This window comes from Drosophila persimilis, unplaced genomic scaffold (genome assembly GCF_003286085.1).
Source record: "Drosophila persimilis strain 14011-0111.01,24,50 unplaced genomic scaffold, DperRS2 tig00000000-arrow-pilon, whole genome shotgun sequence".
Classification (NCBI taxonomy): domain Eukaryota; kingdom Metazoa; phylum Arthropoda; class Insecta; order Diptera; family Drosophilidae; genus Drosophila; species Drosophila persimilis.
This window is the reverse complement of record NW_020825288.1, coordinates 7,483,857-7,628,035: the sequence shown is the minus strand read 5'-3', so window position 1 is coordinate 7,628,035 and position 144,179 is coordinate 7,483,857. Positions and strand designations below refer to the sequence as shown.

Below are 144,179 nucleotides of genomic sequence, written 5' to 3'. Positions count from 1 at the left end.
ATTTGACATTTCTTGGACTTTGTGCATTTTTACGAGCACCAGTTGACATTGTTGACTTGGGGCAGCCAGCCCCCAGGCCCCAGCCCCCTGCTCCCATCCGATCCTCTCGCAGCCATCAGTCTAGAAGTTGGCCTCGTGTTTCGTGAAGTTTCGTCATCCAGATGTGTGATACCCTCTATTAAAGGGGTACCATTTGGATTTGCCTTTTGGTGGGTCAACAGGACTTGCCGAGGTCTTAGATGGTTATAAAAATTCGCTAAGATCCTCCTAAAATCGTTTTTGAAAATTTAAAAATCGCGATTTGGTAGCTTTCATAATTTTTAGTCGGTATCTCCAGCGCGTATATCCACAAAAATGTATGTGTTGAAAAGAGAATTGTATCACCTTTCACAGAATTTTTGATTCGTGTCTATAGAAGGGATATAACAGAAGATATAGCCAGATATAATGAATTTTAAAAGAAGCTCCTTCGGGAGAAGTGTAGTAAAATATACTCCAATAATGTTATTTAGAAGATCAAAAAATCGATTCTTTTCTAGGGATTCTAAGCATCTATCTTCTATCTATCGAATTTTCTTGGAGTCTTCGAAGAGTATCAAAAGATTCGAACTGGCCTGCCCAGCTGCTTCGGCTCTTTGTTTGTTCATTTGACTTATTGTTGGATGCTTGGCGTTTGCTGCGACAGGGATGTGGACCATGGACCATGGAGCATAGAGCATGGAGCATAGAGCAGAGCCTGAGCTCGTGGGCGTGACATTCTCCGGCAGCTCGAGCAGCCCTGGCCCTGGCAGACGTTGACAAGAAAACGCCATTTTCTGATTGAATGTCACACAAAAGGCAGTACAGAAACGGCAACAGCAACACACTGCTGGATGGGCAGCGGGGGAGTCCGAGACTGGGCAATGTCGTCGTCTTTCCGGAGGGGGGGGCGGGGTGGCGCTGGTACCCGGGAGAACTTTTCCCTGGCATTTGGCTTATCAACATGCACACGAAAATGGCCAAAAGGGCAGGCCAAGGCAGCCAATCGCAGGGCGCAGCAGCTGCATCAGGGCCCAGGCACCGAAACGCCAACGCCGCCGACAATGCTGAGGATGAGGATGATGTCGGAGAATGAGGGTGACGGCGTCGTCGTCGTCGTAGCCAACAGCAACAACGAAACAACAACAACAGTAACAGCGACGACGCCACTTTGGACATGCGCGCGCGCCCAATCTTGCATGCAAATGCGAGGTGCCCCCATCTCATGGCTGCTTCGTCTCCCCTGCCTCCCCCTGCGGCGGTGGCGGCGGTGGTGGCGACGGCGGGGAGTGGGGAGGTGGCGCAGAATGTTTGCGTGGCACGCAACATGCAAACATTTTTGAGTTAAGTTTGGCTCCTTCTCCTGTTCCTCCAGGGCCTACGGCCTGCTCTGGTCTGCTCTGTTCGGGTCTGGTTTGGTCTGGTCTGGGGTCCGCATCGGAATGGGGCCGCTCCTAAGTGCAGCACACTACGCACTTTTGACTCTTGATAGTGTTAAATGCCACACACACTGCCACAGCAACAACAACAGCAATAATGCAGCGCATGTCAAGCGGCAATGCCAAAACAAGGGAAATTTCTTTTTAGGCACGTCGCGTCGCGTCTCGTCGCTGGAACTGCGACTGGAACCATCGTGCTCCAAGGAGGGGGCACGATATGAGTGCAGAGTTATTACTGTGAGAGTGTGTGTGTGTGGGTGTGGGTGGGTGTGGGTGGGTGGCAGGGAAGTGCATGTCTCGCTGGTGGATGGATAGTGGCGCCTGGCTGTGGGCGGGAGACCAGGCAAAAGGCAGGGAAATAGTTCAAGATCTGAACAGAAGGAATGACCAAATGAATGCCTCTTCTAGCAGGGATTGATTGATACCCTTCTTTGGCTTTATTCCCCATTAGAGGCCAACAAAGAGCCGCCTTTTACGCCCTTTAATTTGTCATTTTGCTGTCGCTTGGCTGCCTTCAAATTGGGGGCAAGGCAGAGCTTCATTGGCGAACAGAACGGAACACAAAGAATTAATAATTTAACAAATGTCGCATGTTGCACAAAATAATTGACAAATTTTCATATTTAATTGAAGAGCGGAGCGCAGCTGTGGCCGTGCCGTTGCCGCTGCCATTTTGTCTGTCACCAGGGGCCTGGCCTGCCAGGACTGAAATTCATAAACAATGATATGTCAATGTGTGTATGTGTGCCACACATGCCCCACATGCAACTCATATATTCACGCACACAGCTGTATGTGAAATGACAGACAGACAAAGAGAAGGAGCAGCAGCATTGGGGAGGGAGAACGAGGAGGACAAGCAGCATCAAGGAGGAGGATGGACACCACTGGACACAGCGCAGTGGAAAGCGCTTTTTGTGGATAAAAATTGCGAAATTAAGCAGAAAAAAATGTTAAAATGCTGACGTCTGATTTGTGCCCCAGCAAAAGTCCGCAAGAGCAGGAGAGCAGGAGATCAGGGGAGCGGAAACCGAATCCGTATCCGAATCAGAGAGAAATGCAACATTATTATGCATTATTATTATTTGGCATGCCCCGATAATGCAGCTGCAAATGAAATGCACACACACACACACAGAGGAGAGGCATTGCATATAAATAAAAATTGAAAAATTATGTACATTATATTAAAAAGCCAAATAAACGACAAGCGGAAGCGCAGCCATTTAAGTGGAAGTTAACATCCGTCCGACAATGCCAGCGAATGGCAACCATGCAGTCCACACCCCACACTCCACACCCCCCTGCCCTCCAGCACAACAGCCACCCACATATTGCCACAGCCACGTTGCGGCTCATCCTTTGTTTAAAATAAAATAAAATTGCATATTATTTGCGTATCGGACATTTCAGTTGTCATTTCATTGTCGTGTTTGTTGCTGTTAATGCAAAAATAAAAGGCCGCCACCACCACCACCACCACCGCATTCGTGCCACATTCCACCACTCTACTAGATCGTTGTCCTGTGTCAATTTCATGCCACATTGCCGCCTGTGCCCCTAATGCGACCAGCCAGATAATGCCAGCCATCGAACGAGCCTGCTCGTCGGACAACTAACATTTTAATAGTGCTCATGATTTCCGAAAATTGAAAATAAATTAGTTGTATATCATTTCTGGTCAGTACTGAATCTTGTACACCCCCCCCTACCCCTACCCCCACTCCCTGCTCTGCCACTCCGGCCACCACTCTGATTGTTTGCATAATTAAACTTTGGCGTATATCCTGTCCCTAAATTGACATTTCGAGAACTCCAAAACGAGGAACGAGAAACAGATGATGTCACAGCGAAAATACTCTTCCTTTTGGGAACACTCACAAATATCTGAATATATCTTAAAATTAATCTGCTAATGGAAGGTCAGTTCACTTAACGAATGTCGCACTCCAATGATATCTTTTTATAGATACATGGCTACCCCTTCCTGCAAAGGACCAAGGACAAAGCCTAGCTGGACGGCCCCGCACATGTGGCCAAACAGTAAGCGGGCTTGTCGGCTGCCTAATTAGCAGCGAATATTTAAATAATTTCCAATCCAATAAGCAGACATTTTTAACTTGAGCTGTCAGTTAGCGTTAAAACGCCATTTTGTTTGCCTGCCACTCCAGTTGCCCCTGCCCCTGCTGCAGCTCCTGCGTCATGCTCATTCCAACTCTCGTTCTTTCATCACGGCCAGATAAATGCCGAGATGTGCTAAATTATTGCCAATTCAGTTTTTAATTTGTGCAGTTTGTTGGAATTTTACCAAAAATAAATGCAAAAGTCATGGAGTGTGCCCCGCGCCACCGAATTTAATTGACTGTTGCAGCAGCTCCCTCCGCCTCGCCCTCTGTTGCCCTGCTGGGCTCATCAAATTGTCAATTAAGTTTTATTTAATGCCATTTGCCAGCGCCGCTTTTGAGGTTATGTACGGCTCGCGTCCTAGCCGGGCTCCCAAAAGTATGCAACGCTAATTGTAATGCCACTCGCTGGCGGCCATTTTGAAATGTGGCTAAGGCAGAGATGGGCGTCTGAGCTTTGAAAATTGTGTGCAATTTTCGCTAATTAAAAATTAGCGTTGTGGCAGGCAGAGAAATCTGCCATTGCCACTGGCTTGGCCACCTGGCCAAGTGATATGCCGGCTGCAAAGATCCTGAACTTATGCTCAATTTTAATTAAACTTGGAGCTGGCTAATTAGAAATTGTGTGTAGGCCAAACTTTCAGCGCAAACAGATGCCCAGCCACCACTGTGTGGGCCGGGCCCCCACTCGAAGCTCGTGGAAGATCCCCGAAAAGCCCAATAAACAAATTCCCTGACATGTTTAACACTTTCCGCTAGAAAAGCCTTTTCCAGCCAGAATACACAAAAATTAAGGGCCATCTCTGGTCTTTGTCTGGGAAGGAGATGGAGGAGGAGGAGGAGGAGGAGGAGGAGTGCCTGTGGCTGTGGTGGTGTCTGGAGAAAGGGGCGAAAACTTTTGTGTTTAAATTTCATTTCGTTTGGCGATTAGTGTCGCTTCTCGGGGCGGGTTCCATTGTTGGAATTGTTATGCGACCATTAAGACATTTTATAATTCTTTATGGGCTCTCGGGCAAAGTGAAATTTAACTAATGGAAAAACGAAAGGGCTCTCCGCGGGTGGTCCGGGTGGCAAGAGGATGCTCGAAATTAGCATGGAGTGAGCCACCTCCAGGACAGCACAGCAGAGAACAGGACTTCCCCTCCATTGTCCTGCTTATCGGCAATACATAAAGCGATAATTCGCAGCTTCCTGAGCCGCATATCAATATCCGCAGACCTCCTCGTACGAGTCCTGTAAAACACATTCACAACTCAATTATCGCACACACTCGCAGACACACACACACACAGGCAACCCCTTTCTTTCTTTCTTTGCAAAGAGAGAGCCAGGCAGGGGTTGCAGGCGGGTGAGGTTGATTTACGACACCCAGGCGGCGTCACCTGAGATTAAAAAAGTAAAAAGCTTGTCGAAAGTCGAGAAAAAAGGAGCCGGCAAAGAATGAAGGAAGTCGCAATCGAATCCCGTGGCAAAAAGGAAAAGGAATGGGGCGAAACTTGGTGGCAAGAGAAATAAAGGCATTAAAATCACTGACAGCCAAAAGGATTGTGCCGCAATCACACACACACACACGCATACACACACACACACATGCTTCACAAGTGCCTCCTGCCTCCTCAGTGCGACCTTTGTTGCTGCCTCGCCGTCAAAAAGGGCAGCATCATTGGCACCATATGTTGCGTAATTTGTGTTATTGCCACACCAAGTCGCATCTGCATATGTGTGTGTGTGTGTGTGTGTTTCCTTTGTAACCCTTTCAGCCACATCTCTCTATCCCTCTCTCTCGTTCGCTCTTGCGGTTGCCCTTTCTGCAATCGATATTTAGTTTTTAATTTTAATTCCAATTTCTGCATAAAATATGGCACTGCACTTCATTTTAATTGAATTCACACACACTCACACAGACATTCTATATACACGATATACATATATATATTTTTATATCTGTGTTCGCGCCTTGTCACGCCCACTCCCCGTTTGGCAGTGTATGTATAAATTACCTCATCGACGATAATTGCAGGCCATCAATCTTGGCCACATCACGCAGGAAAATTGTCAACGCGCGCAAAAAGTCATCAGACATGAGCGCTTTTCCAGCTTAATGGCCAAAGGAGTAGTAGTCTGCAGAGGAGGAGACTGTGCCCATATAGGTGGGCTTCATTAGGGCGCCACATACCTGCGCCTCATCGTCGCGCTGTACGTTGGGTGGCAATTGGTGGCACACACTCTCGGGTAATATTGTAATAGAGTGGCATAAAAGGCAGGCAGGCAGGCAGGCAGGCAGGCAGGCAGGCAGGCAGGCAGTCACCAGAGCCATCCTTGACTGCACTACTTGGGGCACTCATATAGCCCCTCCCCCGCCCAACATTCGCCGCCCCGACTTCATTAGTTGCTGCTGGTTCCACCTCCCCTTCGCTCCGCCAGCAGACTGGGCTGACAGCCGCTATGTCTTGGCCCGCAGCTGTCTTGCACTAGGCAATTACTCTTGGCTTGAAATCTTATCACGCATCCCACTTCTTGAACTCCCACTCCCCATACTCCCACGCACGCACATCATTAACAAGGCCGCTCAGTTCCATTCGCAGCACAAATTACTCATTAGAAAATGTTGTGTGTGGCAGGAGCCGCAGCAGCATCTGGGTGGGTGGGAAAGTCCTCGATGAAGAGCTGGAGGAGGCCACCAGCCACGACGTCTAGCGTCCAACAGTAAATACAGTCGATGGCGATACAACACCATGCCACCCATACAGCCGTACAGCCATACGGGGGCAAGTTGACGACTCTCTGGGACTTTGTCGGCGGCACAGACTGCGCCAAAAGTCAAATTTTGTAGATTGCTATAAATCAAATAGCAATTACACGAAATTAGGCATGTTTTCTCAATTTTGCACACACACACACACACACACGAAGGGGGGATATGTGGCACAATCCTCAATCCGCAGCCCACATGGAGCATTAATTTCAGCAGCTGGGGCATCCCTGGGCTCAGGCACGGGCACGGGCACGGGCTCGGGCTCGGCAATTGGTAAAAGGGTTCAAAGCGGCAACTTGAACTTGTCTGGCGGTGTCTGCGGCGGTGGTTGCTGCCTCTTCGCTCCCCTTCTCACCTCTCTGGTCACTGGTGTGGGCGGCAGCATATGTGGCAGCTTTCTAATTATGTAAACTTCTTCCTGCCACCAATGTTGCTACAGCTATGGCTGCTCTGGTTGTTGTTGGCTCCAGCCGTAGCCGCAGCCGCAGCAGCTGCAACAAGCCAAACGCCGCCGGGGCCCCTGACCATGGCCATGACGGGGGACCACGACAACGAGGACAACGGCGACGACAGGCAGACAACGTACCCGTACATACGATATAACATGCGCCAGAGGCAGAGGCAGAGCCAGCACCAGAACCAATCCTGGACCCTGGATCATGGAACCTGGAACCTGGACCCAGACCAGATCTGTTTGGAGTGCGTGCTTCAAGCATATTTATCTTATTTCTGCAACGTTTTGGATTTTTATTACAAATCAATTGAAGCATCATTAGCATAATTTATACAAAGCGTTCGCTTAATGAACCTCCTCCATTGGGGTGCGGTTCGGATCTCCTGTTAGAGTTTGAGCCTGGGATCTGGTTCAGGCCATTCGAGAGATCTCAGCCAACTCCCAGGCCTAATCACGATCATCAGTCAAATGGTAAATCCGCCGCTCCAAACGGCGCCCTGACACTTTGACTTGTCTTGTCTCGGGCCTGACTTGAACGGGGCGACAGGGACGGGGACGGGGACAGGGACAGGGACAGGGGAATGCTCTGCCTTCCAAGCCCAAGCCCAAAATAGTCGACTGGGATCGCCTGGGACTGTGCCTGGGACTGCGCCTGCGCGTATCGCGAACGGCGATCGGTCACGTAGCGGCGTCGGTTGCAGCTCCGTGGCCAAATGTAGCGCCAATTGCTACGCATTTGCGAGCACCAAGGCGCCTATAACAAATGCCAATCGTGTCGTGGACGACGCCAGCGATATTTAATTGTTTCTGCGGCGACAACTTATCGGGGAATTCCGATCGGAATTTTTAATTTTTCTGCAAGGTCTCGGCGTCCTCCTCCTCCTCCTCCTCCTCCTCCTCCTCCGGCTCTGCTCTGATGAGTGTCACTGTTGCAGAATGCACAAAAGGCGGCACTTGCTGGAGTTGCTGCTGCCTCCGTTGTTGCCTCTGATGTTTCTGGTTCTGATGTTGCAGCTTTATGCAAATATGAGAGACGAGACACAAAGAGCGAGGCCAGCAGCGGCAGTATTGGGCAGCAGCATCTGAAAAGTTGGCCAACTGTAATTACCGGCCCCGCCTTCAGCCCCAGCTGACAACTTTTTCACACCTGTTCAAACAAGTTAATTAACAGCTCGCACAACTACTTATTAAAACTGAAAAAAAACAACACACACACACACATAAAAGAAAGAAAAGAAAAGGCAGGGAAAAAACTGAAACAACAGACGGGAAGAGCGAGTGCTGGCCCCCGAGCCTATGGGAAAGTTTCTAATTAAATGATTGTCATCTCTCTTGTGCGCCACTCGCTGGACAAATGAATGCTGACCACCGACGAGCAGCTGGAGCTGTAGCTGGCACTGAGGCTGGGACCTAGAGAGCTGGATAGAGGGAGAGCCGGAGAGCTGGATAGCCGGGACACGGACTGGGACGAGATTGGCGCAAACTTTTGTCATTATGCAGGCCGAATGCGCAAAACAAAGCCAACAAAAAGCGCCAACAAAACTGAAATTATTAGCAACGATGGAGGGGCCAGAGACAGAGCCAGAGACAGTCCAGTGTCCAGTGTCCAGTGTCCAGTCCAGGTTTGCATAATCCCCTCAAACCCCATCTGTGCCGATGGCAATGAGGTCATCAGCGCCATCATCCCATACATCATCCGCAACGAAGTGATTCCCCCTAGCAAAAAAAAAAAAAAACACATACTCGTATTAAAAGTTGCCTTACCTGGGGGTTGCGCCACCGATTTGGGTGCCACACAGGCAAAGGCGACAAAAAATTAACGGAGTTTCTGCTTGGCACTGCCGTGTGTTTGCCATTCAATTAATATAACTAATGGAAAAGCAGCCAACTTTGGAGCTGCATCTCAATTAAGCGAGAAATCTGAAAAGCTAAATCTCGAATCTGCCACGTAATGAAGTTGCCCCGGCGGTGGTGCGGCGCGGTGGCACGTCGGTGGGTGCCAGTTGTCGCGGCTGTCTCTGTCGATGTTGCTCTTTAAGGATTGGCAATTTATGATGAGCCAACAAGCAGTCGACACACAGAAAATGTCAATCTTTTAGATGAAGATTAGCCAGCATCGGCAGTGGAGAGCCTTGACCGCTTGATTGGAGCTGGCTGGCTGGCCAAATGTCAGCAGATTGCCAGAAGCCTAAGCCTTGAACTTCCATCGAATCAGACCTCCCCATGACCTTTTCCTTTGCTCTTTTGCTCAGTTGTCAGTCCCTCCTTGCTGGTGTCCTGCTGCTGGGCTTATGCAAATGTCCACTTTCTTTTCATTAGACTAAAAGCGGCTCGAAACCGGAGTGGCCTTCTGAAAATCAATGCATTTCGAATGGACTTGGAGGAGACTTCATTAAGCGCCATCGGAGTGCAGTTTGCGGCACGCAAAAGTGAAACTTTCCAATGTGGCATGGAGTGTGGGTGGTTCGATTTCAATGCTTACGGGGGGGCAGACATAGACACGAAACAAGAGACAAGAAAAAACAAACGGCTGCGGCGGCCAGAAAGGAAAGCGAACCATCGAAAAAAGGGTTAAAAAAGCAATAAATAAAACAAGTGGCAGCCACGGCGACAGCAACGATATTTGGAGAGTTAGGAGCGGGCAGCGGTGAAGGGTACGGGGGAAGGGGGAATGGGTTGGCTGTGACAGGCAAATCGCCAAACGAATACCGTGGGGGATGCTGCCTTCAGCCTGTGGCCCTCCCCCCCCTTCGTGATACCTCGTGTATGTGGCATTTTCATTTTGTAAATTTGTTTTGCTTGTTCCGTTTGGCTTCATTTCCGTTTCCTCCCTGTCGCCCAGTCTCACTCGATCTCTGTCTCCCTCTCAGTAGATTTTAATGCGAAGCCAAAACAAGTTTTTTCGTTTTCCATTTGCCAGAAAGCGAATGTCCACCCATGCCACTCCCACTCCCACTCCCCACTCCCATTGCCACTCCCTGTCCCAATCATTCCCTGTCGATAAGAAAGTGCGTGTGAAAAGGGTTCCTTGGCTGCATAAATTTGAATTATAATATTGCAATCCGCCGTACAGTTAACAGGCGGACTCCATCTACAGACGAATGGCTATGGACTGGTCAGGGCACGGGCTCTGTCTCTGTCTCTGGCTCTGACTTTGGCTGCAATTTGTGTGCGGAATATGTTCCGGCATATATTATGGAGATTTCTTTCTTTCCGGCTGCTGCTGCTGGGGTGCCACTGCCATTGCCATTGCCATCCGATCCGATCCGATGACTTCTGCCAATGCATGATATAGTGTGTGGTGCTGGGGATGGGAATGGGGCTATCCAAGTGGGGATTTGCCTAAATCAAAAGTGCGTGCTCTTGAATTGATCAAGGTGGATGGACCAGCAGCAGCCAAGTTAGTCCCCCCGTCGCCCAATCTTGGCTCCGACCCTTCGGTGTTGTTGCTGTTTGCCCGGCTGTGGTTCTGGTTTCCGGATTCGGGGACCACGGATTTGTTTGCCAGCTTGTTTGTTTGGCAAGCGCCGTGATTTATGGCTCAAAGTTTTTGGCGTTTGTTGTTGGCTCCGTGAACGAGCGCGTGCCAAGTCTTGGATTAGGCAATGGCCACAAAGGAACGGGGTGGCCGGGGTGGCAGGGGGTGGGGGTGTATCGGGTCACTGTGGCGGAATGGCCATTAGAAGGGATTCATTCGCTGGCTGTGGGACAATCTCTTGGCCCCGAAATCCCTGATGCGTGGCCAGCTTAGACGCAGCCCCCGACCAGACCAGACCCGACCGAAAGTGCAGAACATGACACTTGGCGTTTATGTTAATCACCTGCCTGAAAGCCCCCGAGCAGCTGCAGCCACAAGGAGTCGCCTCCACCGCCACTCCACCACTCCTCTCCACTCCTCCTGCACTGCCATCTTCCTCGCCTTCGCCTTGTTCTACACCAATGTTGACAATGACAAATACGCACACGAGTCCACGAGATACAGCACCAGACGAGCCGAGCGGAGCCCCTCCCCGATCCTAATGTATGCGCAACAGTCGGTGGGGCAGGAACATGCAGATGGAGACACATTTGCACTTTTTGGCTAGCAAGGAAAAGTACAGCTAATGAGTCGAATTGAACATCGCTTGAGAACTCATTAAACGCACCCAGCACCCAGCACCCAGCACCCGGCACCCAGCAACGACCAGGCCAAAGGAATGGCCATCGCCATCGCGGCTATCCAAGTCGGAGGAGATAATGATGAATTTCCATAAGTCGCAGCAACAGAACGCGACTCGCCCATTAATCTTGCCCAGACACGGCATGGCGATGGTGTCTGTGGGGCACCTCTCGGTCCTCCGCTCCCCCTCCCTCCCCCGCGCGCTTGTTCTTGGGGAGCTGCTGGCCCGCTGTTGTGTTGACATGCGTATGCGTTGTTAATTGCGAAAAAAAAGGATTACCAGCAGACAACCACTCGAATGGCCCGCTGTCGGGGGATTTCATGTCAGCGTTTAGAAAGTTTAATTTCGCCCATAGCTCTTGAGATTAGCATAAGCGATGGGAAAATGCATCGCAGAAAAACCAATAAAAGATCTTTAGCAGATGGACAGACATTCTTCTTCAGGAAAGTCTCAAGTTTGGGGAAGAAAATCTGTGATAAACCAATGCGGAAACCAAAAGAAATCTCAAACCAAAGAAGATCCAAGGAATCATGGGTACCCCTCCGATGATCGACCTGCACCCTCACATACGACTATTCGAAATTAGTTTTTCCCTTTAATTGGCTGCAATATGAATGGGATTATTCGCAGTTCCCAGACACTTTCCCTGGAGCCACCCCCGTGTCGCGTTAACTGCTGTTGCAACCCACATAATCCGTCTCATATTGGCCACATCGAATGTAATCAAGCTTCTGTGGCTGTAACTCTAGCCAAAATCCATCGATAACACTTCAATGGCTGGCCTCTCCCCTCCCCCCAACGAAACGTTTTAAATTTCCTTCCGAAAAACCTTTTGGCCGCAGACAATCCTGACAGCCTGACAGCCGGACAGCCTGACACTCGAGGGCACAATGCACGCCTCTCGATAATTAGTAGACATGCCCATTTAGAGGTTGCCCTTTCGCCAGAGAGAGAGAGAAAGGACGGAAGGGGAAACGAGGGATCGAGAACGGAGAGCAGACCCGAATGCGATGACCATTTCGGTCACGACATAAATCGTCGTGAGTCGGAGCGTCGTTTGCAATTAGCAGCGTTACGTTGTCGAACTCTTAATCAAAAGTATTGGTACCCCGAAAACTCTGGTCCTTTTATGGCACCAGCCCACGCACATACACACACACACACACACACACACTCTCTCATACACACACACTCGCAGGGAGAACAACAGCAACAGCAAACATGCGGATGTCCTCTGACACTTCCTGTTTTTCTTATTCACTGATTTTTATTCGCTGTTTGAGGATACGCAAATGACCCATTTGGGGGATGTTATTACAACGGGCCAACCAACCCACACACCGAGGACGACGTTGCTCCTTGTACCCCCTCCCCCACACCCTCCCCCTCTGGCTCATACCCTGCTGACTTGGCCCGGCTTTGGGTTTGGCATAACGGCACATGCCAAATGGTCCCATAAAAAGGATAAAGAAATTATTTTCACATTGAATACAGAAAGGCAGAGAGCGAGAGAGAGATAAGAAGGAGACAGCGGGAGGCTGTTAGAAGAAGAGAGACAGAGAGAGAGAGAGAGAGAGATCTGAACCAAATCCATTGATGTAATTTTTACAGCGTTTTGCGTCTTACTTCTTGAGATTCTGTGGCGCCGCTCCACTCGACTCCATTCGGATCCATTCCATCCTCCAAGATTCCGTTTCCTCCCCCGAAACGAGCGCGCGGGGAGCTGTTTTGTGTGATGTTATGACGGCGGGGGGGGCTTTGAGATTCTTTAATAGTTTGTTGTTACTGTTATTTCTGTGCGGCATTGTTGCGGTCAGAGGTTGCGCATACGCCACGTGGCAAGGCGTCTCAGGTTCGCTCCTGCTGCTCCTGCTGGAGCGACAACGAGCCAAAGTCAATGCGAAAAATTGCAACGCGTGCCAATAATTAAGTCGTCGTCGTCGTCGTCATCCGCCTGAGACCTGCTCCCCGCTGCCTGCTGCCAGCTACCAGCTCCCAGTCTTCTTCTCAGTTTCCGACTCCGGCAGGGCCCTCAGGGCGATCAGCAACCCTTTGCTTTTGAGGCACTGCCTTTGTGTGGCAGGGCATCAAATTGCAGGCCCCTTGCTGCAGTTGGTGTTGGTGTTGTTGGTGTCCCTTTTGTTAGACGAGACCGAGACCGAGACCGACCTCACCAGGTTACTCCTCGCCGAGTGTCCTTCTGGCCATTGTGACGATGCGGCCATTGTTGTGGGTGATGTTGCTGTTGTTTGCGTTAACATTTTTGGTATACGCCCTTTGTTGTTGCCTGCGCTTTTGTCTGGAAATTCTAAAAATTAAATGCACAAAAGGCGGATTTTATTTCATCAACAAAACGGGAAACAGCAGCTTCTGTTTTGTTGTTTGTTAAAGCATCGCCCACGCAACAGCCACATCCCCAGCAGCAGCAGAAGGAGACATTTTTTTATGCTCTATCCACAGTGCCCTGTGCCCTCCTTCCTCCTGGCTTCCTACTATGTTAGTCTTCCTGCCAGATCCCGAGCCAGAGCCAGAGCCAGGCATAACAACAGTTCTAGAAACAGACGTTCCACTCAACGCAGCTGAGCTCTCCTGCTGCACTCCATGCCATTCCATTCCATACCATACCATACCATCCCATGCCATTCCATACCATTTCCCTTTTTGAGTTCGAGCGGACCTGGACACAAAGGTAGGGCACACAGAACGCCGTAAACTGAAAACTGCTGCGCTTTGCATTGTTTTCATTTCGGAGTCCAGTTTCGAGGGGATTTTCCAGTAGGTTTATTTATTTTTTCCTCCTCTCCTTTTCCATTTCCATTTCCATTTTGCTGTTCCCGAGTGCAATCTCCTTTGAAAGGCTAGGGTCCTGCAGGAATGACAGGCGGGGGAATTTGAATTTGTTCTGAAAACATACGCTAAATGTGGTGGGGGCCCGGTGCCATGTGATAAATCGTTGCTTATGCAATCGAGTGTTGGCATATTTGCTCTCGTGTGGCATGCTACATGGTCAAAGCATTCCAGATCTGGATTGCACCTGGCACAATCGTTTTCTTGTGGGTCAATTCCTCTTGGTAGTGCACCTGGTACTGTCTCAGCCATATCCCTAAATCCCTCCCTCTCTTGGGGGGGGGGGAGGGTCAGTCGTAACTGTTTCGGTTCCCATCTGAAAGTTTCTGCTGCCGGGAGCACTTAAGTAATTGTAACTACTTGGCCTGACTGATATTGCCTATTTCACAAATTATTATGAGGCCCATTTGGAGGCACATTCCCCCTGCCGCAGTCGCCGCAGCCCACGCTCCTCGCGGCAGTCCCCAGAGCTCTTGTGTTACGCCTGTTGTTTAACGGCTTGATGCCAAAAAACGACGCCAACGATGGCTCTGACGATGGCGATGGCTCTGGGATGGCTATGAGCCTCATCGCATTCAATTATTTGGGCATTGTGTTCTCCTTGTGCCATCTCTCTGTCTTCCCCTCGCCCTATCTATCTGTCTGTCTGTCTGGCTGTCTGTTTCTCTGTCTGCCTTTCAGTCTAACTGTTACCCGGGAAAAAAGCAAACGTTGCCCGCAGCCTGATAGTGGGTGGCAAGTGGCACGGAGTGAAGGTTGAATTGGTGTTGGAACTGTTTCGGTGCGTACGCCCGGAGTTTAATCTTATCGCCGTGCTAAGATCGCCTCGTCGTGCACATTCGGGGGTCCAGAACTACTTCATTTGACTCCAGCTTCCTGTGCCCCAGTGCTACCCCCCCTCTCTGGCGATTGCGGGAGCGTATTGCATAATTTCACAATTTTCCATTTGATGCTCGTTTTGTGCCCTGCCGCTGCCGCTGCCGCCACCGCCGTCGAGATGTTTGTCTAATCAACTGTCATTTGTTTGACGTTTCCCTCAGGGAAGACACCAACGACAACTCTGGCTGGCACTGGGTCCGGGGCTGGTTTGAGCCGCTTAGGTGGAGGAGGGGGAGTACGCACCAGGACGCAGTGCACAGCAACGTGAGCATCGTGCCACTCTTGTTGATTGCTGCGGGGTGTGCCTCGTGCCTCGTGCTGTGAGGGGTACCCAGAGCCACACTGGCTACAAAAAAAAGTTAAAAGCCAAATGTGTGGTGCCCTCCCCTCGGGTCTCTCTCGAGTGACAATGATAGCGAAACGTAAACGCAAAGCCAAATGTTGTTTTCAGTGAATTTGATGACTTTTATGTGCGCTCCGACAAGAGATCAGGCGTTTAAGATGGCCATGGTGGCCCATTGTCATCCAGAGATTGTTGGTTTTACGGTTACTGTTGCTTGTCGGCGGCTTAGCTGCTTGTACGCCTTGTTTGCCGGCCACGGCAATTGGCCTAAGGCGCTTCAAATGGTTTCTAATTAGCCAAAACAAAAACAAAGGCCCACCTGGGAGTGGAATTTTCGGACCCGGCCTAAACGATTATGGGCCTCTCAATCCTTCCTGCTCAATCGATATGGGATTATCTATATATATTTCCTTTTCTATTTCGACTTTTGGCTGTAGATCACATTTACATGTCGCACATTTGTCGCCGTTTGTCTCATTAGCCGAACGTGATGAGATTCGCGCTTGGCCCTCGAATTGTGCCACATAAATTCCAATTATGTCAAATGTAATATTTTAATAAACACTTTCGCAAAGGCCGCCGTCGAGCGAAGAGGAGGAAAGTGGTAGAGAGAGCAATAAATCTTGCGGCTCTTGGCCGCGTCAGAACGGGCAAGCGGGGCAATTAATTAACGCCTCATTAAAACCCGAACCGAACCCGAAACCGACTCCGGGCCCGTACACCGTACACGTAGCGGGCCACACTCTCAACGAAAAAAAAAACAAACAAAACTTTTCTCAACGAATGTGGGAAAATGCCAGGCAGGCCAGGGCCCTGGCCATGAGCTTTGTTTGGCCAGGCCAGGTAATGGACCAGGAGAGATCACTCCAGCCTCAGCTTCAGCCCTTTTCGGCCACATAACGGCGGAACTTATCGATGGCTCAATCGCTGACTGGCCGGCTGACTGGCTCACATAATGGCTTGATAAAGAGTTGCCAGACAAGCCACCCAGAGGGAGGCGGTGGGTGGTGGCAGGGCGTCCAACTCCCAGTTGTAACATTGAAAATCAGCTCAAATTGCCATTAAGATTTCTGGCTTAGCATAGGTAGATAGGCAGGTCTCTGGATGGCAGGATTGCATCGCTTTTGTACCGAAATGAAGTTGCTTTGCCGGCCAGGATTGGTGCGGTGGCTGTTCAAAGGGTTGCTGCCTCCCTCCATCCGGCATTCCCAGGGGCGACATTTTGCGTTTTGGTTTATGCGTCAGATGGGCCAAAGCAAACGAAGCCTTTGGCCGTCATTGTCTTGACTTGGTATCGCCATTTTCCGCATTTTTCCGCTCCTTTGGCTGCGAGAGGGTTTTCTTTTTCTTACCCTTTTATTTCATGCGATTTTTATATATAAAAAATTGCATTTTTAATTATCAGCTACGCGCCCGCAGGTTAGAAAACTAATTCCCCAGCAACCCCCAAGATACTTGGGACGACGACGAGGCTGTCTTTCGGTTTGAATTACGAGCATGCGGCGGACAGGATACCGCAGGGGTATGGAAGGGAGAGGGGAGAGGGGGAAAGGCCCGGTTTTGGGGATCCTTTAATGGCAGACGACTGTCTGTCTGTCCTACCTGACGGCATTGATTTGCCTTGTAGAACATCGGCAATTATTGAACTTTCAACGGGAAAATTTGCATAGAAAGGTGCTCTAATTGAATCCGCCCCATCCGGGGATATCCAAAGGGAAATGCTGGAAAATTAAAAAAGAAACGAGGGAAATAGAAAAGCTGCTTTCCCCACACTTCCTAGTGCTCTCCTGCTCTTCGGCAGGGGTCTGGGTCTGGGTCTGGTTCGGGGACTGGCTCTGGGTCTGGGGCATACTCCGTAATAAGAAATTCAAATAAACCGCGCGCTGTCATCTTAAGCTTTGCCACGCCCTCTACCAACGCACGCCCCAAAGTGGCACAGACCCCTCCCCTCCCCGCTCCCAGTCAGCCCAGTATTGTGGGTTTGGCTAAACTCAAGCTTAGCTGCTTTGGCAGTGCCAGGACGGCACTACAGCCCGCATTGGTCGTGGTCCTTCTGCTCTTGCCGTTCTCCAGCCACTCTCGTCGTGGCCCCTCGACGTGGCCTGCGCTCAGCGTCCTTGCGTACTTTCCAGTCGACAGGATTTCTCAAAGATAAGGGAATTGCTCTGTCAAGTAAAGTGATATATGGTCCGAAAGGACTTCAATTTATACAATTTCTCTTATTTTTTCGCTACTTTTTGCGTTTGCTTTTTTCACCATCACCATCTCCTTCTGCGTTCCCCCCGTTCCCTCCCCCTGCTTCTGTTTGTTGGTGGTGTTGATATTGGGTTCAGCTCCGAGAATGGAATCCGTTCCATTGGATGCTGGGATGCTGGGATGCTGGAGTCCTTCCTTGGGGTTCAGGATCTGGGATCTGGTGGCTGGGGTCTCGGGTCTGGGGTCTGCTGCGTGCTCGACAAAAATGCGAATTTGCGAGTTTAGTTTATTTTTCTGCTTTTAGACAATTTTCATTTATTTGTTGTTGCTTTCGGAGTTCGGGGTTCGGTGTTCGGGGTTCGGGGTTCTGGGGCTGGAGAAAAGGCAATACGTAAAATGGGAAAATAGGAATTCATGACCTTCGGTGTGTGCTATAATTTAATACACTACATCCAGCCAAAGGATATGCCAGCCCGGTCGTAAGGAGTCATGGAAGAGCTTGATCCTGTAGATTAACCGAGTGGCAAGTGGAAACAGAATGATTTAGAGCAGGGGAAAAGTCATTAGGTAGAAAGAACAGAAAGAGTTACTGAACAGAAAGAGCCTGCACTCGTAATTGTTCTACAGAATTTACACACATTCGAAGGTACATAGATATATGTATGTGTAGATGAATGTTTGTATAATTTTATCAAGCTATCTTCTGTTATTGTTCGGAGTTGTATTCTTTGTTGAACTGTGGCTCGAAACTGAGTAGCCTCCTCTGACTCTCATCCCCTACAGGGCCGCGCTAAGTGCTTAAGCACCTCCAACTTTCCTAATGGATATTTACAAAAAATCCACAAGGCTGTTAGGAGGAAGGAAACATTTTAAATGACAAACAAATAAGGCCAACATCTGCTTAAGCCTGAGCTGCACTGAGAAAAAGCATTCCAGGTTTAAGGAATCATTTATTCAAGACTTAATAACCATCCTCCAAGGCGCTTTTCAACTCACTTTTGGTTGATTTATAACCTATGTCGAGTCCACATGAAAAGCGTAAAATAATCGATCATCACAAATCAAAATCTAAACTTTTTAAAGTCAATTTTCTAGACAATTTCCTATAGTATTTTATGAAATTTGTAAGATATAATAGAGACCCGCTTGAATTTAACGATTTGGGTTGATTTGAACACTTGTTTATTTGAAATTAATATTCCAATCGTTCAGTTTTACTCATGGCCAATTCTACAAAAAGTGATCCTTCTCCTTCTCGATAGTTCTTTATTCGAAATCATCTATTGGTATCTCACAAGGACAACATCGATAGTGTGGGACGCTACACATTATTTGAATATTATATCTCTATTTTCGGTGCCCTGAAAATGGCTACCACGTAAGAAAATCCATGATCTCGTATTGGCAGATCACCGATCAAAGATGCGCGAAATAGCTGATAAAGTAGGCATCTCAAAAGACAGCATTGGTCATGAAATTTGGGGCATATGAGCATCAGAGCAGGGTTTAAGCACAATCCGAAGGAGCTTCTTCGTCGTTTCGTGACCGTCGACGAAACATGAATCCACTGGTACACACCAGAAACCAAGAAACAGTCGAAACAGTGGAGCTTACCAGGCGAAAGTGCTCTGAAGCAGGCGAAGACTGTCTTAACCCACCGTTTTCTAGGATTCACAAGATGTGATTTAGATCGACTACCTGTAGAAGGGCAGAACCGTAACAGGGCTCTACTACTACTACTCGTAATATAAAGTTGTGGGTCGTCATATCGGCGCTAGCGAGTGATGCCAGTGAGCCTCCCTGCTGGAAGAAAGAGCGAATCGAGAGGACAGGGAGCTTTTCTATACCCCTGGTATATTCATATGTATATATCTGCACTGAAAAATAATTGAATTATTTCAAAAGTTGGGGCTTTATTGAGGAATAGAAATCACCAATCCAGCCGACTGGTTTTCAAACCAATCAATCGAATACTTCATAAAATTCATTTGAGAGTTTGACTCGGAAATTTGGTTTTGTAGTTTGATTTTCGCTCAGTGCAGTGGCTCAACTCAATAGAAAGAAAAGAGATTGCCAAACGAAACAGAACAGAAATATGTATTTTAATTTTAATAAATAAGCAAAATGGCGACTCGCAGATTTATGCGCCTGAGACCAAGCCCCGGCCCCAGCCCCGGCCCCAGCCCCAGCCCCTAGCCCCAGCCGCCGACGCCGCCAGTAAATGGAGTAGACGACAATAACGACAATATCCAGGGAGGAGAGGAGAGGGCTTTGGTATGGATGGGCATGGGATATGGAACCAATTTACGAAACGAAGGACACAAAAAAAAACAACAAGAAGAAGTCGCGGCTCTGCTGGAAGATGAACTTCAAATCTAGACCAAAAATGAAAATGAATAACTTGAATGGTGAATGGTGAATGGCATCTCTGTCAGGAGCTGAGGACGCTGGACTCTGCCCTGAACTGGTTTGAACTGCTGCGGTTTGGCCTGGCTTGGTCTGGGTCCTGGGTCCCGGGTCCTGGTCCTGCGACTGATGCTGATGCTGACGCCGAGTCTCTCCTAGAGCAGTAGCAGTCGAAAGGAGCTGTCAGCGGCAGGCCGGCGAGATGTGTGTCTGCAATTGACGGACGCATTGTGCGGCGGCTGTTTTAGGACTGAGCCAACAAAGGAGCTTACACTCGCGCAACAGGGGCCGCACCGCCTGCCCTGCCCCCTCCCCACCCCGTAAGGTGGTGGTGGTGGCACGCCAAGGGGGTGGCTTCTGCAAAAATTTCGGCCTTCGATTGCTTTAAAAGCAAAAATAAAGCAGTCAGCCATAAGGACATACAGCCACCCATCCACCCACACATACTTATAAGTATATATAGACGATATATATATTCTGCGCAGGATATTGTCGATGGCACAGACAACGAATTTGCGTTAAATTATAATTAGAATTTCTTTTTTTATAGGCAATCATCTCTCCCGCTCGTGTGGGTGTTGTCTGCCCCCATTTTGTTGTTGGTTGTTGTTGGTGCTATTGTTGTTGTTGTTGTTGTAATGTGTCCTTGGGGCGTCGTTTAATTGCTTTTACCAATTTGATTTTCAAGTGCCATTAAGCCAGGCACGCCCCACATGCCACAGTAACAGCTACCGCCCCCCACCGCTACCCATCACCCTCCCGCCCGCATGTGGTAGAAAAAGCGAAAAGCGAAAGCGAACCCGTAGCCGAAGCCGAAGAGCCCTGCCCTGGAAAATGGAGGGAAGTGAAAGTAAGGCGCGTGCTTCAATTAATTGGAAAATGAATGAAGCCTTTGTCTATTTTCGGGGCAGCTCGAACTCCGCTCAATGGAAATGGGCATACACCGTGCCACTAGTGACTGTTGCAGGGCCAGTGGCAGTTGCATCTCCGAGCGGAAAATTCCTCGAGCCGCCATAATTAATTGCGTGTGTTCGGGGCGCTGGGCGGGAAAAATTATTAATTGCCACAACTGGCAACTGTCGCCATGTTTGTTGCTGTTGCAAGCAGCAAGCAACCTGACGCTGTCGTCGCGTTGTATTTTCAACAGAATTCTGACAGAAGTCTGTGCCTCGTTTCCCCAGTCCCCAGTCCCCGAGGCTCAAACCCAATCGCAGTCCCCCACTGCCATTCCCATGCCCATTGCCATGTCATAAGTCGTATGCAACACAGCGGCTAATTGTTAGCAGCTTCCTTTGGTCACACATGCCCCATGCCCCATGCCCCTCCGCCTGCCTGCCTGCCTGTTGGCTTATTAATAGAAAATTAAAGCAATTATCAGCGCGAGTACAACAAAAAGCAGAGGAAAGGAAAGGAAAGCAGAAAATATGGCAAAGAGATCGACTGGCTCTGCCGTGCATGAGTAATTCAGAGCCACATGGGTATATGCGAATGACAAAAACACACAGGCACACATGCCACAGCAGCAACAACAGCAACAACAGCAGCCTGGGGCAGGCAGGCAGGCAGGCAGGGAAGACTTCTGTGCCGCTTCGTTGCATTCCGCATGAAATTAATTACTTTTGGCACTTTTCATTGAGCAAACACATTCTTTTTTTTTGCTGCTCCTTCGACTACGGATCGGGCTGCTCGGGCTGCTGCTGCTGTTGTTTCATTCAGGGCCCCAAAATGAAAAATTGTTGTAAAAATTAATTACGCGCCAAACGCAGCCCCAGACGCAGCCGCAGCCTCGGAGGCAGGAACAAGCAACAGAAACAGCAACAACTGCAATCGGAAGATATCCCTAGAAGGAAACCAGCAAAACAAATCATCATTGGCTCGCTTCAAACACTCGCCAGCGAACAAACCACTCAGGCATTCATTCATTCATTCTTTCGTTTGTCCATCCATCCATCCATCCATCGATGGCACATCCGTCCAGCACCAGCACCAGCTCCGTCTCCAGCTTCAGCTCCAGCTCCAGCTGCAGTCGAATGACCATCTCTGGCCATTCCATCTATCCATCTCAACGCTCTGGTCGGCACTTTCAATGCAACCTCGAGCGCAGGCTAATTAAAGTGGTGTCCACCCACCGAATGGCGAGGCCATTCCAGCGTCCAACACCACCACGGCCAAGGCCCAACAACTTGGTCAAGAGTCCAACGGACCAGTTGTCCATCTGTCTGTCAGCGCCCTGTCTCTGTCTCTGTCTCTGTCTCTGTTCTGGCCCTAGCCTTGGCAATGGCAATGGCACTGCTCTGATGCTCTGACGGAGCGGCACTTTTGTTGCAACTTTCGTTGCGACTGCTTTCAATTTGCGATTTTTATGCGATTTTTGTTACTCTTCGGACACAAGATTTCCAATAGGTTGCCCTGCCCGACTGCCTGACTGCGCTACAAAAAGCGGCGGCATAAGAGCATCACATGAAAGCCAGAAAGATATCGTTAATTGTACAAAGAATGGAATAAAATCACGCTTAGAAAAATTAGCCAATCTTATAGAATATTGATGCATTTATCGGATAAAACTATGGTTTTTGCACTTTATATTCTCTAATCATTCGAAATGAATCCGAACTGCTTTTGAAACATTTCTTGGAGGAATAAATGTTATTCTGGGCTATATTTTGAAAGAAAACATAGATTGCTATTGAGTCCTTTCAGTCACTTATACTCCATATCTCAAAAGATAAATTTCCAAGGAAGTAGCGCCCTAGCAGTGCCCAGCTGGCCTGATCTTTGGGTATCCCCGTTGCACTATCCTTCATATAGCTATCCCATTTTACGACTGAGCGGCTGACGGTTCACATATGTATATTTATTAAGACTTAAGGCCCGCACTTGCAGACTTTCTTCCCCCTCCCCGAACAGAGATCCCCCTCCCGCAGCGAGAGAGTGCACAACCCTCGTCATAATTATATTTTTGTTTTATGGCCTGCAAAAGTGACCAGCCCACCAAAAACGTCTTGAGCCCCCTGTGCCGTAAAACAGAAACTGTTGCATAAATGACACCTAGACAGGACGAGATGGAATGGGGCAGGGGCTGGGGCAGGGGCTGGGGCAGGGGCTGGGCAGGGGCAGAGGAGGCGGCACAGGGGTGCCAGCCAGCAGGAGTTTATTAAAAGCGTTTTCCGTTTTTGCCGACAGTTTGGTGGGGAGAAATCGTCGGTGGGAGGGTGGCATATTGGGGCTTGGGTTCGGAAATAATTCAAATAAATTGACAGCCGCACATTACGCAATGGCCTCGTTGCAGCAGAATGCAGCAGAAGGAGCAGCCAGAATGCAACGTTGCACTTTCCGAATGACCACAAAAACACGAGCCCCAACAGCAACACCAACACCAGCGCCAATGCAACAGCAACAGCAACAGCAACAACAATGAGAGCAAGAGCTACATTCACGGAGAATGCAGAGACAAATCTAATTGCCGAATGCAGTCGATGCGAAAGTGCAAAATCATGTCAACAGCAATTTTCCATTGTTAACTGTGTTGGCGACACCGAGAACCATAGAGAACCAGGGAACCAGAGATAGAGACAGACAGAGACATGAGAGAATGAGAATGAGAATAGAAGTGAGAGCTGGATGGCATGGTGCTTGGGTCTGGGACTGCGGGAGGCTAAGTGCAATGTACGTATACTTGATTATGGTTTTATTATTATCGAGGAGAACGAGAGACGCAGAGAGCTGCTTCTCCTCCTTAGCCGTTTCTTTGGCTAATTTCGTAGAAAATCCGAGGCACTTAAATTTGAAAACTAAACCCCCAATCCCCCAGGCACTCATCCTTGCCGCTTGCAGGAGCAGCAGAAGCTGAGCACAGATTGCCACGTACAACTTAATGCGGTCTAAGTGCAATAATATTACTTTACTTCATTTATTTTGCGCAAAAATATAACAAAGATGTGACAGCCAGGAAGAAGAAGGAGCAGCAGCAGCAGCAGCAGCAGTGGCATCCCATTCCATCCAAGACAACGACAACGACAACGACAACGACGACGATGGTAAGCAAGGAAGCCAAAGCTGCTGCTGGAACAGAATCTGGATGCTGGATGCTGGAGCACGCAATAATGATGATGTCATTGTCAATGGTAGCGACAGCAACAACGATGTCACTCCACAGAGAGGCAGCAGCAGCAGCAGCAACAACGATGTCAGGGCTGAGAAGAGCCCAAGCAGAGCAGCTGTAACTGAATTAAGCATTAAGTGCGGATATATAAACAACCCCACCGAAAAATCTCTCCATGTGTGTCCCGTATCTGTGTGTATCTCTCTCTCTGTGTGTGTGTGTGTGGGTTGCTGCAAAGTTCGTCTTGAGCAAGCGGAAGGAAGCATGAAATAAAATGCAAGCCAGCCACAAAAGCATCATCGTCATCATCCAGTATGTTCTTCAGCTGCAGCAGAGTCATCCTTAGTCTCATCCTCAGCCTATCTGCTTCCACTTCAGCCTCATCCCAAGTCTCTCTGCTTCTGCTTCTGCTCTTGCCCAGACTGCCAAAAATATGCAAAGATTTTAAGAAATTATTATTGTGACTTTTATAATATGGCCCACACAGGACACACAAGCCGTATAGCACTGGGAAATTTGTTGACATGCGCAGAGTCCCGGCCACAGACATTTGCAATTGTTGTAAAGTGTCTTGTTCTTGTTCTTATTCGACTGCAACATTTTCCATAGTTTTCGATATAAATTCTATTGTATCCTGTAGCTACATCTGCAATACGAAATGCAGATAGATGCAAAACTTTCTCGTGTTGTACTTTTCAATACCTCCGCCTCCGCCTCCACCTCCTCCTCCAACCTTTTCATTTTGCCTCCATTCAAATGTACAAGTATTTGCCATTTTTCCCCTTTGGCAGCCAGAACAGACAGTGGGCGTGGCAGGAGCTGGCCTGGCCTGCATTGACAGCATTTATATAAATTCTGTTGAAAGGTTTTTGTGTCAGGGCTTGTATGGCCACATCAAATGCCATGAAATGAAGACGAAAAACAACCATTTTTGATTGCAGTTAAATGCATTATATCTGATTGGTTGCACATAAAAGTTAGTTATTAGTAGATGGTCTGTCTTATTGACTAATTCAAAAATTAAATTGCTTTTAGTTTTGCGGCATTCGAGTTTATTTGAACTTAAAATAATTGAAATCCCTAAGCAGCTCCTGGCTCCTGGCAGGAAACTGAACGATGCGTATAAATTAATAATGGAAAATAATTGAAAATCATTTCTAATGGTTCTGGTTGCCAGATCAACTCTGACCATAAAGTAGTGTGCCCGCAGGCCCACTTCAGTCACTCAAACGGAGAAGATCTCTTCAAAAACCGAAGTGCACCATAATCTGATCATTTAATCTGCATTGGAAATCATTAAACGCATTAAAGTCAAGCAGGCAGCAGCGCATCCAAAAGTAACAGACAGCCGCAGCGACGCAGCGACGAGGGCCCGCAGAAAGAGGCTGGAGTTGCCACAGAGGCAGCCACAGAAGCAACCACGCCACACCACAATCGCAATACTACAGCGTATATGGACTATAATTTATGCCCGCCGATTGTTTCGAGCACATTCGCACACTTCACAATCTGTTCGAGTTACATTTTTATTGACAAATTGCGTTGATTTTTGCGCTCACTGCGGATGAGGGCTCTGTTTCAGCCTCTCTCTGAATCTGTTTCGGTTTCTGTTTCTGTTTCTGGCTCGGGATCTGTGTCTGTCTCTGGCCCAGCATCAGCATCAGAATCAGCATCGATGGAACTTCAAACTGCAAACGACCGGAACTAGCAATTGTCAATTTTGATGATGCCTCCCGCACGGAGCCGAGCCATCGACAGCTCGACAATCAAGCAAACAAATTCAATTATGTAAATGTAGACATCAGCACAGACACGGAAACAGATACAGCGACAGTGACAGCAACAGCAACAGATACAGATACTGGCAGAGATATGCACACAGATGTGAGATGAGATACAGGGAAATTATGCCAGGCCAGGCCGGGGCAGGCCAGACCAGGCCAGGAATGTGGGACAAGTACGAGTAAGAGCACACGCGACATGCCGCAATGAAAGTGTAAAGCTAATCGAGACAAAAGTCGGCCTCATGACATATTGAAGCTGTCCGACGTCTGCCCACGCGGCCACAGCCGACACTGGCCAGGGGACAGGGGACAACGGAGAGCAGCATTCAGCAGCAGCATCCAGCGGGCAATGTCCAGTGCACTAAATATTTCATTGAATCAATTGTCAAAACAAAGTTTGGGATTGTCGCCACATCGCATCGGTCCGCGTGGAGAGCCGGCCGGCCGGCCACAGCCGACTGTGGCACCGCGTCCGTCCATGGTGTTACTTTCAATTGAGCTTAATTAAATTTGTAAGTGAATCTAGTGCGGGCACATCCCTTTCCCTGTGCCCATGCCCAGATCCAAAAGCATTCGCAGAAGCAGATGCATTTCAAGAGAACATCGCGGTCTGCCTTGCCTTGCTTTGCCTTGCCATTGTCTGGGGCGACAATTTACATAATTTAAGTCATTTAAATTATCCGAAAACATTTCAATTCAGGCTCTCTCTCCACACACCCACATCGCACATAGCAGATCCACACCCACATTGCATCTCCTCCAGCCGCGGCCTTTGTCTGCCGCCTGACGCTGCCATTGTCGTCATCGTCTGAATGATTTTGCGATTATGCAAAGTGCATTAATGAGCCTCGGACTTGGACTAGCACTCGATCTCCTAGCCCAGGGCTATTGTAAAAAGGGAATGAATGAATGGAGCCGCAGCCTACAGAGTGACTGAATGAGTGAGTGGATGAATGGATAGATTGTCGAAACACGCAGCTCGAGTGAATGGCTGCATATCACATTACAGGCCAAAGACAATGGCTAATGCTGCTAAATAGATTTTGCTCGAAGCAGGAGAACTATACCCCAATGAACGCCAGAATTAGCTAAGGAACAAAAGAAATCCATATCCATTGTAGGCTATCCACTGCGAGTCTTAAAGCTGGAAGGAATCCCCAAGAACTGAAATAGATTCTGGTTAACTTTAGGGGAAGACCTTTGACCCTTTAAGCAGTATTTCTCAACCAACCCAACCCCAAGCCAGTCCCATTTCTATTCCCATTCCCCCCCAAAGAGACTCTCCCCCTTTTTGGCGGATATTGCTCATAATATGCTCGCACCTGCTTTGATCTGGCCGAGCATTTAACCCAATGCCTGGCTGATCCCACTTAAGACCCTGGCTGAACCCGCTGAACCCCTCGGAATACCCCAGGATACCCCTGGACACCCGGGACCGAGTCACACTTGCCTAGACGATGATGTTCGGGCCTGATGATGATGCCATAAAGGAGATAAACCCGTCGCATAAAATGGTGTCACATATGCGCAACATTAATCTGTTTTGAAATTATAAAAGTGGAGAGTGCGCAACAAAGTCGGGCAAAAAATTCGAAATTAAAATAGCAACCACCACGAAAGGGCACGGCAGAGCAGAGCAGAGCACCAGGGGATGAGCACGAGTATGTGGCAGGGAGCAGGGGGCAGGAGGCAGGAGGCAGGAGGCACAAGGCAGGAGGCAACAGTGACGGCTGCGGCTTTTGTAAGCGCAGTTTACAATGTTTTCTCTCTCACTCTCAAATCATATTCATATGCAAAGCGAGAGGCAGCACAATGGCAAAAGTAATGATGCCAACACCAACCGTGACATTATATGGCAGGAACAACAGGGAACAACAGGGAATAGGGTACAGGGAACAGGGTAAAGGAGGCAACAATAACGAGGGAATTACGAGCATCAAAATGCGCAATGAAAATAAATTAAAGTTTTAAAAACAACAGCCAGAGAGGCCAACAGAGGCAAGGGGTCGGGTGGATGCCCGGATGCCCATGTCCTCTCCAATTGTGCAGACAATTTAAGGAACTTTTGTGTAGGTGGACACTCGAAATGGGAAAAAATTACAAAAGTTTTTCTGTTTTTGGGGGAAATAAGAAATTTGCATAAATTGACAGCAGAAATTTTTATATGCCACCACATAATGACCACTCGGAGCAGCTGTAAACAGCTCGTAAAAGTAATTACAGTTGCCGACAGACAAAATGGGCAAACGCGGAGGGATGCGGAATGGAAGGGGATGCGCCCCCAGGGCGGGGGTGTCACAAATGAGCGGGTGTCCATGGGTGTTTGCTCCGACTGGCCACTAATTATAGGCAACTTAAACGCAACTAATTTTCACACTTGGAAAATGATTAAAACTCCATTTGTCCGTGTGCGTGTGCGTGTGCGTATGTGTCTGTGGCTGTGGCTGTCTCTGTGAGGAGCAACAGCGTGAGATCCAGCGGGAGAACGAGCCACCAGCTTGGCCGACACCTTGGCTAATTAATATTAATTGAATTTCTTGGTCAAGCATGCGTCTCGTCCGTTCGGGCCAGGCCGAGTGCGTGGAAATCTACGCAGCTGCTGTTGGGTGCCACTCGATTGGCAAAACCCCCATAGAGGCAAAGTGCACCACTCACTTCACACCGGCTAATGCCCGGCGTAAACGATCACGAAACCGAAGCCGAAGCGAAACCCGAGCGGAAGTCCAGCAGATGAAGCGTGCTCAGCACGAACATTTCGAGGCAATTATAGTTCAATTATATTGGTCGAGAGAGCAACGGAGCGGAGGAGATATATGGCCACGCAACGGATTCAACGGTCAGCAGCGGGTCGGGTCGGGCCAGGTCAAGCAGGAGTTGACCGGCTGACAGCTGGCAAATTGCGAGGCCGGACCCACGTCAGTTGTCAGTGGGTGCAGGACGCCAGAAACTGGGTTTCCCACGCTGAAATTTGGCCCAGTGGTCCATCGATGATATTAAAAGAGTGCGTATATGGTTTTCATAATCTTTTATTTCATAATTTATTACAATTGAAAATTATGTTCAATATTTTCTTGTATTTTGTTTCGTTCTTGTTGCTCCTCTACTCTCCGCCCACCACTCCATGGTTCCGCTAGAGACAGAACTCTTCCCTGGCATCCCTCTACCATCCATCGATCTCATACAACAAGTTCAGGAATTCGTTAATTGGTTTTTTATTTCTTTACATAGAAGCTTCAATTAGTTAATTAATTTAATGATACTTTCCTTTCAATATATTTATAATTATATTTATAATTTACTTTAATTCATTCTGGCTTTAAGTCTAGCAATTTAGTTAAAGTTAATTTTTACACGCACAAACATTTATTTAATTCAATTCAATTCTCCATAGAAATATATTTATAATTTTTTACTCCAATGCATTCTCGGATTTCATTTGGTAAGTTTTCTTTTTGGTTTTTTCAAGGATTTACCGCAACTAAAGAGCTAGCTCTCCCTTTCTAACTCTCAAGTGCTTCAGGCGCACGCTCTCGCTCGCTCTCTCGCTCGATCGCTTGCTCTCTCGCTCATGTGTCTATATCTATATCTATCTCGTTCATTCTTGTTGGTTTACTGATGCTGTCGCGTGGGTAAGTTGTATAAATAGTTGTCTCTTTCGTTCTTTTGTTTATTTTCTTTCTGTTTCTTGTGCATTTTTTTTTTTAGTCTATGCTCAGGGTTGCTTCTGCACTCGGCCATTTACGATCTAGCTCTAGACTTAGGTTAAGATTAGCATTACAGTTAGTTTATAATGTACTTAAGGGGGAGGGGGGGAAAGGGTGATCTATGCAAATGTTGCGCAGTATTTACAAAATTGTCAAAAATGTACAATATTTATTACATACATTACACTCGTCGTAAATGTAGGGATTACGTTAGTAATAATAATAATAATGTTGCTGTAGCACTTAATAATCATAATATTCATAATATTTACGGCGTATACATTAAAGTTTCGAGAAAAATCACATTTTAATTTAAATTCTGACACAAAAATTAGTTCAAACATAAAAAGCCTTCCATATTCGTTTCGTATTTCCACCGATCCGCCAAGGATCGGTATGACATTCACACACACACACGTACATATTGCATTCGCCCCAAATGAATCGCTCCATCCAGCCATCTACAAGTGATTCAATTTACAAGCTTCCGTCGGACCAGACCAGCGATGTGCTGACCCCCCAAGATCTGGAGAGAAAGCAGATCAGCCCGAAAATCGAATGTAGAAAAATGCCTTTGAGTCCTATACCAAAAAGCTCATACAAAATACTTGGAAGTGCTCAGGGATACTCTCCAAACCCTAGTGTCCTAGATAGCACCCACCGCTGTCTGGTCGGACCACATTTGGTTCGTTTTCTTATGCGTTAGTGCGTATGATATATGTATAGATATATACTAATCGAGATTTATTAAAATTTAGTTACTGTATAGCTATGTATCTAGGGTTTATGTTCTCTATATAGACTCGTATACATCATTCATTCATTCAATGCTTCCACTTTTGGGTTTATTCTCATTTAAGGCGTTCTGTACAGTTTGCGTTTTGCGTTTAAACGTTCTGAAGTCAATTGTATCGATTATTTAACTACTCTTTATATATAGTCTAATAAATTACTAGCGATGCGTACTCGTACTCGTATATCGTATCGTATCGTATAGATTTCTGTTGTATATTTGGGGAAAAATGTTCGATCTGCTGTCAAATTTAACAGCTCTTGCGGCTTAGCAAATTTTGTAAATAAATTTATCGCTTCACGATAGGGTGCAAAAAATTCGCATAAAGATTCTTCATTCTTGGGTTTGGGGGATTCTTAGAGAAGTTCGTATACATTTGAGTGATTGTTTCGAGTGTGATGATTAGTTAGAGATGTGTGCTAAACAAATGATGGGTTCCCATGCAAAAGAAGCTCGAGCAGGCCAAACAATCTGTCGCTTTTGTACTCGCTTTTCCACACCTTCAATCGGTTCGTTTCGTTTCGTTTCGTTTCCAAATAAATTACTTAAATTTCGATTTGTTGCCCTCTGCATTTACGTATATTCGTTACCATTTAAGATTAATCAGATTCACAAGCAATGTAAATTCAATTCAGTTCCTTAGCATGTGTTTACACTACACCAAAAGAAACAAATCATAGGGTGGGAGGATGACATTCTCTTGGAGAATCTTTCCTCAGTGTGTTGCAAGGAAATCATAAGTGCGTTGCCCCGCTGTAAAATGAAAAACCAATCCAAAATCAAACAAATAAAAATGTTATTTTTTCAAATATTTTCTCATATATGCATTTTTGTTTTTTCATCAATAAATCATCGCTTGTACAATGGTTTGCTGTTCCGCTCATTGTTTGAATTAGTTAAATTTAAATCATTAATTAAGTAAATTTAATAATAATAATAGTTAACTAAGGATTAACGCATACAAATTAGAATACATAAATAAAAGTACAGTGTAAACGTAAGCATAATTTATTATTAATATTTACGTATACATATATTCAGAGCTACATATGTATATGCCTATGCCATTTAGTCGTTAAATCCATACATATATATAGTATATATTTTTCGAATCGGTCCATGTGCTTCAGTTGGAAAATAATACTACAAAATCCACACACAATGAAAAAAGGTCTCAAAACAAATTCCATTCAAATCAAAGGTTTCTTTCATTTTTGTTTCTTGTTTTTTGTTTTTTTGTAAAAATTAAATTCCATTTCGTTTTTTACTTAAGTGTTGCAAGGCGTAAAATTAGAAAACAATTCAATTTATTTAAAATTAATCGTCTAAAGGTAGGATCGCCTATAGATAGGGTTCTAGGTGTATCGTATCTATATGTACTCATATGTATAGTTAGTTATCGGTTTGTTTTTTGTATGTACATATACATATGCATAAAGGGGGGGCTATATAACTGACAACTGACTCGTTACATAACTAAAAAGTAACTAAAAACTAGCAAAGAATTCTCCTCTCCTCTCCACTCTCGATCTCAATCTCTCCTCATATTCCACAAATTATATGCTCATTCAAATGATTTATATTCAAAAATTGATCAAAATTTCTCCTGCTTTTTGTGTGCTGCTGGTTCTGGTTCTGGTGCCTGTTCGGGGCACTAAACAAACTAAAATCTACTCAATTTCAAATGAAACAACAAAATCGCTTTAATTTCTGGTGTGCTGTGTTTCAGTTTGCGCCTAAATTCATGCTTTAATAAAAATGTTTCATCTGCATTTTTCAACCAAAAAAATTTGCATTTCAAATTGTTGTGGCTGTGTTTGTGTTTGTGTGTATTTGTATCTGTATCTGTGTGGGTTCTGGCTTTCATTTTGTTTTATTGAACTTATAGCTAAGCGTTCCATTTTGTTTATGCATAAATATCTTCGTATTTTTCGCTTTTCTGCTGCGTTATTTATGTTTTTTGTTTTTGTATTTGTTTTTTAAGGTATACACACAAATAGTTTCATTTCTTTAAAATTGTGGTTTCCGGTGTTGCTTCTCCGATGTTGCTACTGATGTTGCTTCTGGTGTTGCTTCTGTTTCTGCTTCTGTTTTCTGCTTAGCGAATATCATTTTTTAAGATTTTACTACACTTGTTCTTTGCTTTTTTGTATTTTGTTGCTTTTCCTATAACTTGACTGATATTGCCACTTGGTTTTTGGATGGGATCGGAATGATCCAGTTCCATTCCGGGGTCCTCTCCATGTGTCCTGTTGCTGCTGCTCCTGCTCCTGCTCCTGCTGATGATGATCCGCGCTCCGTTCCGCTGGGTAGTAGTAAATTTAAGCTATGATTTTGGCTTGTTCGCTGTCGGCCAGCTGCTCGAATCCAGCGATTGGCTCAGCCGCCTGTCCGACCGCTGCCTGTCCGACCGCCCCTGTCGGCTGGCCGCTGCATTACAAGTGCTGGCCGTAGTATTCGGCAGGCGGGTAGTGCGGATAGCCCTGATGGAAGCCGGGATCGCCGGGCGGACGATGCATCATATGCGCCTGGCTGTCCATCATGTAGCCCATGGCGTCGTGCCCGTAGCCGGAGGGACCTGGATGCGGTGTATAGACTGTGGATCAGTGATCGTCGTATCGTTGTGGCGAAAGAGAAGAGAGACAAAAAAAATGCGCATAATTAGAAATTGCGGTCGAAAGGATTGCGAAAGAAGGAGAGCTGACTGGATCAGCTCTCTTAATTCTTAATTAAATCAGCGCCATTTCATAGTTATGGATATTTTTCGATCGAAAATCAAGTAATTCAGAGCGATAGTTACCTGCACGATTGGATTGATCGATCATCGGCTGGACAATTCTTCGCCGCGCATTGATGAACCTGTAAGTAGAGCAAGAAGAGAAGTCGAGACCGTTTTAGTGGCTTTATTTGTTAATTAAACACAAACCAAAATCGAAAAACGAGATAGAGTCGGTATTGGAATCGGAGACGGAGACGGGGTTGGAGTTGGAGACCAGACCCAAAGCTGGAGCTGTACCTATGAATTATGCATGAATTGGCTGGGATTTGCCGGGATGGCTGCTTTATGTGCCCAACTTAGCCATAAACCAAACCAAATCTCCGCCAGAGTCACACTTTTTGCTGCCATGCCACGGCCAGGCCGGGCTCTGGCTCTCGGCTCTCGGCTATGGGCTAGCCAGATCAATGGGCCATGCCGACTCTGGTTATGATTGTCGTTTAATAAATGCAATAAGAAATAATAAGCAGTTGATCCAGCTACTGCGTGAAGGATCAACGGCGACACAGAAAAAAAAGAGGAAAATGATTAAAGCAAAAAGCCGCCACCGGAGTGACAGTCACTTGGCTCTGACGATGTACCAGTCACAAAACAAAAAGAAAAAACCATCCAGACAACAGCAACAAAACACGGAAAAAGACGCATCGGTTACAGATACAAGGCGAGTACAAGGCCAGCAGTAGAGGCTACAGATACAGATACAAATACTCGCATTAGCCGAAAAGAACGCGGCTCAAACAGTTGAACAGTTAACGGAGGTTAATGCACTCCATGACTCCTCTTCAACGAAATCCTCTTCTTTCTCCATCTCCATCTCCGACTTGGACTTGGACTTTTCAATTTGCTGTTGATTTCTGCTGTGTTCGAGCTCTGCTCATTTTAGGGCGGAAATTGTTGCAACGCCCTGAAATCGTTTATCAAAACGACAAAATGGAATTGAGTTCCGTTGCCTTCTCTTCTTATTTCTTTTTTTTTTTGAAGATGCAGCAGCAACAGCAGACGATGCGGGGCTTGTAAGCTGCAAATCGATTTGGCCGCTGGCCCTCGCTGGAGTTGATTGGACTGATTGCAACAGAGTTCGAGAAGAAGAGATACAGATACCCGATACAGATACCCGATACAGAAACAGACACAGTTGCAGATAGAGTCTCTAACTTCTAGTTAATATTGGATAATAATGATGATGGTAGGACTCTGCAGGACATTCGGTAAGTGTACATTTGCCGAGTTATTTATGTACTTAGGCCATAATTATAACTTTTTATTTCTGCAGCTGTACGGAGTAACTAAGCGTTAATATTTAAAACTTGGCCACTGAGAAAAAAGCAAAAAAAAAGCGAAACTTTTTCGATTACCAAAGTTCCTTGGGCCGTCTGCCATCTTATTGGGTGTTAATGGACTTTTCCTCCATCTTCATATCTATCTCCAACTCTGTCTTTGCCACTGCCACTGCCTGGTCATTTGAATTGCTTCTTATGCAGTGTTTCTCCCTCCTTGATGTGGCTGGACTTGCCTCAAATTGCGCAAAATAAATACACATTTAGAGGGAGATACGCAGAAGGAAGGCCCTTGGCTATTCCCCCGAGGATTAGAGTCCTGCCAGCCTTCTTCGGCCCCTCGCCGACCCCCCCTGCAAAGGTGTCGTCCGTTAGCCCATAAATAACCAAAAGTGTCAACATTTTATTTTGCTATTTTCTGCTTAGGTTTTTCCTTTTTTCTAGGGCCATCCTCCTCACTCCATCCTCCTGCCTCCATCCGCCGGCCCTTTAGCCATCTCTCTACGCAGTGTTGCGTGCCTAAGCGAAACGGGCAGGACAGGATGGAACAGGACGGGACAGGGTCCTGCCCAGGTCCTTGCTACTATTTGTTAATTTGCAGTGTGCTTCAGTGAGCGCGAAATTCAATTTAATTGAGCTGAGTGCCTGCCCGCCTGCCTGCCCGCCTGCCTGCCTGCCGCTGGTATCCCAGCGTAACCCCAACTCGAATCAGTCCCCGATCCTGCCTCCTCCCTCTCTCTCCTTCTCTGTGGATAAAGCTCTCACACATTTTTCGCTAGATTTTATTATGGCCTGTCCCTGCTTAAAAGCATTCCAGGGCACATCGGAGCCGGCCAAAGCCAGCTGCATAAAAGATTCAGCAAACGCTTTTAACTTGCTCTCCAGCTTTCTGTGGCAGCCCCTCCCCCCCCTGCCGCTCTACCCAACTCTCCATCTCCATCTGGCAGAACTTCTTTCGTATTTGCAACTGCACGAGGCAGCTTAGGCAGCCAGCCCTGTCTTGTCTTCTGCATTGGCTGTGGCACAGAGTGTCAAGTTCTGCAGCATGTCGCATAATGTGTAAAATTTGATGAAGTTGCCTCCTCTCTATATCTTTTTCTTTGTCTCTGCCTCAAGCCTAATGCACTTCTGGATCTCCCTAGGATTTGGCTTTCAGTCTCCTTCTATCCAACTGCCTGTCTGTCTGTCTGTCTGTCTCCTGTTCCGTTGCTTATGGGGCTGCTGTAAAAGGTAACAAGGCCCATAATTTTGTTTGCCACATTCTTTTCACCTCTCCGGCCTGTGGCAGGTTGACTTTGCCACTCTCAACTCTATTTCTGTGGCGTGGGCAGTCGCCTCAACCACTGTGTGCTCTGAGCCCCAGAGCCCCCGGGCCGCACAGGCATAAAGCGGGTAAGTAATGTATTATGATCTTAATAAAGCAGATAACACCATTTCGATCTTGATCTACATCTTTTTCTTTATCTCTTAGCCGTATCTGGTACTTACCAATTATTCACTTGCAGTATCGTTAGGCCTGTATCCTGGGCCAATTGTTTCTTCTGGTCCTCCGAGGGGTAGGGATGCTGCAATTGGAAAACCCAGAGAAAAACAATTTAATAAACAATCCATAATTAAATCCAAATAAGGAGAATGTTTTGGGGGGAGGGGTAAAAACTGCTACAGGCCAAAATTTACAATCTATCTATCAGGCAGGGAGGGGTGGAGGGGGGGCTGAGAATCGATCAATCATTGCCAGCAAACAGCCACCATAAAACCGAAATGGGAACCTGTCACCCCGGGACCAGGGCTTGGGACCGCCTCTGCACTTGAAATGCTGCACAAGAGAGTGTATTTTTCGGCTGTTGTTTTTTATCAGACGAGAGTGCACTCCTTATCAGTAGTGCCACTCAAAATGTCCTCAATTTGCTGCCGCTGCCGCTGGCCGGGCTGCACAGTGCGTGCGCTTGTCTAGCGCCAAATGGGCAAACAAAGGCCATGGGGAGGACTGCTTGGGACTGGGTCTATGACAGGGGCTACTTCCCCATAAATCTTGCAGTCGACCCGCCGACACAGTGGCGTCAGTGTGCAAACAAACCGAACACAGAGCCCGAGTGAAAGTGCTTCCCTCTCTGTGGCTGTGGAGCTGTGGAGCTATGGAGCTAGGGAGCAGCTAATCTAATCGTTTGTCCCGGGGGCTGGCGCTTATTACAATTTGTTTTATTTGCTTAGTTGTTGGCTGTGCACTTTCTGTTGACTCAACGATTCCCATTCAACGATTCCGATCGCAACACACATTTTCACTGTACTAATGATTGTTTCGGCGAGGGGTTCTTGAACGCAGGCACCGGCACCTGGCTGGCTGTCAAAATTTCTAAGGATCTCTGGCGGAAGTTGCTGTCAAACGGTTTGGCTTTGTTTCGCCCTCGAATCGGGGCATCGCTTTGCGCGTGCTCCGACTCCGACTGCGACTCCTGTCTGAGGTCCTGCCTCTGGCTCCGGCTCTGGCTCTGGCCTTTGTATTAACCCTTGATTGCCGCAACGTTTCCGGCAGCTGTGGGCGTCGCTTCAGCTTTTGGCACTCGTCACTGACGACTGGAGTGGAGTGCTCCGACGATAATTGTGATTCTATAGAGCCCTATCCGAGAGGGTTGTCTGCCAATGCAATTTGCTTGGGAGCGGAGCTAAGAAATTGTTTGGAAATTTACGGTTTTATGTCTTGCCCTCCCCCTACCCCCTCCCCCCACGAAAATATATGAACTGTCGTCTCATGTATTGGAGGTTACATAAGGATTGCATGTGGCATGTATTCGATGGCCAGTGAAGAGGAGAGTCGTAGCCAGAGTCGCCAGCAATTCCAATCGAAATGTGCAACGCTGCACATCCTTGTCTCTCTCTGTCTCTGTCTCTGTCTCTGTGTCTATCTCTGTGTCTGTGTCTGTGTCGCCTGTCTTCGTCTGTCTGTCTAACTGTCTGTCTGTGTGTATCTGTGTGTCACTGTGTGCCTGCATGTCCTGCCTGTCTGTAATGCAATTTAGTAGCCGTTGTAGTCCTGCCCTGACCACACACTCCTCCACACCTCCAAAGGCTTGGCCTGTTTGGTAGCTCCTTAAATGCATTTGCCTTATTGTTTGTGTTTAATAAATTTTACGTGTTGTCTTGTTGCTCCTGCCACTGGCCACTGGCGCTGCCACTGCTGCTGCTGCTTCTCTTGTTCGTGTTGCGTTGCGTTGTCTTGTGTCCTGCCCCGGCAGCAATATTTGTTTGCTGTCTTGGCCAGGTCGAGGCCATACCCCATCGCTCCCTCTGCCACGCCCGCACTCTGACTCTGGCCAACAGCAAATACCAAAACTATATGAAATTTGCGTATTGACAAATAAACGTAGAAGCCATGTAAATACAATGGACATGCCAATGGCAATGTTCCACCTCCTCCTGCTCCTCCTGCTGTTGCTGCTGGTGCATTTGGCTATATTCCACTCCACCCACATACTTGTATATGTGGTGTATAACCGTAAAATGTCTAAGAAGTCAGAAGGCATAAATTACATGCAGGTAAATTAAAACGGAATTTATAGCATACTTTGTGGCGCACATCTATTTGCAGAGATGGCTCCAGGGAGGTGCCGGAGCAGCCTGGTTATTGATTTGATATTGCGGACAACAAAAGCCAAGACAGCTGCCAGTGACAGGGCCAAATGCAGGCTGAGATCGTTGTGGTTTTGAGCGGAAAGAGCAGCCAGTACACGTCTTTAGATGGCTTAATAATCACGACACTTTGTCTCCAGAACTATCCCACATTTACATACGATATATGTACTTTTATCACTGCTGTATTTGCCAACAAGTTCATTGACTTCTCCCGCCTCTCTTCCTGCCTCAGAATAGTATGCATTTCATTTGCAAAAGCTTTCAATTCCACGCCTACGGATATCCCCGGGGCTTAGAGCACTTTTTCCCCTGAATCGTCGTCTCTTTAAGCGTTTTTCTTTCAGCTGCACTTTGTTGCACCAATTAGACTAATGAAAGCAATTATGCATTTCGCACACACACACACACACAAAGCACACAACCACAAGAACAGATGCTCGTACACGGGCTGTACACTGTAGACCGGCGAGTGCATAACATGTCAAGTAGAAACAAAGTCCATTTGGTTTATTAATTTACCATACGACAAAATAATTAATTACTGTCACGCCTTTAAGTTGCTTTTGCCATGTCGCCCCAGCCCCCAGTCCCCAGTCCCAGTCGCAGTCCCTAGCCGCCCCCCTCTTCTCGTCTCTGCCACTGATTTCTGCTGTCTTGCTGCCTTGCTGCCTGGCTGCCTGGCTGCCTTGTGCCTTGCTGCTGTCTCTGTGTCTATGTGGCAACTTAACTCGCTCCACTTTTTCCAACATATTTTCACTTTGTTGTGTGTTTATTTAAACTTGGCAAATGAATTTAAAACAATCATCGCACAGAGAGAGAGAGACAGAGAGAGATACTCCTTTCCCCCTGCTGACAAGTGGCAGGCAGAGGGACTGGGATTGTGGCAGAGACACAGAGGCTCCCCCTCTTCATTGGGCCTCGGCCTGGGCCTGGGCCTGGGCCCAATGATGTCAACATGACTGCAGCGCCGTGACACATGGCACAACAAGCCCAAGAAGTCGAGGCTGGCCCCGGCTCGGTAATGCACACACGTACAGCCACAGAGCCACAGAGCCATAGAGCCAGAGCCAGAGCCAGTGAGACCAGACCAGACCAGCGATGCCGACGCCATTAACAACGCCAAATGCGACGCCATTTGTGAAACAAGCAACAACAACAACAGCAAATTGCAACGACGGCGTTGGCGGCGCAACGTGAAAATTGCATTGCCACAACGAAGAAGGCGACGGCCTCCGCCTGTTGGCCATTATGAAGATTTTTTCCGTTGCACTGCATGTCTAAACAAAGCCAAATGAGTGTTTCTCTTCCACTCTTGCACTCTGTGTGCCCCAGGGGCGCGGGGCAGAAGCGGCACAGATAAGGTGGGTGAGAGAGGGAGAGCCGCCGAGCACTAATCGCAATGTTGTCCCCATCGCCAACCTCAACATGTGGCAGGGAGAGAGCGGCAGAAAAGAATCATAATAATTTGCAAAAGCCACAGGAACGGGGCATTAAGTTATGAAGATGCCCTACGCTTGGCAGCAGGTCGTGAACCGCCGCCGGAGCCGAGAAGGGGTCAAGGAACAGTCAAAGGTTCATGTGGACGTGGGGGTCTCCCATCCGAGAGATACAAGACTTGGATAGTTTTGCTTTTATTTCTCATTTTTAATTGGAAAGTGCTCCAGGGTAGAAAAGGGTTGACGGATTGTTCAAAACATGTGGCTCCTTTCAACACTATTCCATATCCCATCTAACCAGAGCGATAATTTCCATTGAAGATGGGGAATATATTCATATATATATTCTTCTCTGCCTTTATTATCTTTATTTCTCTGATTGATGGATGTACTTCATAGAAATCTCATCAGAATCCTCCTCTTCTCCTTCTCTCGTAGCGCATCGCGACTTCGACTTGAACCGGCACCATAAACATGCCACACACTAAGCGCCGTTGCAACATGACTCGCTGACAACAATGCAACTCTTTCACCGCTGCTGCACCTACCTAGCCCCCTACCTCCCCCTTCAACCACCTCATATCTCGCACTATGGCTTCCTTTGGCCATTTTGCCATGGCTTAACGTTTCGCGCTTTGCGCAGTCTTTTTTTCGGGGGTTGCAACGGCAACGGTTGCCGTCAAAACGTAGGCCCAAAACGGAGCCAGACAACGGCGAAGGCCGGAAGAAAATTGCATGAGAGGCAGGGGACGGGGGCAGGGGCAGGGGCAGGGGCAGTAGAATGTGAAACGGGAATGGGAACGGACCTGGGGCATATGGGCACATGGACACATGTGGCTGGCTGTTCGAGTAGGCGGAGCACGCGAAATTAAACTTTTTTTTTCCTTTTCCTTCTTTCTTTATTTTTTTTTTTTCTGTGTGGTGTTTGCCCGTTGGTGTTGCTGCCGTCCGTTGCCTTGGTTGCAAGTTGCTGTTGTTGCTGTTGTTGTTGGCTGTCTGCAATGCGCGCCAAATGTAAACAAAATATTTGCGCGCCTGCCATAATTATGGCAACAACACTTGCAACAACAGCAACAACAACAACAACAATCAGCAATAAGCAACCAAGCATTACCCTCAATGCTGCCGCTGTCTGGCTGCCTTTTGTTTTTTGGTTGGCCAGTCGCCGCCGCTAACCCAGCCCCAAGTTGCAGCCCCCCCTGCCACACTGCCACACAGCCACACAGCCATGCCATGCACTTCATTAGCACCATCATTGGAGTCGTCGTCGTCGTCGTCGTCGTCGTTGCGGTCTTATTAGGGGCCTGCAACTGGGTCTGGGCACTGGGGGGTTCGGTTTCTTAACGACATCGTCGCCATTGCCGACGACACATATCCGTCATGGCCGCCGTCGCAATACACTTGTTAATTATTTCAATTGAACGGCACTGCTTTCCCCTTTGCCACCCCCTCCCCACCCCCCTGCTACATTCAACATTCGATACTATAAGATGGTGATAAATCAAACACTGCCAAACATTGCATTATCTCAAATCGAAGTCTTTGAATACGAAATTAAAGTTTCCAACGCATGGGATATGTCGAAAAACCGGCACAAAAACGAAAGAAAACAATTTCCCTAATGCGTTTGAAAAACTGTTAATGGCATTAAGCCGGGGACAAACGGAATCAGTCAAGGATATGCAAGCGCCGCCCGTCGCCTGCCTCCTGCCGCCTGCCGCCCGGCCTCGGCCCGAGGCTGAGGCTGCGGCTGTGGCTGTGGAAAGTCGAGACGCTGCCGCCGGGCAAACATGAGTGATGCGCCGATTTAAACGGCAATTCATCAATGTCAGCCGTGGGGTGGGTGAGGGTGTGGGTGTGGGTGGTTGGGCTAATGCCGCTTCCGCTGTTTTCCTTTCCCAGAGGGTGGCTGGGTGCCACCATTTTAAACTGTGCTAACTTGGATTGGTCCTGGTCCTGGTCGTGGTCCTGGCCTCAACTTTAATTTCCGATTTGCTTGCTTATCGCCCTCTTCTGCCCAGAGTCTGGACAGGGTCTGGGCGTTGGTCAGCGCTGCTGCTGCTGCTGCTGCTGGTCGTTAGCTTTGGCCACACATTTACAAAATTCCATTAAGATTTTTATCATTTTACATACGCAGCCAGCAGACAGCAGTCGCAGCCGCAGCCGCAGATACGGCAAAAAAGAGTACCCCAGCTAATGGCCAAATGGCCAAAAGAACGTAGTTTGAACTTCCTTGACCGGCGAGCATAAAATCTTATAGTTTTGTTTTGCCTTTTTTCGGTCAAATCAACCCTTCGTGTACCTTTGCCATTCGGACATCCTTTTTTTTTTTGGTCCCTTCAAAGGATTCCGGCATCCTTCTGCTTAACATAAAGTGGCGCATAACAAATCTGTTTATTTGTATTACACATCCGTTGGACTGGACTTCCGCTGGCCAGATCTGAAGGCAACTTTGAACTGCAGTTTGAATAGTTTTTGCCTCCGTTTTGGCAATTTGTTTTTACTGCCGCATTCAGGCCGATGCCGATGCCGAGGCCGAGGCCGTTTAGCCAAGCTCTTTGATGGCCCCAAATGGAAATCTAATTGGACGCGATGACCGAGCAAAGAAGCTGCCTTTCAAAGGGTATTCTCGTATTGGGATGTCGTAAATGGGATGCTTGGGTCTTAGAGTGAATGGACTGCGGATAAGGACTTCGATTGAGTCACGCAGTTGAGGTTTGCCAAGTGGTTGGCCGTGCCCCACAATCTTGTTTGCATTTGCCACCCTAATGGCCATATAATCAAGGTTCCAATGGCGCCTCGCCTCGCTGCTATCGTTTACATCATCGCCCGTGCAGCTCCCAGGCCCACCCCATTGACGCAGGCCATTCATTGGGAGGGAGCCAGTCCATGAGGTAAGGTAATCTTATCAACCTGCCACGCCACGAAAAAAATACCCACTAACTACAAAGTGGGCACTGGTGCTCCCTCCTCTTATCAGTTGAAGCAGCAGTCGCTGGGACTGGGACTGGGACTGGGGTTGGGGCTGAGGGTGGGCCTAGGCCTAGGCCCCAGCCAGTCAGAGATTCCCGTGGAGATCCCGATAACATCTCTGACGTGTGTGCGCCCCATTGGCCGGAATCTGGGGGGGCTATGGCTACGGCTATGGCTATAGTTTGGACTCACCGTTAAATGCTGAAACAGCCACGCTCTCAATATGTTGGTTGCTACTTTTGGGAAAATGCCACGTTTCTTTTGGTTCTTTTTGCCGCTCGAGTCGTCGTCCTCCTCGCCGGTGCCCTCGCCACTTCCTATGCTGGCGTTGCTGGCATCACCTGGAAAAAGGTATAAGGAAAAGAAGTTGCAAGAAAGATGAGTACACTGCTCGCTTGGGTTCTGTTCTACGTTCTATGTGTTCTATGCGTTCAATGCCTATGTCAATGTTGTCCCTGCTCCACACTCTGCCACACAGCATCCATGCAACCATGGGAGGGGGAGGAGACGTGTCTCTGGTCTCTCTGGTGTTTGCTCTGCTGGTTTATGGCTGTTTGTCAAGTAGGCATAAAATTACTTTACTAGCCATAACGATAATCATATGGATGACATTGTTTGTGGCTGCCGTTCAAGACACTGCAGGTCACCGGACTGGATCTCTCTCCGGCTCTCTGGCTCTGCTTTTGCCTCCGACTTGGTCTTGTTTAGAAACAAAATTAATATTTGTCAGGGGTCGACTGTTGGCTGTTGGGAGCTGCCTTGGCTCTGTCTCTGTCTCTGTCTCTTTTGGTAATGTTCGTGCATAATTTTTGGTTAATTTAAATTTTCCAGGCTTTTATCTTTTGGCTTTTGTTTGCCATGGCCAAATCCCTTTCCCTTCTCACACCCACACCCACACCCACACAGACAGAGCGTTTCCGCTTTCGGGCTTTGTTTTCCCTCTCATCATCATCATCAGCACTAGATCTCTTTGGATTTTGTATATTTTTGTTTAATATTAAGTATGTTATTTGTGTGTTTACCTAAAGTTTTAGTTACACTTAAGTAACTCAAATGGTAGCCCCTCAAACAGGAAGCCCAAATCGCTGCGCAAATGCAAACAAAATAAACCAGAGACTCCACTCCACTCCGCTCCGCTCCCACCCCTAATCAGAGCATTGCATAATTTCACGCTGCTCGGCATACCCTTGCTCTGCATTCCACCCCATCATCATCACCATCATCGTGATCATCAGATTTCGGGCCAAAACAAATATTTCCCAACACCAAACATGGTGCGCTGCGTCGCCTATGAATGTCTAACTTGGCAGTAGCCATGAGGCCTACCACCACCACCACCACCACCACCACCACCACCACCTCCTCCTCAGATCGGTTCGGTTCGGTTCGGTTCAGGTCTGTGTTCCTTGAGTGGTTCATAAATTTTCCATGCTTTATCTTTTGCACAACACCTTTGGCATTTGCTTTCGCTCCACCTTCACTCTGGCTGGTTTTCATTAATTTTTCAGTTAACTCATTCATTAATTTTCACACTCGCAGGGAAAATCGTATATGCACAGTAGCCAAACACACACACAGACATGCACAATCGGACCGACACAGACACGGACACAGACGGACATGGTGGCAGACTTCACGCCATTTTGCGTAAACCGGAAGTTGGTTTTGATTAATTTAGTCGCCGATGGAGACGTTCGCTCATTCGTTCGGGACAGAGAGGTGTGCTTGATTTTCTAAACATACCATAAAACAAAAGCTGATGGTGGTGGGCATACCAAATACGAAAAAAAACATAAACCAGAAGAACATCATACGCGCCTGAGAAAGAGCAGAACAGTGGATACCCTCCTCTGGCCCCAACAGAGCCACTAACCCCACACCGGAAAAACCCTCCGAGAGGAGCCCAAAGAGAAGCAGAAAAAAGGCGCATTGCATTAAAAAGTTGTAAAATTAATTTACCAGAAACTTCCAAAAAAAAAAAAGAACAAAAGAAGTTCCCAAAACAATCACTTGTTGGACCCTTTCTAGCGCCTCGCCCGCTCCGCTCTCTGGGTTGCATAATTTAGCAATTATGGAAATGCGTCGCCCCAATGAGATGGGAGCTGAATGACCAACCGAATCTGGCCAAATCGGAGGGCCCTGAGCCCTGAGCCCTGAGTGTGCGGAGGAGTCCATTACGAGGAGAGTGCGCCCGCTCTTCTCGGGCTTATCGAAGCCTCGCTCTTTCGCTCTCTGAGCTGCACTTTAGCCGGGCCAACAACGCATTGAGCAAATGCTGCTAGCTGCTAGCTGCTAGCTGCTGGCACTTAACAACTTCATTAAAAGTTGTTTATGATCCTCGAAATTGATTATTCCACTCGTACGGAAAGCGGAGACGCGAGACTCCGGAGGCTCCGGAGGCTGGGGCCAGAGGAGGCCACGGACTGTGGCACTCAAATCGCGACGGGCGCGCGCTTAAGAAAACATGAAATTGATTAATGCATTTGCCTGCAACATGGTCAGGAGACGGAGTTGCAGATGGAGACGGAGACGGAGATGGAGTTGGGGCTGCTACGAGACGACTGAAGATGGGCATGGGCATGGGCATGGGCATGGGTTGGGACTGGTATCTGCTGGTGATATGTAAATTCCTTCAAGTGGATTGCACTTTACGCCGACGACTCTCGATCCACCGCCTCTCGTCTTTCGTCTCTTCTCGAAGTAATTTCTGTGTGTGTGTGTGTGTGTTGGATTTCGGTTTGGTGTGTGCTCCCATTTCCATTTCCAGACCCAAACACAATTAATCTTTGGCAAGAGCCGCATCTTCGGATCTTCGCATCCCAGCCCCAAGACTGCTGCTTATTATTGTTATAATAACGATGTGCAAAAGCACTTGTGCCACTTGAGCGGGGCACTCGTGTAACAGGGAGATTAGGACGGTGCCCGGTGCCCAGTCCCCAGTTTGCAGAGGATCGGATCGGTGCGTATCTGGGGCCGCCGCCAAGTGCCTCGGGATTCGGGGTTTGAAGCTTTCCAAAGTGCTTTTCGCTGTACGGCGCTGTACGGGCGAGACCGAGACCAAGACGATAAAGCCGCTTGCATTTTTCTTTTAATTGAATTGTTAAGCGCAGCGCAAAACTTAATTAATTTCCACTATAACTTTGTCGACTTTATGGGGGCCCAACTCCGACTCCAGCTCCACATCGACCGGCTTCTGCTGCCCCTCAATTCCCAATAAGTTGTTGCTGCTGCTGTTTTTTTTTTTGGGGTGGAGGTTGGGTGGCGGGGAAGGGGGAAATAAATTTGATGCCGTCGCAATTTTCGTTGCCATTTCTGTCGTGGGCGGCGGGTGGTGGTTCGCTCTTGTGGCAAGCATTTTTATTTATTATTGGCTTAAAGGACGAAGGATGCAGGAACCAAAGACGCCATTTCAGAGGCAAACAGACAGACAGACAGACATGTGTGCCTGTGTGTGTGTGTGTGTGTCGGTATTGTTGCAAGGAACCTCCAGAACCAAAAAAAAAGAATAGTTTCCACAGTTGTTGGTGGACTATGCTCTGCTTGCCACATTTTCATGTTTGTTTTCTGTACTTCGTTTTCCTTTTTTTCCTGCTATTTTTTTTGCGTTTTTGTTGCTGCCTTCTACAATTGCGCAAAATTCCAATTTGCAGTAAATTTTGCGATTTTTCCTTTATACTGACATACAAAACATTTTTAGTTTCCTGCTGGCTTTTCCTTGCCCCCACCACCACCCCTCTCTTTCTTCCAGGGAATGCAATTATAGAGTAAAGCTGACAAAACCCAAACCAAATGCTTGGAGAAGGTCCCACGATTGATTAAGATTTCTATACAGATCCTTTAGCCTTCAATTAGGTCCCAAAATGTTTGCTTTTTGTATGAATTTCCCTCAGAATAATTCGAGAAATTGTAGAAATAAATATCTATGGATTCTGCATAAAATTCAATAACAAAATGCACTTTCCGGACAGCAAAAACAAACAAATTGCTTTTCCAATGTACAAGAAACAAACAGAGGGAAAGAGGCAGAGACAGCCAGTGAAAAACAGAATGAAATCGAAGGAAGAGCGACTCCCACTCTTCTGGCCTGGCAAAATATTTCCAAACTACTTGACTGTGGGGCTCGAGAGGGGGGAGGGGGAGAGGGTGGATTCCGAGCAGTTTTCAATTAGTTTTTAAATAAACTTTTCCTCACAAAATGAAAAACGCCAAATGCTCTCCTGCCCCCCCCCCCCCCCCCCCCCCCCCCCCTAGCCGCGCACTTGCCACTCGCCCAAAGAAAACTTTCCATTTTCGTGGCGAGTGTGAGTTTTCCCCATTTCAAACTGTTTTTGCGCCTGGCGCGTCTTTCAGGGGGCCCCGGCATTTGTTTATACAAATCCATGCCAATCGTCTGTCAATCATTTTCCAATAGGAACGCACCGAACCGGGTCGGCCCCAGAGAACATGGCGGAAGTCTGCTTAGGCTCATCGACATGGACCGGCCCCTGTGCATGTGTGTGTGTGTGTGTGTGTGAGTCGAGTGCTTCGGCCTGGGCGGCGGCCTGGCCAACAACTAATTGAGTTCTGCTTTAAATGATAATAAACAGCAGCGAAAGCAGCAGCCAGGAACAACAGCAATTGTCTATCTGCTATCTGCTACGTGCTACGTGCAGATTGCGACTTGTGTGCCTTCGGGTTTGGTAATTGAATTCAAAACATGTCAAAAGAAATCAGCCAGAAACGCCTTGGGTGGCCACTCCAGGCCAGCAGCCAAGCAAAGCAGTGTTGGGGCAACGTTTTGTCACAAGAGGCGAGCCCCGGCTTCAGCTTCAGCTGCAGCTCAGCAAACACTTCAGGCCCGAGGCTCTGGCTGTGTGCTCTTCAAGTGTAGGCAAAGAAGCTGCGCTTGAGCTGAGCCTCCAACTTGAGCACTTCAGCAGAGGCAGCCGCCACACACATGGCTCACAAAAGCTAAGAAAAGGGCGTCATCATCATCAGCCAACAACAGCAACACAGCTCGGGTGATTGTCAAGTGGGTGGCTGACTGAACAGCAAACACTCGAGCCGGGATCCAAAGTGAGACCTCCAAAGGTGTTGGCGCGCTTATTAGCCACCAGAGCCGCCCGCTGCCCGCTGCCTGGCCATGATTTATGTGGCTTTATTGAATCTCTACAGTGATAAAGATCTGCGATTAATCTAACTTTAGTCGGGATCAGCAGTGACAATTATACAGCCAGACACAAGTGCACAAATGATCGGGCAATTAATAAAGCTCTCGATACGACTTAATTAAACATTGAATAATGTTCCACGCGCTGAACTCTGCTTTGATCGGGGCTCCAATTGACATGATCTATTGGCTACATTCTAAGAGCCCTGGGCACGAGATTTTCCCTCCAGTCTGGGCCAATTTTCCTGCCCAGTTTTCATGGGCGAATCCCAAAAAACTCAAACAACGAGGATGAATAAACTGCAAATTATCAGAGGCCACAGAATGATGATGGATCACCCAATCGCGCAACGCCATAAAACGGCAACAAGTCAATAAGAACAACAACAACCTCAGCCTCGGACATATGGCCGGGTACAGAGCAGGCCCAGAGCCAGAGCCATAGCCAGAGCCAGACTCCAAAGTCAATAGCAATTTTTGTGGCCATTTTTTTTTTGCGGGGCTTCTTCCCAGAGAGAGAGAGAGAGGAGAGAAGACAGAGGGAGCACAGCACACAAAAAACAGTTTGAAGTATTAACACAAAAGCCGCTTTGGCTTTTGGCTTTGCCCCCGTCCCCCCGTCCTGTGCCCCGCCGTCCCACTCCGATATGTACGTGTACATATGGAGAGGCTTTTTATGGAGGATTTGTGTGATCCGCTGCAATATTTTGAGCCCCGGCAAACCAGGCGAAACCAGCAACCAGCCACGGCCAACGGGGCATCATCATTGTCGGCTTGTTGCATTGTTTTGGCCGGCAAACAACCGGGCAAAAAATGAAAAAAAAAAAAAATGAAAATAATAATAAAAATAATAATAATGTTGCAAACAAAACAAAAAACAACAACAAAAAAGCATAGCTGCTGCTGCTGCTGGATGCTGCAACATGTTCATGCCTCATTATTTTCGTACGGATTTTTGCGGTTCGCTTGGATCATGAGAGGCAGCCGAAGCAGCCTTGGACCCGTTGGATCTGGGACTCGGGGACTTTGGTTCTCAGGCTGCTGCCAATGGCTGGAGTTGGAGCCGGAGCCGGAGCTGGAGCTGTTCCATTCATTCAATAGGCTTACTTTTCAGCAAAAAAAGTTTATTAAAATTCCAAGCCAGGCAACCACCGAAAGCCAAAAAGCCAACACATGTTTTCACGCCTACCCACAGAAAAAGTCGAAACTCGGAAAAAGAAAAAGCTGAAACTGAAGCTGAAGCTGTCGGAGGCAACAACCGCCTTATATGCAGATTAGCCATATGTGTAGCCCCAGTCTCGAGTCTGTCTCTCATTCCCTCCGCATATGCAAAATCAAATTATTCAAATTCAATTATTGTCAATTTTATTTATTATTAATGCGCATAATTGTCAAATTTGCCAAATTTATGAACCTCTTTCGAGCGATACACACACACTACAGCCATTCCCGTATGCCGTTCATATAAGTGAGTGTGTGTGTGTGTGTGTGTGTGTGTGTGTGTGTGTGTGTGGGTAAGGGAGCTTTATGCAAATGCCAGGCAACGCAGCGAACGACGCCTGGACAGGATTGTCTCGCGCTCAATCCGTTCGAATTTATGAGACATGTTGAAATGCATCTCACCTTGATTATGTGGATGTGGATGTGCATGTGCCACGGAACGGGGACTGCGACTCTGACTGGGAGTGAAACTGAGCCTCAGACTGAGCTCTGAGCTCTGAGCTGATCTGCCACCAAGGGAGTCTCGGTCTCTGGCATTGGCTGCAGCACCGAAGATTAATGGCAGCGGGTTTAATTTGTTTTTGGGTGTTCTTCCCGGCGGAGTGTTAGGCTTCGGGAGTGGGCTGCAGCTGTAGATGGGGCTCGGATTCATTATTCTTTATGCACTCGCATTGACACCTTGCTCGGTGGGCAGAGGGGAGCCCCACAGGTGACTGACTTGAGCTGAATCTGATTGCTTTTGACTTGGGCCCTGAACCTCTGAGGTTTTCCTTCAGCCCTGCTGCCGTCTGCTGTTTGCCTTTCCCATTATTTGTATTATTTTCTACATGATATTAAGCAATTCATAAGCGTGTAATTTCGTTTAGCGTACACAAAAAAAACAAGCAGGCAACAAAAAATGGAATGTCTGCAGTTGATTTTTGACATCAAAATTGCAGGCGCGACTGCAGACAACGCGGCAAAAGTCGGGGCGGGGCCCCCACAGCACCAACGAACGGCAGGCCAGACAGACATTGGGGATGTTACCCTTCTTCTTCTTCTTCAGCTTCCTTCCTGCCCCCCTTCTTCTGCTTCCTGGGCTGTCTTCTCTTTTTCACATTTTTTTTTTGTATTTTTTTCTTCTTAATAACACACTGAAAATGTTTTTTTAACAGCATGAAAATTATAACGCATCAGTCACGAAACACGAAGACAACAACGAAACTTTGGTTGTTGCACTCTCCCTCCCCGCCCCGACCCCTCCGTCACCGCCTACCATCAGCCCCTGCATGTGAAAATCTTTCAGCGACCAAGTGCAAAAAACGTTTTTCTCTCTTTCTTTCCCTCAGTGCGGTGTGTGTGTGTGTGTGTGTGTGTGTTACCCCATTTTGTGCAGCTTTGTCGGCCATATTGGAGGGGAAAAGTCAGGCAAAAGAGTGAGCGAGAGAGAGAGAGAAGGAGACGGCGAAAAAAAGCGCACTTTTTTCCAGCCAACAAAATGGTTTATTAACTTGAAAAATAAGTCTGGAAAGGGAAGGAAAACCCAACACAAAAAATCTAGAGAAATGTTCCGCGTTCGTTTTCAGTTTTAGAATATGCAAATTAAGTGAAATAACAAGACAACAAAAAAGCTAGCATAAATTATAAAATGAACAACAAAATCTAGATTCGATGGCAGATGGGATCCGTTGAATCTTTTGGGGGCCCGCTCGGCAACTGTCTAATAATAATGAAATATTTCCAGCTCGAGCCCCGATATCGGGGGAAAGGGGGAAGAACACGCTTGTAAAGATATTTATGCTGCTTTTCGAATTTGAATCTTTTGCTGTGACCTTTCGTGCCTCTACCACGCCAGATCGATCCGAGTGTGTGGATGTATGTATTTTTCTTAATTTTGAAAGCGTATTAAATTACATATACTTGTAGATGGAGAGCCCCCCTGCCCCTGCCCTTGCCGTTGCCCCCTTAAGCGGCAACCAAATTGAAACAAGAATTTCAAGTATGTTTAACCCAAAACACAAAACACAACACACAACCGAACTGGGAATCAGAATCAGAAACCAAAAACTGAAACCGAAACAGAAACAGAACCGAAAACCGAACCGAAGAGTCAAAAACAGGCCTCCTCCTGTTCTGCCATGGGCATTGCCTGGGCTTAAAGTATTTCACAGGAAATCTTCGGAAACGCAACGAAACGAAACCCCAGCAACAATATGTTCTACACATTTCTCTTCCCTCCCCCGTGCCCCCTGCCCCCTGCCCCGTGCCCCTTTCCCCGTCCCCCGTTTCCAATCTTCTTTCGCTGCTGGGTGTGTGAGAAATCGAAATCCCAAAAACTAAATCCTATAATGCCTTAAAGGGGCACACACAGAGAGAGAACCGACCCGACCGACCGACCGAACGACCCGCACTGCTCACGCACGGCTACATTTTGAAATATCTCTCCCTGGATATGTGTGTGTTTGGTATTTCTTTTTTGTTTCACATCCCCATGCCATGCCCCACACCATGCCCCATACCATAGCATGCCCCAGCCCTCGGCCCAACCGATTCCCTCCATTCAAAAGTCACAGGGCAGGCAGTCGCTGGCACAGGGACAGGCACAGGCACAGGCCCGAGCGTGCGCTCACTCTATAATAATGATAAGATGGCTCTTAATCAGAAAATTTATATGCCCCGGCATTTAGTTGTTCGGTTCGCTCACGCTCTCCAACCAGAGCTGGACGGATCCGAACCGAACTGATGATGGGTTATGCTCGTTTATAATTATGGGTCCTGTCAGGGGCTAAATAACAGCCGCATCTCAAACTCAAACTCAAACTCTACAATTTTCAGTTTAGCCAGAGACAATGAGAAAGAGAGAGAGGGAGAGGCTGTTCCCTATGTCTTTCCCTCTCTGGATGCTGCCATTTTGGCCAAAAAGTGGACCAAGGAACTTTCTGTTCGTGGGGCGTGTCACCTTTTTGCGCCTCCCGTTTCCCGTTTTTCTGTCATTCAAAAAAAAAAGAAGAAAACTTACCGCTTGCACTCGTTCCAAAGTTGTCTGAAAGTAGAACAAAAAGAGTTGGGAAATTAGATAATTATTTGGCCAAGAGCAACCTGTCTGTCTGTCGCACATATCCCAAATATTTCTCAGCCTTAACTACAATAAATCTTCCTCGTATTTCCACACACAGCATTTTCAAAAAACTAAACCCAACGAAACCAAACAAAAAAAAAAGATTGAAAAATTTCGTGCAGACTTTGACCGCAAATTGTTGTAGTCCCGTCGCAGTGGTTTTTGTTGGATTTTGTCGGCTATAAAATATGAGATGTATGTATATTCACACGCTGCATAGACCCAAGGGCAGGGCCAGGGCCAGGGCGAGGGCGAGGGCGATGGCGAGGGGTTTGGGCAATCAATCAAAACTATGTGAAGCCTGTGGAATCAGCGCCAAGTGTGAACCAGAAATATTTGGAGCAAATCAAATGCAGTCCCAGTCCCAGCAAAAAACCGAAAAGGTGAAGTCCGTTCCGTTGCGGTTCCAACTTTGTTATATATAGGAACACCCGTATAAACATTTAAGTTTATTATTTTTTTTGATATTTTCGCACGCAAATCATTTTTTTGTTTCGCTTACGTTTTGAAGATTTATTTTTTATGATTTCGCTTGGGGCATTATGCAAATATCTGTTTGGGGCTTAAGTACCTATCTATAGAATATCCCATATCTGGCAGATCTTCAGAGGAGTTTGCTGAACTAATCTCTGTCTTCAGGCAGTCTCTTTTCCACTCATTCCCACTCTTTCTCTGCTCCACGTCTGGCGGTGTCATTTAGTCAGTTTGTAATGACATGGCTAAGAGTATTTTGTGAACTTGGCAGAGGAGCTCTGCCCACCCCTGCCATGTCCCCCGATCCAGCTCAATTGCAGCTCTGGCATCTTCCATCTCCCATCTCCCATCTCCCATCTCCCGTCTCCCGTCCGCAGTGGACGCGTTCTTCTTGTCATTTAAGTCATCGAACACGCATTGGTACAATGTACATGGTGTCGGTGTCGGGTTTGTTGTCGGCTCTCCTTCTCCTTCTCCTGTGCTCCATTGCCAGCCCATGGCCATTGCTGTGTGGATGTCAGTGTCCTGGAACGGCCATTGCCAGCCAGTCAGTTCCCGTTCCCCCCTTCCTGCCCCCTGCCTGCCACCATCTGCAAGCCCTGCTCCCAGCGCAGTTCATAAATAATCGTCTTAAGTTGATGGCAATGCGGTGGTGACTGTCGACGATTGCTGGGTGGCACTCGCTGCAACTGATGGCCTCTATGGCCGACTCGGTTCTCAGCCGCAGATTAAGCCCGACTTCGACTTCGACTTTGGCTGTCCAAGCCCTGCTTGGAGTACTTAACATTGCATTTCGAAAATGAAAAGGAACAGAAATGTATGTGGCCAAAAGAAAGCACAGTCACAGCCACAGTCACAGTCCGGGGAACCGTTCAGATATTCCAAAAACGTTTCAATGAATGTCAGCGAACGCATTGCTTCAATTTTTTCACCGTCTCCCCAGAGCCGAGCTCTTAACTCGCCAAAAAACGAAAGAAAAAATAAACAGAACAGAAAACAGACGAAGTGCCAGCCAGCCAGCCACAGCCAGCACTTTGGTCGTGTCTGATCCCATTTTAATATTCTAGATACTTAAATAAAATACGTGTCTGGCCTGGCCAACAAACGTTTATTGTTTGTTAATTGATTTCGCAGCAAAGTTCTCTGCACTCCGCTCTCCGATCTCCACTCTCCGCTTTCCGTTCCTCTGGTTAAAATGCAAAGTGCAACTTTTCTCAAAACCGAAAACAAAACGAAGAGCGGAGCGGAGCGGAGCGGAGCGGAGCAGACTTTGCACAAGCCTCAGGCCTGAAATGAACTGAAACCGAACTGAACTTGTATTTGGTATGCAAAATTTGTTTGGCCTGCCTCTGGGCCCAGGCCAGGCCAGGCCAGGCCGGGCCAAGTCATCTTCCTCTGCCTCCTCATCTGCTTTGGGGGCTTTGGCTGGGGCTGGGACTGCGGCTGGGACTGGTGCCGGGGCTTTGGCTTTTGGGCGCAATTAATTTGCAGACAGCGAAGCAGCCTTGAGGCTGCCAACAGTTGACAATTGTCAAGGACTGCGACAACTTGGCGGCAAGAGTCAACGTTGTACGAGTACGTCTGCTGTTGCTGTACTTTGGCCTGACAGCTGACAGTCGGCGTATCCAAGACTTGTCTTTGGATACTTTGTCTCTCCGTGTGTCTCTTGGACTTGGGTCATTTAACGGTAATTACCAAAACGCTCTTCGCACAAAAAGCTTTCCGCGAAAGAAACTGTTCTCCAACTGGCGGTTGGAAAACGCTTGCCTCTTCCCGGCCAGTTTTTCAGACACCAGCAAGACAAACCCAAGAGCCGCTCAAGTGCCGACAAAGCCGACCAAGTGAAGCATAAAAATGAAGCACCCAAAACGAAGAAAAACCTCTAGAAGAGCAGCCAGCCAAAATGGAAGAGGCAGAAGGCAGAAGGCAGCCACACGATTTTCCATTTGGCCCAAACACAAAGTTGGGAAGAGACGAGACTCTCGAGCGCGACTCAAAGTCTATTTATGTGACTATTGAAGTGGGCCTTTCGGCTCTTCGGTTCTCCTGCTTCTTCTTCCTCTTCTGGCTGGGGCCTTCTTCAAAATACAGTCCCAGCCATGCAGCCATCCAGCCAGCACACATACTCCATAATACTCCATCCAGCCCGACTGAAGAGGCGACTGAGGCTGAGGCGGCTTTGGCTTTGATTTTTGCTTGATTTCTTTCAAAATCGGGCGGCTTTGGATCCGCTGGAGCAAAATAGAGATGCAGAGCCGAGAACCAAAAGCCAAGAGCCGAGAGTGGAGAGTGGAGAATCTCTGTCTCGAAAATGATGCTCGAGTTGTGGTTGCTGTTGTTGTTGCATGTGCATTGACTGTGACGCCATTTTCAGGCAGACAACCCAAGAGTGGAACGTATGCAAAAGAGAGACTCAGACTGAGACTGAATCTGAGGCTGAGACCCAGGTCTGGGCCCGAACATATCCAAAGGCAAACCGCCAAAAGGATAATCAGCAACAATTTAGTATTATTACACCACGTTCGAAGCCATCGAAGAAGCACCCAGCGCCCAAGCCCAGGCCCAAGCCCAAGCCCAAGACCCAGAGGAAGCAGCACACAAAGTTGTCTGTCAGAGCCGGGGCTGTTCTCCCTCTTTAAGCCGGGTCGGTGTCGGTCCAGGCCTGGCCTGGCTGAGCTCTCAAGTATGCATTTCAAAGAAAATCATTATTATCGATGCGGCAAAGGCAACTCCACCATGGATTTGGCTCTGGCTCAGGCCCAGGCCGCGGATGTGGCTGTGGCCGTGTCTGTGGATGAGGAAGAGCCAGGCAGTGCCTCAAGTTTACCTTTTGGTATTTTCACGTAGTCGTAGATTGAGTTTCAATGGAAAAATGATTTGCAAATTGACTTTAACGAATTGCTAGAGTGAGCAACCTGCTGTTGGGCCACGGCATGCTTTTTCTGGTTCCTTTTGGGCATGTTATGGAATTTTGATTACAGCATTTGCTGCTCCGCGAGGAGGAGGAGGAGGAGATCGCCTCTCTATTAGAAAAAAAAAGCGCTGCGGCTCCATGTAATTGGCACGCATTTGGCTGGAGCCAGAGTCAGGCCGAGAGCCAGGGACTCCAGCGAATACAATGCCAGTGCAGGGGAGAGGGAGAGGGAGAGGGAGTGGTAGTGGGATCCAACTGGGAGCCTCCTATGGGCCACTGCCATTCAAAAGACAATCGAAGGCGTATGCCTGGCCTGGCCTGGCCTGGACTGGTCTGAACACAGCCATGTCTGTCCCGATGCCATTTTGATGGCCATTTCATTGGCATTGGCCAAGTTTAGGGCCGCAGGCGGGCCTCAATGACGTCGACGTCTGATCCATGGCCGATCCATGGCGGCCGCCGCTATCAGCCGCACTCCACTCTCCGAACCAGTTGGTGGACTGCGACTGAGACTCCACTCCAGTCGATCCCCGGCTGGTGGTTGCTTTTGGCCGTTGGGCGATGCCAGTTCGTATATCATTATAGAAATTACCTACTCTCTGCTCTATGGCAGCAGCAGCAGCAGCAGCAGCGACTCCGGCAACTGCAACGGCAGCAGCCATTGTTAGTATTTTGCCATTAACGTTAACTCTTTGGCACAATCTGAGCCGGTTGATCTCTTGTTGCCCGCCACATCGATGGGGCAGCAACAGAAATTAAAAGCAGCCAACCAACTAGCCAACAACGAGAGGCAACAAAAACTGTCAAGCGGAAGGCAAGGGCCGAGCAAAAAATTGATGTTGTAAATTATTGAAATCTAATGGAAACGTTGACGTCAGTTGGTCGCCTGATGATGCCACAAGTCAGCTGATATGGCGCCTTAGGGGCTCAGATAGATAGATACAGAGAAAGGAAATACTTACCAGGACTACCAAGGAAGACTGAGGAATACAGTCGCCTGGAGGCGTCTGCGTTGCGAGCATCGGCAGGTGAGGACCATTCTCTTCGACACCATCGTCCTGCAAAAGATAGAAAAGCCGCGCATTAGTATATAGAGTACTCGAAATCCCATCACTGCCGATACTCATGAACTGCTTAAACAAATATACGGAATAAATTATGATAAATTATGCCAAGACATAAATAATATGTCCACAAATTAACAAAAGTCTCTGGAACTTGGCAAAGTCCACAATTATTAATTCAATTTTCCACGTACTAAAGCCTTTCGTAAGTGTACTAAAACTCATTTCCAGGCAGAGCATTAAGATCTTAAGCCACTCTAAGCCACAGCGACTGACTGACACAATTTGCAACACTTGTCAACTTAATGCCTCTCCAGCGATATTGACAGCACGTTGAATATCTTAAGCCAACGCATATCTCTCTCGCACTCTTATGAACATTTGGATAAGGTGCCGCTGGCGACTGGGACGCTTTCGTCAAACGCCTTTCATTGAGTGACAGGTGCGCCTACAACTGCAGCCGAAAAACCTACTCCCATAATCTACCAATGAACCAAAAACAGAAAAAGAAACAAGAAAACAAGCAAAAAGCCCCTCTATTCAATGTCGTTGCTAAGGCACAGCCCCAGCGCCCCCCCCTCGTGAGTCAGGCTGCGTGCCGCTTATCAGAAATCGGCCTACCATGACCACAAATATATACAGGGGTATTTATAACGTAAGAACCTCCTCAATGGACACTTTGGAGGCATAAAACTTTAAATGAAATACGTAGTGTAAAAAAAGGCGAGGAAGAACGAATGAGAATGGCGCTAATAATAATTTGGTTTATTGGCTTTAAAGCACAATGAAGACGGCCAGAATAAAGGGGCGGAAAGTGAAGGGGCGTGCCACACGGCGAGGGTGCGAGTCGAGTCGAGTCCAACGGCCCGGCCAATCTGCACGGCAATTTCTATTATTTTTTTAAGCACTTTCTTCAGCTCAACGACGCAAGGGCAGACGCACCTTTATTTAAATTTTCTTTCTTTTTCTTTTCTTTTTCTTTTCTTCCTGTCCAGCGAGAGGGGGATGCAGGGGTCAGGGGTCTGTCTGCGCTTCGTTTTTCCTCTTAATGGGCAATTTTCTTGGTAGTAAATGGGCACGTTTTATGAACGCTTTTGTGGGGTGTTTATGGTGGGGATGCCAATGCCGACTGGAGCGACTGTCGGCCAACCCCCTGGCCGAGCGCCGGCCGTGGAGCGATGGGCGTGTGCCGAGTGCAGCAGGGTTGACGGCTGTTTTAATGGAACATTAAATCGCCACTGACACTGCACCTGTCCAATTAAAATGTAACATAATCGCAACGAAATAAATTTTAAAATGCAAGCCAAGAACAAACCGAAAACCAAAAAACCAACAAGCAGCAAATCAATAATAAAATTAATAGAGTTTTCTTTGCTGCCAACAAGAGCGGTAACAACAACAACAACAACAAGAACAGCGGCAACAACAATGAGCCACCGAAAAAATTGTTCGCACATAAATCTTTGCACTAAAAAATTTTATTGTCGTTTTTATTGTAAAGAAATAAAATAAAAAAAAAAGACAGAGAGCAAAGCCAAAGCCAAAACAACAGCAAAACCAACAACAAAATGAGACAGAGCAGAGCCAAACAGTCTACGGCTGTATGGCGGCGGCTCTCTCAGAGAGCGCACACACATATCGCTTATGGCGATGCTGCTCTCACTTCTCTTCTCACTCATTTCCCCTGACGAGTGCCTTATCGTATCGTAAGTTGGCTGCTTACGAGCCGAGCAAATATCGTAAGAAGGCAGCGCCATTTGCTGTGGCCGAGCCCCGCAGCGCGTGCGAGCGGGACGAAGCTAGTGAAGAAGTCCAAGGCGAATTGGCAGAGCGAATTGAAATGCCAGTCCCAGTCAATGAGAGGAGACTCTCCTCCCCCGTTGCCGACTGCTACGAGCCAAGTTAATGATTTTCGTTCAGACCGTCTTGACTAATTCGATTTTGGATGAGTTTTGTTTTGTTTTCCTATGGTTTCTTATGCAATATTAAATCAATAAGCCAACAAATTCGCCTCGCTTTAACCGCGGAAAAAGCTTGAAAAATTCACTAAAATATAAATGGTGTTCCTTGAATTGATTTCGGTCAAATTTAAGTGCACTTCAACCAACAAATTCACTTCATTTTTCGTTTTTTGTAAACAACAAATCCGAAGGAGACCCACTGAGGAGTTAATTTTTAGAGATTTCTTTGTTTATGGGGCTTTTAAATGTCACAATTCTCAAATACTGAAAATGTGCTAAAACATTTATTGTTTGCTTGTTTCTCAAAATGTATTTTAAATTATCTTTCTGTGGCATTTTTTTGGTTGTTTCTTTGTTGCTTTTGTTTCGTTGTTTCTTGTCTCATTTTTTTGTGTGTTTTTATTTTTTTATTTGCTTTTTGGCCTTTTGTCGTTTGATTTTCGTTTTCTATTTTTAGTGGCACTATTTTTGGTGGCGACCCCATTTGCCGCTGCCTCTAGCTAAGTGTATTCTTCCTCTCCCGCCTCTCCCCCCCACCGTCGGTTGCCACCTCCCCCCAACGCCGCCATGCATTGGGCATGGTATCTCTTGGGTGAAGTGCCTGTGGGGCTGATAAATGGCGCTTAGGCATTGATTAGATGCCAGCCAGCCAGCCAGCCAGCCAGCGGCAGCCTGCAGCAAGAGCAACAGAGCAACAGCCAAATGCATTTGCCTTATCACCAATGCACTCCACAGACACTGGCACACATTATAACCGACACCCATTACCCCCTGCCACTGCTCCCTGCTCCCTGCTCCCCTGCTCCCCTCCTCAACACACACTCTCCCTTGAAAAGAAAAACACAACAGTCCAAAACGAAACCAAACGAAACGAATTTTCCATTTTCCATTGAGTTCTCCTCCTCTGCAGCACCCCTCCCTCCCCCTCCCAACCCCACAAAATGCCAGAGACTCTTCAATTCTGTTTCGTCTGTGTGTCCATGTGTCTGTCTGTGTGTGCCCCTGTATCTGTGTGTGTGCTTAGATAAAATTGTGTTTCGAAAGTGACAGTTGAAATGATTTATCACTTGCCAGCGACTGCAAGGCGCAAACGCCAACGCTGCCCTGCCCTGGCCCCCGGTCCTCCCCCCTCCGGCCCACCGCCTGGCTGTCGTCAAAGTTTTTAGCACAAGCTCGATGCTCCTCATGCCCGCAGCCCCCTTTTCTAGCACCCCCTTCCAAGGCATGTTTGGCATTTTTGTGTAGAAAAATTGAAAATTGCTTTTTTCGTCAGCAGCCGCCACAGCGCCACACAGTGCCCCTCCCCCCTCCCCCCTCCGTGCTGCCCCTGCTATCAGGGGCAACTTCATCTTTCCAATTTTCTACTATTTGGCTTTGTGCCCCTCCAGCAGCAGGTCCTTCCCCGTACCTCAACCCCTCACTATTGTTGCTTTGGTTTTTGTTGTTATCTGTGAGTTTTTCATATGAAAATTTAATTCCTCTGCCAACCTCCCCGCTACCCTACCAGAGTCATTTCCCATGCGAGCTAATTTAAAAATTTTTGTAATTTTTTCGCTTTGCTCTTTTGGAATTTTTGCAATGCGCGACAAAATGATTTATGTCGCTGCCTGGGCGAAATTAAAAATATTACAAAAAGCAGCAGCAACACCAACAGCAATGCGAACACATTTAAATAACATAAAAAATATATATACATATATGCAAAAAAAAAGGAGAGAGAGGCGGAGGCGGAGGCGGAGAGCGAGACAGGGACAGAGAGTGAGATACATTTGTATATTGTGTCACTTGAAGCTTTAAAATGAAATTGTTGCCGTGTGGAAATTTACGCTGGCTTTTCTCAATTTTTATGCCCAACAATTTCGAACAAGAGCAGAGCAGAGCAGAACAACGGCCGAGGCGACAGAAAAAAGTTAAAATAAAATACATAAACCGCAACAATTTTTCAACATTTTGCACGTGTAAATTTTCCAATTGGCTGAACGCGTTCGCCAAATGAATGTTGGGGTGACCGGGGGGAGCGGGAGTGCCGCAGAGGGGAAATTGGAGTGTACAGAGAGAGAGAGAGAGAGAGAGAGAGAGAGAGTGAGTGGGCGGCTGGTTCGCTGCTGGGCGTGAACCATCTGATGGATTCATTTAAACAATTCTTGAGCCAGGTGCCCCAGCCCAGAGCGGGAGAGACAGGGGAAACCCTTGAAGAGAATTATGGCGGAAATGAAATTTGCATTGACATGGCAACCTCTTAGGGTTGACCAGCGAGGGTCTCTGGGTTCTGCCTTGGGTTTTGCATTGCCGTCGGCAGTTTTCAGGCAGCTTTTAGCTGGCTTCTGACGAAGAGATACGTATATGTACCCCGAGATCACTTAGTTTCCTTTAAAGAGAAATATATATACGGAAATACTTTAAGCCTTGGGTCAAACTATAATCTAAAAGGTTCACAAGTTCAAAACATAAGAAATGAATTCCATGAATACCACTTCTCAGAACAAAATCCAACCTAAAGCCAATTTTTTGTGAATGAATTTTGTTCAGGGGGTTTTCTGTTGACCCGATAAGATTAGCTCGGATTAGATTTCCGTCGAAATCAAGAGGGTTTTTACTTCTAACAAATACATTATATTTCTGCAGGCTTTCATTCGCAATCTCCACTCTTTTTATTTTGAATCATTTATGCTATTTTGTTGTGGCTTTTTGTGTAATTTTTCAAATTGCCAAAAACGAATTTCGGCTGCAGCTGCTTTACGAGCAAAAAACCAACAAAAACCAGAATAGTTATCTATTTTTTTTTTTTTTGTGTCCGCCGCCGTTTTCACAGCATTTTGCATGTTTCATTTTTTGTATTTTGTTGTTGGGTTTTTGTTTCAATTTAAATGAAAAAGCTTTTCGCGCATAGTTATAAAAATAATGGCTGCAACTCAACGAAAGAGACAGGCAAACGGAGCAGAAGAGCAGGAGGGCTGGGGAGCCGGAGAGCAGGAGAGCAGTAGAGAGATGGAAGGCCAGTTCTAATGCATTAAACTCGGATAAATGGATTTAAAAAAGGTTTTTGGCTCTCTGGCGGCCTTAAAGGCCTGTTTCTGTTTGCTCGTTTTTGCCATGCGAAAAATTCAATAAAACTAAAGGGCCACACCTCGACACAGAACACTCGGCCCTGAACATGACTTGTAACTTAAGCTATGCCAGCCCCCCCTACCCCCTGTGTGTGTGTGTGTGTGTCATCAGTTTTGGCGACATCCTCGAGCCACATATCGCTTTACACTTGAAACGAATTTGAAAGTCTGGATCGAGCAGCTCGTAACTCTTGTCTCGCATGCCCCCCCCCCAACCCCACCCATTCCCCTCTTAACCCTACACACATGCAGTTCCCCCCCCTCTCCCAACAAGCTTCATTGGCGTTCTTTATCTGGGCGAGCTGGGCCGCCGCGACTAATATAAACGTACAATGGACCAACTTAAGCTGAAATGACAGTTGCGACATGTTTGCGTAGGCGTGTGCGATCTCTCCCAGACGGACGGACGGACGGACGGACGGACGGACGGACCTGGGGACAGAACCAAGGAATGAACGACCCAAGGAGGCAACCAGTCAGCCCCAGTCGACACACCGGCAAATGTTTTGGTATTAATTTTTCTTGCTGTTGCCTTTTGGCATCTGTGGGTCTCCGTCTCCGTCTCCGTCTCCTGCTCCTCCTCCTCCTCCTCCTCCTCCAAGGTAGGCTGACAATAAACTTTATCGCATTCATGTGAATGCACTTTATGACACCTAACCAGTCGAAGAAAGAGACAGCAGCTGAGAGAGAGAGAGAGAGAGAGAGGGGGAAACTCGTTTACCTGCCTGCCTGTAATTTCTTTGGCCGTTTAAAGACCCAACAAAGAATCTGTTGGAATTCGAGGCAATTTTTGCACGACTGATTTGAATCGAAAGACTTTGATGAGCTCTACTCTATGTGCAAACCCCACCACCAGCGCCCCCATAGGAGAGGTTATTTTGTGGTCGTCTGGCTGGCTCGTGACTCGTGCAATTTCAGTCGTCCGTTTGACGGTCACGTGACCCTAATAAATCACAGAATTAATGTTACGTAAAATGGAGTTCGCTTTCAGCTTTGGTCGGGCTTCGACTCCGACTCCGACTCCGGCTCGGACACGGACTGCAATGTCCTGGCAGCAACCACCGTTGAGTGGTTAAACTATGCCAGCCGGAAATTGAAAAACGTTTGCGGCATTTCTGATAAGCCGGAGAATGAAGCGAATGCGAGTCCGACTTAAAGATCAACTGGTAGAGCGTTGGGTTAATAAAGCATATTTTAAATTGTTAACCAACACTCAGAGAGACAGAGAGAGTGAGAGAGAGAGAGTGAGAGAGATAGCTGAGAAGCGCCAACGGCAAGCGGCAACCGACAACATTATGGCCATTAAAAATACCCAAAACGACAACGACAATTTCCTCATTATCGTAAAATTTATTCAAGCAAAATAAATTCATTGGTCGTTAACCTTGACACTGGTTTTTCTTTTTATTTTTATTCCCTCTCTCACTCACTCTCTCTGGATGTGTGTGTGTGTGTGAGTGCTGTCTTTTGTGTGCGCATAAAATTCATGCCATGACGCGTGTTAAATAGTCGCTGTCATTTGTCGACAACTGGGGAAAACTTTTCAGCTCAGAGCTGTAAAATGATTTTTGCAGACCAGACCAGACCGAGTGGGTGGCCCCAGACAGGGGGGGGTTGTGGTGAGAGAGAGAGAGAGATATAGGCTCAAGATCGCCTTAAGTTAGACTACATTAAATAAAAGGCAGACAAACAAATTGTGATTACAGGCAGAAAAGCGGCAGAAACAGAACCAAAACTAAGCATGACTGTTATTATTTTAGCCCCCCCCCCCCCCCCTGCAGCCTTGAGGGGTAGGAAGCGTAATCCGCACTACCAAAAAAAGCGAAAAGGAAATTACGCCTGTAAGTATGCTACAATAATCAATAAGTCTATGGTAGTGTGTGTGTGGGAGGCTTTGGGTGGGTGTATGCTGTTGCCGCTTGACTGCGTTTTAGGCTGCCAGACACACACAAGCACCGAGAGAGAGTCGGAGAGTGGGCAAGGGAGTGAGGGTGATTTGTCATGGGCCTGCCGCGAGTTTTGGGAGTTTCCATTGCAGTCCTCGTCCTCGCCAATGATTTTTTTGCTGCTCAGACGGCGTTGCTGTGGCTGTTGCTGCCGTTTCCCCTGGGCTGTTTTGCGGGCTTAAAGTGTTAATGTATCTCTCATATTGGTGTGTGACAGTTCTGGCATTCTGCCTGTCTGACGGGGAAATTTATGCACCGAGTTTCGGCGAGCCTCGAACTTGTTGAATTGCATTCCAGGCGGAGATGGTTGTCTCAAGATTAATGACCAGGACTTCCCCTCCCTCCCCCAGACACACTTAAAGCTGCAGGCTCTCCCTCCCACCTCCCACCTCACATTTCACACATTTAAAGCGATTGAATGAAATTCTGCGATTCGCCTTAAGCATTCGACATTAGCCATAAAAGCAATTCATATGCAAAATAGAGACTCCAGGACTCAATATCCTGTGCATATATAAATTATAGACGCGAGGAGAAATAGGATCCCTGGGCCATGGCTAAAAGGGATAAATAAAAAAGAAAATGCAAAAGAAAACCATAGAAAATGAAGAAAAGCTTTTTTCATCCCAAAAGCTAGCAAAGCAAGGCAAGTCCTTCTGCTCTCGTGGAGTGTGCTCGTGTGTGTGTGTGTGTGTGTTAAAGTGAGTGTGCGGCAGCTGTCTGTGTGCGTATTGGCGAGGATTCTAGCTACAGCCCCGACCAACACCGACTCTGACGTCGTTTTGTGGGCTCCTCTACTCCGCCACCGCCTCGTGCCCAGCTCAATGCTGTCGTCGTCGTCGTCATTTCGTTCTTTATATAAAACCGAGTCGAGCACAGCCAAGGAGAATGCTCTCTGACACACACACACACACACACACACACACTTGCACACAGGACAATATAATGTTGTTGCTTTTTTCTACTTTCTCGTTTCTTTTTTTTCGCTCTACTATTTTTCTACATTTCTTTTATTTCCAGTCAGCAGAAAAAATTCTTATACACAAGCTGCGTTTGCCTGTGTGTGTGTGTGTGTGTGTGTGTGAGGAAAAGCTCTCTTGCCATGTGTGTGTGTGTGTGTGTGTATGCGTGAGCTGGAGCAGTCAGCTCAGTTTTCTTTTGAATGATTCGATGATTTTAAGCGCCTGCGTTATATGAAAACCAATCGCATCAAAGCACCCCATTAAATTTCATCGTCAGGCATATATCCTTGCCACACTCACACTCACACACACACACTCTCGAGCACAGAGAGACGAGACATGGGTCCTGGCAGCTGCTGCCGCTGCTGTGCCATGACTCCTGGGTGGCTCTTGGCCATGTCTGCGTCTGCATCTACGTCTGTCTAAGCCGCCCAAGGCAATGTTTGCTATATGCCAGGGAAATCCGTCAGAAAGCGCAGCCGCTGCAGCTGCTCCTTCAGCTCCAGCAGCAGCCCCCTCCTCCCCCTATCCAGCTCCTCTGTCCCATCATCATCATCATCATTATGTGCTGACGGCGTAAATGGCTCTATCAGCACATTGTGCAGCGCCTTTTGGTGGCACTGACATGTGGCAAGTCCCCACTCGGCTCGATACCAGCTTAAAGTTGCATATTTTTGGCCAATTTAAAGTGCTTTTAATGGCTTTATGCTATGCTGAGGCATGGAAAATGGAAAGAAAAAAACACACAGCCAAATGCCAAGTCATGGTGGGGGCTTGGGGCTGGAGTCGGAGTCCGTGTTGGTGCTGGTGTTGGGATACTGTCGTTAGTTTTATATACTTTCTATATGCACATAGCCCGCAGTCTATCACAGGACAGAGACGCCATCTTCTGGCTCGGCTTTTGCTTTTGCTTTATTTGCAGTGGATCCAACTCCATCTGCCCCGCCGCTCCACCTCCACCTCCACCGCCGCCTTGGATTCTTGCTTTCTTTTATTCTGCTATTCCCTCCTTACGTCCCTCTCCTGCCTTTCTTTTATTCTGCTATTCCCTCTCTCTTGCTTTTCTCTTCTTTTTTTTTTTGTGATGGCAAACATTTAATGGGTTTTTCAGAAAATTGCATTTTCTTCTTTGGCACTCTTTAGCCTTTTTGTTTAGCTGCTACTTTGCAGCAGCAGCAGCAGCAGTGGCAGCGCCAGTGGCAGAGGCAGAGGCAGAGGACTCGACTCGAGTCTCAGTTGTTGTTCCTGCTGCTGCTGCTGCTCATGACCATGGCTGCCATATTAGATTTTGAATGCATTTCCGCTTTTTGCCGCAGCGAGCAAAACTTTTGTTCGCCATGTTGGTTCTCTCTCTCACTCGCTCTAGCTCTCTCTCTCTCTCTCTGTAAGTGTGTGTGTGGGTATATTTTCCACTGACTGACAGCTGTGCAAATGGGCGGCAACAAGGACGAGAGGCGCGTTGCAAGTTTGTCTATCCCGAGTGGGAGTGTGTTTTGGTTGGTTTAGTTGGCTCTTGGTTGGCTGCCTGCCTAGCATCGGTCTCCCCCCTGGCACCCGCATCCCCCCGGCTCGTGTTTCTGGCTGCATTAAAACTTTGTTTCATTTTCCCGATGTCTGTGTGTCTGTGTGTCTGAGTGGGTGTGTGGGTGCTTTTCCTTTTGCTTTTGTTTGATGAAAAAGTCCAAGTTGTTGCGCAAAAGTTTTTATGCAAGTTTTGCTATTTTGGCAAATGGATATCCTTCCAGCCACTGCTCCACCCTCCTGCTCCTCCGACTGCTATCTATCCGACTTATATGGAAGTTGGTCATGTATATGGGATACATAAGTATGTATCAAAACCGACGCTAGCTATTGGCATTTCTCGACTGGGGGCTTAATCAAACTTTGCCCTCCGCCGGGAGCCAGCTGAAGTTTGAGTTGGGGAAAGGCATTTAAACCGATGAATTAATGTGAAATTCGTGTCCGTCACAAGGGGCATGCTCTCCGCACACCTTCCAGCAATGCCACACACACACACATATGCACAGGCACAAAAAGTGCTGCATACTTCAGGGCGCTGGCTGGCTGGCCCTCGTATGCAAATGAAACAAACATTCCACACATTCCCCCCAAGGCAGTCCAAGGGCCATAAAACGTCAAGCCGCAGCCAACAAAAAACAGTAACGTTTTCAACCCGTTTTCGTTGACCAAATTAAAAAGCCATTTAGGAGGTAGGCCCACCAAAAGACAACAGAGAGACACATTTCCATTCAAAGCTGCCTCCGAGGTGGCAATTAGACATCGATGGCCGAATAATTTGGCTGGCTCGATGGCTCCATGGCTCGATGGCTGGGTGGAGAAAAGCGAGCACAACCGGTCCGGGGCAGGGGATTTCATCGATTATGCGACAGCAGTTCGTCTATTGAATTGATACGAGCCCCCACTCTTTTGGGGACTGTGAAGCAGATCTTAACGATTTTCAACGGCACTAAATCTTCAAGGACAGCAGCACCAGGCAGCCCCAGCAGCTGAACTGAGTTAATCATCCATGATTTAACGATTCGTAGACCATTTAATTGCCATTCAGACCCAGACATGACAGCCGATCGGTGATTAAAACCAAACAAGACAAAGCCAAAGACCCAAACACAAAGAGAGTGTGAGAGAAGCAGAAACAACACATTTTTTGTGTTCAGTTTTAACGACTTGACAAAAAGTCATTTAAGGCACTTCTTTGGGACAATTTTTGACGCACCAACAAGTTTTGCCATCAATTGGAAATGGATCCGGCATGAAAGTACACCTGTAAGTGGTGGGTGGGAGAGCTATCTGGGGGCGGGGTGGGGTTGTGGGTGTGGGTGTGGGTGTGGCAGCAGCACGCGCCATTTCGTTGGAAATTGAAAACGTGTCCAACATCGAGACATCAATTTTTAAACAGAAGTAATCACTTTGTAAACGTTGCCCGGGACTCGACAGAATACTCGAATACACACACATATATCCTTTGGGGGTTGACTTTGGCTAAGCCAGAGGCCACCAGAGTCCTTTTGGTCCTTTTTGGCTGGGGACCAGCAGCAGACCCCTGACAAGTATGCCTCAAATTTCTGGGGTCTGCTTGGCGCTCCGCTTGATTTCCAAATTTCTGCACGTAACCACGTAAAGTTGCAGAAATTTTTATACAATTTGTTGCATGCATAATTCACGAGCACCAGACGAGGCAGGCAGCAGGCATCAGGCACTTGCTGCTGGATTTATGTGGGTGGCTCTTCTGGCTCTCCGGAATTATGATGAGCCAAAAGCATCAAAGGGGAGCAGCCTGGAAGGGCTTAGCTCGTAAGTTAGATGAGAACTCAATTCAATTTGATGAAAGCCAAGGAGTCGTAAGTATGGCCATGGAAAAAAAGCATTCAAGAGATGCCGAATCCAAAGCCAAAACGAAACAGAAACCGAGACAACACTAAGACCCTGTTAATCTATGGAAATAAGCGCCACCATTTGTCTATCGTATAGATCTGAGGCTTTATTCGGATATCCCCCCCCACTTTTAATTGCCATTCAGCACGGCCCGGCCCGCTCGGCACTGGCTTTACAGTCACGTCGCGCACACACACACTAAAAAAGCGATATAAGCTAAAAATTTATTAAATTCTCATTTATCAAACATCATAAATCAAAGTCTGTGTTGTATTTATTTCGAATGATCTATCAACAGTTTGCCATTTGGATGGGTCCCCCCTCTGTATCTGTATCTGTATCTATAGCTGTATCTTTTATGACTAGCTAATTTGTGTTGTTGTTGTTTTTGATTTTGATTTGTCAGTTTATTGTTTCTGGCTGTCAATGATGATGATGCTGCTGCTGCTCCTCTTCTTTCGCGAGAATGGAGCTCAATGAACTATAAAAAACTAATGTTTCAGCGGCAGACAGGCGGCCAGGCGGCCAGGCGGCCATGCACTTGACAAGTGAATGAAAGGCTGAATGATGTCAATCTATCATGCAGCCCCCCAGCCCCCCCAGGGCTACACCGTCCGTCAACTTTTACTTTCAGTTTGACCTTTGCTAACTGTCAAAATTCGCTGCCGCTTGCAATGTGTCAAAAGTGTGGCAGTAGCTGTTGTTACTGTATTTGCATTTGACAGCTCCTGTCCGATGTCCGCTGTCCCCTGTCCGCTGTCCCCTATCCGCATCACTTTTCGCACTTTTGCAGCAGAGACAGAGGCAGAGGCAGCGACTGAGACTGCGACGGCGGCGGCATCGAGCACAAAACGCGGCTTTGAACTACTAAATCATTTTTGACAGTTGGCAGCGACGCCGGGGAAAGCCCCAAGCAGCACAGTCTGGCTCTGTGTGTGTGTGTGTGTGTGTGTGTGTTTGTTTGTTTGTGTGTGCGGGCACTCTTTAACCATGACCTTGAGAGCCGTTACACACACATACATATTGGTGGTGCTGCTGCCTTTGTTTATGCAATAAATTAAAAGCAATAATTTTTCATCTTGAGGCAGCAGCAGCAGCAGAAGCAGCGGCAGCGGCAACCAGCAACAGTTGAAAGTTCGCCCGCTGCGGCGCAGCGCATTAATTTTGTGTAAACTTCAACAAACACACTGCCACACAGCCCTGCCACACACACACACACATACACACAGATACTCCAGAGAGGGACAGAAACAGCAGCAACAGCGGCAAAAGTGATAAAGCACCGCAATGGCAATGGCAGCGACGTCGACATTGTTTTTAGCTCGCTGCGACTGCGCTGCTCTGCGCTGCTCTGTTCTGCTCTGCTCTGCTCTGTTCTGTCGCTGCTCCCTTAGCAATAAATACAACAACAACAAGAGGCAGCAGCAGAAACAATAATTCAACTTGTGGCAACTTTGGCACTGTGCTCCACATACCACACGGCCGGGCAGGGCAGGGCCGAGACGAACCGGGCACAGTGCAGGTTCAATGGACGCTTTGCGCCTGCGCAGGGCCCAACAAATTGCAGCCACCAGCTGTCTCTCTCTCTCTCCCTATCTCTCTCTTCCCCTCTTTCTCTTACGCCATTAATTCTAGCGCTTGCCGGCTTGTTTGACAGTTCTGACAGACGATTATTTAAAGTTGTGCTTAAATGCTCGCCTCTCGCTCTCGCTCGCTGTCTCCGTCTCTGTTTCTGTCTGGGCCTTGCGCCTGGCCCTGACCCCCCCCGGCTGTCTGCGCCCCCCCGCAAACCTGGCGAAAATAATACAAATTACACTTTTGGCATATTGTTCCGAGCCGAGCCGAGCCTACAAGAGCAAACGAACCACTTGTTTCTGTGGGTTAGTGGGTCTCCCAGTCCCGCTCCGCTCCGCACCCCGCAATCCCGGAAAAACAATCGAATTGAAGGCGTTCTGGAAATATTTTTCAGATATTACCGCGGAGGTTTAACGATTTAAATGCCCCGGCACACCATTCTTCAATTTAACGCATCATAAAGATGGGGGGGAAAACTGTGTCCTGCAGCGGGGACTTTTATGAGCCCAAGAGGCGGCTGCCGACGGCCCGACGGAATGGCTATGGGCTGGTTCTTGGTCGGGTTAAGAACCCCGCACACTGTGTGGAGCGCGATCATAAATCAAATTTCAATTCACGTGCCGTTCGTTCGCCTCATGTTCATTAATGAAAGCGAAATGCTCATACGCTTATATAATGCCACAAACGCAAGGGGCACGCCAGCCAGGCAGTGGCGGGAAGGGGGCATGGCCATGACGCAAGCGTCCAACTATCAGCCCTCGGACATCATCGAAACTGCCACTGCGCACAGCAGCAGCGAGGAGCGCTGAACAGATTTTCACATCAAAAAAATTGGCACAAGTTCATCATCATTGTGATGGTTGGTCCCACTGAATGGGGATGACTGCTGTCCTGCTGTCCTGCTGTCCCCCTGTCCGGCTGTCTGGTCGAGGGGGGGCGTGGCCACATGCACGTTGAAAGCTCGGAGACCGCCGATGTTCAATTTATGAGCCGCAGACAGTCGCCCGCCACTGCCACTGTCCCTGGCTCTGGCTCTGGCCCTGGCCTTTGTTTAGCTTCTTCCCCCTTTTAATCGATTGTAGTTTTTAATTAAAATTTAACTTTATAATGATTTTTTATCAGCTGTCCCAAGTAGCGGCGAGTCTGTTTAAGTCTAAATTAAAAAGAAATTTCTCATTTTGAAGAGGAGAACAGCAGAACAGGAAGCCGCAACCGTGCGCAAACTGGGCGTGGATCGGGCCGGAACGTGATCGCGAACAGGATTAGTGACAGCCATCAGACAGACATCAAAGCCCCCCAAAACTGATCGATGCCCCAGCCTTTTTTCCGGCCAGCTTTGATTGATGTGCGAACTGGAAGTCAGCACGTGTACCCTGTCCCCCTGTCCCCCTCTAGCCTCTAATCTATCATCTAAGTATATATAGTAAGTATCTCTACTCTACACAAATGTGTTAAATGACTTAATGTGGAATGTGACTTACCATCATATGTTAGTTCTGAAGGATTGAGTGATGATAAGAACTTACCATCTGAAACGGGAAAGAAAATACAGCAGAGAATTAGCCAAATGCATATTTATTTCAATTAGGATTTTGTAAAGGAATCATTGGTGGGGTTGGCCGCATTCATTCAACTAATTACCAATAAATAATATTCTCGGATTAAACGCAAATGTTTTTATAATCCCCAAAAAAATGCACTCAAATGGGAATTTTTTTGTAAAATGATACCCTGGCTATAAGGAGGGTATATAAAGAATTTTATAGTGTATATATTTACTTTATTGTATCCCTAAACTAATCAATTTTCTATAAGATTTGGTAATTTTTATAGGCCTGACTTTTTTGCTTTATTTTTGACAATTTTTCAAACGAAAAATGCTCTAAAATTTGTTGTAAATCCCCTTATTTCCATTTATCCAAAAGGATATGCAGGACTTCGTGTTCATCCAACCATTACGTGTGTGTGTGTGTGTGTGTGTGTGCTTCCCACTCTTTATCCATAATTGCAGCATTAAAACGCTTAATTACAACCATTTTATTTTTGTTCGTGCTGTCTATAGTTTTTGTGTGGCTCTATTGGGCTTTTGTCTGTCACCTTCCTGCAATTTTTGGCCCTTCCTCTCTCCCTCTCCCACTCCCTCTCTCTCTCGCTCTTTATTCTAGCGCGTTTTTTGTTGGTTTAATTTTGTTTTGTTGCTTGATTAATTTTATTATTGTGCAGCATTTAATTTAATACGCATTGCGGCGCATAATGTACAATAATTATTTTAAATTCACTTTGACAAGCACGCACACGCCACACCATGCCCCTCCCCGCCCACCCCCTCCCACTCTTGCCTAACCGCCTTCATTTCCCTGTTAATGTTAATTTAATATTTTTACATTGTGCTCGTGTTTTAATTTTGCCTGCGGTTTGCCATGTTTGTTGCTGAAAATGTTTTACTTTTTCGCATTTTTCGATTTTTTTTTTTTTTGTTATCATAAAACAAAAATGCAAATTAACGCAGAATCCTCTTCGGCCGCTTCATCTCTCTTTTTGTATTGTTAATTATTTATGGCTGTCAGGTTGTGTGTGTTTTTTTTTTCGTTTTTAATTTTTGTGCTTTATCTTTTTTTCGAGCATTTTATTTGCACGCATTTTATTTCGATAAATTATTAAATTATTTGCTATTTTTATTTTCTGACATTTAATGGCGTTTTAAGGCCATAAACATTTTTGCAGCTACACTTAAGCCGAAAAATGGCAATAATATCGCATTAAATGGTTTTATTTTTCGTATCAACAAAAAGAGTTAATCGCACAGAACATTCCTTTTCTTTTTCATAGAGAATGATACCGAATCTCCCCGACTTGAGAGGAATACTAGCCTCCTGATGATCATGATCATCTGCCCTGATTTCCATTTACTTATTGTAAAATTCTGCAGGTTTATTTCTGTAATTTTATTGTATTTTTATCGTATTCGTCGACTTGATTTGTTGTAAATAAATCAACGATAATTAACCTTCTGCAGCGCGTAGAAATAATTTTACTGTCAATGTTGTCACCGATGACAGTCGAACATCTTAAATCATTTTGTGGCATGGCCTGGTCTCGTTGTATCTTGTATTTTGTGTGTGTGTGTGTGTGTGTGTGTGTGTGTGTGTGTGTGTGTTTCGTGAGCACAAAACGAAATTAAAAAGCGCAACAACGACGGACACTAAACACGGCTAAATGATCAACGCTCCCCGAAAATGCCAAATGCGCCAAATGAAATGCCAATTCGCACTCAATTGGAGGGCGGATCGGTACAGGACAGGGCAGGGCAGGACAGGACAGGGCTCTCGACTGGCGACAAAACACCTTTCGGAAACAGAGAGTAGAGGGTCTGGGACTTGGACTGGCACTGGGACTCTGTCGCCGTCTCTGTCCTGGTCTCTCCCTGATGCGTAGACGTCAAAATGCCGTGGTGGCAATTAAATGCCTTCGACGCTCATTGCCAACGCCTCAGTCAGAGGTAGAGCTCAGAGTCCAAGTCGCAGACCCAGACCCAGACCCAGTCGCAGTCCCCGTCCGAGACCCAGTCTTGAGCTGCTTTAGTGTCTTTGTCCTGAGGCTGGTGCCTACTCCTACCTCCCGCCCCTCCTGCTACTCTCCCACCTTGAAGTCGGGCAACAAATAACGCCCAAATATGGCGCAATTTCATTCGCAACGCAGCGAATCGATTGCCGATGGATGAGACGATGCCACCGCTGCTGTTCGCTGCTGTTGCCTCTGTCGATTCATTTCAATTCGTTGCGTTTCGATTTATTTATCACCTGTCGTTGAAAATTGAAATTGCATTCGCTTGGGCCATCACCCATCGCCCATCGCCCATCGCCCCAACCCCAAGGCAATCCCAAAACCCAAAAGAGAACTCACTGCCAGAGCCAGGCCGAGTCCGCTTTTTGCTTTAGTTTCGTTTCGTTTCATTTTCTTGAGGGCCAGGTAATCATTGTCAACAATTAATGAACAGCCATTGGTGGGCGTGGCAGTCATTTAATGAACAGCCAGACCAGACCAGACCAGGCCAGCCAGAGGTAGCCGCATTTTGTATTTCGTTTTCCTTGGGTTTTTTCTTCCTCTTTTCTTCTATTTTTATAAATTAGCAGAGAGGCCTTTTCCTATTAGAATGGCCAAAAAACTCATCAGCATAATGTAAGATGTTGTGGCTCGGGGCGATAATGAGCTATAATGGAGCTGGCCAAAGGGAGAGGCAGAGCGAGGAAAGGGGTAATGGCAGTGAGGCAGGGGACTGGTTCGGAGAGGTTCTGAAACTGGTTCGAGTCTTAAGAGCTCTTAATGCCGCTGGCATGGCTTCACTTCACTTTTTCCCCCTTTTTTTTGCATATTTAAAAGCTTGATTCAGTTCAGACCGAACATTGATCGACTAATCAGCAAAAGGCAAAGAAAGTGCAGACCAGGACGAGCCAGGACGGGTTGCAGCAGCCTTATCAATGCACTTTGCCGTGCTACACGTAAACTTACTTTAAACGCGCCAAACTTTTCATTCCAGATAAGGACCCAAACCGAACCGAACCCAAGCGGAAGGAGCCCTGGAACGTTCTGCCCCCCTCCCGCCACTCCACTGATAGCATTTTGCATTGATTTCAATCATTGTTTATGTACTCTGTCTGCCCCAAGGATGTGCCGGGCCCTGCACTTGATTGGCGGGGAGTGCCAGTGCCAGAAGTCGGGGAATCATTAGACCAGGCCCCAAGCTAAGGCCAAAGCTGAGCGATGTTCGTGCCGTGCCAGCAGCGCGCGCTTCAACGCTTTGCTGCCACAAGTTGCAGTGGCAGCGGCAGTGGCAGTGGCAGTGGCAGCGGCAGCGGCCACAAGTTGGTGTCTGCGCTCTGCTGCATGGGGTCCGCTCTGGCCTGGTCTGGTCTTGTGGCATGCGGACTTTTGTAGCAGACAAAATTGTCGACAAATAGTTTACACAAGCATGAAATTTTGCTGCCCCGACGAGCAACAAAAGAATGTTGTTGCTGTACTTGCCGCAGTTGTTTTTGTGGTTTAGTTTGTAGTTGCAGGAATTCGCTAGCAACAATTCTGTGAAGGCAGTAGCCAGCAGGCAGCAGACAGCAGGCAGCATGCAACACAAACCGATTGGCAAATGTCAGCCAAAGAAAGCAACAGCAACTACAGTAGGGCAGGGGGGAGGGTGGTTGCAACATGATATCCTCTCCTCCCCTGACCCGCTACACCTGCCACAAAATGTTTAATTAAATTATGTGAGGAGCGTCAGAGGCAGCAGAGGGTGCCAGAGTGCGATATGGAGCCTGAGGATTATGCATTGTTATGCGGTCATTAATTCATATCAAAGGGGTAATTGAAAACCGCATAAATTAAACAAAAAGCGCGAAAAAACAGTGCAATTATTTGCCATTTTTTTTGTTTGGTTTAAATACGGCAGAGCATCATTTTTTTCCTTTGGATTGCATTTGAGTGTGTTATCCGCTGGGGAAAAAGCGCGCGCGGCTTTGACATTTGGCTGCATTATAGTTTAATCTTATTAAAATATTTATTTTATTAAAATATGCATGCAATTTGTTAATTTAACTGCTGCGTTTGCTGTTATACCCTGCCCCACGCCCACTCACCATTTGCCAGGCGGCATGCCACTTTTTGATACCCTCTGACAAATTTCGATTTGAGGTCCATAAACACATTTATCCATGGAAATATTCTACACATTATCTGATATATATATATATCCATAAAGTGCACAGGGTATTCCTAGCCTAGACGATTCTTCATTTCATTTCGTTTCGTTTCTGGTTTGGTGTTTTTTTTGTTAGTTGGTCGTCACGGATTTCGTGTTTTTATTGTGGCAGCCACTGCGCTTAATTGCATTTTGTATATGAATTAATGAATTTTTTATCAGCAACAATACACCTACACAACCCACGGACACACGGACACACCGACAGAACAGATGTGCCATATAAGCCTCGCTATATGCGAGCTTTATTTATTTGATTTTTTTTCTTCCTCTCTCTTTTTTGTGTGGCGCCTGATAATGCAAGGAAAATAACAAATAGGACAGGCAGGCCACAGAGAGAGCTTCCATATTTTTATATATTTCGTTTTTCCAGCTGCGAATATTTAATTTCATTTGTGGTCTGACCAATAAAGGCCACAAGAGAGAGAGATAGATAGGAGGTAAATCTCTCCTAGCCCGCGGAGAAGGACTCCAAGGACTGTGTGCATTTACCATATCATTAACAAGTCCATTCGTATCGGGCAGTTAGGATCTTGTTAGAGATCTAGATTCAACAGAAAAAGGGTTCGCTATGGGCCGGAAACTTTTCTGTTTCATTAAAATGCAATTAATATAGGCTTTCAGCACATTCTGATGACTTTGGGGACTTGGCCAGAGGCAAATTACCCAACTAACTCGTCCAACTCGGCCCCGAAGGCAACAAATTAGGGTGCGCCTATAATTAATAACATTTTCAACAAAACATATACACTCGTAGAGTGGGAAAAGAGTGGGAACCATTTCATTAACTTCACATTACACATTACACATTGCACGAGCCAGGGAAGAGCCACTGCAATAGTTCCAAACTGGGACAGAGACACGTGTAAGTACGAGTACGGATGTTTCCCTTATGCACACACACACACAAGAAGTGCACGCAACTATCCAAAGAGACAGAGGCAGGGACAGGTATGAGTATGAGTCAATCCATTAACGTTTTGATAAAAGATCTTTATGACGACACTCCAAGCGGCAGCGACGCCGGCAATCATCATCATCAGCAACAGCCAACAGCCACAAGAGCCACAAAAATGGGCTTTGGTACGTGTCAGCAAGAAACGAGACACACCATCGAGTGAAAAGTAATTGCGTTTAAATGCGTTTACATTAGGGCCCGAAAAAAGCCGCACATATCATCAATACATGATGTGCAATGGAGCTGGACTCGAGTTTGGCCTAATTGCAGAGTTCCATTGATGGCCAGATGGGCGGGCAGCTCCATCAAGGACAATTATTACATTACACTTGTAGTGCCGGCCTTTAATGGCATTATTAATGCAGCCAGCCGCACTCGGGACCGGACCGGATCGGACCGGATCGGACCGGGGAAGCCCTGAAATAAATCTCCATCGGCGACTTTACGACAGCCAAAGGCCGCCGCCAGTAAAAACACTCACCCACAACCTACAACCTCAACTCCCCGACCCGTCCAGATAACTCTCACACCCCCCCTGAACGGTGTTCTTTTACGATTTTTTAATAGTTCTCACATAGATTTTATAGTTCGTTTCCCCATTCCTTGGGGCACTGTCTATCTCCCTGGCCGCTTTGATGGGGCACTATTTGTTTTTCTTACTTTTGGCCAGAGCGCATAAAATTGATTTCCTTTCCCGGTGCCCGTTTCCCGGTGCCCGTTTCCCCGGTGCCCGGTTCCCAGTTCCCAGTTCCCGGTTTACGGAGCGTTTACTCTTTCGCCTGTCATAAAATTTATGTTTATGTCGTAAAATTTAGTTCGATTTTTTTCGCTTCTACAGCTCTGGCTCGAGCAATCAATGTGCGTGCTTCTTGCTGGATTTTTAGTGGACCACACCAGGTGTTTACAAAGGGTTTTCGCTCAGACAATGCGGCGTATACGCAACGTTTTTTTTCCAGGCTCTAGAGAAAGGAAATGGAAGCACGGGGGCGAAAAAATTGTCGCTTTCTTGATATAAACAAACGACAGACATTTATTTTTATTACACACCTTTTTCGGCCTTTTCGACAGAGGGTGATGGCCCACAGAGTGGGAGGGAGGGATGACACTTTGGTAGTAGATTCTAGTTATTCTAATGCACATTTCATAGGCAATTCCAAATTAGGCAATGTTTGGCAATGTACTTGGCTGTCACCCCCCCACAGACAGACACCTCAGACCTCAGACCTCAACCCTCAGGACTCAGGACTCAGGCCTCACGACGACTCGGTGCTCCGGTTCTCAGGACTCGGTTCTCCGGTTCCCCTCAGTGTACATCAAGGTGTGGCTGTGTGGCTGTGGCCGAAGGGTGGTTGGACGACTCGTGCTTATAAAAAAGTAATTTTCTCATTTCTTGCCAACGTTCGAGGCTTTTTGTATATTAGAAGAAATGGCTTTATTTATTTCTTATTTCTTACAAGTGGAGAAAAACTTTGCCGCTTTCTCTGTACGCTCTCCACTCTCCATCGTGCCCTGCTCTACTTTACTTGGATGCTGTTTGGTTTGTTTTTTTTTTCTGGTTGGGCGCCCGTTAAATTGGCAAGTTTGTTGTGCTAAGTTTTTGGGGTCTCTCGCTGGCTCGGAGAGCACATAAATTAGACGCACAAATTAGAAATTATGTGCGCATTTAAATGTGAAGAGGACTGGGACTCCAGTTACAGCTCCAGCTGCTGAATGGCCCTGCCCCATTCGCCGTTTCTCCGACTGTCTGCTCCATATGTTGGCTAATGAAATGGCGGATGGAGGAGGCAGTCGGTTGGAGGCAGGAGACAGGCCCTGAGTGTATGCCCTGCCTTTTAGTCAAACTCAATGAATATTTGAAGAGCCACCAAACGAATGGCAAAAGGCAAAAAAAAAGAAGGCTGAGAAACCGAAATGGAAATGGAACTTTTGTGCCACGGCGCCATTTGGCGCTACAAAAGATATTTTTCCATTGAAAGCGTACGGGTACGGGCAGAAAAAGTTGTTTAAATTTAGCCCAAGACACATGTGTGTATCCGCGTGCCACATGCAGTGGGTGTGTGTGTGTGGGTGGTGCTTCAGAGGCGGGGTGCTTACAATTCCGCATTTCGCGTTCTTTGTGGTTGTCGTCATTACTTGCTCTTCTTTTTCGGCCGGAGACAATTGTCAGGGCAGAGATTCGCAAGAAGTTCAATGATCGATCCAAGGCTCTGGGTCTTTGCCCTCTCTCCCGGCGACCAATTTGCGGCACTTCCCCCCCACTTTATCGAAGCATTTGCATCCCGTTGCCGTGCCCCTACCCTTTCCCCGTCGCTAATGTCGTTTATCATTAGGCTAACCCACAATTTCCATTCTGTTGAACAGGAAAATGTGTGTATATCTAGCACAATTTTCTACACAATTTTCTTCCTGTTGACGCTAGATAATTTCTGTGCTGTGTTTCTTTTTGGGAGAGCGAATTACAAAATGTCAAATTTTCCCCCCACCCCTGCAGCACACGCCCCCGAACAAAACGCCCCCGACACGCTCCAACTCGGGGGAAGGGAGGCGGCGGTGGACTTGTAGGTGGCATAACGAAACCTGTCTGCCCGCCCGCCTGCCTGCCTACCTTGTCAGGTGAGCCGACCACGCCCCCTCAAGCACTGGGCGCATAATTTGTCATTGAATGTTTGCCTTTCGAGGGAGGTGGCACGCCCACTGCTGGTCGGTCGGTAGGTCAGTGGACGCAGGATAATGGTAATGCTAATGTCTTAGGTGTTGCTGTTGCTGCAAGAATGTTTGTCCAGGGAACAAAAAGCCGAACAAGGGGGCAAGAGGGGGCGTGTCCACTCGAGAGTGGGTAGCTGTTGTTGTACGAGTGTATCCTGGCTAAAACATTTTCTGCCTAATTTTCCTGTTCGAGCATTTAAAAAGCATTTAGCCTACAGTGGCGTCCCTCAAAAACTGTCCGCTTGCAGCCCGCTATCTGCTGAGAGAGATAGAGAGAGAGAGGGAGCGAGAGCGCGAGAGGTCGTCAGAGCTCACTACACAAACGGCCATACATATAAAGGCATATAATTATAATCGCTGATAAATGTTTCATACTAATAAACACTTAAAGAGAACAAGAGGAGCATGGAATGGATGAGGGGACGGGCATCGGGAATCGGGGATCGGGATTGGGATCGGGACGTGTGACGCTAATGACACTTGGCTCCATCGTTGTCGGTTGTCCGTTGTGCTGGGCAAAAATGAAATGATTTGTGTGAGAGATTGCATGCCTCGCAGTGATTTGTGATTTGTGTGTTGAGAAATGCAATTTTAAACGGAGGGGAACTTGCAACCGGCAGCTTGATAAGCCGCAGCACTGTCATCAGCGGCATCCAGCACTTGATAGCTCTATTAATGGCACGCCAGAAGACCCCTCCAGATTACCCCTTCGACCGACCACCGACCGCCATCTATCTCTATCTGTCTCTCCGAATTGCAGTTGGAAGGAAATCCAAAATGAATGAATGCGAAAATAATGAATAATAAAAGTCAAGACTACATGATTTTTAATGTTTCGCAGCGAATGAATGGCCGACGCTAGCATTGAGGTTAAAAAACAAATCAAAAATAATCATAAAAAAAAACAAACGAGAATAAGACAGAAAGATCTCCCTGTCCCTGTCTCGCTGTCTCGCTGTCTCTCGGTGTTTCTTATCAACTTTGTGGCTGGAGTGATCGTCCAGCTGTGTCCAATTTATTCAACCGCCAGTGTTGTAGATCCATAACTATATTACGGCGATAAGTGCAAAGCTAGACAAATTCCAAGTCAAAGTCAGCGACCAACCGACCACCCATGAAACACGATTCCCATCCCATGCCGCATCCGCATCAGGATGAGCCGCCCTAAAGGAAGTCCGCTGTTTGTCAGGAGTCGCAACCCTCCGCGGCGCGCCGTGTGGCAGGCAGCAACAATGAAGCGTTTGTTGCCGCTGTTGGTGTTGCTTGTTTGTCAACTTCCACCGCTCCACCCCACTGCTATCCTATCCTCTCAACCGAAGCTGTTCCTTCTGGTGTTGATGATTCTGTTGATGTGAAGGCCACCTTACCCCCCCAAATGGAGAGCAGCTCTATGCGCAGCCCGAGAGCCCAATCCCCGAGCTTGGGAAATTCGATGCGCATTCTATTCATTGGCGTGTCGGCCCAGAAATATGATAATGTGAATGAGCAAACGAGAGGCAGAGCAGAGCAGAGCAGAACAGAGCCCAAAAAAAAAGCAACAGTCAGTTCGTAAATTTTCATTGTAAAATAAGAAGTGCCGAGCGCCCTGGTCCTGCTCCTGCTCCTGCTCCTGCTCCTGTCGTGTTTTTTTAGGGGATGAAGATGTATTGCCTTTTGTGCTATTTGACGTAATGTTACATAAGCTCTGGTGCCTGCCTCTGCGGCCCTTCCCTGATTCTCGTACCCATTTCCATTCCCATTCCCTGATTCCCATTCCCTGCTCCTCATTATGAAACATCGTATTTCTGTTTCAAATTTTTATGATTGTGAAACTTGGTGTGGTCCCTGGCACAGAACCCAAACCCGAACCAAGTCCCGGGTGTTAGTTAGGCCCAATCATACGTGCAGCAGCTGGTGCGGGGACTCTTTATGCGGGGATTTCGGGGTTCGGTTCGGTTCGGTTCGGTTCGGGCTCGAAAACAGATATGGGCAATTTCTGCCAGCCGGGTCTTCTATTCAAGAGTTTTTTTTCTTCTTTTTCATATTTTGTTAATGCGTAAAATTTTAATTTCATTTTTTGTGATCATCGTTGAGGGGGGAAATTGTGTCATCGTTTCTGACAAAAGAGTTAAAAAGTTGCGGAAACAGTGATCTATATCATACTGGTGCGAATGGAAGGTTATTCGTGGGGTCAAAGGGTGGGAGAAAAGCTGCTTTCAATTGAAGAGTGATCGGGCCTTGGTCTCTCTCTTCGCTTGAATTTGCATGCGGAATCTGCCAGAATTTTCACTTCCTTTCACAGAGCCCGAACCGAATGTAATACAATTAAAAGCCAGCTCAAAAGAATGGGAGTGAGGCAAATGCTTTCACATTTCACATCGCAGCCCAAGAAAAACTCCCAAGGCAAAAATCCCTGAGAAAAACTGTCAACGGATCCGTGGGCCCCGGGGGGCAACAAATGGAAATTGTCTAATTGTGCGTGGCAAGATAACAAACAGAGTTAGAGCTTCCTGTTATTGTTACCCGGGCGAGTATTCCTTTGCCCTTCAGATGTGGCCCTGGCTCTGGCTCTGGCTCTGACTGTGGATGTTGTGGTAGCTGTAACACATTTCATCAATGTAAATATCAAGAGCAACAAACGGAAGATAATCGCCTTAGTGCTGGAAAAAGTGCACTCCAAATAAGGTCAGCAGCAGCAGAGGAGGAGGAGGATTTAAATGCCACAATGACAAAAACAAGCTGCCACACGGACAGATCCGCTGCCATGAACAACCCTCCCGGCATGGCTTTAAAACTGTAACAATTGGCAATTGTGTGGGTCTTGCGGCTTGACGAACTCCGAGAGCCGAGCGGAAAGGATAACACGCACTTCTGGGACCAGCCCTCCCTCTCCCTCTCTCTCCCTCTCACTCTCTCTCACTGTGTTGCCACCCGGCGACCCGCTGCCATGAAAGTTAATTTACGTCACGCAGCATTTTCAATCAATGTCAGGCGGAGGGTAGTCGGAATCAAAAAGGGGTTGCTGCTGCCCGCCCGCCTGCTGTTCTTGTTTATTTTCATTTTCGATTCTATTTTTTCATCAAATTGATCTCGTTTTGATTTGCATTTAAGAGCGCGACACTTGACAAGTCGCCGTGTGCAAATAAACACATTGAACGCAGTACAAAATACACAAAATACTCGACACCCGTCTTAGGGGTCTTTAACAGGGCATTACCGTCAAGTGTGACGGGTCTGGGCCTGGGCCTGGTCTGGCGACCCTGGCAGCCATTTGCTCATCACCATCGTCAGGTCGAGACAAGTCGAAAATTTCAAAATATTCTTTAATTGAAACTCTCCTCTGATGGAAGATGGAAGAACTTGTGGAGTTGTGGCTGGACTTGATGAGGGTGCCATATAATTATGCCGACTCCCGAGGTCTGCGGCTGTCAGCCACATAGACGGGGTTTTTATAGGGAAATCTATCGTTTGGTTGACGCCCAACACACACACACACTCTCTCCCTATTGCTGGGGCTATCTATCCACGAGTGTGTATAATTATGGTCAAAATTAAAGACCAAAAAGATCTCTTTTTCTCTCATTGAAGTTGTTTCCCACTTAGGGAGTTCCCCCTCTACCCTGACCTCTCCGCGCATACAATTCGGGGGGGGAATTTCGGGGCAGGACACGCATCCTTGTGCAGTGAGGTTTTTCCTTTGTCGGGGCATGAAATTCCTGTCAAAATTGATAAAAATCACATTTTCCATTTGAATAACATTTTACGAATTCGTGCATAAAATTACGACAGAGAAAAGTATCCCTCTCCCAGTCCCCCTCTCTCTCTCTCTCACTCTCCCCTGTGCTCTCTGCAGTGGAATTTCTGCAGCTCGGAATATTCTTTGGTAACCACATTCCTTTCATTCCACTCCATTCCGTGTCCCCCCCGCCCCTCTCCAGAACAGGGTTGCCATGTCTACTTAAAATGTGGAAAATATCTATTTGCTACGCCCGAAATACGCGCCGCAAATTTCGCCAGACAGAGAAAGGGAGATAGAGTGAGAAGAGAGAAGAGAGAGAGAAGTTTTCTTGCCATTTTCTTATCGCCGCAGCAGCAACAAAATGTACAAAATTAACATGAAAATTTTGCGCGTTGGCTGAAATTATTCAACTGTAGATAATTTTCATTGGCAGAGGGAGACAGGGAGAACGCCAGAGCGAGAAGGCGATAGAGAGAGAGAGTGCACTGCTTGAACTATGCCAAAATTTAATTTGTCTACAAAGTCAGGCGACGTGTCGCGACGTGTAGATAAATCAATCAAAATGGCGCGCCAGAGCAGAGCACACACACACACACACGCACGCAGGCACACATACTTGTGCCCATAAAAGTTTCGTTTCTGTTCGGCTCGCTTTAAAGTTGTGTCCGAGCGAAAAATTTGACGTCAACGTCAATGGATTGGCTTCGGAACGCCTCCTCCCAGCTCGGAGAGCCTCGAACCGCGTTCGTCTGCCCCCCCCTCCCCAACCCCTCGTGGTCTGCTGTGGTCAGTGGAAACTGCATTATCACCTTGGACCCCCACTCAGCCTTTTGGAGCAGAGCAGAGCGGAGCGGAGCGACGAGTGGCCCAAGAGTGTCTTTTTCGAGTGGTGCTTGGGCCGGGGCTTTTGTTTTTGTTGCCGCCACAAACAAAGGGGAAAACAACGCACTCACACACACACCAGACACACACATAGAAGAGGAAAAAATATATAATATTATTTTTGCCTATCACCATAAATAATTCACCTGACCCACCCCCTCGAAGCCGCCAGAAGAGTCTCCCCCTCCTGCACTCGCTGGATCTTCAAAAAGAAGCGCCAAGTGCAAAGTCAGTCGCACTCGAAAAAAATATTGAAAAGCAACAAAAACAAAAATATGACCAAGAAATACTAAAAAAAAATACACATAAAAATCTTTTCAAGTTGGCGTGGCTGGAGAGTTGAGTCGAGGGCTCCACAGAGCCCCACGAAGACAGGCAGTCTAGGGTCTCCCCATCGTCTCGATCTTAGGGCTGTCCCTATGAGTAGTCTGCGGATCCAGTGCTCAAGTTGTTGCTGTTGCTGTTGCTCTTTTGTCAAGTTGTTGGATGGATGGGGCATGCTCAAAGCTTTGGCGGCACTTGAAACTGAGGCAAACAACATAATCAAACCAAAGAGAGCGAAAGACCTGTCCAACAGCCTCAAGAGGTGCGAGCGTGAAGTGTGTAACACATTCAATAGGGATTAGGGCGATCATCCAGATAGACTTTGGGCAGTGATTAAGATATCCCCTTCCCCAAAAACAAATATAGATTAGGACTTACCAGGGTCTGATGTATCTAGGACAGGTGGCTGCTGTGACAAGGGACCCGGTGTACTACCAGCGCCCGGCGATCGGGCGTCGTCGTTCATTGCTCCGCCATAGGACAGCGATGAGCTTGGCGGCCGCTGCAAGTAGAAAATAATAGTAAATTAATACCGTATCGTACTCGTATATGGTATAGTAATGGCGGGATAGAGACACTAATGTGTGGCATAGATCAAGAGCCAGAGGCATGCGTTAGCTGTTTGTTAGAATTGATTACAAATTGGTTATAAATGTCGCTTTAAATTGACACGCCTGCCCATTAAATGAGGCAGACGATATGGCCCGAAGTGGCTCGAGCTCCAGCTCCAGCTATTGCTATTGCTATTGCTATTTCCATGGCCAATGCCAAAGGCAGACATTGTCATGTCTTGTCCGGATTCTTCCGCCTCCCCTCCCCCCCCCTCCCGTTCCATCCCGTCTGACTGTCTGCACGACTGTCAAGTTGTCAAAACTGCCACGGCCTGGCCATATTGTGGCCAAACAAATGCTCAAGATTGTCGTGGCCTAGGCCTAGACCAGAGACCCAGCCACAGACCTGGCCCGAACAGAACAGAGCACAACAGACAAGACACAACATCGTGTGCAAAAATAAATATAGCTTTATATATATATGTATATACTATATAAGTTATCAAATTAATATGCAGCGACTGGCTCTGACTCTCTGACCGTCTTCTAACTAGGAGTAGACTCGACTCGTCTTCATCACCAGCCCCATCATCGTCATCGTCATCGTCATTGGCAGAGGCAACGGGCAACGGGCAACGGCAACAGGCAGAGGCAACAACCATCGACAACCGACGACAACGACAACGACGGCATATTAAGCGCTGCTAAAAACTTATGCAGAAACCAAAAATGTCAATGTCCAGGTATCGTTCGTGGCCCCTCCCCTGCCCCCATGCTCCCTGCCCCCATGCTCCCTGCTCCCTGCTCGAAATCGATCGGTAAGAGCAATTTAAATTCTGCTAATAACAAAAATACAAAACCCGGGCATTAATTTCATGCACGTGCAACCAGGGGGCGCACAGGGGGAGTGGCTCCGGCTCTGGCTCTTCCAGCTACAAATTTTTAGCCATAAAATTATTATTTTCCCAAGCTCGTAAAAATTCTTGACTTTCGAATACAATAAATTCGAGCGGCCTGCTGGAGTTCGTTTTCGTTTTCGGTGGAGATTCATTTGGCATTCGAGTCACAATTCGTGTGTTTTCGCTAAATATTTGTTAAATCGCATATTAATAGCGCCCTGCTATAGACAATTTGTCGGTTGTCTTATAATTGTTATTGTCGGGGGGGGATGGGTGTGTGTCCCCCCCCGCCACCTCCTCCCGGCAGTCATAAATTTTGATTTGCTAGATAAATGCTGAGAGACCAATGAACTGTGATAAATGTATGTACGTGGCAGATAATCCTAAGATATGCTTAGACGATAGATGATAGATGATATCTTGGCCAAGTTCCAATAGATTGGATCGGATCGGTTCCTGCTTTTCCCACTACTTTCAATTTCAAACACACTCCGCCCGGCGGCACTCTGGCAAATCTATTAATAATTAGACAACGTTGTCTGCATTTTAAACAACAAACTCACTCCCTTTTCCACCTTTTGCACTGTTCTATGCCGAGTTATGGGCCATAAGGTGTCTCTTGATAGTCGCATAAACAATTTCCACTATAAAACGAGTCGCTCGGGTCGGACCCGCCTGCAATTGTAGCAATTGTCGTTGTTCTGTTTATGGCTTATAAACAAAGTATAAAAAAAGCTCAACTTTGGACTGACCGCAAACTAATTTGTTGTTGGCTCCGAATGGAACTATTTAATTAGCGCGGAGCTGGGAAAACCAAAGTCAAATAATACGGCTATAAAAAAGATAAAACACAACGACTTTCCTTTTATGACATTGACATTTGATAGGCCTGTCGGTCTGTTGGCCCGGCCGAGAGTCTGGCTCTGGGACCTGGTCGAATCTTTCACACTTGCCGCACATTCCCTGCATTTTTTTCTTTTTCTTTTTTTTTGGTGGAAGGGAAGGTTGTTCTGAGCCGAGCTTGGGCGGCTTTCGAGGCGATTGAAAGTGTATCGGGTGACGGCTCGAGTGTTGGCCAGGTCTTTCTCGCAGGCGTGCGGTGCGCTTCCTGGTCCGTGCTAAATGCCAGGCGTGCTCCTTGGACGGCAGAGGACATGCCGGAGGACCAATCGATGCGTGCATTAATTACATTTTCAATTAGCCAGCGGTGCCAGCAAATGAAGCTATCGAATTGCCTTTGTCCCTTGCATGTCCTGTGACAATTATTATCGAATATCGGTTTTATTTAAATGATGCCCTGCCTATGGGGGCGACAGCTTTTAATATTAATGAAAGCGTCCCCACTTCCGTCCCCATCTAACCCCAATTCCGATTCCCTGTCACGTAATGTTCGGCCTCCGCTCCGCTCTCCGTCGCCTTCCGGAGCAAAAGGAAACTTTTTCACTTATTTTTTTTGAGAGTGGGAGACCCTTTGGGTGCATTAAAATGATCAAGAAACAATTTTCGTTTACCTGCCGGGGGCTGGGGACTGTCTAAATTATTTATTTAATGCCCACTCCCAGGCCTCCCATTCCGCGCCATTCCGGGGGAGTCGCTAAATTTTTGATGCCACAACGACACAATTGTGTGCTCAAAATTCAGATATGACCGCAAGTTTCTATGGGGCCAAGCGGGCCATAAAAAAACCATCAAAAAGTAGAGCCCCATTCGTGGGGAACTTTGCTCAATTGTTTTGGGTTTGCACTTCATTACGGGCCGGGCCAGAACTTGGACTGGGCGTGCGGTCAGTGCGAGAGAGAACTTTCCGAGCGACTGCTCTAAGTCGTCTCAGCTGCTGGAGAGACTCGTAATTGCCAGAAGGTAGGGGGGATTGTGGGGGGGTGCTATATCGACGTTCGACGCGTGTCATGAGGGTCCCACCCAAAAAGTCAAAACATGCAATTTCCACTGAGAGCAGAAGTGGAACTCTATAATTTCGGGAATCACAGCTCCTTGATGGTTAATCACTACAATCAACAGTTGGACCGACGGGCAAAACAATCAAATTATGGCCAGAAAACTCAGTTAGTTCGGCGCGTGGGAAGTTTTCTTATATGGGGCGTGGCCGCACAGAGAGAGAGAGAGAAAGAGAGAGGGAGAGATTTACTCCCTTGTAATTGCCCGGCAGCCGTGTGCCGGAGTCCTGCGTTTGACATCTGAGAGGGGTTCCGATGGGGTGTAGGCCGCTGCGTGCCCTGCGGCGGAGGCTGAATCTGAATCCGAATCCCGAGTCTGAGTCTGGCCGGGATTAGGACTTTGCTTCGGGCTCATTTCACAATTAAAAATACAAACTACGGCTTAACTGAGAACAGGAATGAGAGTGGGAATGGGAGTGGGACTGCCGGAGAAAAAACTGCAATAATCATTGGTTTCGGGTATTGTTTGTTCAGTCCGTGCCAAGAGGACGTGAAACATATTTTTCTCTATTTGTCGGCAAACACTCGGGTAGACAGTCGAACAAGCACCCTCTGCCGTGGATATCCTTAGAGCAAATAATTAAATCCTTTTTACACGGCCGCATCGAATGAAAGTTCTCTGTGTGTGCTCTTCATGCGGTTTTTGGTTTCCGTTTCGCAGGCTTCTCGAGGACTGTCGGTAGATGTCTGGATGTGGAAGAAGCCAAGACCAAAACCCCAATCCGAGGCAATCCCTGACGGCTGTTGGTTTTGATGGATTTGCCGTTGGGTACAAAAGCTTTTGTTTGTCTGTTTGTGTCATGTTTGTTGTTCCTGATTCTCATGCGGCTGTTGTTGCCTGCCCCTGCCCCTGCCCTGCCCCTGTGCTCAAGCGCCCTCCAGCTGAAGGCTTAGACCAAGACTCCGGCCTGGCGTCTTTTGCCCCCCCATTTCAGGGGTGGGTGCATCTGGCTTTGGGGGTTCACAGGCTGCTTAATTAACGGTATAGAAGAGTGCCACCCATGGCACCCCTTTCGGTGGAGTGTCGGAGTGCCACTTGAGGAGCAGCGGCAGCGGCAGCGGCAGCACCAGATGTTGTTGTTGCCACCTTTTGTGTATTTAATTGCGCGCATGGCATTTAATTGTTTTTCAAATTTGCTCAACTTGTAAAATGTTTGTGCCCCACCCCCCCCCCCCCCCCCCAAACACACTCACATATGTGTGTGTGTGTGTTTGCTTGCCATTTTGTGTGAGGGTTGAATTTTTAATTAAAGCTCCTGCCTGACAGTCGGAGAGGTGCAAACTCGAAGGAGCAACGAGAGAGACCAATGGGTGAAACAATTCAATATGGCTGACAGTAGCTCCGTTACCCGCCTTCCCCTCTCCACTTATGGCATGCAAATTGCTTTAGTTAGAAACACACACACACACAGATGTGTATGAATACTTATGGCAGGGCGTGTGTGTGGGTTAGTGCTGAGGTATAATTTCAATCAAATGGCAAGTTAATTACACACAATTATTTTGAACATACTCAGACAGAGGCAGACACCCCCAGATACCCCCGACACCAGACAAACGGCAAGGAACGAAGGCTTTAAGCCTTAAATTAGTCGAGACACTGGGATTCGAAATGGAAAAGGTTTTTAGAGGAATGAAAAATTTCTTTATAAATTATACAAAATATTTTAATCAATGGAAAATTATTTCTTTTTAAAAAATCGCAATGTTCTCAGAAAATATCGTGCATCCTTGCACTAAATTCTAGAATATGCTTTAATTTTCCATCCTTAAATATTGTCTACTTCCTGTCACTAAGTATTCCTGGCTGCGGGCTCCTATCATATCTATGGAATTCAACAATAAAAAAACAGCCAACTACAATCTAATTTTCGAACCCTCCAGAGAGGTATCATTGATTCTCCCTAGAGTGGCAACATTTTAATTTCGTGTCGAAACACTCGACATAATTAAACTAAGCCAACAAAAAAACACAAGAACACTTTCTAGATACAACAGAGAAAAAGCCAGACTGCGGTCATTACTCATACGCCACGGTGTGCCGCTCTTCCTCTTGTGGCCATTATCTAACCATAAAGCTGAACCGAAAAAATCTTTGCTCGAAATTCTCGGCTATCAGCAGCAAATGAAATGGAATAAGAATAATAATAAAGAATGAAAGAATGGAAATGGGAATGGGAATGGGAATGGCCTAAAGTACAGGTCTGTGATTAAATATTTATAAGCTGATAAGAGCAAATTGAAGCAGGTAACGTAACGTACAAAGAACATACATACACACACACACACACGTATGTATATACGATATGTACAACAGCAACAAGAAATTTGGAAATCTTGTGCAAACAATGAAATTAGTATTTTGATAATAAAAATTCAGAAGCTACCTGAAACTACTCCAGAATCAGGCAAACAACAACAAAAAAGCAGAGAAGTAGTCAAGTAAAATAATAAGTAGATAAGGACAGGCAGCAGTCAGCGGTAGATACAGTGACGGAGGAGGCAACGGTGGCGCACAATTGTGACTCTATGGAACACTTATCATTTGTTTGCCTTTTGTTATTATGCTCCCAAAGAACAGTGGAAACGTTGAGGAAACTGCAGCCCCCACTCTGGGCCTCTATATCAACATCGAAACGGCGTGGGGGGGGGAAGAGATGGGTAGAGAGCGGAAATGGAGCAAATGGAGCTGCACGCGATTTTGCATTTCACACAGAATGTCAAATGGGGGAGAGCGGATCGTATCGGATCGGATTGGATTGGGTTTATCTGCACCACAAATCTCCGAGCTATCAATTTGAACTTTTCACAGCGGAGATTAACAAATGAGACAGAGACAGGGAGGGAGGGGTACGGTAGGGGAGCAAGAACTTTGGACTGCATTTTGTAGTTTCCTCTTTTTTTAATTTGCACTTGAGTGCATTTCTCGCTGTCCCGGGCAATGCAAATAAGATAATTATTCAAATGGCATGTTTCACACAATTCCAACACAAATTCCTGCCTCTTAGTAAGCGCGGGGATGGGAGGGGGGGCCTGGGGGGGCATGAGGAATGGGCCATGGGGCATGGAGCAGGCGAATCACGAAAGGCAATGGAATCATTTTCTTAGCGGCAAAGATATCAAGATAGCAACATGCAAATGCTGCAATGATCGCGAGAAATAGATTTGCATAAGCCCAGAGAAAGAGAGAGAGAGATAGAGAGGCAGGGAAAGAGAGGGAGAGACTGGGACTGGGTTGCATGTGAGAACATTAATCGTGTAATTAATTTGATGCATGTGTATGCAAAGTAATTTCATGTAAACTGTCACACCCGGCCACCTCTTTCTCTATCTGCCAGTGTCGCTCTTTCTCCCCGATATAGCGTGCTTAAGAGTCTCCCCGGGGCAGACAAAAATCAAGCCAGGCGCAAACGGAAAGACAACGACAGCTCCAGAGCAGACCCAGACTCAGACCCAGACTCGGGCCAGGCCAAGCCCGACCCGGGCCCAGACAGTGTCAAATAGATTCCGCAAGGCGATAGAGACGACAGTCCAGACTGTGCCGGGAAGAGGGCCAAGACTGAGAGAGGGAAACGGGCCAGAGATTAGCCAAGACATGGGGCCAGGCCGGGACAGGACAGGACAGGACAGGATCGGGATCGGGATCTTTTCGTGGACGTTTCCCTGTCAGCAGCCAAACACAAATCCCCGACCGAAAGGAAAACATTTCCATTTCGAAAGAGAGATTTCATAGATTGCATTTTGCATGACATACGATTACAAGGCGGCCCCGAAAGGTGTTGGCCAACTTATCGCCAACTCCTGCTCTTGGGGCAGCGCCGACATGTATCTGGGGCCGCGATAAGCTGACAGCTGAAATTAGCTTGGCTCTCAAGAGAGGAAAATAGAGGAAACATGCCCATAGACAAGGCATTACAAGGATTTGTCGCTCGTCTGCGAGTCATGCCAGGACCGGCCCGGACCGGCCCGGACCGGGACCGAAATAGTTGCCGAGTCATTTGGCCAAGCGGCGGCATAATATGAAATTCATATACAACGTATTATTGATATGACCCCACTGATAAATGGACTACAGTGACTCAAATGTAGATCAAAGATTCGCGCGTACCACGAGCGGGAGGCCGAAGAGGGGGGGGGGAGCACACTTCACTGCCCAAACAATCCGCATCTGAATGCGATCCAAACACTCTCTTGTTTCGGGTTTTAGCCCAGTCATCTTTGCCGCGAACTTCAGCACGGCGCTTTTCATTCTACTATAGTTTTTTTTCCCCCCTCTTTTCGGTTTTCTGTTTCTGTTTCTGTTGCTGTTCATTCTTTTCCGAGATTGTCTTGCCTCTGAATAGGGGCGGCCGTCTCTTTAAAAGCCTCTGAAAAATGTGTCGCATCATGGCCGGGGCGAGCAGCAGACTGGAAGACGACGTCGCCATTGCCATGACGCGGCACAAGTTCCGCCCCTCTACTCCGGCTCCATCCAGAAAGTACATATTTCGCCTGAAAAGCCTCTCCACGGAGAACGGAGTGCTTAAGGTTGAATCATGCCCGAGCTACCAAATCAATTAGAGTTGGTCGTGAGCCTCACTTTTTGGCCATTACTCGCCCATGGAGAGCCATAAAAATTAGAAAATTTGATTATTGCAACACGAAGCCCGGCCAGAGATTCACTCACTCGTTCACTCATTCAGCGAATCAGAGCCGGAGCCGGATTGGGGAGTGGACGAAGGACGTCCCACTGGGCCGAGCTATTTGCATATTATCGTGGCAGGCCGACTGGCAGGCAAAAGATGCTCTCTAGCAAAAATTTCATTACCCAAACCCGAAAAAAGCAAAATGCAAAAACCCGAAAAACCAAAGCCCACAGCCAAGAGCCCAGAGCAACGGTAGCGACGTTTAAATGAGTTTATTACATCTTTTGGCGCCTTTTACAGCATTTAGCCGGGAATGATGGAAAAAACTTTTCAGACTGTAGGCTGAAGCTAAGGCTGGGGGGCGGGCCCTCAAAAAGGGGTGCTGGATGATAATGAAATTTCCATAGATTTGCATAAAGCCAAGTCGAACGAGAACTCGAGTCAGTCGGCAGTCAGCAGTCAGATGGGTGGGGAGATGCGATGCCCTAAATTAGATAATGTCTAAATTGGATTTAAAACACGCATTTTGCGGGTTTCCAACCGGTAAGAGAGGCAACAAGAGATAGGGTGAGACCCAGCACCCATTGAAGACCCATCGAGACAACATCAAAATATCATTAGAAGGTTGTTGTTTTTTCCACTCCTCCTCCACCTCCTCCTCCTCCTCCTCTGGGTGTCTGGGCATTTGAAGGGTTGCCTGATGGCGCCCCTGATTTGTATGCAAATGTTTTTGGCCGGGATGCATGAAATTTGATTTTCCATTGGGCGGACAGGTGCCAGGCTTCGGCCGGGGTTCGTTCTCTCCGGCTCTGCCTGCAGGTAAGCCGATTATAAAACGTAATTTAATTACGCCACAAAAGTGTGTTCTAGGGCTTGGGCTTGTAGGGGTACAACTAGGTGCCATAAGCATATCAAATATATATCGAAATGATGGCAAACTGCATTTGATTCGTGGGAGATCCAATCTCCTCTTAGGAGGTTAATAAATCCTGCCGTTAAACCGACATTGTCATTACGTCATTTGCATGCTCATTGGGTCAGCCCCCTACACACACACGCACACATACGTGCCACACAGAGTCGGACACAAGTTCATAAACTTTCGTTTCATTCTGCCCCTGCCTCAGGTGGCAGGAGGCGAGGCGGCGTTCTCGTGCTGTTTTGCTGTTTTCCGTTTTTAGTGTGGAGATTGCGTGGCATTTTTCGCATATTTCTGCTGCTGCACATTTCGTGCAAAACTTAATTATATTAACTGAGTTATTTGCGGCATTTGGCGCGCTCTGCAACTCCATCTCCGTCTCCGTCTCCGTCTCTGCATTCGGCCCGGCCCTCGAGAGTGGTTGGTGTCCCCCGTTCCCCGGTCCTTCCCCGTCCATCTCTGTCCGAGTGCAGGTGTTGTTGAACGACAAAAATTATGACAACTTAACTTGACTAACTGGTGTAGATGGTCGGGTCGGCGGGGGCTGGCCTGGCCGTCTGGAGTCGAACTTGGAGCTGGAGTGCAAGGGAGATGCAGATAGTTGTTCGCACCTAAATGGCCAGAATGACGGACAGAAAGCGGACAGCGGACGGACGGCGGGCAATCAACAACATAATTAAAGACAACAAATGCTCATGTCCATGTCCCCAGTCAAGACTCTCTCTCTCTCTCTCCCTCTCTCCTCCTGCGCGATCCGCGATCCGGCGCGTCGAGTGGCACTGTTTTATGTGGCTCTGTGTCCCGATGCCGTCTTGTGGTATGCAACGAGTTGCAATTAAAAATCAATAAAATGCGTGATTTTTGCAATTTTTGCGCTTGCCACTGCAATTTGTAATTGCAATAATTAAAATGTTGCCCAGAGACAGAGACAAGAGAGAGCACTCCCTCTCTCTCTCTCACTCTTTCTCTTAATCAAATTTTCACCTCCGAAAAACGAAAACAGGGAGAAAACCGACTGCGGCTGAGGCTGAGTCACTGTCAGAGACAGAGTCGGAGTCAGATGGCAATGAGATGCAATTAAATGCGTTTTCAAACAATTTCACTTCACCCATACACACGCACACGCACTCGCACCGCACCAACACACTCGCACACTCGCAGAGGGGAAGCGGATGGCTGTATGGGGTATCCAGAAACCAACCCTGACAAAATCAGGCAATCAATCACAGAGCCGCCGCATAACTCACCCTTCGGCGGGCATCTCTGGGAGGGCGCAACAAATCGGATTAACTCCGCCAGACTGTACCCAACCCGAACCCGAACCCGAACCCGAACCCGAACCCAAGTCCAAAAACCCAAAATCCACGCAGGCGCAGGATGCCCAGGATGCCCAGGATGATTTCTGATTCCTCACTCATTCCAGGGGGTAGCTGGGAAATAACAATTAACTTTTTTGTTGAGGTTTTTTTTTTTTTTGCTGCCCTTCTTGTCTCTTTTGCTTTTGGTATGGGCGTGCCCGCGGCCCTCCCTAAACTAGAGTCGAACCTGAAAACGAGCAATCAGATCCAGCTCCAGCTGCGCGCTTGTTGATCGTTAGCCAACACTGGATCGGAATGGGAATGAAAATGGAAATGGCACACTGTCCGCCGTGTCAGTGGCCTGTCAAAATAATCATTATCGATGGTCCCGGCTGATAAAGAAGAGATCATGAGTGAGGATCGGTTCTGGATCGGTTCGGGGTTCAAAACGGAGATTGTCTATGGCTGATTAGGGGACGCTGCGGTCCAAAGGTTGACTTTGCCACTAACTACATTAATCAAGAGGTCTGTCTATCTTTCTACTCAAAGATTTGACTTTGAGAGAATCTTTCTCTGTGTCTACAGGTCTTGTTTTCTATGTCTTGCACAGCTCTTTCGTTGTATCTTTCAGAGCCAGCCATCTATCTCTATCTTCTATCTATTAGAGACAGCATTTACTTTTAGAGAATCTATCTCTATCTGCATTTCTCTCCTCGTAGAGGTCTATCTGTCTGTTTCCACACGCGGCCCACAGTCAATTGAAATTCTACGCATTCCAACAAACAACAAACAAATGCATACACACACACACACGCACACATGGAGAGGCACAAACACACACAGATACAGAGAGTTGCATATATAGAATTCTCAATTGCTTTCGCATCATTACGTCTGCGAACAATTTATTTTTATAAAAGCGAAGCGACCGCCGCCAGTCCAAAGTTGGCGTCATCATCATCCACGTCTCAGTCGCCGTTGCAGTTGCAGTCGCCGTCTCTTTTCCGTGCTGCATTTTCATTTTCCCGCTTTTCAGTGGAGCAGCAGACAACAACGACAACAACAGCAACAGCAACAGACAACAACAACGATCGTGTTCAAAAGTGCAGGGAAAATTGAAGAGAAATACTGAGGCATGAAAGCGGCGTAAAGAAATCAAATAAATTTTATTGTATAAAAGCGCAGCAACAACAAAACTCAGGGAAAACAATCATTGAGCCTGCTCGGCTGTAAATAGTTTACAGTTCTCCGCTCCACTCCCTTGCCCCTGCCACTGCCGCTGCGGTTGCACACACTTTTCCTTTGCCTGCAATCGATCGCAAAATTTCCTCCGTTTTTCCTCACTTTTTTTTCCTGTACGAGAGTTGTATTGTAAACAATTTTGTTGGCGGCTGGCGGCCACATCATCATCATCATCAGCAGCCAGGCAGCCAGGCAGCCAGAGGCCTAGCTAAATGGGTGTTGAGTGCAAAGTGTTTGTGTTCCCTGCCCCATCTGCCCCATCTGCCCCATCTGCCCCATGGAAAATGCAATATGGCGCTGCTGCTGCCTCGATCTCAATCCGCATCTGCATCGAATCTGAATCTGAATCGGAATCTCGCACTAAGATCGGATGGCTGGCAGTGTTAAATGCTCGATAATTTTCGTGTGCATATTTTTCGCTCCGACTCTACGACGAGTACTTGGCGACCCATTGCCCAAACGAAATGGGTTTTATTTGTTCTCCTTCTCTTGTTTCGATCTCTGTTCGATTCTTTTTGGGTCGCAGCGGGAGATGCATCTTTTGTGCCGATGCCATAGCTGCTGCTTCTTGCTCGTCTTTTGTGTGTCTTTTTAATTTTATGTCTGGCCTTGTGCACTGCAGAGGAGGGACGGGAGGGAGGGCTGTGGCGGGTAGTTTTTGGAGCTGACACTAAAAATACAATTTTAAAATACGAAAAATTCGAAATCAAAGTAAACCCAGAAAGAAATCATACAAAGGCCATGGCCAAAGTCACAAAAAAAAAAATAAACTTCTCTTTTTTTTGAGAGATTTTTCATAATTTTTGCGCTGACCACAAAAAGGCTGCTGCTGCAACAACAGGAACGGGGCAACAGGGCAACGGCAACGGCAACGACCACCATGTTAACGACTCTGGGCGCAGCTTTAACTTCAACTTCCAGCATCATCATCATCATTCCCCACTCCCCCCCAGACCCCAATTCCTATATAACATTGTCTGCCGGATCGTTTCCTTAACGTAAAAGTTTCATTTTCGTTACCTTTGCAGTGATACGATACCAAAAGGCGAACGACCAGCCAAATGAAATGAGACTTTGTTCGGGGCCCAGAACCAAAGCAAAACCCAAACCCAAACCGAACAGAACCCAACCTCAGAATCGGAATCAACAGCGAGCGACCTGCAACAAATGAGTTTCTTTTTTTTTCATATCTGCCTCCGCCTCCATCTGCGTCCCGTCTCTGATGATTTTTGAATTGATTTGTGTTGTTAAATATTAAATTCTTATAAGTCATTTGCACTCGGCGATGTCCGGGGCCCTGGACCTCAGCCTGGTCCCGGGCTGGAGCTGGTGCTGGGAGCTTTGTGTGGCTCCGAAATGACAGACAAGACCCGGCCCCTGTACCGCCTGCCCACATATATCATTTACACTCGAGTCGGCCAGATCTTGTAGAGCTGGCAATTGGCAACGAAACGGAATCGAGCTGTAGAGTCGGTCAGCGAGTCGGACATTCAGTCAGACCCGTCGCTCGTCTGTGGCTGTGGGCCTGTGACTCGCTCACAGCGGTCGGTCGGCCAAAAATGGCAACGGGGCAGCATCCCAGCGTCGATTGGGGTGTGGGGCTAGGTGGGGAGCCGCTTGGGCAGCCGCTGTGTGGCGCGCAAAATAACAAAAATTATATTTTCAAGGTGTTCTTTTGCACATTTTGTTGTTGTATAATTTTAATTAACATTGCTCTGGCTCTTGAAATTGCACTTCGCATTCAGCTCATTCGTTGGTGGGCAGGGGGGTGTGGGCGGGTAGTTAATAAGCTTTTGGCTCTGTTCTCCGCTGATTTCATATGTATGAAGCTGTGTTTTATTGCCATTTTATGGCATTTTATTAATATTTCTTAATGTCCGAGAAGAGACAGCAAAATTGGCCAGTTCTGGCCTCCCTCCCAGACTTTCTTTCGGAGGCTCTCTCTCTCTCCTTCCTTAACTTTCACGCAACATTCAATAAACACTCACGCAGTGCACAAAATGGACTTTAAACAAGTGCCACATGAAGTCAGGAAATTTATATGGAAAGCTTTAAGTAAGTCTCCAGCTGCTGCCTGCCTGCCATCCTCCTTCCTTCGATCGTTCGTTCGTTCTCCATGGCTCTGGCTGTGGCACTGGGACTGCGACTGGGACTGGGACTGGGTCTGGGTCTGTCCTCTGCGGCTCGGTTCGGTTGCATTCATTACAAGCGAGCCAAAGGTTAACATGCAACGAACGGCAAACAGCAACAGCAACAGCAACAACTGCTAAAAAGCTTAAATTTCACAACACGCTCTCCGGCAAACAGCAACAGCAGCAGCAACAACAAGAGGCATGAGGCATGAGGCAGAGACACACAGACACACAGCATCAACATCAACGTTCGTTGTCGTTGTCGTCGTCGTCGTCTCTCAACTTTTGCGTTTGAGCATTTAAGTGCCAATTAATAACAATTTTTATGAACCGAAGAAATAGTTGACAACACGGCATGGCCGCATCCCATCGCCTCTCTTTGCTTCGAGTCGACTTTCGTCTCGTCTCGTCTCGTCTCGTCTTGGCTTCGCTTGTCTTGCCTTGTGTTGTGCTGTGTGATGAGCGTTGCATGCAACAAGCAACATGCAACATGAGCCTGTGAGTGCGGCCAGCCAAACCTCATTTGAAAACACATAATATTGTACATTTTATGAACAATTATTATATAAGTTTTATTGGCCGCTCAACAGCCCAAAGGAGGCAGACCCAGGCAGCGATCCAGCGCGAGAGACTCTTTAATTAATTTGTGATTTTTCTGCATCAGCCAGAGAAGTGGCAGCCACAGCTGCAATATCCGTTGCAGGAGCTAGTGCAATCGCAGATGTTCCACCAACTGTTGGTGGTAGAACTTTAAGCCACATCCCAGATTGGCTTTAAGGGGGGAAATCTTCAGCCTCTGAAGAAGAAAACATCCATTGCGTTTGCGGCCATTTATGCCGGCTTATTGACAGGAGGCCAGAGCCACGAAAAACCCTCCGAGGCGCGGCAATAAGCCGCCATTGGGGGGTGGGTGGCCAGGCTGACTTTGAAACATTTGGCGACATTAATATGATTTAATGCGTTAATTAGCGCCCGCCAAACAGCAACAGCAACAGCAGCAGCAGCAAAAGAGCAGCCACAAGAGGGTGCGAAACCAGCAAGAGGAGGAGGAGGAGGAGGTGGTGGCAGCAACTCGAGAGCATCTGACGCAAAGTGTTGCGTGGCGTTGCTGCTTATGGAAATCCTCCTCCCGGAAAAGTATGCTATGCCGCTCTGGTGGTGCTCTGCCCGAGAATTCCCCAAATCCCCGAAGCGGATTAGACCCGAAGCAAAGGCATGCCAAGAGGCAGAAGAGACCTGCCAAGGAGGCAGAGAGAGAGAGAGAGAGAGAGAGAGAGAGAGAGACTGGTGTCTGGCTGGTCCTGCCGACGGTGTGCATTGCGTAATTGACGTCAATTTTGTTTTCGCACCGCGCATACAGCCAGCGAAAGCTTGGGGGGATTGAGGGCGCACTGCTCTTATCCACAAGGGGAAATCCAATACCAAACAGCAAAAAATAATTTGCCAAAATATAGAAATTGTGTCGCCGTGCGGAAGCCTCCCTGAGTTCCTGAGGAGTGAAGAATGAGGAGTGAGGAATGAGGGAGATATTGAAATGTTGAGGCCGGGCCAATAAACAGGAGCTACGACAATGCGAGAGGGTGGACGTGGACCCAGGCATCGGCATCGGCATTGGCATCATATTTCATTTATTAGCAGGCAGCAGGCAACCGGCAACGGCAGCGTGGCAAGCATTCTTATTTATGCCCCATAATGCCGGGCATATGTGGCCCAAATGGGAATTGGCTCGCCGGATAAGCAGCCAAGCAAACGGAGACACTAAGAGCTCTCAGAGAACGGGGGAACGGAGAACGAGCTCTGAGAAGCGGACAGAGAGAGTGTTCTCAGAGCTGAGTGCCTGCCGCCCCGCGAGTAAAAGTAGCTTAGAGATTTATGCGGAATTTGTTTAATAGAAATTCCACTCCGAGCTGCACTCTGGCAACTCCCGCAGATGTCTTCAAACTTTTCAGATAATTAGACTTCCCGAAAGCAAAGTTCTGTATCTCTGGCGGAAATTATTGAAAAATATTTAGTGGTCCGAGGCTCCAAGGATGGCACGTGCGCTATTAAATATGCAATAAATTATTTCTGCTGGTTTCTGGGGGCCGTAGTTTTTCGTTTTCTATTGGGGAATCTTTTGCTAAGCTGCCTGCAAATTATAGAAAATCCCCCAAAGACGCGGCGACCAGAAGAAGAAAAGAAACGGAAAAATCCAATGTAAGCAATAAGCAGGAACACCATTATCTAATGCTCGGCGCGCCATTCAGGCATAAAGCCCCCCCACCTCCACATCCTCCCGTAGAGACCGTGGAGTGAAAAGTTCTTAGGCCCAAAAATAGTGCGCAGGAAATAAAGCACAAAAAGGCAATAAAAACTGCCAGAAAGCCCCCCAAACAATGCGATATCTGGGCTGGGAGTATTTTGTAGATGCTGGCCGCACAGCTTCCGGGCCAATAGAAATGCCAGCCACCCCCCAAAAGCCCTCAAAAAGGACCAAAACTGGCCCTAATGGCCAAGGCAAACAGTCAGACAGACAGACAGAGATTGGGGCTGAGACGTCGCCAGCAGCGGATTTAAGTGCAAGTGATTTATGGTATGCTGCTGGGCCAAGATGTGGGCGAGATGTAGCCAGAGCCAACGACAAATTAGCCAACAAAAACAAAGAAAACTAAAGCCAGATATCAATCAAAAAAAAGTATTGCATTAAATATTAAAGAAGTGGCAGAACGGAAGGGTTAAGCGCGGCTGCACTCGAGCAAAGATTAAAGCCAATTCAATTAGTGGCTGCCGTTTTTGATATCTGAGCCGCCCCCTTTTCGGTACGGGCAATAGTTTTGGTTCCTTTAGGCTGGATTCAGTTACAATTTACAAGTGGTCAATAGAGGCTAAGCGGACTTAAGGGCCGGCCCCCACTCTCTGCCAGGCCAAAGAGCAGAACGAAGGGGCACCGTAGCCCTTTTACTTCTGTGGTCAGTCGCGTGATGATAATTGAAAAGCACTCAACAAGCTCAATGGTCAATGGTCAATGGTCAACGGTTGGGCCTGGGCAGATCGAAGGGGATGAGTAGATAGGATCAAATGCTGACTAATCGAGTTTAAAACAAGCGTAAATTGTCCTGTTGGCTTTTCCTTTTGATATCCGAGCGGACTTCAATGGCCTTTGCGGTGCCAAGTGCAGCGACTGGCTCCTCCGGGTAATTAATGGTAATTGTTCGAGCACTCGCTGGGCCCCACATAGGGCTTCCCTCAGGTGTTCCCACAGCGAGCAGCGAGCAACCAGAGAGATGGAGATGGAGGGGACACCTTCGGTTAAGCTCTGGTTCCTCGCCTGCATTTGCCTAATGACACAAAAGTAAAACGACCAACGGACTTTGTATAATTTCCCTCGTTTCTGTTAAGCTCTTAAACCGATTTGCAGCTTAGTTGAGTGGCCGAGAGATAGGGAACGGATCGAAACGGGACGGAGGAGTGCAAATATTTCGAAAAAAATTAACAAAAAAATATAAAAAAGAAACCAAATCATTGCGCGTATATGTTTCATTGGAAAAAATGCTTGGGCCAAGACAAAGACGCTTTTGGCTTTTTGGTGGCTTGTTTTGTGGCATTTTTACGGCATAAATTTCCATTGAATTGATACTTTTTGGTCGATACTCCCTCAACCAGCACACACACGCAGAGAAGCCACCGACCACAGACAAAAAAAAAAAGGGTTGACACAATCAGGTAGAGTATTGGCCCTGTCGGCTGCCCTCCTTTGAAGGCAACACTTGACTAGGGACTGGGGACTGTCGACTGGGGGCTAAGCAGCAAAATTTCATTAAGATTTCAAAAGTTTTTTCGCCGTTCACGATTTCCTGGAACTGGAACTGGGTAAAAGAGTTAAAATTCAACAATCAATATAATTCTTATGACTAGAAATTAACTTTGTGAACAGAGTTTTCTTTTTTTGTTTGTTGAGGATCTCTTCAGTGACAGAACCTCTTCTTCAATGAATTGGGAACCCGTCAGTTTGGCATGTCTTTTCACGCCACCAGCCACCAGAATGCCTGCCTGCCCCCAGAGGTATCGCATTCAACGCTCTCGAGTCGAGTCGAGTCGAGTCGAGCCGCGATCTGACAGCCCCGTGCAATTCCCTCGACGAAACCAAATTCTGATCAAAAAATTGCTAACAAAAAAAACAAGAAACACACGAGAACATCAGATCAGCCCCAGTCTCAACCTCAGCCGCAGACGAAATCTTGTGGCAACTGCATTGAAACATTAGCAGTGATGACATTTTTGCGGTCAACCCGCCTGCCCCCCCGCTCTCGGGCAGCCAGTGTCTGCGGAGCGTCTGCTGGCAGCTTTTGTTGGCTGCACAGAAATTCCTGCCAACGCGACACTTCATACATAATAACAAAAGATCGCCAGATCACAGGAGCAGCTCGTCAGGCACGCACGATCCACTGAACAGGGGACAAACGCTCGACTTTGGGGTTTTTCTTTGGTTGGGTTGGTACCCTTTTCTCTATAGTGGGGGTATATGTTGGACAAAGGAGTTGGCATAGTCCAAAATAAGTAACACCCAGAAACAACCCACTCCTCCATTGCTTTTGCAGAAATAAATCATTAATATAATCAAATACTCTTTAATCGTCTAGGGTATTCAGGGCTTCGTTACTTAAAGGCCAGCCTTCACATTTCGGTTTTTTTGGGGCTTTGGGAAGCGGGCATTTGTAGGGCTTTCGTGGACTGTTGCTTTATTAATTGTAGCCTTGGACTTGGAGCTGGAGTTGGGCCGTCTTTGTTTCACAAATGAATGCACAAATTTCGGGACAGAACTGGACAGGTCTGCGCTGCGCTGCGGTTTCGTTTGTGCCACAAAACGCAGACAGTATGACGACGCCGAAAGCCGCAAAAACAACAAAATATAAAAGTAAATTATAAGAAAGAAAGAAATCCTTTGGCTAACTCGTATTTCGATGGGCCCGATCCCGATCCCGATCCCGGGAGCCGTGAGTCCAAAGTCTTGAGGTGAGAGTGCGGCTAATGAGCCGAGGCCAAAGCCAAAGCCAAAAACCAAAGACTTGGATCCTTTTTTATACTTTGTATCTTACGGCTTACGGCTTTCGTTTGGTTTGGGTTTGTTGTCTTCGATTTCAGACAAAAAAATACAAAAATAAAACCAGTTCACGGCGAGTGGCGAGTGGGAATGGGAGAAAGGGAGTGGATTGACTTAATGCCTATAAAATTATAGGTTTCTTCCTCTGCTGGCTGGAAAATTGTGTGTCAGATTGTGTGAGCTGGCCGGGGCGTTGCTCAAGAAATTAATACAAAATTCATCCAGCACGAAAGAGCATTTTCTTCTTGGGTCTTGAGAGTGGAGTGGAGTGGAGTGGAGTCGAGTGGAAAATGCCCTCTCGAATTCGACTGACTTTGAAGAGCCCAGAAACACGCCCCAGGCAATCACGCAAAATGCCAAATTACATGTAGCTACCATTAACCGAACGAAATCATCTAACACGCACACACGGCAATCCCCAGCCCGAAGACGGAGACGGCCAACAGAGGGAAAAACAAAACCCAACCAAAAATGGGAAAAAAAAGAGTCATTTAAGGTGTTTTACACACGTCCCTCTCCGGCAGCTGTCCAGACCGATCGGGTTTACTGCTCGAATTTCAACAGACAGACTGGGAGAACTATAGGGGATCTGGCGCACTTATGTCCTGTGATCCTTGCGCTGATGACACTCGAGAGGAGGCGCTCCCTCAGCGTCCTAAGCGGCTTACACGTGCCGCCCGCTCTTATGACTAGGGTAATATGAGCCGAGTCTCTCTCAATTTACACCAGCTGATAGCAGAACAGAAGCCAGAACTGTGTCCAGTTACTGGTCCAACCTTTGCCTATGTCTTCCCTTTGCCTGCGTTGAAAGTCACATACAAATTTTCCAATTTTCACATTGATTTTGAACACTAGAGTAATATAAAGATTCTGGTTCTAGTTCCAGGTTCAACCTATGCAAATAATCGTAACTCTCCCGAAATTATTCCAGAAATCGTTTTGATTTCCATGAAAACTTAAAGAGAATGGGATCAGTTGCTTAGGAAAACCAGGAACGGGTTGGAACGTACGAGAACGCGGCTGAAATAAAGAAAAGTCCCTAAAAGATAGATTATTGTAGGTCTAGAGGGATTCGTGTGATCGGTTCTTGGATGCAGAGATTCCTTTGAGGATGGATGAGGAGGAAAGCTAACTGAAATCTAGAAAAGGTCCCTAATGCGATATCCAGCTGGTTTATTGTTATCCTTCGGGGGTAAAGCTCTCCAGAGTTTCCTTTGACGATGGTCTTCCATTACTTGGACGGTGATCTTCAGTTTGGTTCTCCATGGGTTCTCCTTCGCCGCGACTTAAGTACTAGTGTAGTCAGAAAAAAATCGATGTTGTTTTGTTTTATACTTTTCAAATATATTTTGGTTTTTTTTGTTTTTTTCTGTTTCTTCGTTTGTTTCATATAATTATTGGCTAACTCTTTAAACTTTACTCTGTACTTTTTGTTTTGTTTTTCTTAATTCTTCTGTTTGTTTTTGTTTTTGTTTTCCTTGTTTTAATTATATTATTAGTATACATATAAATAATTAAAAATATTACATTAAAATGTATTCGTATATCGTATAGAAGTTGCTGGTTGTTTTTGTTGGATTTATGTTTTAGTTTTAGTTTTAGTTTCTTTCTTTCTTAATTTTTGATTGCGTTTTTCCTCTCCATTTCATTTCTCATTTCATCTCCTTTATAACATTTACTCTCATTTTACAATTTTGCTAAAAACTAAATAAAATTTCTTGTTTGTAAAAACAATAATAATTATGAAAAAAATGTATGCTCAAATAAGTTTAATATGTACTTTTCGTATTTAATTTGTTGTATATATTTTAAAAATAGCAAAAAGCAAAAAAAGCGCCTTTCCATCGATTTTTAAAACATATTTACGTATATTTTTTGCATCATCTTTTTTTCGTTTAAGTTTATTTTTGTTTATGCTATTATTTTTACTTTTGTTATATTTTTATAAAATATCACCTAAAGCAATTACGTATTTCAGTTTCAGTATTTTTTGTTTGTATTTTAAATTTATTTTTACAATGCAACATAATTTTGCTTTGTTTTTTGTGTGTTTGTGTATGTTCTTTTTTTTTTGGTAGCAAAACATTTAATACAAAATTAATAATCAAATGAATTCAACGAATATGTAAAAAGCTCACACAAAAAAAATGATATCAGTTTTTACAACAATTTTTTGTTGTTTGTTTTTATTTTTAACTAAAAAGCAGCGAATTATGCTAACAGAAATGATTACATAATTACAGCAATTTTTAAGTTAAATTTAATTTTTCTTACATACAAATTTTTGTTTAGGGTTTTAGGTTTTTGGGGTTTGAGACAAAGTACAACAACTATTTTTATTTATTTATATTTTTTTTTTTGTATTTCTGCAAATTTCTAACCTTTGCAAGAACATTTTCTTTGTAGTTTTGAAAAAATAGTACAAAAGCTTTACACGTTGTTGGTTTTTTTTTTGTTTTTGTTTGTTTGTTTTTATATTTTTGTGGTTTAGTTAGTTGGCTATAATAAACCGCTGGGAATCGGCTCGACTATAGTCTAAGTATACAAATGACTGCCCATATAGCTGAGGGGCTGCTCTCTACTGAGAGGCAGCCCGATTTAAGTACATTTTTGTGGTTTTTTGTTGGTTTAGTAGTCTAGAACTCAAAATAGTAGTAGAAATTAGCAGAAGAAAGTGTTTGGTTGGTTTTGGTAGCTAGAAGAAGCATAGCTGCTAAGGTTTTCCCTTTTCTAGATTGAGTTTGGATTGAGTTTCCTTTAAATTTTTCCAGTTTGCAAGTTTAGTTTTGCTTAGCATACAACTCCTAAGTTGAGGGGTATCTGGGGTCCAGGGGTTCAGGGGCTCAGAGGTCTGACTAAGAACTATATAACGTACGCTATAGTATACAATGGGGGGCGGGGGGCGGGGGGATGGAGCGAGAGCGAGAGCAAGGGGTCTCTAAGTATCTCCGCTGAGCACCAAAAGCTGCCGCTCTGGCTTCCGTGTCCACTAATTCAATTCATTAAATTACATTTAGCTCTCCTCTTTTCATTACATTTATATAATAATAATAGTATCGCGTAGTTTTCTTCATTTTTTTGTTTTGTTTTGTTTTGTTTTGCTTTAGTAAATGCTTAAAGTTTGTTTAGTTTGTTGCTGTTGCTGTCGTAGTGTGTTTGATTTACGTATATCAATTGTTCTCGAAAGTGTCTCGCACGCTTCCTTGGCTCATTTAAAATGTCGTTCGTATAGGTGCGTTGCAATCCTCAATTAATTAAATTAACTTTAAGTTGGTTTTTGTTTTTTGTTTTTTTGTTTTCTGGTAATAAACAATAATGTTTTATTCGTATACTTTGCATTTGAACTCAGGTTGGGGTTTCTTTTCTGGTATCTCTTTTTACGTATATGCGTTGCATGATGAGAGTTGAACAAAAAAGATCAACGAAAATAATTTTTTCTTTTCATTTGTTTTTGTTTTTTTTTTTTCTTCTTTTTTTGGCAAGTTCTCTTCAGTGTTGTAAAACACCAAAGGAAAAAGGACGTATTATTTTGAAAAATCGTATACACGTTGGCTAAGGTGAAAAATTCCCAAAACAAGAATAATTTGAAACAATTAAATAACTAAGCATAGAAAATATGGATAGAAATTTCTAGGAATTTACTATACTCTTAGCGTTTGTTCTCTTATCCCAAGTTTTGTTTTTTTTTTTTTAGATCTGGATCTTTAAGCAGCAGCCTAGACTTGATTTTTAGTTACAAACTACATGGCTAGAGTTTATCTTTATATTATATAGTTTTCTTTATATATAGATATATATATAGAGAACGTCTTGGGGTTCGAATGGGGGCATAGGGTTTGGTTTGGATCTGAGGTCGGGACTAGAAGTCCGCCTCGTGCTTGATGCGATAGCTGGCATAGGTCTCCTCCAGCGGTGAAAAATCTTGGGTGCTGGGCTGTGATCAAGTTCCAAATGATTGGCACAGATACATATATACAACAGATATATGCATATAGATGGACAGACAGAGAGAGAGAGAGAGTTTAGAAATCATAGGATAGGACCAAAAGGGACTCTGGAGTCTGCAGTTTGTGTGTGTTGTGGGCTATGTCAGTGTCATTGTTGTTGTTGTTGTTGTTCTGGTGGTTCTTTGAGAGGGGACGAGGCTGTGTCAATTATTTACAAGTTTACAAACTCAAAGACCGATAACATTCATCGAACTGAAGCTATCGATCGCACTGGCTGACTGTACCCAAAGCAGCTCGGAGTCGAAGAGTCGGGGCCAGCTTTCGTTTCGTATATCATATCATATCTGTATACATACATACATATATAGATAAATATATATAAGTACATATATATTTATACATACATGCATATGTGGGGGTATATATATATATATATGTATGTATATATGTATATATAGTTTCTATATAGAGTTATGTGCATATGTAAAATTGTTAAAAATTGGTTAGTTTTGGGGTTAGTAAACTTTCTGATAATATAGGTTCATTACTTCAATTTTTGTTTCTTGTGGTTCGTGTGTTAAGTAAAGAAAACAATAAAAATAGTTGGTTAATGGTGTGTGAGTGTTGGGTTTTGTTAATAATAATTAATAATATATTGGCGAGCTATATGGGCCTCTTGCAAAAACGAAGTTCTGGAACATTTTCTTGTAATTTAGTTCTCATTCTTTAGTTTTACTTGTTTCTTCTTTCTCATTCTTTCATATCATACTCGTATTTTCTTCTTTTCTTTCTAGTTGTTGGTACTTTTTACAAATTAAGCGAAATTGTTTGTTGCTCTAATTATTGTTGCTCAGTTGCTTTAGTTCTTGTAGTTTTTGTTTGTTGTTTTTGTAGTTTCTACTCTATATCATTTACAATCTGCTTGGTTGAGATGGACAGTGTGTGTTGTGAGAGAGAGAGTGAGATAGACTGACACAGCTGGGCATGCGGGCGCACAGCACAGTCGTATTGACTTTCTTTAGTGTGGCCTTGCATTCGCAGCTGTTTCGGAACTTAAATTTATGGCCTGTACTGTACACAGAGGAGAGCAAACGAAGTCCAGCGGTAGCAGTGGGGCTGTAACAGCTTCAGCATAGCAGTAGTAGCATTTGCAGCATCAATCGTCAATCGTAAATCGGTATAACTGTTCTGTTCAGTTCGGCGCAGCTCGGTTCGATTCGATTCGATTCGGTCCGGTTGGTTGGGTGTTGTTGTTGTTCGGGTCAGTTCGTTTGGTTTGTGGTCGGAGGGCCGAAGCCGCTTGGAAGCTCGTTTGTCGCTTGTCGCTTGTTTGTTCTTGTTGCGGTACTTTGCAGTCTGTGTTATCGTGGTCTCTGTCTGGCTGCTGCTGGGCTGCTGCTGCTGGGCAGGCATCCTGTCGCTGTTGCTGCTGCTGTTGTTGTGGCTGCTGCTTCCGCTAGGCGTTCCTTTGCTCTCCCTTTCGCTTCTATGGATAATATTTGTTGTTGTTTCTTGTAAGTTTTCTTTTTGTTTTTGCATTCGCTTTGCTTTTGCTTTTGCTTTGCTTTTGCTTTTGTTTTTGCTCTTGACTAATTTACAATGTGTGTGTGAGTGTTTGTTCTTGACGTACAACTTCTTCTGCTTTTGAATTTTTGGATTTGAATTCATCAATATTAATATTCTGATTATTATTGGGTTTCTTTTAATTTGATTTCAGTTAATGCTTCGCTTCGTGTCGCTGTTGCACGCTGGTGTTCTGCTGCCGCTGTGGCTGCAACAGGTGAATTAATGTGACTTAATTTCCTTATGCAGGTGGTAGTGGTAGCAACATCAGCATCAGCATCAGCTTCGCGTGGCACGGCATCTCCATCGCTTGTATCATTGGATACACGTGGCTTTAGTCATTGATCGATTGATTTATTGATTTATTGATCTTGATCATTATTATTATTGATTCATTTAATCCCAGGGCATTGTGAGCACCCGCTTCGTTTTTGCAAGAAGGTCGTTATCGTACTACGAACATGGGTGCACCACCGCATTGTAGCTCGCCAATATAGGACCATGTGCTCCCGCGAAGGGGGTACTCACAACGTCTGGTGTACTAGCTCCATCGGTGTGCGATGTGGAGTCGGCGTTACTCCGTCCCTCACCATTTGCCGAACCGAGTTCTGGTGGTTTGGTGGTGTCCCGTTCGTCGATCACTAAATCTATTGGCATTTTACCCTTTAAACACGATATATAGCGGTGACAGAAGTTGTCGCACAGTTCGTGTACCTGCAACGAGACATTCCCGCGATCATTTCAGAGCACAGAGAAGAGAGAACAGGAAGAGAGAGAAACGAGAGAGAGAGAGAGAGCATGAGTTTGGGTACTCCAAAATGTCACTTATCATCTAATAATTGCTGGGAGTGGGGGTAGGGGTTCGGGTGGGAGGTGGGAGGTGGGGTGTGCTTGGGTGTCGCTGAAAATTTATAGATATACATCATATAGGGGGAGGTGGTGGAATAAATAGATCTTAAACTATGCTTAAACATTGCAATACCTTTACAGAAAGAGAGAGAACGAAAGAGAGAGAGAGAGAGACAGAGACAGCTGCCACACTTAGCGCCATTGCAGTGTTGTATCGCCAAAACCTGCTTCCTCCATCGCCTTGCAAATGGCATGCAAATTGCTTTTGATGCGTTGCCCCAGACACAGACCACGGACCCCAGACCCCAGACCCCAGGCAAATGGTTGATGATGGCACTCAAAAATGGCCGTAGACAACAGCTAACCTAAACCTGGCTCAGAGCATGGCTCCCTTGACTCAGACTCAGACTCTGGTTCTGGTTCTGGTTCTGGCCGCATAAATATGCATAGAGAGGCTCTCGGACCCGAAAAAGAAACGGCAAAGGCAAAGGCAACGGCAACAAAATAATGCATTGGCCAAAAAGGAAGTGCCGGGGCAGCCAGGCTTAGCCGCAGGGCACACTTTTAAGCATCCAAGCAGCGCAACACCAACAGCAACAGCAACATGAGGCAGCACGTGCAACATTCACATTAGCAACATGGAGACGCACTCGCCGGCCAGAGATAGCCGTCCAGGGAGAAGATCACTGGCGTCAGTCCAGGCCGAGACCAGGCCGAGACCAGGGCCAACAAAATGCGTTTTTAAAACCCTGTTGTTGCTGTGGCTGTAGCTGTGATGTTGCAGGCCTCTGCCACGGTGTGTGTGATAAAACAAATGCGATAAGGCCCAAAGTGAGTGTGAGTCAGGCAGGCAGGCAAGCAGGCAGCCAGCAGGCAACGGCGTTGGCGGAGGGGGAGCCAGCCGAGGCACATATGCAAATATGCAACAAAGAGAGGAATGCAGCCGCCGCCACGGCTAAAAAGAAATTAATTGCACTGGGCAATGGCAGCAGACAACAACAGCAGCGGCAGCAGCGGCAGCAACAACAGGGTGCTCCATTTAGGCCGGGGCCAGGCATTTAATTTACGAAAAAGTGCGCGTTGCTTATGCAAATTGTTTGCTGCTGTTGCTGCCGCTTCTTTTCTTCATTTTTGTGGATCGCTTTTGTTTTTTTGTTGCTTTTTTTTTTTTGGCCTGCGAAAGCTGCAACAGTGGCTCTGTGGCTCTGGCTGCTGCCACTATTAACTTGTTGCCCATTGCCAATTCCCGAAGTTGTCAAACTCGTTTGCAGGCTGCTGCTTTCAATGTTATTGTCACCAAAAAATAAAAAAGATGACGATAAAAAAGCAACGGCCTGCAACTGGTTTATGACAGGACAATGTCAAATTTGTCGCTGTTGCTGATAAGCAGCCACAGCAGCGACAACATGTTGCAGGCAACATACAGTGTCGTATCAGTGTCCCAGTCCCAGTCCCAGTCCAAGTCCAAGTTTTATGATTGTGTTTGCTGTGTGGTGTAGCTGTCAAAGTGACCATAACAATATCCATAAAGCTTGCAATTAGCACGCCGGCAACATGTTGCTGCTGCCAGTGCCAGTGCCAGTGCCAGTGCACACATGCAACATGAGCACACACTAAATTGATATGTTGGAGAAGGGCCCTTTGGAGACTGGCCGAGACGATGCTGGGACTCTGATAACTTTTGATTAATTTGTCAGCATTGTATGTGACATTTTCGAACGGCTCATTGCGATATTTATGACTCGCGGGGCCCCCATGATGTGGCACATTGGGTGGGCCCCCAAGAGGCAACCAGAGGGAGACGGCTAGCAGCAGAGAGAGGGCGTTGCTGGTAAATGCCCCACTCGTTTGTACATCCTGTTAAGCACAGCTTTTCACAGCAACAGCGGCTGTGTTCTTCCCCCCTTTGCAGCTGCCTCTTCTGGCCGGACGGACGGACGACTACTAAGTGCAGAATCCAATCTAATCGCAATGCAAATCGCTCCAATCTGCGCAGTGGTAATTCTCGATTTCCGCTCATAGATAGCATTAAGTATTCCCCCCAACCAGATTCAGATTCAGATTCAGAGTCACACGCAAGCCTCCCCACACACGAGTCGCCGTCTAACAAGTTCCAGGTCTCAGTTCTCAGTTCTCGACTCTCGGATCTTTCTTCTTGCCACTGACATTTAAATGAAATGTAATTAAAAATAATTTGAAATAAATAAATGTTTGACAGCGGGGGATTGAGATGAAGTCTGGTCGGAACGGATTGGATCTGTTCTGGACTGCCTTCTTCTACAACATTCGAAATGTTATCCTTCTCTGGGTCGCAGAGTGCATACTTTGGCCAGGTTTTGCCTAGCATCCCATCATTCAAAATCTTCAAAAAATCTCCCCCAATCTGCTGTGTATCCCTCAGCTTGCATCATCATCATCATCATCGGCAAAACCAAAAGTATACAGCTGTCGATGTCGTTGTTGCTGCTGGGTCTGGGGCTGTTGCTGTTGCTGGTGCTGGTGCTGGTTCTGTGTTGTATAGCGATCCCAAAGCGATCTGGCCAAGCCATCAAAACAAGGCCCCCAAATCGGTGTTGTTGCTGTTGTAGTTGCCCCCATGCCGGCATTACCCCAGCCGATTCTCTGGTGCTGCTGCTGCTGGTGCTGCTGCTGCTTACCCCCTGCCGGAGAAGCGTGTGCAACTGACCCAACGTGTTGTCTCGACAGTCTCTCTCAGTGTCTCTCTGTCTATCAGTCTGTTTGTCTGTTTGTCTGTTCGTCTCTCTGTCTGTTTGTCAATTGCAATGCCTGCCTGCCTGAATGCTGTATTTTTTTCTGCTGTGTGATGTGTTTTTCGTTGTTTTTTTTTTTTTTTTTGCATGTGACTCTGTGACGAGAATTGTCCGTGTGCTGGGGATCTGGGGAGCCGTAGAGCTGGGCCTGGAACTCTCGAGCTCCAAGCTGGGGACCGGGACTGGGACTGAGGCAAACCAGTTTTGACAGACACAAGTCTTGAAACGTCTTTTTAACTGATTCTGTTGCTGTTGCTGTTGCTGGTGTTGTTGCTGTGGCAGCGGCAACAAATATGCACAGATACAGATATATATATAAAATGTACAGATCTACAGATATATATATACATATATATAGATGTTGCTTTTTGTTGTTGTTGTTTTTTTTTTGCAAGTCAGCCCGCACATTTTATTTAAGTATATTTTGTATTTCTTTTCATTTATTTCGGTGTTTTTTTTGTCTGTTTTTTGTTGGTGTTTTGTTTTGTTTTGTTTTTATATTTATTTTATACACCAAAAATCGACCGCTGCATTTTGTTGGCTGCATATAAATGAATGTGTTGTGTGTTGTGTGTGTTTTTTTTTGTTGTTTTTTACTACTATATGTACAAGTTGCTACAGTTCTTTGTGCTGATTGTTGCAGTTGTTGTGGAGTTGGAGTGAGTGTTGTTGCAATTGTTGTTGTTGGTTTCGTGTGTGTCGCAAGCTGTGTGAGTGACAAATGACAAAACAAAAACCTGTCGTGGACTCTCCGGCTCTGCTGCCACCGCCGCTGCTGTGATGTTGATAAAGATCTTGACTCTTTCTGGGTCCCCGTGTGGCTGTACAGGGTGCTGCCTGCAACAAATTGCAGCTGGCTGAATGACAGACAGACAGACAGACAGAGTGACTGATCAACTGACTGACTGACTGATGAACTGTTGGACTCACTTTCCTTGGTGACCTGTCTTACTGATCTAGTTTTGGCCTGGCTTAGAAAGCAGCCTGCGGTAATTAACATTGTCCATCGCATAGCATCAGACTAATTGCAGATTGATTGACTTCTGCGACTGTCTGTACACGTTTTGATTTGTTTCGTTTCGTTCGTCTGTCATTAGCCCCATGGCCCACTCTCCATAGAGAGACACACAAAGACACAGCATTCCTCAGCAAATGACTCGGATATACGATTCGGAGTCGGAGTCGGAGTCGAAGTCGTAATCCCCCAACTCTATATTCTTCGGGCGTTTTGTCTTGTTTGGTTTTGGTTCAGCTTTTGTGTTCTTTTTTTGTAGAATGTTTTGCATAATTTCTTACTTAAGACTTAATTGAAAAAGAGTGAAGAGTGAGCCCTCTTCGGACGGGTTTTTGGCCTGTTCTGCCCTGGTCCGGGCTTAACTGCGGCTCAGCCTCGACGCAGCCTCGACTTGGAGTCCGACTTGGGTTTAGGTTTAGGTTCTCGTTCCACGCTTCGTTGCGCATTTGCCTAATTAATTTTCTCGGCACAGCCACATCGGTAAGGGTGTAGTGGGTTGGGGCGGGGCGGGGCGGGGCGGGGTGGGGTTGGGCATCGGTCAGCATTAATTACGACCACGTTTGAGGAACAACTTCCATTAAGCCAGTCCAGAACGAGAGACACGCACCCGAGTGCCTGTCCCAGTCTCTCTTGCATATTATTTGAAATTAAAACAAATTAGGCAACCTGTAATTTTTCCATTTAGACTATAAAGTGTCTAATAATCAAGTAGGTGTTGTAGGAGAACGCGAACCCACCCTTCCTCCAAGAGAAATGAAAACTTTAGTTGGGAGACTAATTTATGTGGCCCTCTTATCATGGCCGAAACATCTAGGAACAGTCGGCTAGGGTAGGGTAGGGCAGGCAGTCATCACACCTCATGTATCAACAACAAAAGAGAAGCCGAAAACTGAATGCATTCCATTGTTGCAGCCAAAAATTGGAAGGGAAATTGTGTTTTCTTTTATCTTACGCATGAAACTGTAACCAGCGACAAACAACTGCAACAAACACCTGCCGCTGTGCCGCCAGTCAAATATTTGTTGCCACAAAAAACTAATCCCCGCAACACACATCCTGCCCAGGTCCGTCGTCCGGCTACAACTATTCCACTTTGATTGGCAATTAATTCAATTTTCAGCTGCATTTTTGTTTCTGACTTTAATTTAGACATACTGCAAGTGTATTAGACAGGCCGGAGATATATGGTCGCCTGCTGTGGGACAGAGGCAGACCCCTCCCCCTGCCCCTCCTTACCCACCATGAAATGTCAACACAAATGTTGGTAATTGAAATGCGCGCCCGCTGGAAACTATTTTGGCTCGATTTTTGCCATGTTTCTGTTTTGGCCTGGTTTATTTATTGGCCTGGTCGGGGGGGTCCGTGTCTGATCTGTGTCTGGTCCTGTTCCCGGTCCTGCTCTCAGTGTGTGTCCGCACCGGCCTTTTGGGTGGTCTTTTTGGGGCGTTGATAAACGATTGGAGCCGACTCTTCGGCTCTCGATTTGCCGTTAATTACAATGACTAAACAAATGTATTTTCTTGTAAGATGATTTCGCATATTCCGGGTCCAGGTATTGCAATGTTTAGGCTTTCGCAAGTAATTTATATTCAAGATGTGCAATGTTTTACTTACTTTTTCTAATTCTAAAAGGTGAAACCGAAGTACTTGTATTGCTTGCACCATCTGCAAAGGAAACGGAGAACATATATAAATTAATAATCGTGCAAATACAAGCAGGTATTATACTATTAAACAAACACACACTCAATCATTCCCGAGAACCTTTCACAGTCCTTGGGCATTGGGCATTGGGCTTTGCCTAATTAAAACATCAGTTTGACATTTGACATTTTTACGATGCTGCTAACTGCTCAGAACTGCTGCTGTGTGGTGTGTGGCCCGGACCGGCCTGCATTTGGTGGTTCTGCTGGTGGGGCTACTGCTACAACAGCCAAGAATTTCATTTAACCGCGCTGCAGCATGCGGCATGCTGCTCCTAGAGACATGCTATAAACATTTTTATAGCAGGCGACCTCAACTGCTCAACTGCTCTGCCTCTGCCTCTGCCTCTTCCTTTAAGTAAGTGTTACTAAATGCACTTTTAAATGTTCAAACACGATAGCGGATGGCGGATGGTGGATGGTGGATGGTGGAGGGCGGATGGTGGTCGGAGCAGGAACGAAATTGGAGGCAAAGCCAACCACAGAGTGGCATGCCAAAATGATTTATGGCCAAAGTACGCAGACGCAAACGCAGACGCAAACGCAGACGCAAGCGAGGCACACACATGGCCATGGCCAAGACGGAGAAAGATCCGCCAGACGCAGTTGCAGAAGGTGGGGCATGGTGCATGGGGCATGGGGCATTCGGTGGGGGATTGGGTGGCCTGGGCAGTCAGTGATTTTGTACTACAACTAATAAACTAATCTGCAAGTGCATAAAATTAGGGCCACCAGAGATCCCACTCTCTCTCTCTCTCTCTCTCTGTGGCAGATGCAACTTCTGCTGCTGCCGCTGCTGTTGCACTGAGTGAGTGGGTAAGTGAGTGACACATTTACGACTGCCAAGAGTCGTTCGAGTGCGGTGTGGTGGCAATTAAAATTAGTTTTGCCCATAATCTCTTTATATGTGTGCCAGCCCAGCCCCAGATCTGTCCGAGACGCGAGACGAGACCAGGCCAGGCCGGGGCAGGCCAGGCCAGGCCGGGGCAACTGTTCCCCATCCGCAATCCACAATCCACAAACCGCCATCCACAATCCACAATCCGCATCTTCTTCTGCTTCTGCTGCTGGCTACCCAATTGCATGGCTCGTTTTGCACTTTTTGCACGCGGCATTTCCGTCTTGATTTACATGCCAGCCGAAATGATCTCTCTCTCCCCTGGTCCCCCCCCCCACATCCCGCTATCCCACTCTGACTCATGGTGGGGCCATTAAAATTGTTATGACTCGGATGCCAGCGGAATGCCAGGCAGAAAACTGAGCAACAGAGCAGGGGGAGAGCGAGAGAGAGAAGCTGAGATAATCTGCGGGGCTTTTGCCTGGATAATGGCCCTACGCTTGGTATAAAAATTGAATCATTTGTTCCGTAACTGGATTATGGAAACATCAATTTGGTATCTGAACAGCTTGAAATCGATTATAAATCTAAAATTTATAATCTATAGATTTTATGATCTTTTAGAATGGTTTAATGGTAGGTGTTCCCCCAAAGAGCTTCAAGAAGTACTCCCCTAAGGGAGATCCTAAAGATCCTAAAAGATCCGTGCCTCAATCTAAACGATTTAAATCGAACTTCCTCTCCTTTATGGAGGTATCATGCAATCATTTCCTCTAGAAGATTGTGTACTTGGGTATGTCCTATAAAGACGATCATGATCAACACCAAGGTTGCCTTGTTCTTGGTCTCTTGCTGCTGTTGTTGATCTTCTCCTGCACCCCAGCACATCCCCACTGCCCCGCAGCAGTAAAGAGATCCGATCCGAATGCATATTCTACAAGCCTAAAGCCGTTGGCTTCATTGTTGCTGCTGTTGCACACCCAAGGCTGCCAGGCAGGCAGGCAGGCAGCCCATTTAGAGAGTGCAAAAATGTCATATGCATCATTAAATCGTTCTGCTTCATATTGTCGTTCGCTTGGGTTCGCGCTCTGCCGCTCCCTCTCCCTCTCGCAGCGTAGCGGCATGCAAAATGCAGAGCAGAACACAACACAGAGAGAGAGAGAGAGAGTCGGAGAGAGAGAGCAGCGCAGCGCAGAGCAGAGCGAGAGGAGTGAGAACGAAAAGTATGGCAACGCTGTCCGATAAAATGTCTAAACAACTCAGTTTGTCCCGCTCCCGCACCCGCTACCGATCCAACCAAATGCTGCTGCTGCTTTGATGAACAAATGCTCATAAATTGTTCGCTTCGTTCGTTGATGCTTTGCTCTTTTGCTAAATTCACTGTGATTTATTCTAAATAAAAGAAAATTATTCAATTGTCGTCGTTGTTTTGGGTCAAGGTGATGCACACTCACACACAGGCAAACAGATACACACACACACAAACACAAATGCACAATGTAGCCATGATCTTTGGCATGGCAACATGCTGCCAGAGGAGAAGGCAACATAGTTGATTTTGCTTTTGTTTTTGCTTCTTTTCTTTGTTTTTGTTTTTGTTTTACTTACCAGTGAATCGACTTCGGGATCTGCGGTATAGTAGGGTTTCTGTGATCTTATCTGCAAGAAGAGAATGACAAAGAATTAGAGTTAGTGAGTGCGAAGTTTTGCCAAATGAAGGAAAATACTGGGAGAGGTTCCGAACAGCTGTCCCGATCCAAAACATAGTCATCTACGAAACGGTAGGGAATGGTATTGCTATTTTATGATGGTCTTTGGAGAGCCGATAAGGGCCGCCTGCCCAGCCAGGCAAAATATTGTACACATTATAAAAAAAAAAGACCATGAGCAAATCGGTTCCAAACGGAGACCATGGGAAACGAAACATTTGCTCATCCATGGAGAGCCCGGACATAGACATAGACACAGACCCAGTGCCAGTGCCAGTGCCAGTGTCAGACCCGAAGAGGTGACGCTGACTCGCTGTGACCATAAAAGAGATTCTCGTTTTTATAGCCCACCCCGAGACCGAGCCGGAGTCCCAAGCCCCCGGCCGAAGCCATGCCAAAAGCAAAAACAACAAACACCACATAGATATAAAAATAAACCACACACTTAGATACAAATCACAAAAGCAATATCTGGCTAGATAAAATACCACACAGACGGAGCCACAGATGGAGATGGAGACCCGAACCGAACCGTTCCGAACCGAACCGAACCCAGCGACGACAGCAGAAGGTCATCTCATCATCGGATACCGCATCGCATCGCAGCAGCAGCTGAAAAATGCTGCGCGAATTATTTGAAATTTGAAATTTCTTTGTTGCTGATATTATTTTTTGGCTCTCACGGAACTGCCACACCAAGCGCAGGGCAGCCGTAATAAATGGCCGAGACAAGCTCGGGGTCTTCACAGATAGGCGAACCGGCAGATCGGATCGGATCGGATCGGGCACACACACCCACCCGCTGCGATCTTATATAACGGGCGAGAGCCGACCTTGTCCAAATTTGTGGTACCACGACAGACACCGACCACCCAGAAACACATGCAACAAGGTTGCAGCGAAGGCGGGAGGTCTCTGGATTATGGACGTGACCCTGAACGGAGTCTTCCCTGCTATGCAAAACCTTGTAGAACTGAAGATCGATCGCCGATGAGATTGATCTAAAGAGACTTTGGAGATCAGTTGAAGATCGGCTTGTCTTGAATTTCAGTGGAAGTTGAAGATAAAGAATAAACTATATAACAAAGGCAGGAAGCTTCTTCTGAAATCATCTAAACTTAAGATCGATATAAAGATCACTCGCAAAAATATAAAGTTTAAGCTATAAATGAGTGGTTCCTCACTGATCTAAGCGTATCCTCGCTTTACAAATTTCCATAGAAAGTCAACCCATGCCCTACTGATCTCCGACAGTTAAACGGGCGATCTTTTGCGGCAACACCCCACACACAGATACAACTTGCAGATACAGCTACAAAGGCAGCCAAAGGCAGAGCTTACTGCCAGCCGTCCAAGGCAGTAACGGCAATTTGAAATCAACTGAGGCATGTGCAGCTAATAATTACACACTTTGCACACAGACAGACTGACAGGCTGGCAAAGCGAGTACGAGTACGAGTTCGAGTAGATCGCTGGGGAGTTGGAAGTGGTAGACTTAAAGACGGACGGGCGGACTGGCGGACGGACAGAGTATCTAGATATGTGGGCACTTCCACCCGAACCGTACAATGGTTGTATGAGAAAAACGCCCCATTGTGCGGCTGCAACAACAGCAACAGCAACAGCATAATACGAGTAACAACACACAAAGCACAGCCATTGAAGACGACGACGACGACGATGATGACGATCAAGGAGGAGGTCGACAGCGGAGGAGCAGGAGGCAAGCGGTAGAGCGGAGGAGGTTGCGTGTTGGGTATTTTGCAAAAGTTGTTGCCTGTTGGCTTTAATGTTGCATTTTCAAATGCTGGTTGGTGGATGGTGGATGGTGTTGCACACACACACACACACATAGAGCGAGAGCGAGAGAGAGAGAGAGGGACAGATGGGAGAACTTGCCAAACTGGTTTTTGCCATGCAGGTCTGAGTCTTGGCCCGGAGTCGCGGCCAGGCCAGGTCGCGCTTTAGCTTTAACTGATATGAAAAGCAGTCAGCCAGAAGTTGGCCGGGCGGCATACAGCACGCACTTTACTGGATGCGCCTCAAAATGGCTGCCCCCAAAACCTTGAGGAGTACGTATATCTTACCCCGAGCAGGAGCTACCTACCAATTCCTCGTTGAGAGCGAGAATGTTTTTAAAAATATATAAATCATGCGACCAACTAGTGAAATGCACAGCATGAGACATGTCTATAAATATCCCCCCCGGCCAGCAGTTGGGGCGTGAAAATGGAAATGGAAATGCTTTTCTCGCTTTCTTTCCATCTTTCCATCTGATGTGTGCGTTCCCTTACAATTTTGTCAACATGCAGCAGTGCGTGGGCGTCTCTTGCAGCTGACAATTTCATATTTATAGTTACACACACACACGTCCACGGATTTCCGTATAAATAAACACAGTCTACAGTCTAGAGTCTTATTTGGGATCTCCAATCTCGCGTTGAGTGTGCGGAAAGCCCCCAAAAACAAATCGCCAGCAACGTCACGCGCCCCAGTCCACCGCGAACCCCATTTCTAATCAGTTTCACATGAGCCGCTCATAAATTTCTATTTTTTCTGCTCGATGTTGTGTTTCCTTTTTTTCTACCTCTGTTTTTTTTTTTTGCAATCCCCCAATGTCGAGAGGCGACGACAGGCGAAAAGAAATCACTACTGTTTAGATACTGCTCTTCAGAACGTTTTTATGATGCCAATAAATGCAATTATACAACACAGAAAAAAAAGGTTTACAATGTCATCGGCAGGCGACGGTGGCGGTGACGGCGATCGACAGACAGACGTCTGTCTCCAAATCGGTGGCCCGAAAGATACAAAAATAAAACCCAAACTGGCCCGCGTAGGTGGTCATAAATTTCACTCCCCGCCCTCCGATTATGCGGGGGAATTTTGAAATCAATTCCGCTTCATCAAACTGCACAGAAACGCCACGTGCTGGCTAGCCATTCCATCTCGATCCCATCTATATATAATATATGGAATACTTGCTCCAACAATCAAAAATCTCTTGCCACAATTAACGAAACATGAGACACCAAAAAACCAAAACTATGCCACAAAATCTGGGTTCATAAAGAAGGAAATACGCATAGTCGTATTCTACAGTTTGTTTTAGCTGTAGACTATATGTTTTTATAGTGCCAATACAGGCTAGGAGGAATTTTATAGCCCCGCGACCTGGCGTCGTTGTGTGTTGGCCATAAAATCATCCAGAGACCGGGCATGGGCCTGGGTGGGTGTGAGAGAGGAGATAGGCCATAGACCAGGTCTACACCCAACAGTAGCAAAAGTGTGTATGATGGAAGGCACTTGAGTAATGTGGCCATAAAGCCCAGTAACAGCCCCAGCCCTAGTCCCTAGTCCCTAGTCCCTGCTCTCTGTACCAGTGCCAGTGCCAGTACCAGTCCGAGGGACCATAAACAATTTATGCACTATAGCAGCGACTTTTGGAATCAGCGCTAGCTGGCAGCACAGTAGCCAGCGTTGTTGTTGACGTCGTCGACACTGTCGATAGCCGGCCACTTGAGAAAAGAGTGCAGTGATAACAGTGATAACACCCCAAGAACAACAAAAAAGATTCGCCAGCGGTACCTATAAACCGAACGAAGACTTTCATACAAAGAAACTGAAAGGAAAAATCTCAAAAATATATACTATATACGAATCCAAAGTTTTCTGGAACTTCGGGACGGACCCAAGGGACAGCGGGTGGCATGGAGGCGCCTAAATTGCAGCACGTAGCCACATTATATTATTTGAATGTTGCGTGCCTCGGCGCCAGCCTCATGCGGGTCCCCCTCCAACCTACAACCTACAACCTAAAGCCACACCAAGCCACTAACATTATAAACAAACAGAAATACAAACAAAATACACATATTTGAGAGCGTGAACGAGGGAGAGTCTCTTGGAATTTTATCAAAATTTGTATCTCTCTCTCTCTCAAGAAGTGGAACTGAGATCTTTTGTGGGGATTCTGCAGAGACCTAGACAATTGTTGCTGAAGAAGAGCAACAACGTCATGGAAATCTCTGCTACCCTCCAAGTGAAACCAAAAACCGAACCGAACAGCGCCAAAAATCCTATCGAATTTCTCACACCTACACAATGGGCGGGGGGTTGCACAATGCCCCCCAAAACAGGGACACCCTCGGCCGAAGGGGGGGTAACAACTCAATTGGTGGCTGCTTTCATTGAGTGAGAGAAAACATCTTGGGGGATTTTATGACTAAAATTTTGATTTGGACCCCTCTCATCGGCCGCCACTGTGCCGCTGTGTAACCCACAAAAAACGCATAAAAAAAAGCACCAAAACTGAACAATAATAATTTTGTTGTAATACAAAACCAAACTTTATTTGCCTAGCTGATGATGATGACGATGACGATGAAGATGATGATGGTGATAGTGATGATGATGATGTTGTTGATTACTTTTACCCGACATTAACATCCAAAGGCAAATACAAATAGTACAAAAACAAAGGCGCATCGCATCGCATCGCAAAGCATCGTAGCGCAGTGTAGTTGTTGCTGTTGTTGTTGTTGTTTTTATCTATCTATCTATCTTTATAATGGGCGCACAATATCGGTAGTAAAACATCCACAATTGAGGTGACACAACCAGAACTGGCAGCAGAAGCAGTCAAGAACAGAAACAAAACCAGACCAGACCGAACACAGACCGACCCCCCCACTGGCAGTTTCTTTTATAACCCCACAGAGAGAGAGGAGGAGGAGGAGGAGACTCCATTCCACTCCAGTTTACGACCCGAAAGCAAACGGTGAACGCAATGTGGCAGCTACTGCGGCACATACTCGTACACTACATGCACACTTCTAACGCTCTTGTGGCAGCCGTGGCAGAGTGGGTAAACATTGGCAAACAGCACACAGATAGACCCACTCGCTCAGAGAGTGTCAATATTTGCATGGCCACAAGAGATTTCTCGGGCTCTTCTTACCTGTTCGCCCTGTTACCACAGATACATAGATAATCATAACATCCGGTCTTACTTTGCCTGATAATCGCCCCGAAAATAACTATATAATCGGGGTACTCGTTTAAGAGTATGTTTTTATGGAAAGATGAGTGACATTGTCCAACATTCATTGGCACAATTTGTCATTTACAGCTCTCGCTTCTTTGGCTTTTAATTGAGAGCGTTTAGCAGACATCTTGTCTAGAGGGCAGAGCACTCATAAATCATTTCGGTGGACAGGTTCGCGAGAAGGGGGAGGGGGGGCGGTGGAGAGGCTTCCCATAAGTAACGCCACATAAATAAAAGCGCAACGAAAGAGTGAAATATCTGTGGGATTGCTCCTGAGAGAGAGAGAGTGAGAGAGAGAGAAACACCAACGATTTCCATAAGCAAATCGAAACATCATCCTATCATTTGTGGCTCTATTTCTCGAAATATCAAATTGATTTCGGGCTGTGGAACACCCTAATGGTTTAACCTATTTGATGAACGTATTAGAGGGTCTGCGCACTGCGATAATGTATCTAACAGACACACACTCGATCCCTGAAATATAGAGCTGTTAAAAAGGGTCAAACTACTGTACAAATATTGGGAGTCATCAGGGCCGCAGAGCAGCAGCTACAGCCACAGATACAGATACAGAATGGAAATGGTGGCATAATCCAAACATAAACTCGCAGACGAAACGTCCAGATACATTTAGGCAGTTAACTAAATAATCACATTTAAAAGGCGCCAAGTGGTTCCATAAACAAATATTTGAATGTGGGACGCAACTCGTCTGGCTGTCTGGCTGTTAATGGAGGAAACGGTAAACCACATGCACCATGCACCATGCCACATGCACCACTGTAAAGTAAATAATCGGATCCCTCCCAGGGCCTGTGCCAAATCATTTCACGCTGTGCAACGCAATTCCCAAAAACCAAGAACCAAAAAACAAAAAAAATAATAATACCTCCCCTTGGAAATTCCTCCCGTTTCGAAGCCCATTCCCTCTGGCAACAGTTGCGTCTGCGCTTTGCTCATTTCGCAGTTTTGGCCTAACAAAAAATAGAAAACGAAAGAACGAATCTTTTGTTCCACTTCAGAAAGAAGAAATTCAAAACCCGCTAAGGGTTGGATCAGCCGGGGAAAAAACAACACACACATACACGGACATACGGAGAACTAAAAAGAACAATGCCTTAATAATAGAGAGAGAGAGGGAGAGCCATAGCCATTGCCAGAGCGACAGAGAGGCAGATTAAAAAGGTACCAAATTCCAAATAAAAAGGTAAAGGTTTCTGTATTTTTTATCATTAAAAGAACAAAACAACAGCACAGATCGAGGGAAGAGGCAGAGGCAGAGGCAGAGGCAGAGGCATCCCAGAGTGCTAGAGGGGGAACCAACTGAGTCAGGGAATATTGCACAAAAGAGATTAAGTTCCTTTTTCTTTTCTTCTGCCTTAAGGCCCCGAGAAACAGAAACAGACGGACACAGAGACAGAGACAGAGACAGAGAAACGAACGCAAATGCGTAGAGCCGAGAGATATGTTCTCTCTCCTGTAGGGGCAGGAAGATGCAGGAAGAGATCCCAGCAATCCCTGGCAAAGTGAACATTCCAATGAGAAGCCGAGGCAGAGGCCGAGGCAGAGGCAGAGCCTGCTCCTGCTGACAATACAACTGCGCAAGCGTAACCTTTCATACCTGATTATGAACCTCAGCCCAGCCTCTACTGCCTTCTGCGTTTCAGACGAAATCAGAAAATGCAATTTACGAAACAAAAACGAAGAAAAAACACAACAGCCAGAGCCAGAGAAAGATATAGAGAAACAAAAGACGGGGGGAGAGAAAAAGGGAATTGCCTTTTGTGTGGGGAAAACCCGAAAGAAAAACGAAATACTCCTACATTGATTGGTTCCGTTAACCTGTTCTATGCGTACTACCTGCCGGGAAATGGCCGGCTGAAATGTTGTGACAGTCTAGTTAATGTCAAGGACAGACAACTGGCCATCATATGCAGAGAAACCAGTGAAGAGGGACACGGGAGACACGGGAGACGGATAGCATGTGATGGGATGATGAAATCAAAAATCATCGGGCACATTTAGCCGCACTTCATTAATCATCGGGCCCAAGCAGACAATCCTTCCTCCCCAGGCTGGCTGCCAGGCAGGGCAGACGTGGCACGCATGGCCTGCAACTGCAACAAGCAGTAACCACAGACAGAGGAGCCGCAATGGCACAGGCAAAAGAACAACCAGCAATGACAAGGAGACAATGGCCCAATGTTGTCAGCAGCGGAATCAACTCGTTGCATGTACAAACTATTAGCCAAACTGCCACAAAAGTCGTGTCAAACCACAAGAAGGGGATCGCAATCGGGGAAGAATCAACCCAAAAGTCGTCTGCCAAACGAGATGATTTTCATTAAAAATTACTTAAAATGAAATCATAAAAATATATACATACATATGTATATATTGTGTATATTCTGTTTTGGGCAGACTTTCCTTTGTCTTTTGGGGATCCTCAACAAAGACACAAAGCACATTATCCAATGGGGAGAAATGACAATAATGATGGTGATGATGATGATCATCATCAAGCGGCAGCAGCAGCAGCATCAGCAGACAACGAACTTTTGTTGGATCCCAATCCCATACCGAGTATTTATACATGTAGGCATATACATATATATATCTTATATTTCTGTTGTTGTTGTGGTCCATCATTTGCATCACATGTTTCTGGTTTTAAAGAGAAATTATAAAGCGTTTCCTTAGCTGCATCATTAGCAGCGCCAACACCAAAAGTCGCCTAACTATGTATGTATGTATATCCATCTATCCATCTGCCCGTCCATCCAGCCAACAGCCAACAGAGGATCGGATCTCTCTTGGATCTCTTGGCTCTTGGCTCTTGGCTCTTGACGAGGGGGAATCGCACCCGATGTCTGTGTGGCGTTGGCGTGGCGCATTTTACGCAGTTGCTTAGTCCAAATTAAAGTGAATTTATATATAGAGGAGGGACAGAGAGCACTGAGTGAGAACGAAGAGATATATCTATGCAATCTATCTATATAAAATGCATCGGCATCATCATCATCAACAGCAACAGGCAACAGGCAACAGCAGCGGCAACAACTGCTTCAACAGCAACTAAAAAAGTGCCAAAGCATTATTTTTAGCGTCCTCTTCTGGGGCGAGGCGACGACGATGTCTCCCCGCCCTGCCCACCCCTCCACTCTGCTCCACTCTGCTCCTCTCCTCTCACCAAAGATCTGGTCTGTGCCGTAGTCGCTCGTTTGTTAAAATTCGATGGGCGAATGACATTTTTGAGTTATTTTTGTCAGTCCCGACAACGACGACGACAACGACAACGACAACGCTGGCCCCGAAATGGCCAAAGTGTTCCGTTCTGAACCGAACCGAACCAAACCGAAATGAAATGAAATGAAATGCAAGCGATAACTTAGTTGTTGACGTTCAGTTCGGTGAATGATCAACCAAATGCTGCCTCTAAAGATCGCTGAAGATCTGTGCCGAACAGGGTTTTGAACTTTGCCAAATGCCGAACGGAACCATAGCTGAAGATCAGTTAAAGGTGGGTTGGGTGATCAATCAATGAGCAAGGTGTGGAACGATATAGTAGACTGCCAAAAGGTTCGGTGATCGGGCTAAAGATCGTGTTCTATTTAGTGATCAAACGTGATCACTGATCATTCAAAACAATCTCCCACATTTATCTTCTTGCCGCTGGTGTTGCCAGATCTTAAAGATTGTCCCGCAGACTACTTTATGGCACATTTCATTGACAATTCCGACAAAAGTTCATCAAAATCTCGCCCAGCCCAGCACAGCCCAGACCGGCCAAGATAAATGTCTCTCCGCACGAAGATGGTGTTCAAGTGTTGTTCTTGTTGTTTGCTGGGTTTATTGCCCATAGCAGGGGCCTGTCAAAATTCCAAATGGACCATAAATAAAAACATCATTTTTATAATATTCAACTGGCCAGGGCGGAACCGCGGAACCGCTTGAGGGGGCGTTGCAGTGGTTGTTTCTTGGCTTTGCCAAAAATGTCACAAACCGTAGAATGGAGCCATAAGTTTTGCTCACTTTTGGCATCATCATCGTCATCAGCATGATCGTCTTCGTCATGATCTCCTTGGGGCTCTCGCTCTGCTGTGTGCTTCTGTTCTCCAAGGCGATCTTCAGTGCCTCATAAAAATAGCTGCCCCAAAGGGGAGCAGGATGTACACACACCAGAGAGAAAGACAAAACGACTTGCAACATTATAATTTGTATGTTAAAACATCGTAAATTATTTGAATGTCAGTGTGTGGCAGAAGACGAGTGAGTATTCGTCTTCGCTCCACTGTTTTTATGAACTCCAAAAGTGAAGTGGACGGGATTGAAGGGGGGGCGGCTTGCAGGGAGGAAGTGTCAAGTGTGGGCAGCGCCAGGCTGGAGTCGCCTCGCATATTTGTGACATATGGCGGCAAGACATTGTCAGCGGAGACTGTAATTAAGTGCAGACTGCCCCGCTCATTGAAGATGGAAACAAGACAGCGAGAGGAAGGAATCGATCCCAAAACCAAAAACCGAAAACCAAAAACCAAGAGAAACCGAACTGAAGTTGAAGCTGAATCTGAAGCGATCCTCCGCTGGGTAACGTAATCCGATCATTTAGCGGCTTGCTTCGTTAAGTTCGTGTGCCGCGATTTAGTGCCACATGTGGGCCATGTGTTCCCACAGAGATTCCAGTATCGTACTGGTACTCGTAGCGGGAGAGAGCGAAAGAGAGAGAAAGACACACTCCTCCCCCTCTCGAGCGGGTCTTCTCCGATTACACGGAGAGTCGGAGAGCAAAACTTGAGCCATTATTCTTACCTGTTTACTGAACATTGCAATATCCTCGTTAAACGATTCCGATGAACAAACATCGCCACCTTGCACCCCGGGCTCCCTCGGCGTACATGTGGCCAATTCGCATTTCTCGAATATGAGCGCCAATAGCGGGAATAGCGGATGTCTGTAAGGAAAAGAGAGACAAAATATATCAGTTTAGCAATAATTTCGGAACAATTTCCTGTCCCCGGATCCTGTGATCCTGCAAATGCAAATGCAAATGAGCATAGAGAACAGCTGCTGCTCCTGCTGCCGCTCTATCTGCGAGTATATCTAAATAAATAATCCCCCATGGGCCACTTGGACTCTTTATGCTGACGGATTAGTTCCAACAACTCAACATGATTTGACCATTTTTTCCAGGAGTATTTCCCTTTCTTTTTCAGTGTTTTTTGTTCTCCTTTCCGTTCACGCTTAGAGCCGCACAAATTTCACCTGAACAAAATTAGGCGGGGTTGGTCTCCGTCCCAGTCCCTTTTCCCTTGACCAAAAACCCATTAGATGACCAGCGAGGAGGGAACCCAAAACCCCGACCACCGAACCCCGAACCCAGAGCCCAGAGGGGGTGTGGACCTGCGCTTAACAAACTATTAATAAGACTCGGCCTCGGCCTCCGACTGGGCTCTCAGCCTTTTACAGTTGAGTGCGTTTCCAGTTTAGGATCAGGACCAGAAGCAGAACAAAAAAGTAAAACCCAGAGACAGAAACACAGAAACAGAAACAGAAACTGAATTTCTGTGGCACTCATTTGCCATGACTAAGCAAAAGAGCAGCGGCAGCTGAAGTTGTTCTGCACTCGGGAGGAAGGTGTTAAAAGAGAGTGTTTCTTTTTTCCCATAAAAATTAATTTAAATTTCATATACTCGAAAAAAAGGTGCCAAAAAATAATAATAATCATAACAATGTTGTTGTTGCTGCTGTTGCACACAGGTGCCCAATGAAGTCATAATCATAATCATCATCCATCCATTGGGGGGAGCCTTTGTTTGGCCAGACACTCGAGACGGACGGACGGACAATCATCAAACAGTCATCAAACAGCTGATGGATGGGCCAAGTCATTCATGAAATTCTGTGCCTCTCCCTCTCAAGACAAATATTTGCTTAAATAAAAAATGCAGCGGCAAAAACGATCGAAAGACAAACAAGCATTTCGGGCAGTCAGGCAGCTGGCAAAACAGTTGCAACACATGAAAATTGGCAGTCAGCGTCGGTCCAACAGGACACGCAATGACACAAGGGACTCATCTCTCTCCTTCGATCATGTTAGAAAAAAAAAACGAACAACAGAAGAGAGCTATAAAAAAGATCAAACAAAGAAGAAACCACAATTTTGGCAAATTAACACCCAGGAACCGCAAAGGGAACGAACCGCAGCAACTGCAGCTCATTTTCGATGGATGGATGGTTGGACGGGACTGGACTGGACTGGACTGGAGTGACTCCCTAATGCCTAAGCACGTTCATGTTCCGTGTCCGTCACTAAACTCTTGCCACACCCCCACAGAGAGACAGCGAGACAGAGAGGAGAATTGGAAAACAGACATTTTTGGTCGAGCCAAACCCATAATTTTGTATTTTGCGCAAAACGCACAAGGATCACGCCCATTTCTATAAAACGAAAACAACGAACGAAGGATCGCTTGCCGCTCTACCTCTTCCATTTTGAGGAGAGTTACGCGTGCGTTAAAATGATGTCGACTCCCTCGCTGTCGAGGTGAGAACAGGTGGCAGATTGGGTCGCAACCACTGGGACATGCCCAAAATTATTAATCAATTGGGCAGAAAGGTTCGGATATTGATTGAGGGTTGAAAATCGATCACTGATCAAAACTAGCAGATGATCATTGGAGATATTTTAAGTGATAATTGATCGTTGATGGAAGATCCCCATTTGAATGGAAACTTTTTTGCTGACTGATCATATGAGCTGATCTTCATGAAATATTACACTCCTTTTGTAATCTAGAATTAACTTGTAGTTGAAAATTGACAGTAATCTTTGCGGATCTTCGCGAAATACCTTTCATGATCATTCGAGCTGATCTTCCATTGAATGAGCGATTGTAAAACTGATCTTTGTGAATGTAGTAGCGATCCTTTCAGTGATCATGTGAGTATGGACTTTAAATGATGCTCAAAAGTTCATTGATTAGTTTTTGTAGCTTGACAACACATGAGAAATGGGATCATCATTTGGTCAGCGATAGTTTTGGAACTGTTTTTCCTCTCAATCAATTTCATTTCTAATCAGTCTCAGATAATCCCTGACTCTATACGAAACGACAAAGATCATCTTGGGTGACCATTTACAGCTCGAAAGCTAAGACAAGTATTTGATTAGATTACCCTTCTTCTATCTTAGTTTAAGGTCTTGTCTCGAGTCTTGTTGGGGATACTTACTCATAAATCGCATCCTTATCACGTTTGTGTACTTCGGGTATTGCGCCCATTAGGTGATTACCAACCGGTGATACATGACTAGGTGTACCATGACCCCCGGCCCCCGAATGGTAGCCGTGCATGCCGACTGTGGCCGCAGCCGCCGCGGCATGCGTCATGTGCGGTGAGTGGTGCGAGGGGAGGCCTTGCAGGCCGGGCGGCCGATGTCCAGCATGTGGATCATACATAGCCGCCGCCGCGGCACCGGAGTCCATGCCGTAGCCGTGCAGGCCATCGTCATACTGCAAACACAAAAGATAATACAGATTAGTTATAGAATATATGTATATACGAGTGGTAGATGGATGTTCAAGTGTTGTTCCCAGCCAAATTAGCAGAAACAAAACAAAAAAAAAATATTTAAATATATGCATTTAAATATTTGTGTGGCCAAAGCCGAAGACTCACAAAAAAAAAGCGATTCGCTTTGACCTTGTGATTACTTTGCCGCCGCTTCGACATTATATGGATATATACCCACGTATATATTCATACATGATATGTATATATATTTAGTTACCTTAGCGCTCGTCTTGGCTCGTCTTTTCTTTCAACGTTTTTTGCATATTAATTAAGCGCCAAAAGCAGCCACCAGCAAATGGCAACAACAAAGCGACAATTTTTAATGTTATCAGTTAATCTGTCTATATAGTATATACCTATGTATATATATCTTGGTGTTCTCTATCTCTGTCTAAAGTTGTACAACATTTTTTGGATCCGCGCAATTGCAAACTGGTTTGTGTGCAACGGCAAAAACAGTCCTCAGTACTCGTACTCGTACTCGTACTCGACCCGAGAACTTATTTTGTATACCCTTTGGAGGAGGGTAAGCCGGTAATGGAGAGCGGGTTTGGCACTCGCAGAAGGATGAAACCATCCAAGGATGGATCTGCCTGTTCTTAAAGGGTATCCCTCGTTTCGGCTATACTTTTGGCTGTAATTTAACCAAAGTTCAACTGCTGCTGATGTGATGCCTTTGATTCGTTTTCGTTGTCAGTGGTAGTACGAGTATGTGTGTTTTGTAAGATTTTTATCATTTGTACTCAAGTGGCGTCCGTCGCCTGAGAAGCTTCTCTGCTCCTCTTCACACTGCATAATTTGAGGCAAGTTTGGTTCGCCGAGAGAGACAGAGAGTGAGAGAGGGGGGGAGAAAGAAGAGAGGCCGAAGAAGTTGACAAAAAGATTTTTGTGCAGCGACAAGAAATGATGGTGGGCCCTGGGCCCGGGGTCCCCCGTTCCCCCGTTCCCACTCCACCGTCTTCTCACACATGAAAAGTCTCGCCAGCAAGTTGGAGGTTTTTTTTTTATCAGCCTGGAAAAATCTTTGACACTAAATGAGCAATTGACTTGAGCCGGAGTTGAAGTTGAAGTTGGGGGGGGGAAAGAGACGGAGAAGTGCTGTAAAAGACAGACAGGGAGCCACACTTGACTGAAGATTTTGAGCGAAATGTCAAGGATTTGCACCTGGAAGCCCGGGCCAATGATATATTGGTATCTGAGGCTGTGCATCTGTATCTATACTTTGAAATAGTGCAACTGGCTCATAAAGCAGCTGCCTCCGTTGTGGCAGTGGCAGTGCCACCTGCAAGCCTCGAGTTGACTTCAATTCGATTGTCAACCTTTTGCAACGTTTTGTTTTCGCTCTGGCAATCCTTTAGATACACACAAAAGATTAGTCTACTGAGAGGCAGTGAGGCAGCGAGGCAAGGTAGAGGCAAGGCAGAGGTAGAGGTAGTCGTGCAACGCTGCTGCCGTTTTGGCGTTGGTGTTGCTCTGAGCGGGCGTATGCAAGATACAAACCTATAGATACAGCCGCAGAAGCGGGGATCAGCCGACTGGTGGGTTCGAGTCGACTCCAATCCAATCCACTCCACTACACTCGCTTCGGTTCGGTTCATGGCAGTTAAACTATAAAGTTGTTATGCTAATTTTAGTGTTGGTGGCAACCGTACGTTGTCGCTGCTTTTTTGCTTTTCTGCTGCTTTTCGAAATGAGGAAATTGTGGAGCAAAAGCCGTGCCAACAAAGAGATCTTGAAAATTACCACAATTTGTACTTGTACATAAGTAATGTGGGAATTTGAGTAACAGAGAAGTACTAGGGGAGGGGGTGTCGAGGGAGAGAAGGTTTCTCCCCAGGCAGACACCAACAAAAGAAGAGTAAAAATCGAACAGGCAAATACACTTAGCCCCCTCTGGGCCATCCCAACCATTTGGGCCAGCTTTGATTGATGATCTCTTTCGGGGCTCAGACCCCAGACCCTCACTCAGTGACTCTCTCTCTCTCTCTCTCTCTCTCTCTCTCTCTCTCTGGCTGAGCTGTTGTTTAGTGACCAAGCCATTGACCTTGTTGAATGGCGGCTCTGGTGGAAAGCTCTGCAACTGACAGCGGGGCAAAGTGGGGTGTTCGAGTGTGTGTGTGTGTGTGTGTGTGTGTGTGTGTTTGGATATTGATCCATCCAGAAACCAACCACTGAAAAGCCAACAGTAAACAGTCGCTGAGTGCCGCGCCGTCCGAGTAGGCCGGCATTTCATTCTGGTCTGATTTTGACAAGTTCAGCGTCGAAAATCCTTCAAAAATTTATGACGCCCCCTGGCCGCACACACACATACACACATAGAGAGAGGGGACTGTCACTGACAGGCGCTGAAGGAGCTGCGGCGCAGAGTTTTCGGTAACCAGGCACAGTCGGGGGGCAGTTGCTAGTGCCGGGCTCTGGCTGTTGTCCTACTTGCTGCTGCTGCCTGTCTGTCGCTGTTTGTATCTGTGTGTGAGCGGCGCTGTGCCTGTGTTTGTGCTTGTGTGTGCTTTTGTCGTGTTTGCGCGACATTAAGTCATATCCAAAAAGCCTACTGCACCCTCAAGCCTCAACTCAATTGAAATTTTCGGGCAAAAATATTCAGAAATATGTATTTTGGCTTTAAGTTTGGGGCACAGAAGTGGGTGTAGAAGGGTGGCTGCAACAGAATGTTGCGTGAACTTGAAACCGAAAACGTTGCACGGCACATAGGCTAGAATAGAAGCACAAACACAAACACAAACGCACACACATGGCCAGGAAACAGCAACAGCAAGGACATTTAGTGGGTGAGAGAAACGAGAGAGGAGTGTTGCAACAACGGGGACAAAATGTGGCAGATAGGGCGGGTGGCACCTTTATCTAAGGGAAGGCCCCAAAACTGACCAAATGCCAGACACCCATCGAGTGGGTGGGGCAGGCGGAGAGGCAGTAGAGTTATGAGTGCAAAAATGCAGGCATGAGAGCGAAACATGGTGTAGACCCCCCTCGCTCTCCCTCACTCTGTGTGTGTGTGTGTGTGCGTGTACGTTTTAGGCAAAATGGTGACAATGGCCGCCATTTTACATAGTCATGGTCGTAGTAAGAGCTCCCATTTCCCCCCACCCCCTGCCCACCCACTAAAGCCTCAATATGTTTGCTGTTCGCTGCCGAAACTCCATTTCTATATCGATTTCTTGGCCTTCTTTCTCCACAGCACTTTTGCTTTTTCCCATTTTATTTCCATTTCATTTACCCCACCAGCAAAACACATCAAAAGAGGAAAAGGGGAAAAGGGGAAGGGGAAAAGGCGGTGGGGAATATTGAAACCCGCAACATTCTTAATTGCGATGGGGCGGCCAAAGGCCTAATCAAAATTAATTGTTTATCATGTTGTATTTGTATTTGAATTTCTTTCCATTTCTTTGTATTTCTCTATAATTCTTTTTCGGGCTGTTCTGTTGTCTTTCTTGACTTTTGCTTAATTAGCAGACGAGCCGCAGTGCACGGTTGTAGGTTTTTGGTTGTAGGTGTGTCCCAATCCCAATACCAATCCTACCCGATTTCCCCTTCCCCCTTCCCCCTATCTGCTATCACGCCCAGTTTTGTTTCTGTTTTTGGGGCCGCCTCAAAAGTTTTATTTGGTGTTAGACAATTAATTTTTGTTGCGTGTCTGGGTGTTATTTTAATTTACAGTTGCAGCATTTCCAGCCAACATTTCTGCTCTTTCTGTGTGTTTTTTTTTATTAACTTTTATTGCTTCTAATAACAATATTATCGAGCAGGCAGGCGGACATCAAACGCTGAGGGGTTTGTCAACGGCCCAAAACGTGCGCACATTTTCTGTCCCTCTCCTACCAAATTTATGTCTAAAAACAAATACTTAACGCAACAGCAACAGCAACAAAATACGCACAAATATATAAATAAATATAAAGCAGAAAAATTAGATGCTCGGTAGCCAATGGTGGATTGGTGGACTGGCAGACAAAAAATAAATGCAAATAAATGTATTCTTTGGCGTTTCGACATTTATCAAAAATCAACAACACATGACGTCAGTCGGCGGCATTTATTAAATTAAAATGAGCCCCAAACTGGCAGATGATTAACAAAAAACCAACAAACACAGCAGCAAACACAGCCAGCGGCATTTGTCCAAAAAGGTAAATTCAAATTTCGTGTTTCAGGAAAACAAGAAACAAAATTCGATTCAAAAATAAATTGAAATAAAAACAGAAATTAAGCAGCCGAAAACTTTTTCGCGGAAAGTGTCGTGGAAATATTGAAAATTAAAGGGGAAAATGCAGGAATAAAAGTGAAAGAAATTGGAATGTAGCTTTGAACATTTAAAAAAAAGCATTTAAAATTTTGGACACATTTTTAACATTTATTTGGGGAGATAAATGTTTATTAAATTAACAAAAAATTTAAATAATATAATTTTAATGAAACTGAATTTCCTACGAATATGCTCAACTTTTAATTGATCTCTTAAGAACATCGCCAACCAGCCATCTTTCTTGGCTATTTAATTAAATTTCCAGGCCTCGAGGACCTCGAAAACTTCCTGCCCGGACAAAAGCACTCTGTTTGCACCATTTAGAGGCAGAAACAAAGAGCCAAAAATCTCTTGGAGTTTCTCCTGGCTGGGGCCAAAGAAAAAAGTTACTCAAAAATACGAAAATAAATTGCGTGCTGATGGCTCATTTAATTTAATGAGCGGCGTGCAACTTGTCTAAATGATTTTTCCTCTACTTTACAGCAGTTTTTTCTCTTCATTTTTCAGAGTTTTTTTTGCTGTTGTTTGGCGCTGGCCCGCATGGAGGGCCTGGCCTCTTTCATAGATGGATCGGATCTGGCCGAAAGAGTTTTCTACAAAAATGTAATTTAGTTTTACTTGAAAATTAGCGAAACACTTTGACTTAATGTCAGGGAAATTACACACAAGAGGAAGAGCGGAGAAGAAACAGATTATTTAAAATACTTTATAAGACGATTTAGGCGTAAATGTAAAAAGAAATGAAACTAATGAAAACACTTCCAACGGCAGCCAGCAGGCAACATACTGTTGCGACCTCGTCAAACTTGGCAACTATGTGTACCAACAACAACATGGCCAACAACTACAACACCGGCAACAACCAGAGCACCAACAGGCACCACCGCTTCGACCCAAGAACGAGGCACGCAATTTGATCATTAAACATGAAGCTCTTTAGCACACGAAAAACAACATCGACAAGAGAAAGAGACAGAGACAGAGTCTGAGAGATGGGGGCAAGAGAAAGAGCCACAGTGGAGGAGCAGAGCAGCTCATGTGGATAGGCCCCATATAGAGCCTGGCAAAAATATGCATATGTAATTTGTTTATAAATATTCCTTGCCGCTCCACTCTTCTCTGAAATAATTCGCCCGGCCTGAGAGAATTCCCAACTTTCATTGGGGAACTGAACTAAACCGAGATACATATACCTGATAGCCAGGCCCAGGCCCAGGCCCAGGCCCAGACCCAGGCCCAGACCCAGGCCCAGGTATAACTGATCAAAAGATACAAAGGAGAAACTCTCTTCTGGAGCCACCATGACTCACGGGGAAGCTGAGAGTCGCAAGAATTTCTCACTTAATTAGAAAAGAATTTCCAGCGAAGGTTAACCATCTCTGGGAGATTAAGCAGAGATGGAGAATATTACTAATGAAATATATAACTGCAGATAGGGATAATCCATTCAGATAGAAGAAGGCCCTGAAGATGGGGGAAAGAGTTCTGGCCATATTCTTTCAATATTATTCTGTATTCGCATCAAATCCGCAATCTTTCAATCAACTTTTTCCCCCAACTGTGTGTTCGGCAGAAATCTAACAAGTAACGGCCTCACGTTGCACATCGAATGGCATTTGCAGCATGCACCGCAATCTAGCCGCTCGCTCTCCCCAGCCGATTGCTTTCTATTTTGATTTTATTTCTGCAAAAAAAAAACACATATATAGAGGCAAAGCAATCACAGAACAAACACACAGAGCGAGAGCGAGAACGAGGGGAGCACACACTAGACGAATTATATTTTATGCCACAAATTACGCTGCGGTTAACCTTTAAATTAAAATAACACCAAAACAATTTTTGTGCTGCATTTTGCAGGCGTTTGAAATGGCACGGAAGACGGCAGGGACGGGGCACGGGGCACGGGGAGTGCCGTTGCCAGTGCCAGGGACGGAACGGAGGTGGCGAGGTGCTTGTGGCAGCTGCACATTGCACATTTTTATACAAATTGCAATTGCACATTTTTTCGCTCTCTCCCGCTCTCGCTCTCTCTACCTTTTTGTAAAGGCATCAAATAATCAAATTAAATATACATATGTATATACAAAAAAATATATGTGAAAAAAACGAGCACTTCCCGCCATTTTCCGGCACGCACAAATGTCCAAAAATGATAGTAGTGTGATGATGGAAAATTATAAAAATAAAATTGTAAATAATAAAACCGCAAAAAGAGAGCGGGAAAGCGCGAGAGAGTGAGAGAATAAATGAATGTCTGCCACGGCCTCAGCCTCTTTTCGCTCATGTGCAATAAAATTATATGCATCAAATGCACACAGAAACAGATACAGATACAGATACAGACACCCTGGCACACACAGATACAAACACGAGTCCCAGAGTCGAAAAATTCATTTGATGGAATTGAAATGCCGCAGGAGAATAGCGAATACAGACAACGGACAGCAGGGAAACAGAGGAGGGGCGGTGGGGTTACGGCTTCGGGACAGAATCGTGTATTAAACCACAAGCGTAAATTTATTCGCCAGTAACAGCAGCACCCAGTGCCCAGCACCAACAACAAACACACATAAAAATCACCACACAACATTCCCGCGGGCATTTCACATTTCACATTTTTTCGTTTTGGATATTTCATTTGGATTCTTGTTGTTCTTTTTAATGCTCCCAAAGAGCACGGCCTACCATACCTATGGCCAGTCATAATTCACTCTCCACACACACACACACACATGAAGTAGATGTTAATTGCTAACACACACACACACACACTCGCACACAGGAACAGGCACAAATATGGAGAGTCTTTGCTCCGTTTAATAAAAAATCAAGTTCACTTCGCAGGTTCATGTTAATCAATTGATAAAGTCGAAAGCAACAAACAAACACACCAAAAATATAGTAAAGAGGCAGCTCTAACTGCGATTTGCCAGAGACTGCTGTTGGCCACCTGATTAGCATATTATTTATGATCCATATAAGTGGTAAAACATAAACATAAACATAAAACTCATTGAATCATATAACCACGTAGAATTGTGGCAGCGGGAAGTTGGGTGGAGAGTGTCCTAAAGGCACTTTAGATTAAAGAGTTTGTTCTCAAAGATTCCAATGATACTGGGAGTTAAGAGCACTTCCGCTGAAGACTAAGTACAAGTAAACTATCGGTCATCTCTATAAATTCGAAAGATTATTTATGATATGTTAGATCTGCGTAAAAGTCCTAAAAGTCTTTTAAGGGCAGTGATAGAAAAACCTCTAAAGGTCATCCAACAAAGTCAACTTTGGTTCCTTCTTAGGAATTTCCATTGCTATCATGAAACGTTGAGGTTTAGCCGTCGGTGTCCTATGTATATACTAGAATCTCTTCCAGAACACAGATTTTTGGAAATGGAAGTTTCCTAATAGCTCGAATACCTTTTTGAAATACAATGCTATAATAAGTTTTCCCCCAGCATAGCAAACACAAATTCAACTACTTAATTCCACAAAACTTGTATGAGAAAATGACCCGCATAAATCATATTTGAGAGAGTCTCTCCCCACACACACACTCGATTAATGTTGCTCCAAGATGGAAATTTCCCTATATAGAGACTTTACGAATTGCCACCACACTTTGCCGATAACTGTTGGTGCCGACGGCATTTGATTCGAACCAAAAATACTGAGAAAAGATAGGCACCCGACGGGGCCGTCGCTAATTTGGCTGGGCTGGGAATAACAACACTTCTGGGGATATCCCTATATAGTTTTTGGGGAATTTTTTTGGTTGGTCGGTACTTACCCTGGGCTGAGCCATTAATGCTCTGGGAGCGACGTCTAACCCGATTTGTGCCACTTTTGGTGTAGAGAAGACTGTGGGGCGACACAACACACAATTCGACGACGGGGCCCGCGTCCCTTGTGTCTGGTCCTCGTTGTGGCTCTTCCAGTTGTGGCTCCTCGACGCTTGGGGCTCTTATTCTGGCAGATCTGTTGTTTGGGGACCTCCTGCTTGGGGGTCTCTGGAAATTCTGTTATTTTTTTGCTCCACTCAAAAATAGTGTTACAGAGGAAAAATCACGTATAGTAGTTTTTCCGGCGTTTTCTTTAGGGATTTCTTTGCTTTTATTTATTTTCTTTTTTCTTTTCTTTTTTGTTGTATTATTTTGCACTCTTTTACAATATACTTTTATTATTTTTTTTTCTTTTCTTTTAACACAGGCACATTCGTTAAGATTTATGTATTATTATTACGTTTTTTGTTGTTGTTGTTGTTTTGTTGCTTGTATACTTGTTGTTGTTGTTGTTACGCGCGCGTTGTTGTTTTAGTTGTTGTTGTTAAGCGGGAGATCTCTTAAGAACTTATCTTTTTCTTCTTTTTTTCGATTGAGTTTTTGTTGGTTTTTGTTGTTTGTTATTTACATATAATATTGTAATGTTTTGGTTTATAAAAATCGTATACAATTTGTTGTTGCTTTAGTTGCTGTTGTTGCTGTTTTTGTTCTTAGTATACTGCTGTATTGTTGCGGCTGTTGTTGCCACATAGCTTTGCAATTTTTGTTGTAGTTGTCATAAATCCATGGCTCGAACTACTAGAGTAGCTTCCTCTTCGTCGATCGATCCTATCCTCTTAGGTTTGATCTTCCTTTCTTTCAGATTTTAGTTTTCCAATTTCCGATTGATTTCCTTTTCCGTTTTGCTTAGGGTGTTATTGGTTGTTGTTGTTGTTGTTGTTGTTGTTGTCGTATACTCTTTTTGCTTTTCGTATAATATGCGCACTATTTATCACAGCTGCTTCTACATACTATATATGTAACTAGATCCTGAACCAAAATGAAAACGCAATTAACTTTAGTTGGCTGTCGAAACGGGGCAAAACTCTCAGACGTTTTAGCGACGGCACAACGTACATGTGGGAGTGGGTAGTGTTTGCTCTTCTCTTGAGGGTGGTGCTGAGAGGGGGACAGCTACAGCTACGGCTACGGACGGGGGATCGTCGGGATCCCCTCTGCAACAGGAACGTACCCGTTGAAACACGCTCTACCCTTGACGGTTCATGGAGGCTACTTTTTCTTTTACTGCTGTGAGGCGAAAACGTAAACGTAACCGTAACGCGGGAACCCGATCCGTTGCGCGCGCGATTTTGTGCGTTTTTTGCGTTTTTTGCGATTTCTTCGAGTTGTTCGGTGAAATGTTATTTGTTTCGCTCAGTTCTTGTATTTTCTGTTGCTGTGCGGCGGCAATAATAATAAGAATAATAAAATGGCGCTCCGCAATAGGCAATAATAATAGTAATAATAATAATTCTTTGCTCCCAACGACTTCGCTACTCGCTTCGCACACGACACAGACGAGACAGCACACAGCACAGACGAGGCAGCACAACACGTCGGCACGAGGGCAAAAGATACACTGTCATTGTCAATCATTCGCCGTGGTGCCGGCCTGAGACTCAGTCACACACACACACACTCAGGCACGCCGAGAGCGCGCGCGAGAGAGAGAGAGGGAACGAGCGACCAACACACTCGCACGGCCACACGGACATGGCGACGCAACAATTGTGCCATTAAAATATACTAGCAGTGGAAGCGGGATGGCCATACAGCACTCGCGTTGCCACTTCTGTGTGTGTGTGTGTGTGTGTTTGTGTTTGTGTTCGTGTGTGCGCGGCGAAGAGAGCGCATGCGCTGATCGCACGATGACTGATTTGTTAGTACGCCTTTTCTGTCATACACACACTTGTCACAGTCCATTCTCCGTTCTCCGTTCTCTCTGCCGTCGCTCTCTCGCCGTGTTGTTGCTCCTTTTGGCCGTGTGTTTTTTGCCTCTTTTTGCGCAATGTTTCGCTTCGTTTTCTCTGCCTCTGCCTCTGCCACTGCCACTGCCTCGGCCTCTGTGGTGCGTTCGTACGTTCGTTTGAAATTTATTTGGCTTTGGCCAAAAGGAGACGGCTTATAGGTTTTTGGCTCTCTGCTGCTGTCGCTGCTTGCGCTGCCGCTGCCTGCGCTGCCGCTGCCGCTGCTGTTGGCGTTTCTCTGGTGCGTGCGTTGAAAATCAGCAAAAACCAATCCCATTTGTTATTTTCGCTTGAGTGAGTGGCAGTTTGCATCAGTTTTGCCATTCAGTCTTGTGCGCTCTCAGCGCCCGCCCCACCTGTGCTGCTGCTGTTGCTGGCTGCTGCTGCCCTGCTGCCGTGCTGCCGTGCCACCCAGAGGGGTGGGTGGGAGCTCCGAGCCCGAGTCCGAGCCCGAGACCGAGACCGAGTCCAAGTCAAAGTCTCGTTGAGTGCTTTCAGGTGTTTCTCCAGACGCTGTCCGTCAGTCAGCTTTCGCTCAGCATTTTTCAGCTTCTGCTCTCTTTACCCGCACACACACATGAACGCACTCACTCAGCTCTCTCTCACACACACACACACACTTACGCGCTCTCCCTTTCTCGCTCTCACACATGGCAGCAGCGGCTAAGGCAACGCCTTCGAAGAAAGAGTGAAAAGGAAGGAGCAACAACAGCTTGGTGCAGGCCTCCCAACCACCCAACACCCCAGCCACCCCACCACCCAACACCTGCACTCCCTCTCGTCCACAAAAGCTGTCGACGATCTGGCCACTTAGGCATTGATCCTGCCAGGAACAACAAAGGAGAACAGCTGTTTGGGGCATACCCTCCACTCCACTTCCTCCTCCAACGGCGGCGCTCTTTGGGGAGCCAAAAATTGCATATCCTGCAGGTCTGCTTCTGGCTTCTGGCTCCTGTCCCATCCTGTCTGCCGCTTTTTACAGTTGCTAGTTGTTGTTGCTGTTGTTGTCCGTGTCGTCGTCCTGGTGGCAGTTTAAAAAGCAGTTAACACATATTCCCAGGCAATTTTTCAACAGCGTATTTTTGGTTTTGGCGCTGCAGCGGCACCACCACCAGCGGCAGGCCATTACGTGTGGGGCAGTCGGAGGCGCCGTTTTTAGGAAAATGAAAAATAGCCTTGTTTGTTTTTCCTCTCTTTCTCGGTTCTCTCTGTTTCTCTGGCGGCAGCAAAGGATATCCTGCGGACTGGCCAGAAGATGATGTTGCACTTAATCTGGCTGCCATTTCATTCCATCTTTGATCTTAAGTGCGACGGAGTGGGGCTCTAACGGGGTATACGCTATCTGGTGGGTTGCTCCACAGTGGGCTCTGTTGCCTGTCAACGCTCTGACAAATTTATGAGACTGTGATGGATTTGCGGTTGCTCTTCTTTCTTCTTTATCAGTGTGCCTCTCATTCTCTCTTGTTTTTGCCAAAAATGCAAAAAAATTCAGTAATTTATGCGCAACGAAAATCAAATCAAATAAAATCAATTAAATGCAATAAATTAAGGTAAATCTCTCAGTAGAGGGTGAAGAGCACGGAGCAGGTGGAAGATGGGATCGGGGACAGCGGTCAGTGAGCGTGGGAACTATTTTTTCATGGGCCTTGGACACAATTTATGTGCTCGCCCCCCACGGATCGATTGATATTTTGGGGGAAAAGTTCGAGGACAGCAAAAAGAATACTACATTCCAAAACCAATTAAAATAATGAAGAAAAATGAAAAAGATATCAAAAACATATAAAGTAATGAATTATTTCTATGGCATATATTATTGGGGCCCCAAATTGTGCGAATATTATACCCAATCTGTCCTTTAAGATCAGATACGATATGAAATGATAAGTAGAATCAAGGTGCTTAAAAAAAGTGGAATAAAGCTTATTGAAAACAAATAATGCTAAAGAAACTGAATAAATACCACAAAATACTAAAAGAACCGAAAGGCTAGAGGAGGACGTCCAAAAGTGTACGAACATCGATGAACTCCGCTGAGGGATTCAGGTATTTTTTTGGTACAAATTGCTCCATTAAATATCTGGCAAAGCAGTCCATAGGAAATATTTAAAAAATACTCTGACAAATGTAATCGGCCCTTTTTGCCTTCGAGCAATTTGCACGTGGATGCGAATGTACCTTGGCCATATCTAGGGTATTTATCATGATTATTTTTGAAATAAATAAATCCCAAAAATAAATAAAAACGTTTGCAATTGGTATTTCCCAATAAGAAATGAAAACTCAACAAAAGTAAAGGAATTTCATTTTGAATTGAAGGGACCCTGAAATTGAAATCAGCCAAAAATAAAAAAAAGAAGCAAAATAATGAAGAAAGAGGCTGGGTCTCCACCCACAAGAGGGTGGAAAGAGGGGCAACGAGTCGAAGGAAAAACCTCAAGGAAAATTGCATTTGGAAGCTTCCAATCCCAGACGAGAGGCTGTCGTTGCTTGTGGGTCTTCGGCGAGGTGGAGCAGGAGGATGGGTGGTAGGGGAGGAGTGCCAAAATGTGGCTCTCACCCATACTGAGGCGCACACAGGCACGCACACTAATGCCGGGCAGCCAATATGATTTAAAGCAGAGGCAGCGCCGTCGACAGCGACAGCAACGGCGACGCGCTGGTGTTGTGTGCATGACAATTCATCTCTTTCTTATAAACGCAATTTATCAAATGGAAACGACGAGCGAGCGACAGCAAAGATGAAGACGACGACACGATATCAAGTGATGAGCAGGACAGACTCTGCTCCACGGAGCGGCTGCGAGAGGGAGAGCCAGATAGAGCGAAACTCACTCAAAGCACGCAAAAAAAATGGCACAAGAGAAGAAAAATAGGAGTTGTTTTGAGACAACTTCTCTCTGTTCTCCGTTCCGTTCCTTTTCGTTTTCGCTGTCGTTTTTTTGCGCTGTGACTGAAACCGCCATAATCTTGACAGACAAGTGCCTCTCTGCCTCTCTCTCACTCAGCAGCAGCACACACACACACGCACACGCGACGAACACACGCGCGCGCGTTCTCTTCGCCGCACTTTTAATGGTTTGTTTTTGTTTTGTGTTGAATTCGCCGCGAGAGCGGAAGAGCGAGAGCAGGATAGCCTGTGCACTCCCTTCGCACGAGGCACGGGCCAGAGCGAGACGGGCTGTGTGTTTTATGGCCACGCATCAGCTGTTCACAGTTCGAGAGCCACTGGATGGGTCGCGCGCGATGCCAGTTCCGATTTTCGATCAGGATTCACATTTACCTGCATATTTACCTGTGCGGCGGCTCCTTCTTCGTTTGAATTTCGCATATATCTCTCGTTCCGTTTCGTTTTTCTATTTTCCTACGTTTTTGTGACTTTCAACGCACGGCTAGGGCTCATAAAAGGCTTAGGACACTTGTCCGCATAGACATAGCTCTACCTGATCCTGTGCCCCGTCCGGGGTGTCTAAGCAGGACTCACACCCACATTAAAGGCCTTGGCTCGCTTCGATTTTTCGTTTTTCGTTTTTATCCTCGACTCATCTTTCAAAGGAGTCCTTTTCCCGACCCGAAAACGAAAAATCGATGCCAAATTTGTTGCTTAAACAAATATGCCGGTCATCCAGGACGATGTCCTTTCGTCAAAGCCTGCTTCCCTGCATTTGACAGCCGCCACGCGGACGCTGACGCCGCTGCCAGCATTGCCAAACCTGACAAAACTGTCAATTCCGCAGCGTCTGCCGTCGGGGGCTGTCATCAAATGCGGCGGCCTACAAAACTCCCTGCCCGCCCCTAAGTCTAGGACTCCCGCCGGGTCAAGGACACGGCTTTCGGATATTTTGATGGTAAACTTTCCGTCACAAAGTTAATTTCTGTTTGATTTAAGGATCCTAAGCCACTTACCTGCTTTGAGGTCTAATCATACTTTACCTGCAAAGGAAACGGAGACAAATAGAGTTAGTAGATTTCAGAAAAGACAGAGAAAAATCGACATAAGAAAGGAAGATGCACGACAGTCAGGAAAATGGAAAGGTTTGGTGAAAAGTCAGTAGGGAAAATATTCATTCGTTTTTGGGAAACATGCAAATGAGCTAAACGAACCCGGATTAAGATGCATTCCCTGTCTGTCCGTCCATCCGTCCGTCCGTTCCACATGTGTTGAGCACGCCCTGCGCTGTGTCTCCCCCTCCCAGCCGTTCTCCCCTGTGACTCATCCCTCTCAATGATCTTTTCCTGGCACATTTGTCGGGAAATGTTTTCCTTCTGCTTCTTGGTTCATTTTTTGATTGATTGCCCAGAAAAACCACTTGAAACTGTCAAGGGCGCGCAGGCTGGGCGGGGGGACAGGGGACAGGGGAGTGAATGCAGTGAAAATCACTTTTCTACACACACACAAAAGCAGACACACAGATGAAGGAAATTGTTTTCCTATGAAAAACTACTTAACGCAGGAGGAGCATGGCCAAGGGGGAGGGCCGGGAGTATGCATCATGTTAATAACTAAATCAAGGAATGAGATACTGCTTCTAGGGTTACCGATCCGAGCCGATCACTCGAAATCGATGCCGCAAGAGAATCCAATTTTCAGCTGAACATTTCGAAATGTTTTTTGGAGATATTTGAAGTATATTTTGGGTTTGCAGAGAGCAATACCTGGTGGCAATAAGGACTTAACTCCGTTTGATTATGATATGATATAAAAAAAAGAAGAGTCATATTGTGTCCTCAAATAAAGATGGAAGTCTTTACTTAGCGTTAGAAACCCCTTTCCAAGTGGCGAAGAGTATCGATATAATCAAGGAAGAAAGAAATATGTAGCAAAAATCTATTGGTTGGTTTTCGATATGGGTTCCGAAACAGAATACTACACAAAAACCTGGACCGATATAATGGTGGAAACATCACTTCTTCAACAATATTGTCAAATATTTCTTTATTGGATTGCCTTTCCTTCCCTTCTTTTCCAATCGAAAGTGTACACATTACTTCTTGTACTTTCAAGCATCGAAATTGATAAAATTCCATTTGATTGCATCCTTTGAAACAGCTTTTGTCTTTCAATTTCTCAACGAATTTCATTGTCAACAAAAAGTATTCCCAAAATTATTTGATTTTCTCAG

The 144,179-nt window shown here is 46.4% G+C and overlaps 1 protein-coding gene across 3 annotated transcripts; it reads right to left on the bottom strand.

Moving 5' to 3' along the window:
- Positions 1 to 31,051: 31,051 nt before the first annotated feature.
- Positions 31,052 to 137,361, bottom strand: LOC6588098 (homeobox protein homothorax). 3 transcript variants are annotated; one of them, XM_026990737.1, is made up of 14 exons: positions 137,059 to 137,361; positions 128,669 to 128,949; positions 126,248 to 126,389; positions 116,291 to 116,341; positions 113,756 to 113,806; positions 108,035 to 108,220; positions 83,674 to 83,797; positions 70,440 to 70,487; positions 55,913 to 56,008; positions 51,464 to 51,487; positions 42,288 to 42,436; positions 35,545 to 35,621; positions 32,804 to 32,862; positions 31,052 to 32,599 (listed from the first exon to the last, which is right to left on the bottom strand). In XM_026990737.1, exons 1-14 carry the CDS (start codon positions 137,071 to 137,073, stop codon positions 32,439 to 32,441), a joined length of 1,464 nt encoding a protein of 487 aa, XP_026846538.1. In that variant the 5' UTR covers positions 137,074 to 137,361; the 3' UTR covers positions 31,052 to 32,438. The 3 variants fall into 3 exon arrangements, with proteins under 3 accessions (XP_026846538.1, XP_026846545.1, XP_002012861.2); XM_026990744.1 differs by having other exon boundaries at positions 70,485 to 70,487; XM_002012825.2 differs by lacking the exons at positions 31,052 to 32,599; positions 32,804 to 32,862; positions 35,545 to 35,621; ... (3 more) ...; positions 70,440 to 70,487; positions 83,674 to 83,797 and adding an exon at positions 105,654 to 105,930 and having other exon boundaries at positions 137,059 to 137,358.
- Positions 137,362 to 144,179: the final 6,818 nt, after the last annotated feature.

Bases quoted from the DNA above. Each gene is read 5' to 3' on its own strand.
- LOC6588098 (XM_026990737.1), bottom strand. The intron at 108,221-113,755 runs GTAAGTAAAACA...GTCTCGTTGCAG, and splicing joins ACCTTTTAGAATTAGAAAAA to GTACACGAACTGTGCGACAA. The intron at 32,863-35,544 runs GTAAGTACCAGA...CTCTACTTACAG, and splicing joins ATACTGCAAGTGAATAATTG to GTTCATCAATGCGCGGCGAA.